A 138,536-nucleotide genomic window follows, 5' to 3' on the forward strand; every position below is an offset into this window, starting at 1 on the left:
GGCCGGGCGCTGCGGCGCCAGCACCAGCGCAGCGTCAAGCTCCTGCGGCAGATGCTCATGGACGCCGGCCTCCCCGTGGTCCACTGTCCCAGCCACATCATTCCTGTCCGGGTATGGCCCGTCGGGCTGCGCCCACTGCTCCGGGCCTGCCCGAAGCCGGGCTGGGTGGGTGGCTGCTGGGCGGGGCTGGAGCCAGCGTCCCTTGCTGAGTTTCCCTCTGCTGTTGTGCCGACTTCACAGCGAGAGCGAAGCCTTTGAACCCAGCTGGCTGGAGCAGAGGGCTTGTACCTGGGAAACTCCAGAAGCCAGCGCTCAGCTGGCTTTGAAAGAGTTTCCTATTTAGTTAATTTCAAAATAAGTCTTGCCTTTCCCTTTACAGACAGAAACCCTGTTGGTGTCACAGTCCAGTTAGTGTAGTCAGTGCAGCTGGTGTACCCAAAGGTGCACACAGCTTTCTCCGTCCCCAAGGTGCGCACATCCCTGGCTTGGGACTGGCTGGTGTCAGCTGCAGTCACAGCCACCGCTCCCCCACGCACATCTGGGGTGGTCGCGGATGTCCACCTCTCCTGATGTGGGTCTCTGTCTGCTGGGCAGTGCGTCACCTCTCCCAGCTGGTGTGTGCGCCTCACGGCGAGGGGTTCACTAGAGTCTTTGCTAGGAGGTGGTCCATCCTGCCCTGACCTTCTGTCATCATCAAACCCAGGTGGCGGATGCTGCTAAAAACACAGAAGTCTGTGACGAGCTAATGAGCAGACATAACATCTACGTGCAAGCCATCAACTACCCCACAGTGCCCCGGGGGGAAGAGCTGCTGCGGATCGCCCCCACCCCACACCACACCCCCCAGATGATGGACTACTTCCTTGGTGAGTGTGGCAGCCTCCGTGCAGAGCCCTGTCCAAGCTCTCAGTACAGAACTCTAAACAACACTCAGGTGTTTGATTCAGCGTAGGAGGCTGCAGTCACTCGGAAGCTCGGAGGGAGCCTGCTAACCCTCCCAGGTGGTCCGTGCCCTAGCGGGAGTCAGGCTTCCTTGGTTCACACAGACCACATTTGTCCATCAGTTGTGGACTGTTATGAAGAGAGTGCTGCTGTGAGCACCTGTGTTCCAGTTCTGGGGTGGACATATTTTCCTGTCTCTTCAGTGTATGTTCCTTTTAATTTTGTGAAACTGTTTGTCCTCACAGAGAATCTGCTGGCCACGTGGAAGCGAGTGGGGCTGGACCTGAAGCCACATTCCTCGGCCGAGTGCAACTTCTGCAGGAGGCCGCTGCATTTCGAAGTGATGAGTGAGAGAGAGAGATCCTTCTTCTCGGGCATGAGCAAGCTGGTCTCTGCTCAGGCCTGAGCGTGTTGTGACCCCAAGTACCCACCCGACCCTGCCGTTCTGTGTCCACATGGTCTCTAGTATCGTCTTTCTGTGTGGATTAAATTATATTAAGTTTAATCTATAGTAAAAGCATAGCCCTGAAAATAAATTGTTTAAGTGACGGGTCCTCCTGTTTCTGGCTCCTGAATCAAAAAGTCAGTTTCTCGTCCTTTCATCTTGGTCTGTGCTGCTGAGATGTACGAAGTGTGTAAACACACACCGGTCCTCCGGGCACGGCTTCGGACCTGGCCGGAGTGGCAGGACCTCCGCTCCGCTGGAGCCCAGCACCTCCGAAAGCCCACTGTGTCCCTCTGGTGGCTCACTCCCCGCAGCCCCACGGCTCTGACAAGTCACCACAGTGAAGCAGTTCCACTTTCAATTTCTTTCCTCCAGTCTTGACCACATTGCGTGCCACCCCGCGACCCCACTGCAGCTGCCGGCTTCCCTCTCCCTTCCAGCTGCTGTCTGGACCTCACTTCCCTGGGGAAGTCAGCCTGCCCCGCCCGTCACGTGTCCCCTCCAGGACGGGCGGGCCTGTGCTCCTCACCCTGGCTCCCCCCTCGCATCCTGGGCCCACCGCTTCCCGCGTGTTCCTACAGCAGCCGTTTCCACCACGAATCCCTCTGCACCCCGCTCAGCCCGTTGGCCTGCAGCCGGCTTTGTTACCCCCCTGAAAGCAACCAGGCTCGGGGGTCCTCCGACGAATGAGTGGGTAAGGGTGGTACATATGCCCAGTGGAGTATCACGCAGCCGTGAAAACCGGCCACTGCCACTGCTGCAGCAGGGATCTTGAGAGGATCGTGCTAAGTGACGCCAGGTGGGAAAGGACAAGCACCTGTGGTTTCACATGTGGGACATAAACCATCAAAAACCTCACCCGAGAGTGGAGGTTGGGGCCGGGGCAGGATGGAGGTCAAACGGCAACGAAAGACGGATACAAAGTTGTCCACCTGTATCGTTAGCAACCAACCTGACCCCAGGCACTTAACAAAACAACCAGCTCTGGCCCCTTCCAGCCGCTGCCCTGCCTCTTCCCTGCCCGTTCCCCTGCCTGGTCTTTGGTTCCTGTCCCTACGGCGCCGCTCTCTGGGCCCGTCGCGCCGTCCGCGGCCTGTTCCGCTGGCCTGCCCTCGGCGCTCCCGGCGGCGGTTGCGGTGGCCGCCTGGGCCTTCTCAGGCTTTCTCCTCTGGACTTTCTCCTCTGCCTGCGACGCCTCCAATTCCCCCATCAGCCGCTTCCTCTAACTGCACTTAACCCCTTCCCTCCCCACGCGGCCTCGCCCCGCCTGGGCTTTCAGTCCAGCACCTGGAGCCGCTGGTCCGAGGGCACCCCGTCTGCGGCTCCGCCCCCGTCTGACCATCGTCTGCCCACTGCCCGGGCCTCGTGCGGCGGTCAGCCGTCGGTCCTCATGCGAGACTCTCAGCTACACCTCGGGCCGGGCCACTTCCCATCGCCAACACGGCTACCATCGCACCCGCGGCGGTCATCTCGACATCTGCCCCAGCCCCTACCCCGACCCCACGCGGCGGCCTGAGAGCTTCTAAAAATACAGGTCACGTCACATCACGTCACGTCCCTCCCTAGCAGAAAACGGTCCTGGGCTTTCCAACCCGCACCCAGGTGAAACGACCCCCCGCAGCCGACGCGTGCTCCAGGAGTCCCAGCCTCACGTCTTCCTCTGCCTCACGTGTCTGCGTGCGCCCCTGAGCCTCAAAAACCCCAGGAGGGTCTCTGGCCCCCGGGCCTGGTGGTAGCCACTGTTCCTCTGCCCGGGTTTTCCTACCCCAGGTCGTGGTGGGGCGGCCTCTCTCCACACGGGACGAGGGGCCTAAGGAGACCTTGCTCGCCCCCCCGCCTGAGGCAGCCTCTCGGGCTCTCACCATCACCTGACCGCCAACCATCCACGCTGCCCTTCGAAGCCCGGTCACCACCACAGGGACCTCTCTGTCTTGCTCACTCCTGCAGCCCCAGTGGCCAGCACAGTACCCGACACGCCGTCGGCACTGAGCCGAGTGTGCGCCGAAGGAAGGGGAGGGGACAGTCCCTGTAGCAGAACACCAGAGACTCAACAACGGACATTGATTTCTCACAGTTCTGGAGGCTGGAAGGTCCAAGACCCAGGTGCTGGCCGACTCGGCTCCTGCTGAGGGCTCCCCTCCTGGCTTGTGGGCCTCCGCCTTCTCGCTGGGGACTGAATTCACGTGGCCCTTCCTCTGCACGTGGGTGGGCGGGGAGATCTCTTCTTTCCTCTTCCCGCGAGGCCACTAATCCCTCCTGAGGGCCCCACTTCATGAGCTAGTCTAAACCTACCTTTCACAGGTCTCACCTGCAAACACCATCACACTGGGGTTAGGGCCTCAACGTATGAATCTGGGAGGGACACACACGTTCAGCCCATAAGAGGAACCAACGATAGCATCCAAGCCCTCTTCAGAAGGAACAGGTGAGCTGCAGAAAACCCAAGCTGCTGGAGAACAGAGAACCTCTCAGCCTGTTCCCCACTCTCAGCTCGAGAAAGGGCCACTGTGCTGCACCCCTTCTGGGCAGAGCTATGCTGGTGTCCCAGGGGCTGGGAGGGACACACACACCCTACACCCTACCAGCCCTGCGCTGCAGAGAGCTCAGCAGAGTCCTGGTCCCATCAGATAGAGCCACACATCTAGGCAGAAAGCCACCAGCACAGCGAAAGTCACCACACTTTTATTTCTGCTCAGGAAACAAGCCTCCCGGAGCCCTCGGGGTGCACGTGTCCCTCTCGGCCCCACGCCTCCCGCTCCCTCGGGCACTTTTCCTTCCAGTGGGATTTGTCCTCTAGCTCAGGCCCCACATCTCTGAAGCCTTTAGTAAGACCCACCTGCCTCCTCACAGACTCAGCCAGCGGGGTCCCAAGGGGGTTAGCTCGACTTTTCTCCCCTCCGCTGCTGGGGGTTAGAGGGCGAGGAAAGGACCGGCAGGGAGGGGTGGATCTGTGAACTGCTTGAAAACGAGAAGCTCGGCTTCTAATAACCCGTGTGAGCCCAGCCAGTGTGGCTCGGTGGTTGAGTATCGACCCATGAACCTGGAGATCTCGGTTCAAACCCCCCCCTCCCCCCAGTCAGGGCACATGCCTGGGTTGTGGGCTTGATCCCCACTAGCGGGCGTGCAGGAGGCAGCCGATCAGTGAGTCATCATTGATGTTTCTCCCTCTCCCTCTCTCTCTCTCTGAAATCAATAAAAACATATTAAAAAAAACAAAGATGGATCCTTTCCAGCCAGGGACGCCCACCTGGAGCACTGAGCAGGGACCAGAGACAGACATGGTTGGCTCAGAGGCCCATGAAGCCGGGAACAGGGTCCGGCTCCTGCAGGCGCTGAGGTTGCCTCCTATCTTTTGCTTTAGGGAGCAGAAGGCACTAGGCTCACAGAGGAAAACCAGGTGGAGGGAGAAAATACCGGAGCCACATGAGCCAGTGTCCTCAGTATGAGCCCCTCACCTAATAATGACGACGGAGGAGGGCCTGGCAGGTGTATCAGACCTTCACACACTTCACCAGGAGTACTTATCACAGCTGCGGCCAGCCCCATTTCCAGATGAGCAAACCGAGGTTCCTGTTCACACCTGCCCCAGATAACCCAAATGTCAGAGCTGGTAATTACCCCGGGGACTCTGAGCGCCATCCCTTCCTGGCCTTTCGGGCAATGTTAATGGTCGAGCCTGCCTGGCGGTGCTGAGGGGACCTGGGGTCTGTCGCAAGCCCCCTTCCTGCCCTCGCTCTGTTCCCCCAGCCCACTGTCCCCGCCTCCTGCAGGACCTGGGAGAGGGGAGCGCTGGCCCTCCTCGCTCAGTAGACAGGAGCCCAACTGTCCTCCTACCACAGCCGTCAACTTCATTTCCAAAACGCCCTAAATCCGCAGCCCCAGGAACCAGGCCTGTGAGCCGGGGTGCAGGAGGGGGAGGGTCCACCTGGGAACACCTGGGGCAGCCTCAGCTGTTCTGAGAGCAGGCAAATCATGCGCCCTGCAGGCAGGGCCCTGCTTCCTGCTCCGGATCCTGGATGTGGTCCAGGGCCGCTCAGCAGGGACTTCCCCCTGACACCAGCCTGGGAACAGGATAGTTCTTGTTTTCTCTTCTCCCAGACCCAGGCCAAGGAGGCGTGCGGGCCCTGCCAGGCCTTCACCTGCTCCTCCAGGAGCCGGGTCGGCCTCTTGGGACAGGACAGAGCCCACGTGGGGCTTCTGGTCTGTGGGTCAGAGACCCTCCTTCTGCCCTCCTTCAGGGAAGTGGATAACTGGGGACACCAGGCCACAGCAGGAGCCCCTGTGCCCAAGAAAGAAAGAGGAAGGTGGCCTATGTTTCTCCCCCAGCTGTGAGGGCAGAAGCAGCCCCCACCCCCATGCCAGGGCTGCCCACAGGCTGCAAGATTAGCAAACGCTGTGGCCAGCTCCAACCTTCCACTCCAGCGGCCTGGAGTAGCTGAGCTGGTCCCAAACTGGCCTAGGCTGGTCAAGCTGGTTCCACGCGGCTGCCCCGGGCCCCAGCTCCCACTGGCAGGTGGCATGTGTCTTTTCTGCTCCCCACGGGGCAGGTTTAGTTGTGGGGATGGTGAGGCAGCTGGCCCAGGACAAAACCTCCCAGTGCCTCCAGGCCTGACATGACCCAAGGCTTCCTACACCCTTGAGCAGTATGGACCCGGAGCAGGCTGTCTTCAAACCCTGGTTCGTCAGGGTCCCAGCGGTGTCCCGAAATTCACACACACTCACACACACACACACACACTCACACACTCCGCTCTGATCCCACGTGGCTGCATCTCCCAAGCGCAATCCACTGTGAGAGGCAAGGTCAGGGAAGCGTGGCCCCAGCTTTATCGCCAGGTGGAGGCTCACCTAGATGGCCCTTGGATGTCAGAACAGACACCCAGCATGTCCTCCAGGTGAAGCAGAAAGGAATGGATTGTGAGCTCACTCTGGAGTCTTCCGTGGCTCCCAGCTCCCTGCTGCAGTGATCTCCCGCGGGCCTTGCTCTCCCCAACCCAGGCCGCCCATGGCGGGCGCAGCACAGGCACGGCCACCAGGGGGCGCCGCCGCCCCTCTGAACTCACCACCAAACGTCCCCCATCCGGCTGGACCCCGGCCGCTGCCTCTGAGGACCTCGCTGGAGGCCGGGAAGGGAGCAGGCCCCCGGGCTCTCTGCTCTGCAGACGCTTTCAGTCTAGCAGGCGAGGGAGGCAGACCCCGAGACCAACACACAACAGTGGGCGGCCTGGCACTGCCGGGGACACAGAGAGCAGGGCGTGGGGGGGGGTTGAAAAGGCAGGAGACACAGCCTGTTCCCTGGGAAGACAAAGACGTGCAGACTCACCAAGAACACGGCTGCCCTTGGCGGCGTCCCCCCCACAGGCCCCAGAATTGCCTCTAACCCCGCTTCACTTCAGGAAGCCTGGGGAGCCCTCCCTCCTTTCCTCCCATTCACACCTCCGGAGCTCAGGGGTAGCTGTGGGGCCTGCAGTGGCGTTTATTGAGTGCCTGCTGTATGCCAGGGGTGGGGGCGGGGGTGGGGGCAAGAGGGCCTGAGCAGCCCCCCTGCGGGGAGAGGCAGGTTGGGGCATCCCAGGCAGAGGGCTCAGTTGGGGCTGGGTGGGGCGGGGCGGGGGTGCCGGCTGCCCCCCTGTGCTACTCGGCCGTCGTGGGGCCCTGGCAGAAGTTTCGGTTATAGAAGTGACGGTTGTCCCTGGTCAGGGCCATGCCCAGCTGGGCCCAGAAGCTGCTCTGGCCGCTGGGCTGGTGGGGCCAGAGAAGGACGCTCTGGCGGCAGAGGCGCTGGCGGAGCCGCACGTAGCGGGAGCGGTGGGCGTTGGGGCTCAGGATCACCAGCACCACCACGTCCTTGCGGTCCTCCAGCAGGCGCTGCTGGGCCAGCAGGAAGCTGGCGCGCAGGAGGCCGCTCACCCGGTCGGTGTGGGCCAGCACGAACAGCGTCTTGCGGCTGCTGTAGACCGAGGCCCACAGGTTCTCGAAGAGCGTCTTGCCGGGGAGCCAGTCGCGTTCCTCCAGGCACAGGCGCAGCGCCCGGCGCCCCCGGCGCTCCTCCAGCCGCACCCGCAGCTCGTTGTACACCCAGTCGGCCACGGCGCCGTGCGACTTGTCAAAGACCACGAAGGCGTCGTAGGACAGGGCGTCCGCGCCCCTCCGGTGCCCCCACCGGGGCAGCCGGGCCAGCGCCAGGTGGAAGCAGTACCAGAGGTCCCAGCCGCACAGGTGCTGCAGCAGGGGCACGGCCACGCCCAGCGCCACCGCCAGCAGCGAGAGGCCGAAGCAGTCCCAGGAGAGCTCCTCGTCCAGGCAGAGCCTCAGGTCCTGCGCGAAGATGCTGCGGCCCTGCAGCTGGCGCGGGCTGCCGCACCGGACGCGGCTGGCGAGCCCGGGCACGGCCTTCTGCACCTCCAGCAGGAAGTCCACGAAGGCCGCCCCGCAGGCGCAGTGCAGGGGGTTGGCGCTCACGTCGAGGACCCTCAGCGTGCCCACGTCGGAGCCAAACCACGAGGGCTCCACCGTCTTGAGGGCGTTGTGGCTGAGGTTGAGCTCTTGCAGCCCGGTGGCCGGAGCGAAGAAGCCGGCATCCACGAAGCTGATGCTGTTGCGGCTGAAGTCCAGGCTCCGGAGACGGGTGTTTTTAGGGAGGCTGCCGTTGGTCAGGGCCTTCAGCTGGTTTCCCGCCAGGTCCAGGGTTTCCAGCTCAGGCAGGAGCGTCAGGCTGCTCCAGTTGAAAAAGGCCAAGTAGTTGTCACGGAGACGCAGCAGCCGCAGGCTCTTGGGAAGGTTGCCCAGGGTGTGTGGCAGGAGGGCGTGCAGGTGATTCCGGGACAGGTCCAGGCGGACCAGCCGGCTCAGGCCTTGGAAGAAGCGGAGGTAGAGATCTCCCTCGTTCCACATGCGGTTCAGGGCGTTGCCGCTGAAGTCCAGGGCCCTCAGCGAGGCGCTGCAGAGCCTCGGGGACACGCGGCTGTGGATGGCGTTGTGCGCCAGGCTGAGGTACTGCAGAGCGGGCAGGAGGGACACGAAGCTGAGGTTATGGCCCACGCCCTGCATGCTGAAGGGCTGGCTGTTGTAGCTGAGGTCCAGCGCCCGCAGCTGCGGCAGCTCCGTGAACGAGCGCCCATGGTACAGGTCCAGCTTGTTGTAGGACAGGTCCAGCACCTGCAGGTCGGTCAGCGGCACGAACTGGGAGCCATTGACCGCCTGCGAGATGCAGTTGTGGCTCAGGCGCAGGCACTGGAGGCGTGACAGCCCAGTGAACATCTCCGACCGGATAGTCCCCAGGTTGTTCCGGGACAGATCCAAGGTGAAGCTCAAGTTCTTGCAGCTCGGCATGAAGTCCTCAGAGCCGAGGGTATCCTGGGGGCCTGGAGTGAGGCGCCCCGTGGGCAGCCGGGCCTCCTCTCTGGCATCCGCCTCCGCCTCGGAGGCCGCGGGCCCCGCGGCCCAGCTGATGCGGTTGTTGGACAGGTCCACCCGGCGCAGGCTGGGGAACGCCTGGAAGATGCTGAGCTGGGCCTGGTTGATGAAGTTCATCTGGAGACTCAGGTTCTGCAGCAACGGCAGGCGGGCCACAGACTCGAGCGTTTTCCTGCTGAGCTCGCGGAAGAAGATGCCGGTCATGTCCAGCTGCTGCAAGGAGACCAGGCTCTCGAAGGAGGGCGCCAGGTGCAGGTGGGCGTAGGATATCCCCTTGTCGTAGTTGAAGGACAGGTTGAGTTTGCGCAGCTTGCTCAGGCCATGGAGGGCCGTGGTCGTGGAGATGCATTTGATCAGGAAGTTCTCGCTCAGGTCCAGCACGGACAGGTTGCCCAGGCCACGGAACCAGTTGGCGTCCAGGCTGTGGAGAGAGCTGTCACTCAACACCAGGCCTTCCAGGTGGCTCAGTCTGCTGAAAGTGTCGGGATGAAACTTGGGGAAGCCCACGGGGCACTCCACACAGGGGTTGTAGGCGTGGTCACAGCGGCGACAGTTCCCGCCCACGTCAAGGACACGCAGGGCGGTGAGGTTGGCTAGGTCCTCCGGCCCCAGGGAAACAATGCGGTTGTAGGACAGCAGCAGGCTCCGCAGGCCGCGGGGCAGGCCGCGGGGCACCCTCGTGAGGTTGTTGTACTTGAGTGACAGGTGGGTGAGGTTGCCCAGGTCGAGGAGGGCGTTGGGGGCCACCCGCACGGCCCTGCCACAGGGGTTCTCGTAGTAGCAGTTTCCGTCGATGAAGAGATAGCTCAGGGCCCGCAGGCCCCTGAAGCTGGCGGAGTCGATGACCAGGATGTTGGTGCGGCTCAGGGACAGGTACCGGAGGGCGTGGGGCAGGGCGGGCACGGTCGTGATGCTGTTGTAGCTCAGGTTCAGCTCCTCCAGCTCGTGCAAGACCACGAAGGTGCGGGGCTCGATGGTCATGCGGCAGGCCCAGTGCATGATGCTGAGGCTGCTGGGCGGGCAGTTCCACTTGAGGTCGAGGCTGCGCAGGCTGGACAGGCGGGCGAAGTCGGAGTCGTGGAGGTGGCGGATGCGGTTGCAGCGCAGAGAGAGGCTGGTGACGTTGCCCAGCAGCGAGGGTGCCGAGAAGTGGGGCACGGACGTCAGGAACAGCCATTCGCAGTTGACGTGGCCGGGGACCTGAAGTTCACAGGGCAGGAAGGCGGGCAGGGCAACCTGGGCCAGGGCCGTGGACAGCACCTGGGCCTGAACCAGGAGACACAGGGGGAGCAGAACACCGTGGCTGGAGCCCTGCGGGGGGTGGGGGGGCCGTGAGTGTGCAGCCCCAGCTTCACTTTCCCTGGCCACGCGTGTCATGGAGCCCCCCTCCCAGCTCTCCCCAGCCCTCATCCCACCTCCAAGGCTCATGGGCACCTGGGCTGGGGTCGCAGACCCAGCCGTTGACGCAGAACTGCTTCTGAGAGTTGGAACCAGACGGAGGCTCTAGAGCTTTCACTCATAACCAAACCCCAGGGGGACAAGAGAGCCCGGCAGGTGGCCCACAGGCCCACGGGCTCTCCCCCACTGTCCCCTTCAGGCCGTTTCTCTTTTCTCCTAAGCAAGGAGGCCCCTCTGCCCTCCACCAGCTGCTCCCCAACCCCTCCCTCTCCCTTTGGCCACGACCCAGGCGGGAATGAGGGCCTCCTGCTGGGGTGCAGGCTGGGTACCACCCAGCTCTTTCCCCCTCTGCTGGGGGTCAGAATGGATCCGAGGGAGGGGTGGGCAGCCACAGGTCAGGCAGAGCCCAGACCTGGGCGCCCAGCTTTGCCTTGGTCCCCGTGCCACCACGAGCGAGCCTCAGCCTTCTCATCTGCGCAATGGGTTGGGGCCTCCCGCTCAGAGAAGGGCTTCTGCTCCCATGTCTTCAGGGTGCAGAGAGTGTCCCCAGGGCCATGTGGGTGACAGTCCCTTTTACTATCATCTGCGACCACCAAGCCCACCTTCCTCCCCACCAGTCCCCAGGCCATCCCCTCCCCCAGGAGGCTGAGGGCGGCTGTCCTACCATGACAGGGAGCCGGAGGCTTCTCTAGAGGGTCTTGCTGTGCGCCGTCTCTTCCCACTGTGACGGCTCAGAGAACAGAGGAAGTGAGAATTGCACAACTGAGTAGCCCCCTCCCTGCCCATGGCTAGTGTGTGTGTGGGGGGTGCAATGAGTCAGAGGCCATTTGCATAGTCAGATGGCAGACGGGATACCCCCAGCCTCCTTCCTCTACCAGTGCCCCTCCACGTGCCCCAGCCTCTCCTGACCATGCCTCGTGTCCCTCCTGGGCCTCACACCCGTTTCCTGGGAAATCTGGGAGATTTCATGAAGGCCAGAGCCCAGTCTAAGCTTCCTGAGAAACTGGAATTAGGGGCGGAGCCCGGCCTGGGCGGGCATGTGACACCAGGGCTCTCCCCTTTCACCCTCATGCCTTGGGCCCTCAGCCCTTGCCCCCAGGCGGCTCCCTCAGGCCTGCACCTGCCCCTTCCTGGCCCAGTGGCCCCATCCCCAGAGCTCTTCGGGGCCTGGCGTGACTGGAGAGATGCATCGGCCTCACTCAGGCTGCACCTGCTCCTGCCCCCACCCCCAGCCTGCCACTTCCTCTAGGAGCAGGACCTCCCTTCTGTGTTTCCAACATCCTTGTGCCGGTCGGAGCGCAAACCCCATGGCTGGGCCAGCTGGGACCTCCTGGTTCATCTTCCCCAGTTGGCTCTTCCCACACCCCTCAGGCCCAAAGCCTCAGGGTCACCCCAAGCCCCCCAGCAAGTTGAGCTGGCTCCACTTTCAGACCTGCCCATCGCCCACCATCTTCACGCCCACCAGCCTGGTCTGGGTCGCCATCCTCTCTTGCCAAGACCAACACAATTGCTGCCTCCTCACAGGCGGCCTGCTTCTGCTCTCATGCCCGCAGCCTATTTACATTTGGCCCCAAGTCACAGTAGGTTCCTCCTCTGCTCAGATCCCTCCCTGGTCCTTTCTGGGGTCAAAGCCACAGTCCACACAGTGGCCAACAAGGTCCTGTAGGATCTGCCTTCCCCTTGCCTCCCTGTCTCTGGCCGCACTGGCCTCCTCGTGGTGGTTGGACACACCTGTGCACTCTCCTGCCCCAGGGCCTTTGAACATACAGTTCCCTCTGCCTGGAAGCTCTTCTCTCAGACACTCCCATGTCACCTCCGTCGCATCCTTCACGTCTCTGCTTGCACTCGCCCTCTCGATGGGGCCTTCCCTGACCTTTGTATGGCCTCGCACCACTGAGCCCCTTTTCCATCTGTTTCTTTGTCATAAGTTTTTACCAACTAACATACCATATCCTTGCTGTTTCATCTGTTCTATATGGTCTTACTGCCCGGCTGGAATGTCAGCTTCCCGAGGGCCAGGATCTTTTCTGTCTGTATCCCTGGGGCCCAGCCCAGTGCCCAGCACATAGTAGGTGCTCAGTCTTTGTTGAACCCATGGCTCTCCTGCACTCACCTCTGGGCAGGTAGAGAGTGTTGTGTCTCTGAGTGATGATGCGCGAGCACACACACACACGGACTGGACGCTCCAAGATTTCAGACACCCAGACACACCAGCCATGCCTCAGCCCCACTGAGGCTGGGAAATCTAGTGGGCAGAGCTTCCCTAGCGCGGCAGGCCAAAGAATGTCCCAGGGAGACCCACTGCCCCCAGGGAGACCCTGTCCTGCTCCCTTGACCTGTAAATGTGACTGTGTTCCTTACACAATAAAGGGACTCTGCAGGTGGAGTTATGCGTTTGAGAAGGGAAAGTACCCTGTGTCACCAGGGCGGAGGGAAGTGACTATAACCGGAGACGTCCTTTCTAAGGCAAAGGTCGAGGGAGAAGCGACCACAGGAGCTGGGGTAGTCGAGAGCATCAGAATCAGACGCTGGGCCCCGGCTCTGAACATGGAGAGAGTGGGCCTCTAGCCACTGGGAAAGGCGAGGAAATGGGTTCTCCCCGGAGGCCTCCAGAGGGAACCAGCCCTGCCCCTGCCGACACCCCGGTTTTAGCCGTGAGGCTCATTCCTGACGGGACGTGCAGGAGCTGTAAGAGAACACGTATGTTGTTTCAAGCCGGTGAGTTTGTGAACTCAGAGCAGCCACAGGAAACCAACACAGCAGCTCCCCATGCACAGCAGAGGTTGGCCACCTCCCGGCCGAGCTCCAGGCAACAATGGGACCTGACTGAGGCTGTGCCCTGGCACCCACGGGCACAGTTACACACACAGGGCCTCCCACTGCCCAGAGCCGGAGGTGCTCCCTCGGGGCCAGACTCAAAGGTTGATTTAAAAATATTTTATTCTTTAAAAAATACAGCATTCAACCATCTCTTCCTGCCGTGACCCTACCCCTTGTGGCCAAAGGCTTCTGGGCTGTGCTGGGACCCTTAGTCTCAGTTCCCTTGGAGGCCAAGTTCATGCCAGGGCCTCGGGACTGCAAGCAGGGTCCCTAGACACCCTGGAAACATGGATGGGAGGCAGGGAGAGCAGTGGGGGAGGGTCACAAATGCCAGCCCAGTGGCCCTGGAAGCTGCAGGAGCAACGGATGACCAGCCCTCCTGCCCCAGCAGAGGTGACCCTGCCCCAGAGCCCAGGCTGGGAAGGAGGGAGGTGACAGGGAGCGGGAGGCGGGCGGCCCTACAGTCCACACGCTAGCACGGCTCTGGCGCCGCCTCCTAGCTGTCCTCCCCGTTCTCGCCGGGGCCTCGAATGAGGCGCTTGTGGCCCCGCTTGCCGCCGGGGCCCTTGGGCTTGGCAAAGGCCTGCTTGAAGGCGTGCTGCTTGGGGTGTACCTCGTCATAGAGGAACTCGGCCGTCAGCTCGGCCCCGTCACCGATCTCGATCTGTGGGGGGCAAGGCAGTGTCACCCCACTCCTGGAGCACCCCCTTCATCTATCACACCCCATCCTGGGGTCTCCTCCCAGACACCCCCCACCTCGAAGGCTACCTCCAGGGACACAGAGCCTGGGGCCTATTGCCACGCACGCTTCGGTCACCCCTGCCTTCCGGACCTGGGGACAGGAGACGCGGGTGCCGGGGCTAGGGCCTGTCCAGGCCGTTGGCCAGTGGGGCAGCCTTGGACAATGCATGTTACCCCTTAGGCCTGTTTCCCCATCCATCCGACAGGCAGCGGTGACCCCTGCTCTGCCACTGTCTCGGGGCTCCCACGCCCCATGAGGAGGGTGGGGTGACGGGGACTGGGGGATGGGCGCCCACCTTCTTGGCGATCTCCAGCTGGAAGTCCTGCTCCACGGAGTCGAGGAGGCGGCTCTTGCAGCTGGAGTAGAGCATACGCTCCTTGATGCTGCACTTGTACCCCGGCATCGAGTAGATGAACACTGCGGGGACAGGACGGGAGGTGAGCGGGGCAGCCCACAGCTGCAGGCCCGCCCTGCTCCCGCCCTGCCTGACAGCGGGACCCCCGAGGCCACTCACCCACAGACTCGAGCGGGTCGCCCTCATGGGTGTGCCTGTAGATGAAGAAGTGGTAGCGGGCGGCCTCCCGAGGCACCCGCGAGGGCAGCTGGGCCACGTCCGTGGGCTCGGTGTGCACCAGCTCTATCGTCTCCCGCTCCAGGTCCAGCTTCTGCCGAGGGAAAGGGGGATGTGGCCAGGCCCACCCACCAAACAAGAGTTCCGGAGGCGGGTGGGTGGGCGGGCCGGCAGGAGCTCACTGCCAGGATGCCCCTCCCCAGCAGCCACCTGCCTAACTGAGCCCCTTGGAAAGTTCTGCGGGAGGAGGTCCCACTAAGAGTTGTGGACAGGACAGTGGGAAGGGCCTTGACCTCGGGCCAGCCCACCCTCAGGGCCAAGGCCTCTGGGGTGGTGAGTCTTGGAAAGGAGGAACCATTCTGCTTGAGAGGGGACAGCCTGGAGACAGGAGGGTCAGGGGTCTGCAGACATCAAGTCTGGGACAGGAAGGGGCTCAGAGCTGAGGGGCAGTGAAGCCCAGGGGTGAGTATGTGTATGCAGTGTGGAGGGAAAAAGGGAAGGATGGGGGTGGGGGAGACAAGTGTTCCCATGGGTGCGCAGGTGAGCCGCAGTGGGCAGGCTGGGGGTGTGGGTGTGCAGGTTTGCACGCGTGTGCGAGCAGGCAGGCAGGGGCGCCGTGGGCCGCGTGTGCCCGGGCAGGAGCGCACCCACCAGCTGGATGTAGTTGACTGTCTTCTGCTTGAGCTGCTGCAGCGCCCGCTGGGCCTCTGGCTGCAGGGGGAAGGCAAGGCCCTGCAGCGTCTGGTGCTTGCTCTCCACGCTGATCTCTGTCTTCACCTGGGGGCAGGTAAACGGTGAGCGAGGCTCTCACCCGCCCAAACCAGACTGCGGCCCACCCAGGGAGCACAGGCCTGACGTCACCTGGAGGCCCCCGACTTCTGCCCACTCCCACCCATGGTCCGGTGCACCCACCTCATTGATCCGGATCTGCTGCAGCTCTCTCTCGGCCGAGGTCAGCGGGGCAGGCGCCGCACAGGACGACAGGTGCTTCTGGTACCCAGCAAAGGACAGGTCGTCCTGGCCGGTGGATGCAGAGGCATAAATGGGGACCTCGGGGCAGGCTGACAGCAGCCCACTGAGCACCCCAGCCTGCAGCCCCCGGGCTCTCCCAGCCCTCCCCACTCAGCCCCAAGCCTCACGCCCACTTGCTCTGTGACCTTGAACCACGTCCCATCCTCCATAAGCCCCTGATCCCGGCTCGGAGGGCCTGGCCTGGGGCACTACCTTCACAGTCCCGAAGAGCTCATCCTTCACGTGGCCGCCCCCAAACTCCTTTTTCACCGTGGCCCGCGTGGCTGCATACAGCATCTTCAGCCGCACCTGAATGGCAGGGGACAAGGCATGAGACCCCTCCAGGCAAGGCTGTCTCTCTAGCAGGCAGGAGCCTCTGTGTGGGGCCGGTTACCTCCCTGAGCCCCCCCCCCCAGAGGGCACAGCAGGGAGGGAAGGAGGCAGTGGGGTGGCTCGGACGGCAGGGGGAGCCCTTGCCCAGCCCAACCTGTGACTCCTAGAGCCCGGCTGATGGGGCGGGGAGGGCTGGAGGCGACCCCAGGGCCTTGTCCCCTCAGGCTGCCCGGAGCAGGGCCTGATGTCTCTCCCCTGACTCCCCAGGGCTGGGCCTTGTTGCCACACTCAGACCCAGCTTCCCCTTTCCCTGATCTTGGGACGGCCGGGAGCCCTGGAACTCACGGGGGAATTGTCAGGCGACCAGGCGAGGAAGAGCCACTCGAAGCCCTGGGCGTTCTTGGAGTCCAGGCGGTAGAGCAGGTAGCAGGGCTGCTGGGCGTCCAGGAGCGGCAGCACAGCCCTGTCGTAGTCCTGGTCCCAGCTGCCCCCCGGCTCCCGCGACGCACCCAGCGTGAGCTGCTCTGGGGGCAGAGGCCGGGTGAGCCAGGCACAGCCATGCCCCACGCCCACCCCGACCGAACCTCAGACCTGCAGGCAACCCCTCCCCACCTTCCTCTGGAGCCCCCAAGTCCCTGAAGGACAAGGCTGTGGGACGGAAGCAGCGAGGAGTGAATGAATGATGACAACTGCCCCTAGAGGCCGCTCCCGACCCCCCCCCCCCCACACACACACACGCGGCCCAGAGGCTGCCTAAACGTGACCCGACACAGACCACCACGGGAGGATGCGCAGATGCGTGCAAACAGCCGCCAACAACGCGGGCCCCTCACGGACACCCACCCACCGGCTCGCCTCCCGCCCCCCTGCTCCCTCAGCCTGGGGCTCCCGTAAACCCCAGCACAGCCTTCTCAGAACAGAGGGGCTCAGGCTGCAGGCCACGGGGACCCACAGGGGCAAATGCGTGGGAAAGGGAAATGGGGGCACCTGCCAAACACCATAAAAACAGTGACCCTGAGGATGCCCACCAGCTATAGTCCCCTCCCTAAAATGTAACAAATCAGAAGCAGGCACCTTGCAATGCCTGGGCTGCAGGCCTGCCGCCTCCCTGGCAGGTGCACAGGGGCCCAGGCTGGAGGAAAAACTGGGGCCAGGGGATAGTCACTCCCTGGCCAGGGGTCCTGACACCTGAGCACCAGGCCCTCCTGATGGGGGCAAGGGGCCCCAACATGCCTGGCCCAGCAGCCCAGCCGCCTCTCTGCGGGCCTCGGCTCCTCGCCTGTCCTCTCACCACTCGGATGGGATCAGGGCCGAAACCAGCCGTCACAGGCTGTCAGCCCCAAGAGCACTATCAAGGCTGTTTAATTTGCTGTCTGCATCTTCAAACTGGGGAGTTTTACACAAGAAGTGAAATTCATGGTTTCTCTAGAAAAATCAGGAGCTGGGCCACACTCAGCTGGAGATGGGCAGTGGCTGCCCGCTGGGGGGCCTGGACCTTCATGGGCACTCCCCACTGTCCCAACAACAGTGTGAAGAACTGAGACAGGTACGAGTCCACCCAGAGAGTCCTACTCAGCAACTGCAGGGACGTCCTGTCTGGGCAGACTTGGCTTTGAGCCAATTCGATGTAGGAAAAGCCACCTGGGCACCAAGCCCATTCGGGGAGCCCCCTGAAGGGCCCACTACTGCATGGCTGCAAGGACCTGTGGGGGGCCTGTCCATGCCTCAGAGTCCACACCCTCATCTCCAGGGAAAGCCTCTCCCTCCCCCTACCTCTCACCCCTCCCCCTGCATAAGCCCCGAGGTCCACAGGGTCCAGGCCAAGGCCCAGCCAAGCCTAGAGTTCACCCATCTCGATCTCAAAGAGAGCTGGACACAAGTCCCTTTGCCCCCTTGTGGGGGCATTTTCCGAGGGTAGGGCCCCGGCTTCTCCTTGGGACCCCCTGGCCAGCAGCCAAGCCAGTCTAGTCCTGCCAACCACAGATGGAGGTGAATAGCTTTGGCCACATGGGGCAGAGCCTGGCTTAGCTTATCCTTGCCCCCCACCCATCCCAGCCCAGCCCTCTACAGCCTGTGTGAGGTGTGGGGGGCTGGGCATGACCCCAGGACCAGGCCTTCCCTGCTATCCGCTCAGCTTCAGTTCCCTGCTCTTTTTAATAACCAGGCCACCTCCAGTGCTCTCCTACAAGGCACCTTCCATTCCCAGATGGGGAAACTGAGGTCCTGAGGGGACTGGAGGTCAACATCCCCCCACCTCCCAGAGAAGCAGCCGGGTCCAGCACCCAGCCTCCGTCCCGGCTCACTGGGGGCACTCACCATCCTCAATGACGACTTTGATGAGCCGTACGGAGCCATCCCGCGCCTTGGCAAAGAATTCCTTCAGCTCCTCGGTAGCTACAAGAACGAGGAACATGGTGGCGATGAGCGGGCGGAGCGAGTGGGGTGGAGGGGACACGCTCGGGGCCTGCTCTGCGCTGCGGGGTCTGGTGGCTGAGCTGGGAGCCGGGTTAAATACGGCCCCCCATGTGACTGGGAACCCGAGATGCCAACGAACATAAGCTCCCAAATTTAGCCAGCAGAGGTGGCAGGCGAGTGGCTGCCTGGCTGGAGGAGCTCTGGTGACAGGGCCGCAGGGACGGCACAGCCCATTCAAAGACGGGGCGGGATCTGGGACAGGCCAGGCCAGTCGGAGGAAGGCCCAGCCCCGGGCTGGACTGGGACACACTCAGTACTGTCATGGCCACAGACAGAAACACACGAACAGCTCCCCCGATGTGCAATGACCACTATGCCCATTAACACACGTGTGTACACACACACACCCGTACATGTTGCATGTGGCAACAAACAGGTACATTCTCAGCCCGGCATGTGTGAACGTAACACATCAATGTGTGCAGATGACAGAGGAGTATGAATGTAGCCCCCCCCCGGCTGAGCACACACTCAGCTGGTCTAACAGACGGACACACGCATTTAGGCATGCACACGCCCAGCCACAGTGCCCAGGGTGCTAACACACACCCGAACAGCAAGTACAGGGCTTGGCAATGACAGGTTTGCAGGCAAAGGAGATAGGAAGTACACACAGAAACACAGCCATGTGCACACACAGCCCTGCCAGGGGGCAGCAAGCTCCCAACCCCAGGCGGTCGGGAAGGCTTCATGGAGGAAGAATCGCTCCTTCAGGAACACCCCCAAACAGATCTTGTTTTGTCCTTGGGCCACAGAGCTGGAAGGTGACAGCCAATGACTGCGAACCCAAGTGCCTAGGCGAGGATCATGGTCAGAGCTAGGGAACTATGGGAAGTCCCAGACCCACTGTGTTTCAGGGAGAAACCAAGGTCCAAGTAGGCATGGGCCCAACGCGGTCTCTGGGTAAAACAGGGCGAGCCAGCATGACCTTGAGGCTGCCCGGGGGTCAGGAGGTTTCTGCAGGAACACAGTTGGAGGGCTGAGGTCAGAGAATATTTATAGGGCCCGCGGCTCGGGGGCGGGGGGGCCTTTAGGAAACAACCCTGGTCCTGTCCTCAGGTGCCCCTCATGCAGGATGACCCTGAGCCCGAGACCTCCGCTGTGCACCACCACCCTTCAGGGCCGCTGGGTGGGCCAGGTCCCAGCTGAGCCCACAGGTCCTTGGCGCTCAGAGCAGCAGGGCATGGAGACACAGCCCCACTGGGCCAGGGCAGAACTACCCACCTGCAGAGTTCAAGCAGGTCCCTGATGAAGCCCTGGCCTCTGGGGCACCACCTCTCTCACTGCTGTGTGACCCCGGACCTTACTGAACCTCAAACTCACCTATAATGTGAAGCTCACACTCCCCAAATGCAGAAGGCCACGGAGAGGAGTGAATGGGACAAAGTGCTCCGTAGCAGGGCCTCTACTAACATGTCAGTTTTGTTACTGTAATGACAGCAGGGCCGGCTGTGCTGAGTTGCTCCTTTTGGGAGGGACGGCCACCAAGAAGCTCTCCCAAAGGAGAGGCCGACACGTCCCTTCTAGTATTACCAGGGCAGTGACACCCCAGAAAGGGAAGAGACAACCCCCCATGCCTCCTCAGCCACCATCAATAATCCAGAGGCCAGGCCTGGGACACCTGAGCCTCCATCATCAAAGATTCATGCCCCCCATCCCCCATCCCCGCTGCCTTGCCCACCCCCCACCGGAGAGCCTCAGGTTTCAGGTCCCTCCCCTGCCCTGCTCTGAGGTCAGCAGATTCACACCTATGGCCAGGACAGGGCTGGCACCTGGGTGTCCAGGGCAGTCTCTCTTCCCACCTCCCCAGGCCAGAAACGAAGAGTGGGCTGCTCACAGGCAGGTGGAGGGCCGGGGCGGCCAGTCGGGGTCCCAGTGATGCCCTGGGCAGGCCTGCCTCACCGTTTGGGAAATGAGAGAGAGGCAGAGCCTGGACGACAGGACCTGTCAGTCTGGAGCTCAGAGGAGGAAGCCTCGCTTCCGATCCCCTCCCAGTTGGAGGCAGCAGCAATGACCAGACAAAAGGGAAGGAAAGCACAGTGTGCAACTGTTCCCTTCCGAGGGCCTGAGTCACGAAGCTCCTCCTGGGGAGAGGCTGGCCCAGCTGGGGGGACCCTGGCCCTGACCCAGGCTCAGGCCTGCTCTGGTCCTGTGGGGCGGGGCCAGGGAAACCCTCTCACGGCTGTCTGGCCAACAAGTGGCCACAACCACAAGCCAGCTGAGATCCAGGCGGTCAGGCCGGTCGATGGTGGCCCTGGTGTGTGAGAAGAGTGGCAGATGGCCAAACCACCAGGCTCTCTGGGCAGGCAGCCTTCCCAGGCCAGCGAAGGAGGACACTGAGGCCCAGGTAGGGTCAAGACACCCGGCTCCCGGCCACTGCTTGTCTCTTGGCCTGTCCAAGGAAGAAACTGAGGCCCTTGGGGGAAGGAGGTGATGCTCTGGTTTAGAGAAACTTGGACTTGGGAGGAGCTGGCCTGGAGTCTCTAGGGCCAGGACCCTCCCCCCAAACCCCATATTTGGACCCTGTTCTGTGTTCCCGACCTGGAACTGGAACCGTCCAACTCTGGCTGGGGCAGACTCAGAAGATCAGAGTGGCAAATGGGGGGAGATCTGAGGTCAAGGTCAGACCGGTCACTCTCCCCATCCCACTCTTAGGGCCCTGTCCCGGGGTTTCCACAGCCTAGCTAGCAGGTGTGTGGGAGTCCTGGGAGGAGCCAAAGGTCAGGGCCCCCTCCTCAAACAGACACAAACCCATGCAACCCACACAGGGACACATCCGGCACACGCCTCCACGGTGACAAATGCACCCTGAGATGCAGCCAGATCGTGCACACAGACACCCACAGACCGGTGCACAGTCACGAAACACCGATGTCTAAAGACGATCCCACGTCACTGTGTCCATTCAACCAGCCCTTCGTGCATGGGCACCCCGATGGGCACACACGGGGCTGTACACACAACGCAAGTGCACATGCGTACACACTTCCCCAGATGTGCGCATCCGGATACACCCACCCCAGAAAGGCACAGAAACCCATAAATGGGCAGACACTGGCCCCTCCACCCCCAGATGGGCACACGCGACACAGAAACTTCCGCCCCAGCCGCGGACCCACCTGCACACCCACTCCCACCATGCACCGCGAGCCCCCTCCCCAGATGTGTCCACCCCGGGGACCCGCGGCTGCAAAAGAGAACAGGAAGCTTCCCGGGCGGGTGCCTGGGAGCAGAGAGGCGGCGAGGGCGCCGGGAGGGGGCGCAGCCCGGGGAGACCCCGCGCCCCGCCCGCGCCCCGCCGCGCCCTCGCCCTCGCCCTCACCGTGGATGCCCGTCTGGTGCGCCATGGCTCCGCGCCCTGCTCCGCCCGCGCCCTCGGCGCCCTCGGCTGGCTCCGCTCCGCCGGCTGGGACCCGGAGGAGGCGGCGGCTGCGGCGGGGCCGCCCAGCCTCGCGCAGCTTCCCGGGCGGTGCCGCAGGACCCGCCCCCGCGCCCCGCCCCCACGGGCGCGGCCCCGGGGAGGCGGGGCTTGGGCGGCGCGTGCGCACGGCGCGCCCCTGGTTCCGGGTGGGCGTCGGGCCGGGAGCCGGCGGGGCGTCCGGGCGCCTGCGCGCGCCTCCGTGTGCCGCGGGGCGGGGTCCCCGCCCGCAGCCGGTGCGCCCCCGGCCCGCTGGGTCTGCAAGCGGCGTGGGACCCGCAGGAGCCCCCGCTTGTGGACGGGAAGGGGGTCCCCGGGTGGGCGAGGGTTCGGGCGGCGGCCCTGGCCCCGGAGGCCTTTCCCGCGCGCCTCCTGCGGGGCGCTGGGCCGCACAGCGGCGGCCGCGCCCTGACGCGGGGAGCCCGCGCTGACCCTCCAGGCAGGCAGCCAGCGGTGCGAGGCGCCTCTGGGAAGGAGCGAATTTGAGTGAAGGCCTGGAGGTCAGCCTGGCAGAGAGGGCTTTCCCCCTGGGGGGGAGCTGCAGGTGCAAAGGCCCTGAGGCTGGAGGAGGGCCAGAGCTCGGTGAGTCTGCGGCAGGTCCCAGCTCCTAAGGAACTGGTTCTGCGCCAGGCAGCCTGGCCTTGTCTGACATCAGCCCCTGCCTGCTGCTCCCGGCCAATCAACAGTGTATCTTCCAGACACAGTCTCATCCCTGTATCCCCGGTGCCCAGCGGAGGGTGAAACACCAAGCCTGCCTCTTGCCATAAACAGCATATGGTTTAGGTGCTGGGCATGTTAGGGGGAGAGTAAATGACCAGACCCCTGTTCAGTGCCTGCCCGCTCAGGAGGGGGGACAGCAAGCCCACCTCCCACCCTTCACAGCCAGGCAGGAACCTGACCCACCTGTGGGAGGAAGACCCCCGGCCTGCCCCTCAACTGCAAAATCCGGAGTTTCCCTCTCACTGAGTCCTGCTGGGCCCATAAATTTGTATTTGGAACTGCTCTGGAACCACATTTAAAAAAATGTTTTTTATTTATTGGTTTGAGAGAGAGAGAATGAGAAACATCAATTTGTTGTTCCACTTATTTATGCCTTCACTGGTTGATTCTTTTATGTGCCCTGACTGGGGATCGAACCCGCACCCTTGGTGTATGGGGACCACACTCTAACCAGCTGAGCTACCCTGCCAGAGTGGGACCCACATTTTAACATTTTGAGGAGCTTTCCTGCCATCAAGGACAGCGTTTTCCAAGAGTGTCCAAAGTTGGGGGGCAGCTGCTGAGCCCCAGGGGATCCAGGGGAGGGTCCTGGGATGGCCTAGACCAGCCTGACTTGCGAATTTGATGAAAGGCTTACCCCTGGAGGTAAGCCTTGAAATGCAGTAAACTCCCAAGAATGTGGCTCTCAAACTTGGGTCCTCTGGCCACCCCCTCCCAACTCCCTGGAGAGACTGACTCAGGTCATCCAGGAATTGGTTAGCAGTCACGCCAGGGGATTCTTTTCTAAGAAAAGATATACAGAAAGAGGTTTGTTATGAAGGGTTGGCCTCACCTGATTACAGGGGCTAAGAAGTCCCAATGAGACAGGTCAGTAAGCCAGGACAAGCGGAATAAGGAAACTGAGGCAGACAGCTGAACAAACTGGCAGAGCAATTCACAGCAGGTCACTTCCCTGGAGACAACATCTAGGCCTCAGCTGTGTTTCAGCTCCAGGCCCAGAAAAGCAGCAAAACCAGGTGGACAACACCAGGACCAGCTGCAGCGACTAATGACCCCCTGCTCTGGTGCTGACCAATCAGTGAAGACCAGGACCTGAAAGGGTACACCTGGAAAACTGATGAATATTCTGCTGAAACCCTCCCGAGACCTTCCAAGCCTTAAGACAAAGGACCCAGCCCCGCCCATTCCCCTTCCTTTCTTCTTCCCCCACAGGCATGAATCTCTTGCAACCAGGGGAGCAATGGGCAGTGGCAGCTCGTCCCAGGCTAACCCCTGAACCCGTTCCCAAAGCCCCCTTTTCTCTGACTTCCCAGAGAGCTAGGGCAGCCCAGCCTAGGCTCTCCTGTTGCTTCTCCTATGCTAAGCCCTTTCTTGTTTTACTGTCCCAGCTTTAATAAATGCACCCTTATAGTCACCTGGACTCGTGCTGTGAAATTTTTCCTGCGCAGAGTCAAAAACCCACACACTGCCGGCTGGCCCTAGGCAGACCCACCAAGGGCCAAGTCCCCTTTCCTCTAGTAACGCCGTGTTTTGCTGACTGTTAGCAGGAGGCTCAGGGAAGTGATGGGTTAGTTCCAGTCCAAGGCCAAAGGCCTGAGAACCAGGAGCACCCATGTCCCAGGACAGGAGACGATGGGAGTCTCAGCTCAGCAGAGCGCAAAGCTGGCCTCTGCTTTTCCTTTCTGTTCAGGCCCTCAGCGGACTGGGTGGTGCCTGCCTGCACTGGTGAGACCATCTTGGCACACGAGAGCTTGACACGAGATTCCAAAGGGCCATGAAATCACGTTTGCACGTTGTGTGGAAAACACGAGGACACTGCTTTCTGGACCACTGTTGTTAGAACCCTATTTTTTTAAAGGCACCATTAGAAAAAGCGAAGCAACAGTGACCTCTGGTGGACACCAACGGCATACGTACAACAGCTCATGGAACCCAATGGGCTTGTACTTTCACCTAAAATGCCACCTGACCTGTGATCTGCCAGCTCCCACCCCCCATCCCGTCACTTTATCAGAGGGCCCGCCTCTCACAAACCCAGGGTCCTCTAATTGGGTGCACGGCCCTGGCACATGAACACCTCTGGGGCACCCAAGGGCTGATGTGAAATATTTTCCATGGAACAACCTACCTCTTCCCTTCCTGGCTGCTGGGAAAACAAGGCCGCAGGGAGGTTGACCCCGAGAGGACTCAGCGGGGGCCTCTCCCACTCCTACAGCACAAGCTCCTGAGAGGCAGCTAGGGCTGCATGCGGGTGCAGGGTCCCTCCTCGCAGCCCCGATGCTCCACTGGGGTCAGCACAGGCTGCTCCAGCCACTCAGGCCACCGTCAGGGCTCGGCCCCTCGGCGAGGGCAGGCGGATCCGAGGAGGGACCCACGGCTCTTCAGTCCCCCCGCCCCCCGCCGCGTCCTGGGCCTGCTCCGCCTTGTCGAGAGGGTTACAAACCCACAGGACCTCAGACACGGCCACCACGCCTTCTGTGGCCTGTGCTTTGGAATCGGCCACGTGTCGCCGACCTCGGGGCTCTCTCCTTTGCCCTCTTGTAATTGTTTTTTAAAATATTCATCAGAATTGCCTATGACACAAAGCTGGGGCACCAAGATGTCGCAGGGGCAGAGTCGGCAATCTTCTTCACGGTCCTATCCCGCCCCCCCGGAGAGCCCCTGGCCTGCGCTTCCCCTGGGCAGTGCCCCACCAGCCCCCGGTGCCATCACCTCTCCCCCTGCGAGAGGGTGGGAGGAATGACCGCCTCGCTGCCAGGGAACCCAGGCTGACCCAGATAAATGGCGACAGGAACCGAGTCAGTCCTGGGAGGAAGGAAGCTGGTGTGGAGGGGACGGGAGGGGCCGGACACAGGTCATTAAAAGGGACTTGCGAGATGTGAAGGACAGTTAGTGAAGGTGACAGACACATCTGGTGGGAGTGCTCAGGGCTTAGCTGTAAAAAACAAGAATTTTTTCCATCTAGTTTTATAGTGTCCTTTAAAGATCCGGCCCCCGTATGTCCTGCATGCAGGGCACCTGTGAGTACAGAAAGGAGACGAAATGGCAGCTCAAAAAAAGGAATCTTTTAATAAAAACTGCTCATAAAAATCCTAATATATTTCAAAAAGCAAGATATTTCTTAGTACATTTATAAAAGAACATTTGGTCCTTTTACAAAAAGCTCCCTTTTAATTTAAATACATTTCTTATTTACAGATTAGACAGAAAATACCATCTCTAGTTGCAAAGCATATTGCACATTACAGAGAGAAGCGTGTGTTTCTGTAGGTTTTCCAGAGTTTCTAACTTGACTTTTTTTTAAAAAGATTTACTTTTCTTGTGCATAATAAATAATAATGCAGCTTGTGTCTTGCTATTTAAAACTACAACAAAATACCTTTAAAAATATTTCTCTGCCTCTGAGGAAGGGGGGATGAATCAGGAAGGTCCACAGGAATTGAACATGGTCACCAGACTCCCCTCCACGTTCACGCGGGAACGTAGCCCTGAGCCCCGCAAGTCCTGGGGACACTGCCCAGCTCCCCCGACTTTCACAGAAGCCCTGCCCTGCAGGGGAGGCACTGGGGCAGGAGCTGGATGCGGGAGGAAAGAGGAAGGTCTGTGAGAGGCCCTGTCAGAGCCCTGCGGGGTGGCCGGCGCGGGATCAGAAAGTGCCAGAGAAAGCTCTCGGAGCCCCCCGAGAGAAGGAATGTCGGGTGCGATGCTCAGTACACGCAGCTACGGAAAATGCTCAGGGCAGGGGTGGGGAGGGCGGGGTCAGGCTCAGGCCCTCCGACTGCACAACTGCACCTCCCAGCCAGGCCCGGGGACTGTCCTCTGAAGTCACCTGCAGACACCACCTGTGCACAAATACACAGGAAGTGCCGGAGCCCTGCGCCGGCCCCGCGGTCTGCAAACGGCAGGTTTGAAGAGCTGGGTGTCTGCAGGAAAGACGTGGGGACAGAGCCGGTTCCTCAGGAGGCCAGCACGGCAGGGAGCTGGCCGACACTTCCTCTGTCACCTCCTGCTCCGGAAGCAGAGTTCCTGCCACGTCATCTGCAGTGGTGAAGCCACCCTGCACAGGTTCAGCTCCTGGTGGGGGAGACCCAGCCTCCAGCAGCGTAAAGGGAAGGCAGCCTTCCCGACAGTTCTCCCAAAAAAGCAGATGGAGACACTAGCTCCACGTGGGACCAGGAGTGTGGCAGGTGCACAGCTGTTCCCAAGGGGGACGGTGCTCAGCCAGGGAGCTCCCGGGCAAAGCCCAGCGCGGGAACCTCTGCCACTGCCCTGCTCAGGCCTCCCCGCCTGAAATCGCCCCACGGATGCTCAGGGTGTGGCCGTCACAGCTGCTGACAACCCAATTTCCAAAAAGAAAACAAGCAAGCTTTGCACTCGGCTCAGAGAGCAGCCTCGATGCCCGGCCCGGGCACCCTCTGCCATCCAGTCCCACAGATCACTCAAGACTGGGCGGGTCTGCCCTCAACCCAGGACTTGTGTGCTGTAGCCGCCCACCCTGGGACAAGTTCAGTGCCCGGAAACGAAGAGGGTGCGAGACTTAATACAGAACACGTCCCGTGCCCCCGGGATCCTCGGGGGGCCTTTGTGGCTCTCAGGTGGCCCCCCCAGACCACACAGAGGAAGAGCGGCCCGAGTGGGCTGCAGTGTCGTCCCCGGAGCAGGAGGGAAGCCAGGGCGGCACCAAGAGAGGAAACGGATGCTTGAGGGACCCACTTTCTTGCCTAATGAGACCCATTCTCCCCAATGGGTCATAAAGAGTCCCCTGGGTTTATCCTGGGGAGAAGGTACAGGGACGCTCTGCCTCTAAAATGGGAAGTTTTGGTCATACAGAGCCAATGAGAATGTTTAAAATACATACTATCCTCCAGGAAAATTTTCTATTCAGCAGATGAGACAATGTTGCTAAACAGACCGCTCCTGAAGAGAAGGTGGAACAGAGCCTTGGATTCTTTTACCCTAAAACAACTTGCATAGTCAACGTTTCAAAGGTGGAGGTGACACATTTATTACTAAAAAGTCCCCTTTCAAAAATCTCAAAGAACTGAATTATACTTCTCTCTTAAAACACTGTAACACGAATTTTCAAGAAGGAATAAAACGTGTCCCTTTCGATGGATACAATGGCTTAGCTTTAAAAAGGCTACAATGAAGTAACGTGAAGTGCGAGCGGCAGTTGAGAGGCTCCCTCCCCTTCCTACTGGGACTGGCATCAGCCTCTGAGGCCACACGGAAGGCAGGCGAGGGGTTCGAGCCCCTGGGCGTGAGCCCTCAGCACAGGTTCAGAGAGGGGCTCTGGCCGAGGAAACAAGAAAGCAAGGGGCAGAAGAGAGAGGGCGTCTCGGCGCAAGTTCCTCCCTGTCAAGCTTGTTCACTTGCCGGGTGGCGTCTTCCTGACCCCCCCCCCTGCCGTGGTCCCGCCCGTGGTCCCGCCCCGTGGCAGCACAGGGCAGGCCTGCTAAAACCACAGCGGCGCCAACGGAAATCACATAAGGCACTGGGCTAAGGCCCGCGCTGCAGAGCGGCCGGAGGCGGGCAGCCCTGCGGCCAGCCCCTCCCGGGCTCAGCTAACTGGCACGAGACGCAGGAAACAAAAGCAGAGCATGAATCTGACCCCCACGGTCAGAATCGAGAGCCCTCGGTTAGTAACTGAGACCGATGGACGCGCAGGCAACCTTAGGTGCTTTTCCCTCCCCAGAAGGCACCCTGGTCCTGGAACTACGAGAGTTCCTCAGGTAAGTTCAAAAGAAATGTAAAACACATCCACAAGGTCTACCGCTGAGCTCCTAGAGTGCGAGGCACAGCCTAAGAGGCTGCCTGTGGGAATTCAGGCAACGCCACGATTCGTAAGCAAGTAACTGATAACACTGCGAAGGTCCCTGGGGTGCAGGAGAACAGCTGGGTGACCTTTTCCCCATGTGATCCAAAACCATGGGCGGGTGTCTGGGAGGGAGCCCAATATCCACCCAGACAGAAAGGAGGACAAAATGCAGTAAGTGCAAGGTGCCAGGTGAACCTCAGGCCCTGTGCCCAGGAGTCCACGCACAGCCCGCGAACAGAGGCGGCGACGCTGCGGTCACGGCGAGGGCCGGCGAGGGGAGGCGACTGCTGGACCCCATGGCCTGAAGCTACGAAGATCCACCCACCGTGCTGAGTAACAGCAGCAGGTCCGACTTCTCTGGACCTTCTCACTTCAAATTACATCCTGAAAAAAACAGGGCATTTTATTGAACAGAAGGGAAACACTAAAGTAAGCGGGGCTCTCGTGGGTGCGGGCGAGGCGCGGACAGAATGCCTGCGGCACTGCGGACGGATGGCCAGGCGCCTCCCCTCCCCTCGGACGGGACCGGGCGTGGCTGGGCGGCCGTCGGTCGGGTTCGGCTGGGCCCGCAGAGCAGCACAGGTCAGACGAGGCCGACCATCTGGTCGATCTGTCTCATGTAGACGCTCTTCAGGGGCAGCGAGTATCTCCGCTCGTCAGGGACTCGGTTGCACTGGAAAGACGTGGGGACGGGGAATTTCGATTAAAACTCCATGTGCTGAGCCTCAGGGAATGCGGCTGGATGACCCGACTCGGGTCTCAGCCGGGCATGGTGGACACCCGGGGTGTCCTGTGTGCCGCAGACGACCCCGAGCCCACCCCCGGCCGTGACAACGGAAGCTGTCTGCAGGCACTGCCGATGTCCCCTGCGGAGCAGAGCACCCAGCTGAGGAGCACTGGTGTAATGGGACACCCGCTTCCCAGGGGAGGTGGGGCCGGGGAGGCGCCAGCCACGCCCATGGGCAGCGGCTGGACTCCCAGCTGTGCGGCCTCCGCCTGCCCCTGGGCCCGTGGCTGCCGTCCACCCCGCTGAGGCCGACCGGCTGGATTCTGTAAGAGGTTCCCTTGCCCTCAGGCTCCGGCAGATCGGAAGGAAGGAGGGTCTCGGGCCTGCTCTGCTGGCTCCCTCCGGCAAGGTCACTGCCCCCGCTCAGCGCAGGTGCTGCCCAGGCCACCCGCCCACGCGCTCCCACCCAGCTCCGTGACCATCTCCCCGCCGACCCCTCAGCCGGACTGACAATGGCCATGGCTCCTGCGGTTCCCACACCCTGCAGAAACCTGCGTGAACAGCCTTTGCAGAACTCGCCTCAGGTAGCCAGACCCGAGGGCACCAAGTAGCTCACTAGCAGCGTTTTCCCTCCATCCACAGGCAAAGCGCGCCTGGGAAAGGCCACTTACGTTGGAGCTGGAGTTGATGACTTTCAGGTCGTGAGACTTGGGCCTCTGCTCAGACTTCCCCTCCACGTCCCTTGGTCCCTCTTCCGGAAAGAACTCCTTCCAGGGCGACTCCCGAAGGTGCTTGTCCACAGACACAATGTGTCCCTCAGTTGTAAACATGTATCTGGTTCCGGATTTGTGTACTGGATTCTCCTCATCAAACAGCTGGTGGGAAAGAAGAAACAATTGGAAACTGTAGCAGGTGGGACCTCAGGCGGTGCAGCCTCCTCAGGAAGGGGGTGCTTGGCCCTCAGGCTTCTCAGTGACAAGTGGGTGGAAATACATCAGTTAACAACCATGGTTCCCAACTTGGCTGCAAGTCTGAGTCACCAGTTCTGCTTAAACTCAGAGGTACCCCCACCCAACTAGAGATTCACAAGGCCCAGGACTAAGAGCCAACCTTGGGCCATAAGTGAAGCCCCTGGGTGATCCCCACATGCTCCCCGAGAGGTCCTGGGCCGCAGTCCTAGACTCTCTGCACCCCACACACTGGCCGGTGCCAGAGGGAGGAGGCCGGCGTTTTATCCTTTGACCCCTAGCACGCGGGCCACCTTCCAGCTCATTCCCGTGTCAGCACACGGGCTGGGCTCTGAGGACACAGGGCACACAGGGCCCAGGAAACTCGTGTTAGATGGCAGACGCTAACGAGTGTGACGCCTGCTCCGAGACGGAACACGTCCCGCGTGGACCCTGCAACACGCACCAGGTACAAGTACTTGCAGGTCTCGCTGAGGAAGAAGCTCTCCATCCGGTCCTCCTTGGACTTGTCGATGACGTGGTGCAGCGTGGCGTACCCGCACCTGCAAGACAGGCTCCGTCAGCCCCGCCCGCGCCCCCGGTGCGCACTCGCTCGCGAAGCAGGAGCCAGGCCACCAGCCGCCGCAGGACACGCCGCCCGCGCCAGGGTCAAGCGCCGCCCGCTTTTAGCCCAGACTCTGCAGGTTCATTTAAAAACGGACTTGGCGGCCGAATCACCGGGTTAGTTGTGGGGGGAGGGGCCGGGCGCCGGCAGGTGTTGCCCGAAGCCTAACGTGACGCCGGGAAATGACTGGCGACAAGTTCAGGGCTGGCTGACGTTTTCTGCCCTAATATTTAGACAAAGTCTGACTGCTCCTCTCTGCACTCGGCCAGTACCGTGCTAATATTCTGCCTGTGCGTTTTTGTGCTCCCCAAACCTTTTACCGTATGTTTTATTTGTGTAACTAGGGGAAAGAAGTTGCTTAAAAAGAATGCAGTCTGCGGGCTGGCGCGGCCCAGCGGCTGAGCATCGACCTAGGATCCAGGAGATCGGGGTTCGATTCCCGCCAGGGCCCAGGTTGGGGCTCGATCCTCAGCTGGGGGCGTGCGGGAGGCAGCCGATCAATGACCCTCATCACTGATGTTTCTCTCTCTCTCCCGCTCTATGAAATCAACAAAGATATATTAAAAAAAAGAAAAAAGGAATGCAGTCTGCCAGAATCTTACAAACAGAAACAGTAAAAAAAAAAGCCATTCCCGCTATAACGGACAGGCTCCATTACACAAAAAGGAATCCGTTCCCCCACAAAATTAACATTAGTGACCCGTCCTATAAATCAAAATGCAACAGAGAACAGGACACTGTTTCCCCGGAGCAGCTCCAAACAAATCACAGCGGCCGACGGGAGGAGGAAGGAACTTGGGGACTAACTTGGCTTTCGTGTACTTCTCCAGACTCTGCAGGATGTCCATTCCCACGTGGAGGTAGAAGGGGTTCTTGGTGGCCTAGAGAGAGCGAGAGAACGGGGGATGTGCCATCGCAAACATCACGGGGCCGCAGGAATTTCCGAGCAGACGAGTCCAAGTGGCAGAGGAGGCACAGGGCGGGCCACTCTGTCCTGAGGGTCAGTGTCACAGGACCAAGGAGTCTGTCAGCTCACGTCCCGGGGCGCCGACGGCCGGTTAGGGCGCAGCGGGCCCGAGGCAGCCGCTCCTGGCAGAACCGTGCCCTGCTTGGCCGCCCTGAGCCCGCCAGGGCCGGGCACAGGCAAGGCCCCGCCGACAGAGCCACCTCTGGGCGCAAATCCAGTTCCCGTCCTGCCTGGAAGCCCCCAGAGACGCGCCTCGGGCAGGGGAGGCAGGCGTCCGCCCGCGCCCTGCTCCGCTCCCTGAGATCCTCGGGGGGGCTGTGCCATCACACGCTCAGGGATGGTTGTTAGATGGCTCGTTCACCCCACTAATAGTTTAAAAGCTGGGGATATGCCCCTGGTGCCGACTCGCAGCAGCAAAATCAGAGAACTAAGGGGTGGCTGTCGCTGGCCTGAGAGGGCACCGGGAGGGGCCTCGGGGTGAGGCCGGAGGACGGTGCCCACCGACCCTAAGGAAACGGCCAGCGCGAGGAAGCAGCCCGACAGGAGCGGAGATAAACCCAGAGGCAGCAGACCCAGGCCCCGGGCGCAGACGGCACCAGGCGCATGGTCCTCGAAGGGTGTGCTGACCCCCGAGCTCGGGAGGCAACCTGAGGGTGTCCTTCCCCGAGAGGTTACGTGAAACTCCCGGGGCACGGGCGCGGCTCCCAGTTTCACTGGATTCCCCCCTTTTCATCTAGAAGCAAATGACAAGGACCCAGTGTCAGAGGCTCGATCCCCAGCCCTGGTCGGGGCGCAGGGGGGAGGCACCCCATCGACGTGTCTCTCCCAGCCACGTTTCTCTCCCCCTCCCTCCCCCTCTCTGAAAAAGCAATGAAAAAATACCCTCAGGTGAAGACTAAAAAACACAGGCGTCCGCGTGGGCTGCCCCAGGCCTACGGCCACACTGCGAGCAGCGCCTCCGGTGAACGGCGAGGACTCCGGGGCACGCGGACGGCAGGCCTCAACCCGCGCGGACTCCCCGGGCAGGAACGTTCCCGCCCACACGGAAGTCACCGCACAAAAGGCGAACGCGGTGTTTTAAACATTAAACAAAATAAGAACCTTCTGTCTGAATAATTACTACCGGTAATCAGGCCGGGTCCACAGTACAGGAGCTGCACCCCCAGGGCTGTGCGGTCAAACAGATTTGGGGAACACCGAGTCCCAAACCAATCGTGATTATCTGAGGCGGCGGGAAATGAGCCCTCAGTGAAGCCACGGCCAGGCTCTGCGACAGGTCAGGTAAAAGCCTGTGACCGCGGACGCCTTCCCTGCCCTGTGGGGCCGCAAACGACGCTGACTAGGGACCGAGTCACCACGAAACAACGCAGCCCCGAGCACCAGCCGCCGGGCCGCCCCAGGCCGCCCCCAGGCCAGCGGTGAGCGGACCCGGCACCTGGTAGAGCAGGTACGTGGACTCCACCAGCTCCGGCCGCAGCGGGTAGAAGAGCACGTCGGGGGCCTGCAGCTGCCAGTTGTACCGCTCCGGGAGGGCCCCGTACCGCTTCCAGATGGCGTAGTAGAAGGCGTGCAGGCAGATGGCGTCCTCCACGTCTCCTATCAGCACCTGCGGGACGCAGGTCGCCAGGCTGAGGCGCTGTGCCCAGGGTGGCAGCAGGCCGCGCCAAGGCCGGGGCTCGCCCTCCACGCACCCGCCCCCACCCCGGGGGAGACAAGACCAGCCCCAAAGGAGGAGCCCCGGGGGGAGACGCCCTCTCGAGGGGGCCGCCAGCGCCAGGCGGATGTGAACGGCACCGGCCACGGGCTCATGTTCGAGATCGCCCGGCCCGGCCGGCGTGGCTCAGCGGCGGAGCGTCGGCCTGGGACCCAGGAGATCGCGGTTTGACTCCCGGTCGGGGCACACGCCCGGGCTGTGGGCTCCATCCCCAGTCGGGGGCGTGCGGGAGGCAGCCGGTCGATGACTCTCATCACTGATGTTTCTCTCTCTCTCCCTCTCCCTTCCTCTCTCTGAAATCAATAAGAACATTTTTTTGGGGGAAAAATGAAGACAGCCGAGAGGGGACATCCCCAAATGACACACAGTCACTTTTCAGGCACAGCTTCATGCTTATCTGTGGCTCCGGCCAACACTCTGGCAATCGAGACAGGTTGTGCCCCTGATCCCCACGTATGAAGGAGCCGGGGAACACGAGGCGCCGTGAAAAGTAGAGAGAAAGCAAAGCCCTCCCGAGTGCGTTTTCTCAGCGAACATGCGGGTGGAGTACCTGCAGCCCGGGGAAGAAAGCCTGCAGGGAGTCGATCCACGTGTTCATCAGCCGCCCGCTGAACATGTCCACGTTGACGTAGAGCGGGGGGTCCCCTTCGCCCTCGTTGCAGGCTTCCCGGCTGTGGCCAGCAGAGCAGCGAGGGTGAGAGAGCCGCCGAGGCGCCAGCCCCACCCCCTAGCGGCCCCTGGGGTTTAGCGTCAGTGGCATCAAGGTTAAGGTCCCTCCTCCCTCCTTTGAGCCTCCGCGGACAGGCCGCCTCTACCCACCGGGCAGGGAGCCACCTCCCACAGCGTGAGGGTTAGAACTCAGCCCCGGGCAGGCCAGAGCTCACCGCCCTCCGCGGAAGGCACGTGGACAGTCAGGCGTGAGGGCGGGACCGCGCAGGGAAGGGGCACACGGCACGGTCTGCGTGGGACCCGACTGAGTGGGGAGGCCTGGTTATTTCTGCATAAAAAGGAGCCTCTTCTCTAATGAGGTCCCACCCGCGGGCCTGCAGGGATGCATCCGAGCAAGACGCCCAAGGGATTGCCACTCAATTCAATCTGGGGCTTTAAAAAGTGAAAATGAGCCCTGGCCGGGTGGCTCCGCTGGTTGGAGCGACGTCCTGTGCACTGGAGTGTCGCAGGTTCGACCCCCGGTCAGGGCACATACCTGGGTTGTGGGTTCGATCCCCGGCAGGGGTGTGTGCGAGGCAGCCGACCGATGTCTCTCTCCCACGTGGATGCTGCTCTCCCCCCGCCCCGCCTCCCTCTCAAAAAATCAAAATTTAAAACATTAACAACAACATCAACAACAAAAGTAAAAACGGCTGAGCTCTGGCCAAACAGCCCGTTAGCGGAGCTCAGCACTCGCAGCGGTTCCCACGACAGCCGGCGTGGACACGGGTCCGAGAAAGATCCTGCCACGCAGGACGCTCGGAGCCGAGACCAGCAGGCCCAGGGAGCGAGGCCACATCGGAGGAGCCGCCGGGACGCAGCAGGCGTGCTGTTTAAAACCAAGAGGGAAACTACGAGGCGACTGCCCTGCCCTCACGGGGGAGAGCAATCCCAGCAAGGCCTCGGAAAGTAAGAGCCGAAGCAACTCAGGGACCATCCTGCCTGCAGCTCGACCTGCAGCGAAAGCCAGCGAAACTCGGGCGGTGCCACTGCTCCCGGCGGCCAGGCCCGTCTGCGTGACCAGGACACGGGCCGTGCGGCCCCTCCCGGCGGCCAGGCCCGTCTGCGTGACCAGGACACGGGCCGTGCGGCCCCTCCCGGCGGCCAGGTCCGTCTGCGTGACCAGGACACGGGCCGTGCGGCCCCTCCCGGGCGGCCAGGTCCGTCTGCGTGACCAGGACACGGGCCGTGCGGCCCCTCCCGGCGGCCAGGCCCGTCTGCGTGACCAGGACACGGGCCGTGCGGCCCCTCCCGGCGGCCAGGCCCGTCTGCGTGACCAGGACACGGGCCGTGCGGCCCCTCCCGGCGGCCAGGCCCGTCTGCGTGACCAGGACACGGGCCGTGCGGCCCCTCCCGGCGGCCAGGCCCGTCTGCGTGACCAGGACACGGGCCGTGCGGCCCCTCCCGGCGGCCAGGCCCGTCTGCGTGACCAGGACACGGGCCGTGCGGCCCCTCCCGGCGGCCAGGCCCGTCTGCGTGACCAGGACACGGGCCGTGCGGCCCCTCCCGGCGGCCAGGCCCGTCTGCGTGACCAGGACACGGGCCGTGCGGCCCCTCCCGGCGGCCAGGCCCGTCTGCGTGACCAGGACACGGGCCGTGCGGCCCCTCCCGGCGGCCAGGCCCGTCTGCGTGACCAGGACACGGGCCGTGCGGCCCCTCCCGGCGGCCAGGCCCGTCTGCGTGACCAGGACACGGGCCGTGCGGCCCCTCCCGGGCGGCCAGGTCCGTCTGCGTGACCAGGACACGGGCCGTGCGGCCCCTCCCGGGCGGCCAGGTCCGTCTGCGTGACCAGGACACGGGCCGTGCGGCCCCTCCCGGGCGGCCAGGTCCGTCTGCGTGACCAGGACACGGGCCGTGCGGCCCCTCCCGGCGGCCAGGCCCGTCTGCGTGACCAGGACACGGGCCGTGCGGCCCCTCCCGGCGGCCAGGCCCGTCTGCGGGACCAGGACACGGGCCGTGCTGGCCTGTCATTCTCAGATTAGGTCACAAAGCGCGTGGCTTCCACTTGGCCTCTTTCTCTCCACGGGAAGAGGCCATGAGCCGCCTACAAAGAGGCCTGAGGAGCTGAGACCTGCAGCCAGCAGCCAGCGGGAAACGGCCACTGAGCCTGGGAGTGGACCCTCCGGCCCTGACCAGCCCTGACGAGGCACAGCCCCCACCGACAGCCTGGGGACAGCCTCGTGAGACCCTGATCAGCTCAGCTGCTTCCGGTTCCCGGCCCCCCAACACTGCGAGATGCTGTCTGCTGCTCTAAGCCGAGCTCTGGGGCGACCTGTGACGCAGCAGCAGGGGGCTCATACCCCTCCTCACCCCCAGACGACTGACAAGCAGCAGTGAGGGCCGAGGCCAGCAGACCCTGTGAATTCAGGGCGAGACGAGCAGGACCGCGTCGGACCCGCGCCGCGGGCGCCGGGAGAGACGCAGGCAGACGCACCCTCTGCGCAGGTGGCTCTGGATGCTGCGGTAGGCGGCGTTGAACATGTCCAGGTCTTCCTTCTCTCCGAAGAGAATGTAGGACTTCAGGAGGTACTCATAGAAGGAGTCCAGCCCGGCCCCCAGGCCGCTCTGCTTCCCAACCCAATGGCCCGTCTGAATGTTGACCACGTTGCCTGTGAAGCACACAGAGCGGGTCAGGCCCCACCTGTCGGGGGGGGGGGCAGGTTTCCCAGGGGGACCCCCGTACACGACGACCTCCGTCCTGGGCAGGAGCAGAAGGAAGGGAAGCTTGGCCTCAAACCGTCCTGAGTCCTAACAGCGGCTTGGACAGCCAGGAAAGCTTCCCGAACAGACCGGGTTTGACCACCAATGTGGGGAAAACATTTAGTGCAAAATAAAAACAGGGTTGTCATTTTGCTTTTCCCGTCGAACCTCACAACTGCCCTGAGCCACGTCACAGGAAAACCTGGGGGGGGCACACGGTGAGGGCCCACCTCCGACTGATCAGTTTTCAGGGCTGGAGAAGGTGCCACCTACCCAGCAGCCCCGTGCCGTCGCTCCGGAGGTTCCAGAGGGCTTTCACCGCCCGCCTGGCCACCCACTCAAACGTGGAGTCCCCCAGCAGGCGGCTCAGGATCCCAAACTCCACCAGGAGGGAGCCAGCCCCAGCCGTGCACGTCTCGTTGTTGCTGTCGGGGGGAACGCCCGTCTTCAGGTTCACCTAGGGACAGGGAGAGACAACGGGTTCGTGGCAAAACCCCGGGAGCCCGCATGGCTCGAAGGCAAGGCCTCAGCCACCACCTGAACGGAGGAGCCACACTCGCTGCAACGAGTCAGCTCCCCCCGGGACGACACGAGAGCTGCAGACACACACGGACGGGACGCTGAGAGCGCCACAGCCTTGTCTGACCAACACGGGCCACCCAGGGCCGCTCGCTCGTCCACCCCTTCCCAGCAGGTCCTCCTCGTGGTCACACGGCCCCAGGGCTGGGGCTGGACCCAAGCTCGGCTGTGCAGCCACTGACACGTGTCGTGAGCCACTGCGAGCGAGCTCCTGCTCAGACACGCGGCCAGAGGCAACAGGCCGCTCCGTCCCAGGCGCCGCGGCCTGGCCGGGCTCTGTTGGCTACCCAAACGCTGGCTCAACCCCCAGAGGAGTCCTGGGCTCGGCACATCAGACACCACGAGGGTGAAATCTTACTCCAGATCTTGCATTTAAATCAGCAGCACACTGGCTGGTCTGTGCAGGCCTCGCTTGGAAGCAACTGCACAAAACAGTCAAAGGGATAGTCACCGAGCTCCTACAACTACCCCGGGAGGGTCTCTGGGGAAATGCACCCAGGTCAGAAACAAAGACAAGTCCCCACCAGGGGATATAAGTTCCACCCGTGAAAGGACAGTACTGAGCCCAGGACACAACTCCTTCCGAAGGGGGAAGGCTGCGTGGGATGCGTCACTGTGTGCCCGGCCCACGCAGGCGCTCAGTAAATGCTAAAAGAATCGAAAAACGTTTACATCGTATTTAGGGCCAAATTCTCTCTAAGATACAGCTTTCCTCTTGCATATCAACTCCATTCCTCCCCCGCAAATACAGGGCGTCCCCCAAAATGTGCACACACTGTGACAGCTGGGAGCTCACTTAATTTTCACTCCTTTTCAGGTTTAACTGATTTGAAATAGTGGGTGAAGCCAGACTACCTTTTGGACAAAGAAAATTTATCCTAAAGTGCCACTCGACTTTTTTTATGGGGACACACAGAAGATTAAGTTTACGGTACAAGACCGGCAGCAGTCAACGCGTTGAGGGCGCACAAATGCCGCGTGAAATGACCCGACGTCGGCGATCCCACTGCTTCACGATATCGGCAGGGCCTGGGCCAGAAAGGTCATTAGTTTAAAAACAGGTGTTGACAAAAAAAATTATTCATTTCTGTAGATTCTTCTAAATTTTGAAAATGAGCTGTGTGTTAATCAGCACTGACTTTACAGTCACTCCACGTGTGTGCGCGTTTCTTGGGAAACACCCTGTACGTTAATCGACAAAGACTTTCGCCCAGGAAGACGGGGGCTGCGGGCCAGCCTGCCTACCCGCGGGTAGGGAATCCCCGTCTTGGTGTTCTCAAAGGCAGGGAGGAGCCTCACGGCCAGGTCGTGGGCCATGTGCAGCAGCTCGTTGTCATAGTCCTTAATCGTCATGTCCCCAAAGGGCTGCTTGGAGTCTGTTATTATCCTGTGGGCAGAAAGGAGGCTTCCCAGGACCCTAGTGACAGGAGGAACACAGGAAAACAGAGTCACGTTGGCTGTGAGATGTGTACAGTCCCGTTCAGACAGGCAGAGCAGCCCGGCCGGCGTGGCCCAGCAGGTGAGCCTCGGCCTAGGAGCCAGGCGATCGGGGTTCGAGTCCCGGTCGGGGCACATGCCCGGGTTGCGGGCTTGATCCCCAGGAGGAGTCCTCCGGGGGCCGGGAGAGGGGAACTTTCATTTCCTTTGGAAATTTATAAGTTTTCCTAGGACACAGCGAAGGGAGGAAACGAGACCGGACACCCACCAACGGGACACCTATCTCACACCTTCGTCCAAGCGTGTCTTTCTGGTCAAAGTGTGATCACTCTGAGACGTCGATTGTTACCGGCTGGACAAATCCAGCACGAGGATGGAAAATGCGGGTGCGCCCACGCGGTCTCCGTGGCCTCCGCCTTGGTCCCCGCCCGTGGGCCCCGCGGGGTCCCCGCCTCACACGCACAGGCGGCCGCCGGCCCCTTACGCGCTGCGTTACCTGATGGTGGCCTCGAAGACTTGCACGGTGGAGTCCTTGTCAAATGAAACGGTGTCGATCACTAACTTGACTGCCTTCTGGAACTCGGAGGAATTGCCCATGATCTTGAAAAAGAGGAACACGAACCATTACAACAGCCTGAGGGGAGACGGACGCCCGTCCGCGGCAGAGGAGCCCGGGGCGCTCCTGGGCTACGACGCGGGGCGAGGCCTGGCCTCCGGCTCAGCAGCCACGGCTGCGGACAGCGAAACTGCGAGCATCGCTCCTCGTAAAACCGCCAGCCCCCCCTCTCCCCCTCACGCAGGGCATCAGAATCCCTAAAATTCTAGAAACAGGTCAAAATACATCCCCAAACTGAAGAAACAAAATCGTGGCCTTTCCTTGCTCCTCGAACACACGGGCAGCCTGGGTGCCTGGCTCCCAGGCCCCGAACATCTGGGAAACGACCGTTGCTTGTGACCCAGGTGTCTCAACACTCGGAGAAACAGCCCTGTTCTCTTCTGGAGCCAAGCGTAAAACCAGAGACATTCAAAACAAACCAAACACAAGGAACAGTCGGCTCTGCCCCTTAAACGCGCACCCGCGAGCCGCGATCCCCATCTGGGCGCCCGGACGTGACGTCCCACCAAGCTGCCGTCTCCACGTGAACTGCAACCGGGCACGAAACTTTACCGCTGACCCTGAACCGAGCAGCTTTCACGCTGGTCACAGTTTCACAACGACGCTGGAACTACGACGGCATCAGAAGGACACACCCAGAGGCAGGAAAGACAAACGACCGCCGTGGGACACTGCTCCTTCCAGGCGCGCCCCATCTCCTGGCCTTTGCCGGCCTGCGCAGGGCCGCCCGGCGCTCAGGGCCCCGCAGCAGGCGGAGCCATCGCGCTGCAGGCGCAGGCCGCGGGCGGCCGGGGGTCACCACCTCCGAGGGGCCGCTGTCAGCAAACAGAAGCAGCTCCTAAAAACAAGGCCGGAGCGCGAGCCCAGCAAGGGCCGGATGCTGTACAATGAAAGCCACAGACGGGCTGTTTCCTCTCGGGGTCCGTTTCCTTCCAGATGCTCAGCAGCACCGGTATCTGCCGGCAGCTGCAGCTGTGGATCTGATTTCAGGTCAAGAGGAAGGTGGGGAGGGAAGCTGGCGCCTGCAGCTCACACCGGAGCTGACCGGTGCAGTCGGAACAGCCAGCCAGGCCCGCGTCCCTCACTCAGGCGCAGGGCAGGCTGGGCTGGACAGGGCGGCAGGCGTGTGTCCGTGCTGCAGGACTTCTCAGAGCCTCTAAGATGCTGGTGTGCGCTGTGGCTCCCCAGCAGTCAGACGGACACGCCGACTTCTGCGAGTTCACTGGGGACAGAATTCTACTTTCAAGGCGGGGGGGGGGGGCCCTTGGAACCTGTGCTGGGAAACTCTGGCCCAGTAGAAATTCATTTTTTGAACACACATCTGCATTAGACGCGGACAGTGTGGTGGATGAGAGATAAGGCCCTGAACTTCATGAGCGCAGCAGGGGCACAGGAAGACGCACAGGGCAAGAGAGCTGGGGCTTCCACAGCTGTATAGGAGTCTTGGGACTTTGTTAAGCAACACGTGTGGCTGAGTCAGCCTGTTATCTTGACAAGTCAGCTCTAACTGTGCCAAACATACTGGTCTGGGCACATCCGGTCGGCTATGGTGGATGAGGGAGCTGGAGTAATAAACGCAGGGGCAGATCCTGGGAAACCGAAGCGCTTGGCACCCCAGCCTGGCCAGGCCGCAGCGGCTGCCCCATCGCACCGCGGGCGAGGGGGACGCGGAATGGCTCTCAGACTCCTAAGCCCCAGTGGCTCCACTAGGAGCAGCACACTGGCCGGCGCTGACGCAAACTCTGCCAGCATTACACAACCCACTCCCGACGCCTTAACCTCTTACGGGGAAGCTGAAAAGACAGAGCCAATGATTAAACGCAGGACGGCTCGGGCCACAGTAAGGCTTTCTAACGGCAGAGGCTTGCTGGCCACGGAGGGGAGGGGTCTGAAAGCTCTGAGTTGGGTGGCGGAGGTCGGGAAGGCCTGGCGCCGAGCACCCACCCCGGCGCCGAGCACCCACCCCGGCGCCGAGCACCCACCCCGGCGCTCACTCTTCTACCTGCTCTGCAACTCCGGCCAAAGGTCTCCGGTTCCCCAGCCAACGTGGGGCAAAGGAGGCACTGAGGGGGAGCCCGGCGGGCAGGGCCCGCAGCGAGGACAGGCGGCTAGAGAGGCCTCCGCTCGGGGCCGCGGGCGGCCTGCTCGCACCCGGGGGCGGGGGGCCGGCGGCATGTCGGGGGACCCCCGACCCTCAGCCCTTGTTCTTCGCTTCTGAAACCTCCTTTTTACGGCTGTGAAGGTTTACGGTCACTGTAAACTCTAAAGAAATGTCTTTCGACTCTTTGAGAGAATAAAGTAGAGGGAAACGGGGCCGGACACGGGTCCCCCCACTCATCACACTTTCCACTCCTCTCTTTAGGGGAATCACGTCTCCCCTCATTTACCTCCAATGCTTCTCCTGCTCTGGGCATTAATGTCATTAAAAGAAACAACGGTTATGAAAGCTAGAAATATACAGGGTGTCCCCCCAAAAACGTATACACACTTTTTCCTGACAGCTCAACCGATGTTTCTTTCTTTTCAGATTTAACCCACTGGAATTAATAATTATTCAAAGTGTGTATACATTTTCGGGGGACACCCTATATTTTGAGTGTCAGGTTTCCAGGAATGCCCATCCTTGGGGGGAAACTAGGGGTCTCAAATTCCAAAATATCTTAATTTTTTAAAATACCGAGGCTAAATACTTACTGCGAGTGTATCCAACGAATCCACGAGTGTCAGGGAATAATTCCCCAGGACGTCATTGATGTTCAGATTGGAACTAAAAAGGAAACAAATTAAAATGAAACAAAGGCACTTATTTTAAAAGAGAAAAAATGCAGTAAAACTCCTAACGCCCATCGGAAACTAAAACTGCCGGCAACTCCCATTTACTCAGGACCGTTCAGGGTGGCGAAGGCCCTTCTATCTCACGTCAGTTTTTATGACGTCCGACAGCTGAACCGAGTCACAGGGCGGCCGAGACACGGGCCCTGAGGGTGGGAGACCCGCCCGGAGTCACCTGCCGTCTCGGGGATGCAGTTTTATAGCCATAGATGCTCTCTCCGCTCAGCTTCAAACAGCTCCGACTTTCAAACCCTCAGGAACAAGAAGGGGCAGCCCGTCGAGCGACCTGCCCCAAATACTCCACCTGGCGACCCAGCGCCAGGGCTCCGCGGGCACTCTGACCTCCTCGCTGACAGTGATCCTCGGTCCGGGTCCCACAACCCAGAGAGGGGCCCGGAAGCTCGAAAGACCAAAGTAAGGAGAGAAATACGGTGACTGTTTAAACACCAAAGCGACAGAGCCCGGTTCTGTCGTCACTGCTATTCTGGCGTCTTCCGTCAACCCCAGGCCATTCCACCTGCTCCCTGGGACACTCTAGAGGGTCCTCGGCCAGAGCCTCCCCTGTCGCCTGGAGCCTCCCAGCTGCCTCGCTTCACGCTGCTGGGCCACTTAATCTGGACAGACCGCGCGGCAAAACTTGGGGCCCGTTTTTAATATTTACTTATTTATTTACTTACTTATTTTAATCACCCAAGGACATGTTTCCATGGATTTTAGAGAGAGAGGGAGGGAGAGAGAGAGAGAGAAAGAGAGAGAGACGTCGATCGGTTGCCTCCTGCACACACCCCAACAGGGGATCGGAACCTGTAACTTTTGGGCGCATAAGATGATGCTCCAACCAACTGAGCCACACCAGCCAGGGCTACAGCCATGTTTTTAAAAACAAGCTGGTGTAGCCCGGCGGGTGTGGCTCGGGTGGCTGAGCGTCCCCCGCGCGCCAGGGGGTCTCCGGCCCGACTCGGGGCGCACGCCTGGGTTCCGGCTCCCACCCCAGCGGGGGGCTCGCAGGAGGCAGCCCATCGATGTCGACGATCCTCCCTCAGCACTGACGTTTCTGTCTCTCTCCCTACTCCTTCCTCTCTCTCTAAAATCAATTAAAACATATTTAAAAAAAACACACCACCAAACCATCAAAAAACAAGCTCGTGTAGACGGCCGTCCAGGAGCTGGGATCTCGTCCCGCACGAGCCAGAACCAGGAGGCTGCGCGGCTGAGAAACCGCACCTGCCGGCTTCCTCCGTCTGTCCGCTCTCTCTAAGTAAACTCACGGGGTCGCAGAGGGTCCTGCCCGGGGAGCGCCGCCCGTGGGTGAAAGAAGCACCTGGAGGGCGTGCCTGCCAAGGCACACGGGAGACAGGGACGCTGGAGGTCACGGAGGTCACGGGAGGCAGGGACACCCTCGTGCCCAGCCCCCCACCTCCAGACTCTGGGGCGTCCGTGTGGAACTAGACGGCTCCGCTGCTCAGGGGCAGACAGGCTTCCCGCCGCCCACTCACCAGGAGACGGTCCCTGACCATTCAGCACCCCAGCCAGACGCCCTCCTGGCCCAAATGGGCACACTACCCTGATCCACTTATGCCAAACTGCGACGTGGGCAGACCCGGGGTTGGTTCTCCGCAGCTACTCCTGGCCGACGCCGGCCTGACTCGGTCTAAGTGCCTCCAGCCCAGCACCCAGCCTTCCGGGCCGGGCCGGGCGCAGAGCACGCGCCTTCCGGTCAGACCGCCGGCCGGCCCGCGGGACACAGTCAGACTCCCCACTTCGTGCCACCCACCCCCCTGCGAATTCTTAAGGTTATCACCCCAAAACAGAGCTGACGGGAAAGACTCAAACATATGATTAAAATTCCCACGTCCACTTAGCCCGTGCCAGCTGCTGAGACCTGCCTGGCACCAGGCAGAGGGCACCTCAGACACAGCCCGTGTCCAGGGGACTGGTCATCTGGGGGGACAGGCCAAGGGGAAGGAGGGTAAACACGCAGCAGAATCAACTCTCAAACATCGTCAAAAGCCGGGGTAGTGGCTCCCAGGACAGGCACCAAAAGCAGGGCAGAGCCGATCAAGGACAATCAGCTTCAGGCAGGTCACGGGCATCACAGAGGGGCCTGCAGACACGGCCACCCAGGCCTGGGGCCCAGGAATGAGTCCGCTGGGGGGCTTGTTAATTTGGGGTTTGCTCTTTTGTTTGAATCGTGATCCGGGTGGGAGAAAGCAGAGAAGGGTCACGGGCCCAGGACCTGACCCATCATTGGTTGAAGGATCGCAAATCTGTAATATCCAACCGGCTCGAAGAAACCGTGAGCCGGGAACCTTCCACCCAAATTGGGGATGTGAGAGGAACTGACTTTGCATAGTAACCGGGGTGGGACCCGAAGGCTCGCTATTTTTGGAGTTCAGGTTTTCCTGACTTCACGGTCACCGAGCACTTGACCACTGGTCAAACAAGGCGGCGAGATCAGCCTCAAGAAAATGTGCCCAAAAAAAACAAAAGATTTGTGGTTAGCACCTGTGTTTTGTTTCCAGACTTTTTACATAATATTCCAGTAGTTAAGCCACTCTATAGTTTTAAAACAAATCCTAAGAATATATTTGACAACGATCCCTGGAAGACCCTCGGTTTTGGAACTATCCGAACAATTTTTATTACAGGTTGTTTATTTTGGGGACGTGAATGTGCCCTATTGTTTCAGAGCCAGATGGTTAACCTCCCTTGAAAATACTCCAGTCTGGGAGGAGCTAGGTGAACGGAAGGGGAGTGAGAAAAATTAATCTTCCCACTCTTCGGAAGGTCCACTCCAGGCCACCAGAACCCAGCCCTCTCAGCTCCTCGAAGACACCGAGGTTTACCAACTACAGCCCTCCCAAATGCCACCCTTCCCAGGCCATCTTTCCAACAGCATGTGTACCTCAGAGCAACCTGACCTCAATCTACCCAGGCTGTCACCCAACCCTCAAACCGAAACCCTCGCCGGCGACTTCAGCCTGAGACAAAGGCCCGAGCCACCCGGAACCCCCACGGGCACCAGCAGGCCAATCGCCTGCTGCCTCCTGTCCCGTTCACTGGGGTCGGGCTCCGGATACGGAAAAGTCACCAAACTCACTCTCCGGACCACCAGGGTCCCCCCTGAAAGTGTCACCCATTGCAGGTCCTCATTAAACTGTGTTCCTCAGGCCCACCCCGTAAAGAGGAATCTGAGGAAACGTCCGTGAGACAACAGGGCGCTTGCTGAAAGTGTCCCCTCCCTCCCCCGTAACCCCACGGCGGGCGGCAGTGAGGAAACGCTAAGGCCCAAACCCACACACACACTTTCATCTCCAGGTTCTGACTCTGAAACCTGTGCAGGCACAAGGCCCGGGGCTGGCGGAAAAGACTGATGGAAAATAACTATCTGGTGGGATTTCAGGCTTTCTCTTTTTTCCAAATTTTAATTTTTCTCAGAAAATTAAGATGAAAAAACACACACCTAAGTATAAAGTCCAGTAGGGCCAAGCAAAACCAATAGTTCATTCATTCCCACAATCTGGAAGGCCTAGCAGTTCTTTCATCATTTAATAAAACTTATTCTCAAAAAAAAAAAAAACCAGAAATAGGAAATACGTTTGTATGTATAAAGACTGATACAGAACACTGAGAAAAACAGCTCCGCTTCCCACCGTTTTAGGAAGGTCTGGTCTTTCTAAGTGAACCTGGGATGCGAGCTCCCCTCACTCAAAATCACGCTCTCAAACTGTAACTTAGGACGTGAATTTGCAGATGAACAGACCATTATTGAAACCCAACAAGGCCCTTTAGCGTTGGGCTTCCTTTTCAGACCCCAAGGACTGGACTCGGGCTTTTCCCAGGTTTAGAAACACCTGTGTCCAGACGTCCGCAGGCCCAGCCCACCTGCTCCTCTGGCACCTGCAGGGCGCGGCGGGACCAGGCCCAGGCCGCAGGGTCAGCCCAGCCGCACCCTCCCGGGCTGGGAGGTCCTCCCGGGCCTGCTGTCCTCTTGGACTCTGAGGTCAGCAGCAGTGACCCTTGGAGCGCAGTCTCCACAAACAAAGCTGATGGAAGCAGGGGCCTGGCCGCCCTCCCCACACAGCCCTGCCGCCCGAGGGGGGGAAGCTATGGGACGGACAGACAGACAGACAGACAGGGCAACCTGCTGACAGTCGACTCAGCCGCCCAGGGAGTCTCCCCGGAGGGTCAGGACCCCAAATCTGGGCCAGGCAGACCCTCCCCGCCCCACCCAAGGGTCCTCAGCCGACGCAGCAGCCCCGTAAGGAAGGGGAAAGGTGCTCCCCGGGCTCCCCCCAAACTCACTGGGTGGCCTTGGACAAGTCCTTTCCCGGGGCGACTCCTGAATTTTCATGTTTAGACAGAAAAGCCAGGGGTAGGGGAAGGGGGGTGAGGCTTGTTTTCAAGCTGCGCTCACAAGGGACTTCGCTCCGCTACTCGCTCCCTGGAGGGGGTGGCGCCGGGCGCCGAGAGCCCCCCAGTCCCCCGCCACCGCGCGGCCCCGCCGCCGCCCCTCCCGCGCCCTGTCCCTAGGCTGCGGGAGCGCCAGGCAAGAGGTCGGTCCCCAAGGCCCCCGGCGCCCCCCGTCCCGGGCGTCGGGGAGCGGGCGCGGCAGCGGGGGCGCCCCGGCCTCCCGGGCCCCAGGGGCGGGCACTCACGGGTCGCGGCGGTCGGGCCCGCGCCCGCGGCAGTCGATGGGGTTGAGCTCGTCCTGCGGGAAGGCGTGCGCCATGTAGTTGTCGTAGCCGAAGACGAACATGCCCCGCGCCAGGTCGCGCATCCGGGCGCGCAGCTGCGGCGGGAAGGCGCCGCTGTAGCGCCGCTCGTACTCGTCCGGGCCGCGGCCCCGGCCGCCCAGCACGTAGCCCCAGTGCTCGGGGCCGCACACGCCCGGCCGCGGCCGCCGCGGGGGCCGCCGCCCCGCCGCCGCCGCCGCCGCCCCGGGGCCCGGCGGCCGCATCCACGACGGTCCCGACGGCGCCCCGGTCCCGTCGGCGGGGTCGTCGGGGCCCATCAGGCGCTGGAAGCCGAAGCTGAGCGGGAAGCGCTGGTAGAAGCCCATGCTGGGCCCCAGCCCGAAGACCAGCCAGAGCGCGCCGTGGAGGCCGAGCCGCAGGAGCAGCAGCCCCAGGACGAGCGCTCGCCATTGCATGGTCGCGCGGGCGCCGCGGGCATCCTCCCCGAGCGCGGGGCCCGCCGCCGCCGCCGCCGCCCCCGCGCTGCCCGCCGTCCCGCTCGCGGCCCCTTTAAGGAACTCCGGGCTGACGCACCAGGAACCGGCCCATTGTCTCCCGCCCCCGGCCCTCCGGCCCGGCCCGCCAGGCCTCGCGTTCGCCCGCCGGGTCGCCCGGGATTGGCCCGGCCCGGCCGGGCCGCGAGGGGCGCGGCGCCCTGCCTCCCGCACCATAGGCCGCCCCGACGTCCGCGAGCCACGCCCGCCTCGCCCGAGGCCCCGCCCCGCGCACCAGGCCCCGCCCCCGCGCGCCGGGCCCCGCCCCGCCAGGCCCCGCCCCTGGGCGGTCCCGAGTCCCCACTGGCTGGCGTGGCGAGTGGAGGCCGCTCGAGCTCCGGACGACGGAACTTCCAGCCAATGGGAGCGCGGCACGGTAGCGCCGCCGGCCGCCCGACGGAGACGTGGCCCCGACGTCCCGCGGAGCCGGGACCAGGGGAAGCCGCTCCCCGGGTAGGTCGGGGACGGCGACCGGAGGCGCAAGAGCGGGGACAGGGACGTTTCCCTATGAAGGGCTACTTCGCTCGGCAAGGGCAGGGTTTTTTCATTTTAATTTTTCAATTACAGTTGCCTTTCAATATTATTTTATGTTACTTTCGGGTGTACAGCGTCAGAACAGTGGTTACAGTCTCATAATTTACAAAGTGTCCCCCTGGTATTTCCAGTCCCCATCGGACACCCTACATAGTTGTTACAATATTACCGACTGTATTCCCTGTGTTGTACTTTACACTCCTCTATTTATTTTGTAACTACCAGTTTACATACATACATATTTATTTATTTATTTATTTATTTATTTATTTATTTATTTATTTAGAGGAAAGGAGAAGGGGAGAGAGAGAAACATCAGTGATGAGAGAGAATCACTGATGGGCTGCCTCCCGCACGCCCCCGACTGGGGATGGAGCCTGCAGCCCGCATGTGCCCTGACCCCGAATCGAACTGGGGCGCCTGGCCCGCGGGTCGGTGCTCAACCGCTGAGCCGCACCAGCTGGGCCAGTTTGTCTTTTATTTCCTTCACCTTGACTTCCAGAAGGGCAGGGTCTTAAACTTGTCTGTTTATGGCAAGGGTAGGATACCGCCTTTTAGCTCAAGACTGCACAAAACGGGGATCCTGAATTCTGCTCTTTCTCTCTCGGAACAGCCTAATTTGTAAGAACCGCTCACATATCGTAAAACACCCACTCCTGGGTTCAGTCCCAGGCCTACCGAACTCCAGCGGAGGCTCCCGGGAATGTGTGTGAACAAGTGCTCTGGGAGATGCTTAGCATCTGGCAATTTTAGGAAATACTGAATTAGGTGGTTTTGCCTTTGTCTGGGAAATATAATCTTTAAAAAAGAGTGGGGGAAGGGGGCTGGCAGGGGAGCTCCTCCTCGTAGGCCAAGGTTGAGGGCTCCATCCAGCCAGGCCACATACAAGAATCTACCGAGTGCATAAGTAAGTGTGGAACAGCAGACCCATCTCTCTCTCTCTCTGTCTCTTCAAATCAATTTTTTAAAAAAGAGCTGGGGGTGTGTGGTGTGGGCTAGATTCCTGGTCAGCCCACTTTACCCCCTGTATCTACTTCCTCTAATTCAGCAGGTCACACAGGCCGGCTCTGAAGGGCTGTGGCTTTCAGGTAGTGATTCAACGGGGGTTTTTGTCTTCTGTTGGCTGCATTTGGAAACGTCTGCTAAGGTTTGCCCTCCAAAATTAGACCGTGTGCCTGTTATGCCGAGGTTCCCTGAAAAGCTTGGGAGGCAAGGTCTGATGGGAGGCCCAGATCAGAGGCTGGCGGAGGGACCCTGGGAGTGACTAAGAGTCTGATAAAGTTGTCATGGGGCTCACTCCTCACATTGTCAGGGTCAGGGGACTTTTTTTTTTTTAATGATATAGAAGACTTTATTTTTTAAAATTTATCTTTATCGTTGAAAGTATTACAGATGTCCCCCCTTTTACTTCCCCTTGGCCCCCTCCACTCCTCACCCCCACCAAGGCCGTCACCACGCTGTCTGTGTCCCTGGGTTATGCATTTATTCATATGAAGTCTGGCTGGTCCCCGCCTCCCCTCTGAGATCCTGTCTGTTCCCTGCTTCCGCGTCTCTGGATCTATTTTGTTCGTGTTTATTTTGTTCATTAGATTCCACAGGAGTGAGGTCATGTGGCACTTGTCGTCCTCTGACTGGCGTGTTTCCCTCAGTAGCATCCTCTCCAGGTCCCTCCATGTCAGGGGGCTGAAAAGGAGCCCAAAGAAAGGAGATTACAGCACACGGTCCTCGCCCACAGTGAGGCCCGTTTTGTGGACCGAGCCTTACCCCCCCGTCTTGCCCAAGCATTAACAGTATGAAAAGAGCCTGAGCCAGTGTCTCTTTTTCTCCTCTGGGAAAGGCACCGGGCCCCCGACCGCAAGGCCAGCCTCCGCGCTGGGTCCTGAACGTGCGGCTCTGCCTCCCCGGGGCTTGTAGGCTGGATGTGAGTGTCAGGCTGTGTTGTGCTGTGTCCGAACTAAGCTATTGGATTGCAAATTTGGGGCCCAAATGGGAGGCAGCAGGTCAGGGTTTCTCTCATCATTGATGTTTCTCTCTCTCTCTCCCTGAAATGGATCAAGACATATTTTAAAAACAAAACAAAAAGCTGACATTCACGACCCATATGCCATGTGCCCTCAGGTTATTGGCTGCCGCGGTCCAGCCGCAGCGGGAGTCGGGTGCCGAAGGCGGGCAAGGCGTCGGCGCTGGGAGACAGACTACATGACTCGGACGTGGCGTGACACTGTTCCACTTTATTGAGAGTCAACATAATCTTTTATACTTTCTTTTTTGGCTACGATTACATTTTTTTCGGTTAGCAAGCAAGAAATATTCACAGGTTAAACAATACAAGTTTCTATTTCATCAGAACGGAACAATTTTGACTTTTATTTTTTAGAATAGAGGAGAAAGGAAAAATCAGTGACCTATAGAGTGATAGATGTGGCTTTGTTTGCAGCAGGAATATATTAGCCTGTGAGACAGAAATTTTATATAATATTTGCCTGTGGTTACTACTTCTTGTGGTTATATTTTAACTATGGACCTATTCTTAAGCTATAATATTCTTCTTGCCATTTTCTTCTAGGAAAAGAGTGCCTTTTGCCATAGCTATGGATTAACTGCTGAGAATGCTTTCCTTTTGTTTCTTTGGGAGCAAGCACCAGCGTGGCGACTGCCTTGCCGAGCGTTTCCTGAAGGGCAGGTTCTCACACTGACCGTGCCTTCCGTTTACAGTAACTGCTCTGATACCGCTCTCATTGGAAGCACCTGTGTAAGGCAGAGGCGGGTCTGGCAGCCTTTTCATAGTATTAGCCCCTTTAGGGGATGCCACAATCTGCCATTTATTCTACGTGCTACCCAGGGTGGTCCCTGTGCAGTGGGCGAGGGGCGATGGCCTTTTTCCTGTCCTTGACCAACCTTGCATTCATAGGCGGGGCACTGGAGGATCGGCGGCTGTGTGAGCTCAGCTCTCTCTGGTTCCTCCATAGATTCCTTACTGGGGGTACCAGGGGGAGTTTTCCTAGCTTCTTCTAATGACAATTTGTTACAGCATCCGGACATGTGATAGTGACTGGACTTGGGGAAATCGGGGTTTCTTCAGAAGTGAGAACACTGTTTACCCTTCCCAGGTTAGTTATTGATTTATGGCCCAAAATCCCCCTCCAAGGAGGAGAGGAGATATTCCCATTACGCCAGTTCCTCCCACCCACAGGCCACGTCCTCTCCCCAGACGCCGCCGTCCTTGAAGCTTCCTCTCCACGTCCGGGTTTTGTCAGACGACACGGTTGGGAGAGGACGCGGCAACTGGTGCTTCCAGAGAAAAGTAGGAATTGTACAGGTTCTGTCCCTTCTTTGAAGGGTGAGGAGAGCCCGTGCTTTCATAAACTAGCTAGGGCTATGACACATCGCAGCCATGCCTTTCTCCCTCGAGACTGATGCCAACAGAAAACGGAGACATCTAATTCCCACGCTGGTGACTGGAAATGATGGGCTCTCTTAAAATGTAGCGAGTCGGTGATACAGGGTTACGAGGCTGAGGGCCCAGAGCCCCTCTAGGGCGACAGAAGAGTTGGCTGGAGGAGACACTACCATTAGCAACCTTTCATTCTACTTCCCATCCCACGTCCAAAAGAGAAACATTGGTTTTGTCGTCACCCCCCTTCCCCACCCTCATTACTTTGAAAGGAAGTAGCTTCTAGAAACTGCTCCAGGTTCCTCCAAGCTCTAAATAAATTCGAGCAGAACCTAGCAACACAGCGGCTATAAAGTGCTAAACATTAGCTCTAAGCCATTTACCCCCAAACCGGTATATATTTCCCACATTGTGTACCAATATACAGTTCTGCCGTCTGGGAGAAAACGCTTTAAAATTTTTAAATGGCTTTCGAAACATAAGCCCCTGTAGCGTTTCCTTCAAATAAAATGTAAGTGATTGTATCGTTTTGCAAAATGCCTGTGATCTCCATCACTTAACTATGTTAAAATGTAGCTATAAAATGTAGACATTTCTGTTTTGGATTGTTTTCAAGCGGAAGAAACAGAAAAGGGTAAGTGGGCGTTTCGTTTCTATTTCAACAACAAATTTCTAGGCTGCTAAAACCACAGCCCGTTAGTGGGAGAATTATGTCGGAAACCCAGCACTCGCCACTTAGTAGATGGGAAAACTACGGACCCGCGAGGGGCTCAGCAAGTCACCAGTTCACAGCAGACAAGAACCCCTTCTCCCAAGGCTCGCAGACAGAACAGGCTACGTTAACCTTTCCGAAGGACACTTCTCTACCTACCACACCCCTTCCTTTCACCGACAGCCCAGTAAGAGCGAGGCTAAGGTACCTTCCCGCTCCCATTCCTGCGAGTCACCTAAATCGCCGACACTGTGAGGTTCTCCAGCGGAACCGCCCTAAGGGCAGGGGCGGCGATGGCAGGGAAGAGCGACCCCTGGTGCCGGGTTACAGGACTGCCGGGGCCTTTCCCCAGCGTCCCCCGCCTCCTCCGCTTCCCTAACGTGCAGGGCGGCGTCGCAAAGGGACCCTTTCTCGTTAACAGCTGGATGTGGAACACAAGTTGCGCCGAGGATGTTCACCATCAGCAGGAAGCACCTGCGGGCGCTGCCGGGTCAAGGGCGGCCTGCGGGCTGGAGTTTGCTTCGCCGGCTTCCTTTTCTGGTATCTGCACTGACCCGTGCTGTCGAGGGCACCACCTTTAAAGTTTGTAACCGAATGAAAATACTCTAAATCCCAAATGTGGCAGTTTCCCCGCAATAGCAAATTTCAAGCCACTCACTCGGCCGACTGGCTGCTCCAGCTACGGTGCTTGCCACAGTCCCGCCTCGCCCCAGGCCCTGCGCGCCAGGCCCAGCGGGGCTGTAGGGCAACGAGGTCCCAGATGGATCCTATTCTAGAGCCACACGGCTGTTAGTCCCTCAGTCAAAACAAGGGGCACTCAGGTGGGCCCAGTCCAGCACATCAGTTCACCTGGCACAACTGAGGGGACTGCTTTGGAAGTCTCAACTTTTGAAGCAGATATAAACTTAGAATCAAGGGCAAAGCAAGTTTTTTTTTTTAAATCCTCACCTGAGGATATTTTTTCCATTGCTTTTGAGAGAGGGAGGGAGGAACATCTGTATGGGAGACACATCGACTGGCTGCCTCCCGCACGTGCCCCGATGGGGCTGGGGATCGAGCCTGCAACCCAGGCACGTGCCCTTGGTCGGAATCAAACCCGGGACCCTTCAGTCTGCAGGCCGACGCTGTAATCACTGAGCCAAACCAGCCGGGGCAAGTAAACTAACTTTGTACCTCCACTCGCGCCCCCCCAACTCACACTCTCGCCAAAAATCACTTGGATGGGAGTGGTGAGAAGAGACCCGAACTGCTTCACTAAATGGCTCCATCAATTCAGTAAAAGACTTTTAACCCGACATCCCGGGGACGTCTGTCCTAGAGAAGCTGAACTGCATGTCCAACTGGCCAACAAGGTTTGTTGGACGGACAGTGCAGATGTGAGGAAAAGCCACGCTGACCTCAACACGGAAATTCTGAGAGCTTGGATGAGATAAACGCTCAGTGCAAAAGACGACGTGCCAGCGAAACGGGCCAAACACTTCACTTTAAAATGTGCCTTCGTGGGGATACCACTCGTTTCGTATTAAATCTCTTCACTCTGGAGCGGAGTAGGGAGGCCTTGCGATTTCAGCTTACTAATAATTTCATCATTTTTAGAACTGGAGCATAAGACGCTTAATGAGCTCTTGCCACTGTAGAGTCCTAAGCTTGGTGTGTCATGAAGGTGTGCAAGCACCAGCGTCTCCGGCACCCTCAAAAACACACACCACAGTCTCAGTTGTGGGGACATGTAACAGTTTATTTCTCCTTTAGCCCACAGACCAGTTCTTTGAGAGCTCAGCTAGTCTCTCTCCTGCACACGGTCTGTGGACCCCGCTCACAGGAATCACCTGGTCATCCCTCCCCCAAAAGTCAGCACCTTCCAGCATGAAGCACAGTTTAAGTTAAAATTGTCAACACAACCCTCAAAATGCAAGTTTATTGAATAAAGCTGAGAAGAGTGGTAAACAGACGAAAGGCGCATCCACCTAAATAAAAAAGTCACATATTTACAAAGTTCAGTAACTGTCAGGTTTTCACATGCAGGTTAACACACAGGTGAATGTTGGTAGCAGTGTCTGCATGTCCTGAAATGCTGAGAGCAATGGACGGACACAGACACATTAAGGTTCAGCTACAGGTCAGTCCAGGGCCTAGGCGGTCCTGAGTCACGCACCGTCCCCAAGCCTCCTTTTAGGCACAAGGAAACTGTCACTTTGCAATGGTTCAGTGACCACTCCTGGTGTTGACGCACAGCAGCAAGTTTAACTGCCCCTCGATTTACAGAACCGCCCGCCCCAGCAGGGAGTATGCAACATGCTTCAAACAGGATTGAAAGCAGAGAGATTCTACTCGTAAAAACATGGCTGGAGACAATGAGCCGTGTCACTGGGCCCACAGCGCAGTACTCATACCGAACGTGGGTAAGGCCGTGGCAGGCTACAATTAAAACCGGTTTTCCTTAAAGGGCCTACTGCTGACGGCACTACCAGCCCCGCCCTCGGGGGGATGCACTGTTCACGTGAGCACTGCTGATGAGAAGCCACGAGCAGTGTGAGGCCACGGAGCAGGCGAGCCGGTTCCGCCCGCGAGTGGCCTGTGGGCACCAGCAGCAGCACATCCCTGTAGGGACATGGAGGTCGCTACGCTACAAAACAGGGTCCTTTAAGTTTCCTGCAGGCGTCCCGCACCATTACGTTAGAGAAGCAGGCAGGTCTAGAGTTGTCACAAGAATCAAGGTGTCTAGTGGCACCAGGCACAAGGGTGCCAACCCTTAAACCAAATGAGAGAAATGAAAGTCTCCTGTTGTGTCTATTGTGCTGAAAGTCAAGTTTGACTGGATATAAAAGTTGGGAGCTAAGTGTGGAGCAGCTGCACTGGTACAGTGATGGAGAGAAAGGACAAGTGTGACGTTCTTAACACGTTTTATTACATCGGCTGGAACGCTCTAAATTCATGAAAGCTTTTGAGAAAATCTTCAATTCCCAACCCCTTAAAAAAGTGTGCTGAACCAGCAAAAAAAAAAAAAAGTAGAGAAGTAACGATCTGGACAGATTCGGAAGAGCATGCCTCAGCCCCCGGGCGGCTGCCCTCTGGGGTGCAGTTCTCAGCAAGCAGAACGTCCTAAACATCCTCCGCGGAGGACCCCCATGTACAGGACCACGGCAGCGCGGATCTGGCGCCTCTGCCCGTCTCTGCAGGCCGTGTTAAATCCCTAGGGTGTAGCTACACATTTCACATGCATTTGTGGGACGTGTAAACGTCACGTCTACACCCCACGTGGGTCAGGCTAAAGGTTTTCTAAATACTGTGTGTGGCACTGGGACTTCATGCTGTATCAAGTCAGTGTCTGTGCTAAGCTACCAGACTTTAGAATGAAAGATCAGAGAGACATTTACCGAAAACCAATATAAAAATCTGGCCCAGAAAGAAGTATGCGATTTTCTTGATTTGATGGTCAAAAGTATGTTTTTTAAAAAAGCTCTACACACGGTTAAGACGCGTATGTGTAAGAAGCCTTGTGTGTGCTGACTGTATCAGGACAGCTCTAGCTGGTTCTTATGGAGGGTGAGGGACACACGTCTTCAGCAGCGCACAGGAGAAATAAACTCTGAAAAAGGCAGTTTCTGGGTGTAGGAAGGACCATGTTCCGGGAAGGGCTCAGAGGAACGGACAGTAATTCTGGGATGATAGCCAGGAGGACCGGAAGACTCAGGAGACGCTTCTCAGCTTCTTCTAGACTTTGAATGTTGAATAAGCCACTGAAGTGTGATATCTAAAGATGGAGAGAAAAAAGGCGTTAAGACACCGCAGTTACGAAACTAAACACCAGAGAGAAGATCTAAAGTGCAGCTAATTCAAAGCACATGCCGGGCCCGCCCCTTCTGCTCTGCTGCACCTGGACTGCGCTCCTGTCACCTGAGCCCCACAGGCCCACCCGAGGAGCTACGGGACCCAACAGTCTGATCTAAAAGTGAAACTATAAAGAACAGCGGTGCTGTCTTCTACTCATTCAGGAACTCACCGCCTGCCTACACGACTGGGCACTGCATGTGAGGTGCCAGGACTGCTGACATGGAGAAGCCCCTGCCCTCAAGGAGCTGTTAGTATTGCAGTAGGAAAACATATGAGTAACCATTTGGAGCTGGGGGCTGCCCCACAGGGTGCCAGGTGAAACAGTGTGAGCTCTGGGTGAACTGTAAGTGGCTGAGGCAGAGGGGCAGGGCAGGGGCGCCCCATCGCCAAGGCTAGCACAGGGGTTCTCGGCCTCAGTCCTTGCCATTTGGGCTGGTTAACTCTTCTTTGGGAAGAAGGGAGAACCTTTTGCAACTCCCACGACCTTTACCAACAGATGCCATTACCAACCCCCCTCAGCTGTGAAAACCAATGATGTCTCTAGACACTGCCAAATGTCCTCTGGGGAGCAACACTGTCCTCAGGGAGCTAGATAACCTTGTACGCCCCTCTAAGATGCTAAGAAATTTGGTATTTATTCTCAAGTCAATAGAAAGTTATTGGAGAATTTAAGCAGGGGATAAATCCTATCAGTTTATTTAGTAAGATCAACAATGACAACGAGAGGACGACCTGGCGGGCTGCCAGTCTAGACTGTCAATGGGAACAGGATGGTGATGAAGGGCCCCAGCAAGCCAAGGGCTGTGGGGATGGAGAGGAAGCAAATGAGAGGCAGGACAGCCCGGCCAGTGTGGCTCAGTGGTTGAACATCAACCCATGAACCTGGAGATCACGGTTCGATTCCCGGTCAGGGCACATGCCCAGGTTGCGGCTCCATCCCCAGTGGGGGGTGTGCAGGAGGCAGCCGATCAATGACTCTCATCATTGATGTTTCTACCTCCCTTTCCCTTCCTCTCTCTGAAATCAATAAATACATATTAGAAAAAAAGAAGAGAAAGCAGACACGCGGAGGCCACGAGAAGCCAGAGGCATGAGCCCGTGCTGCATCTACAAGACCAGGACTGCCCAAGATTGCAGGCAGCCATCAGGGCTAAGAAGGTGGGCCCTCCCCTAGAGCCTTCCGAGGGCACAGCCCCACCCTGCCCACACCTGGGTTTCGGATATCTAGCCTCCTGAACCCGAGAGAATGAATTTGTTTTCAGCCACTGTTTGTGGTACTTTGCCACGGCAGACCTAGGACACCAATACAGGCATTAGGTAGATAAAGGGTATCTTGGGTTTCTACGTCCAACGGAGTGGTAACAAAATGCAGTAATATACTGGCTCCATAGATGAAAACATGTTTTCATGCCTACGGACCAATTTTTATAGCTTTATTTCAAGAATGCCATTGTGGTATAAAGCACAGCTGGGTACTAGTTCTGTGAAAATTAACACGATAAATAGATATCCCATTTGCCTAACTCCGTGTGTCTACTGTACCTGCCTCATTAAACAGTGCAGCACAGACCAGAATGTGGCATCTGTCGTCAGAGGTACAATATCCTCTCTTTCCTGAGCCAACGCAACAGTATGTGGTAAAGGCGGTCGCTGAGCGGGGTGTGTGTGTGACCAGAACCACCACCAGATGCCCTCCGGCGGCAGCCCCTCCTTCCGAAACACCCCTTACCTATATTATCCTTCTCTTTGCAGGAAATTGAATAGCAGCAAATTTCTCTGTCCTGAATAGCGGACAGGTTCCTAGAAGAAGCAGAATCAGGAAGTGAGTCTGTGCTTAAAACAGCTGTCACACTTAGCACTCTGCTCGGTTTTTCTTGTTTTTTATTATTAAGCCAAAGAAATTATGCTAAACAAAGTGGTGGGCAGAACAGTGCAATTCAGAGCCAATTGCACACACACCCCATCGTTCCCTCGTAAGACATACATTTTTTCAATGAGCTGTTTCTCATCCAAGGCATTAGGAAGATCTCTCTTGTTTCCAAGGACTAGCACCTTTAAAAAGAAAAACAATAAGAGTAAACGTAACATAAGAAAATGTCGCAGAACCAGATCAGGCTCCTCTGCGCGGATGGGATGCGAATGCGGCCACTGGCCATCAGGAAGCACTCCTGCGTCACTGGTGGCCTGGCTCCCATTCAATCACTCAAATCAGCCTTCCCTTCGACTCCACCACGCAGACGCCCTTTATGCACCACTTGGCTGCCAACTCCTACTTGAACTACTTAAGTCCAAGCTGTGCCGTCTGCTATTTCTTATCGATCTTTACTAAAATGTGAACATGACCTTAACAACCGGGGAGGGGGCGGGGGCAATTTTTAACCATTGTCTTATCTGTAAGCTGTTACTCGTGTGAACATGTAAGTAAGCCTTTACAATTCTGGACCCGTCCTATCGAATGTCCCGAGTAAATGTTCTAAGACAGTGGGAGAGTCTGCGGTCAGAATGAATCAGCCCCCACCCGCCCCAGGAGTAGGTGTCCTCTAAGTGCCGGGTGCCTTTAAGAGGGGAGCAGAGATGCACTTTCCAACACCTCTCCCCCTTCCCCGGACACAGCCGTCCTGTCGACAGAACGCACGGACACGTGTGCACTGGCGCCTGATACCACCACACTGTCAGCGTGCCCTCAGAACGTGCATCTCTGCCACACGCTAACAAAGTCCGCTCCACGCCCACCTTGTCACACCTCCTTCTTTCACCCGCTCTCTGGACACTAACTGGCTCTACTCACAGGTCCTAGGTTCTTAGTCACACAGAGGACAGAGCCAAGGACAGAGGCATAGAGAGGCAGGGGCGTGGGGAGCTCTCAGGGGACGCTAAGCTACCGGGGGTCGGAGAGCCAAGAGCCGAACCTCAGCAGTGTGGTCAGCCTGTCGTCCCTCCCCGACTCTTACGCCCTCCTTACTCTCGTTCTAGTCACCAGGTTCTCACGCGGGACCTGCCGGAGGTTCTACTGCTCCATGGTCGTCTGTGATCAGTGTCGGTCACGGGGCTGCCTGGCACCGTAGCCCTCTTCCTACACCGAGGAAACCCCCCACCTTATGAACCTGGCCCCCTCCCCATAAAGCCGTGTGCTTCTGTAGAGAATTTCTTCCCCAGCTCTCCTTTCTGCTGGAGCAGGGGCACATGACCTAGGAGCACCCCAGCCTCTGACTGCAGAACCAGTGACGCAGGGAGGCAGGGAGGGAAACCCGTGCGGACAGGAGAGGCCCCGACTTCCTACTGTAACTGGGAACCCTTACGGGGCGAGGTGAGGTGACTTCATTCACGGTACGTACAACTGGTTTTCAATGTGGAAGGAAGAGCAGCCTTCAAAGCCAGACAGGTGTGGGCTGAAAACCCAGCCGTGCAACACACCCGTGGCCCTGTGACCCAAAGGGACCACTGTCCACAGGAGGGTACCACCACCAACCGCAGTGTGTGCGAGGGTTAACTGAGGTAAGAGATCACCAGTGGCCGACACCCACCAACTTGTCACGAGGCCAGAGCCTCTCCTTTCCGGCATTCTTTAATTCAACCAATGGCACCACCTCCACCTAACTGCACAAGCCGGGAGGAGTTAGGGACGACTCTCCACACCCTCCCTCCCGACCCACTCTGGCCTGACGGCCTGTTCCGAGTATTGCTAACTCTGCTCCCGTTTCACCATCGTGTGTACAGCAATGTGCCAGGGCGACTTCACAGCTGCCTAACACAGAAAATTCAAACAACATAGCGACAATTACAGGTATTATACACAGTGTAGGACAGCAAGGACTCCATACTCACTGGAATTCCTTGTAACTGTGGTTTATCTAGAAGATTATGTAGTTCATTCCGCGAGGCTTCTATCTTTTCACGATCTGCAGCATCTATCATGTAACTTAAAAAACACAAACTCATCTCAATAAGCCATATTCTTTGATGATCACAATTATTAAAGGTTTTTAATTTTAAGATTTTATACTATTGAAATTGTTACTCAAAATAAAGCCCTAGAGGAAGGGGGGTACAGGGGGATAAATGGTGAAGGGGAAAAAAAATGAAGGAAAAAAGATAAAGCCCTAGGCAGAGAAAAGCTAGCACCTCGAAATACTTTACCTAAACCATTCTTAGGAGCCAATACGTGACAGTAACACAGTCATACCCCTTAGCTCGGAGCTGCATAAACAAGAAACAAATAAGCCCTGGCTGGTTTGGCTCAGTGGTTGGAGTGTTGGCCTGTGGACTGAAGGGTCCTGGGTTCGATTCTGGCCAAGGACACGTACCAGTTTTGGGCTCGATCCCAGGCCCTGGTCGGGGTGCATGTGGGAGGCAACCAATCAATGTGTCTCTCTCACATAGATGTTTCTCTCTCTCCCCCGCCTTCCACTTTCTCTGAAAAGCAAGGGACAAAATATCCTCAGGTGAGGATTAAAAAATAATAGACAAATAAGACTCTCATTCTGTGACTAAATATTTTAAAGTCTCATATTAATGAATTATACTAAGAAAATATCTAAGAAAGACTTGATGCTGAAAATAAAAACTGAGCCTTTGGAAGTATTAAAAACATCGCTTTTCCTTGAAATCTAAATTGACTTTTGTCGTCCCTCCCCCCCCACCTGCTCCCGCCCCCCTAAACTGGCGTTTTAAAGAGGCGCTTACACGATCGCATTGACCCCTCGGCAGTACCGCTCCCACATGCTCCGGAACCGAGGCTGCCCGCCTATATCCCATATCTGCAAGAGACAGACCGCTCTCAACATGGACATTTCAGATAAATGCCGAAGGAGAAACATTAGGCGGACACATTTGTTTTCACAATGAGCCAAGTTCCTCCTAAAAAACTTGAGCTCAAACAAACACTTCATCTGCAAGTTCCTGAAGTTCATATTTAATGTGTTTACATGAAATCTGTAAGTTCTGCTTGAGCGAAGATTTAGTTTTCTGTGCAATACTTTTTCTTGTCTGTTTACCAATAAATTTCCAATACTGAAAATACAGTAGTCTTCCCGTATCTGCAGGGAATATATTCCAAGAACCTCCCCCACACCTCGTGGGTTCCTAAAATCTCAGATAGTATCGAACCCTATACGTACACACCTATGATGAGGTATAATTTTAAATTAGGCACAGTAGGAGATTAATGACAATAACTGATAATAAGATAGAACAACTACAAGTGACTAAAGGGTGGGTAGGGTACACAGTGTGGATATGCCAGACAGGGATGATCTGTGCCCGGGTCAGACAGAGCACAATTTGAAGCTTATGAATTGTTTATTTCTGGTATTTTCCATTTAATATTTTTGGGTGTGGTTGACTAGGGGTAACTGAAACAGCAGATAAGGGGACTACTGTATGTACCTTTAACACAGCACTTTAGAATCTCCAGAATCATGCATCACCCAGATTTGATGCCAGGACAGAAAACAGTCCATTCAGAATCTATTCAGGTTTAGCTGCCTGACCGGGTACATACATTAATGCCCAGTCATTTTTAATTAGTCTGTAAACAACATAATCAACATTCCACATGAAAGCCACTACCCGAGGTAACTTCATTATTGTGTCTACTGTTCCAGATGGGCTGTGCACGTCTTAGTCCTAGTATTTACCCTCAAACTGCTTCTGACTTAGCTACAGGCACTGGTATCACACAGAAAGAGACATGTACACGGAGCTAGGAGCTTCACTCGGTGAGCGACATAAAGAACTTGGTGAACAGCTTCGGTGAGCACCAATAATTGGATGAAATGGCCACAGCACCCAGGCCAGTGAAGTAAAATCCCATGAACCACAGAACCAAAACAAATGAAAACCCCCCAGAATTAAAACATGGCTCCAAATACACAGTCCAACAGTTCATGATTCAAAATCATTCTAAAAAAATTATGTTAAATTAATAAACTTTCCCCTATTTTATAGTTTTAGTTTTAAGGCTCAAAAGTAAACAAAGGGAAACTGGATTAGCTGCCACATGCTCTGAAGAGGGGGTTTTTATTCCCAGGACCATCTAAATCGCAAATATTTACCTCTGCCTACCCACATGCTAAGTTTTTCGAGGGTGCTTACATGCAACTCCTATAATTAGAGAAAAAAAAACCACACAACTGACTTACACCCTTCGGAATAGGCCATTCACCAGTTAAGAACTGCAAATACTCATGTAAAAGCCAACCAACAAGACATTCTTAGCTGCACATGCTGGCAGCTGCAATCAGTGGCAAGAGGGTGACGTACCTTTATTGTGACGTTGCCTTTCGTTACTTTCCTCATGTTGAAGCCCACGGTGGGGATCATGTCCTCACTGAACTGACCTGACTGGAGAGAAGATCTGAAGTTAGAACCATCGCCCCTGACCTCCAGGTCAGCACTGCTGCCCCCCGCCCCCCGCCGTCTTAGCAAACAGCTCGTTTTTTGGTGGTGGTGACAATCGGCCTCACAGCCATAATCCTCGAAGAGGCCAATGATCTGTTCACACAAAGACACATCCTCCCGTTAAAGACAGTTTTGGAAATAAGCAGTGAAAAGACGCCCACACTTTGTTTTACTAAATCTACATCCAAAGAGCCGTGAGGGTTTGGAAACGACATGGCTCTAACCGTCTTTTCCTCTGTGCTTTCTAAGCGCACAGCCGTCAGCCGCTCTCAGCACTGTGGACGCGTCATGTGGGGGCAGCCCCAGGCGTCCCTCACTTTTTAAGGGCTAGAAGAGGTACACGAATCCTCACTCGCTACGTGACCTCATGGGAGCTTCATTTCTGTCACGTGGCCTCGTCTCCCTGCTTTGGATTCGATTCGCCTCCCCCAGCACCTGGCTCACCTGCCGCCTCCTCCCTTGTACGGCCACTCACCCTTCATCATTAAGCCTTCAGGACAGTGAGGTTCTGGTCAGCACCAAATAATCTCAGAAACCAAGCCCAGGGACTGTTGACCCCAGAGAGAGTTCTGGTCAAACTAGAGATTACATCAGGCCTCAGCTGTGTTTCAGCTCCAGGCCCAGAAAAGCAGGGAAAACCAGATAAAGCGGCTCCTTGGCTGACATCAGGCCAGATGCACTGACCAGTGACCCCCTACCATAGCGCCGACTAAGGGGTGGAGATGAGGACCCCAACCCCCTTAATGGTTAAGGGTTTTAACGATTGATGGTTTTGACCCTATATGACCCACCCCCTGGAAGCCCCCAGGGAGCCAGGTCTTTGAGCAGCTCACCTGTGACGCTGGGTGTGGGCCACTTTCTCAAGTAACAAACCCTTTTTTGCTTTGCTGGGAACTCCAGTCCCTGTCTCACTGGGCTTGATGGACGCAGGCAAACAGACCCCTTTAGTCCAGTAACAACCACAACAGCATTTCAAGGATCACATAATGTTCATTTTCCCCTAATTTTAGAACACACTGAACAATCTTTCCCTAAATAATTTCCAAAAGAAAATGATTTGCTCTCAGTTTTATGTGCAAATCTGAACTTACTTCCAACTACAGACAAAATTCCTTTCCACCAAGCGTCCGTTTAAAAGAAAATGTTAAAAGATTCATTTGGGCAGTTAAATCTTATTAATCAAAGAATAACCTCTAAATCCCAGTGGGTGGGTGTGTTTGTGGTTTTGGGAGGAAGGGATTCTCCAGTAGTCACAGAGCAGCATACAAAAATTTCAAACTTCAGGCTCTGCCTCCTCTTTATTTTATTCTTTTTTAAAGTTAGACTTTAATTTGTCACATTAAAAAAAATTTTTTTAAATTGATTTTTAGACAGAGAGGACGGAGAGGGAGAGAGACAAACAAACATCTCTGGGAGAGAAACAGCCACTGGCTGCCTCTTGCACGCCCCCTACTGGGGACTGAGCCCGAAACCTGGGCCCTGGCGGAACGGATCTGGGGACCTCTTCCTTCTTGGGCCGATGACCAACCACTGAGCCACGCTGGCCGTGCTGTCTCCTCTTCCTGACAGCCACTTCTCCTAAGTGCCTAAACCCACTTCCCTCTGCTCTTCTTCCTCGAGTCTCAAAAGCTACTGCAGATGGGAGTCCCTGCTCCCAAACAGCTGGCCCTTAATGAACACTGGAGCCCTTTCACCTGTGAGGCGAGGGACCCCTCCGAGCATAAGCTGTGGCAGTAACCGCACTGCCGCCCCGCCCGCAGCGCTCTCCATCTCCTTCGGGGCGAGGGCCGCCGCTGAGCTCTACGGGCCCAGGAAGGCGGTCTCCGGGTTTTAGTGGTAAACTTGCTAGGGTTTTCTTTTGTCTTGTCTTTTTTTGTTGTTAAACTTACAGCACTTTGGCAAGCAATCAGGTTTATCCTGGTGGGACTGGGGGTGGGTAGTTTTTACTTTTCAAGCTAACTGTTGGTAGGTTTCTTTTTACACTGTCAGAATATATAACACCCCAAGCAGTAGCAACATGGACTTTAATACAGTTCTTTTTGGTGGCAACATTAACACTGAGTGAAAGCTCACTATGTTTTCTTTGACATTAGGGTATGAAACCTGACTATAACAGGTGAAAATTCTCTGGTTCAGAACTTTTTATAAAGCATAGTGGCACAGGGAACTCTCTAACCACTGACTAGATGCCTGGCTGTCATTCTAAATCAACTCATTTGTACCAACTAATTAATCCTTACTGCCTGCTAATACCCACAGACTTGCTTTGCAGTGGTCTCCTTTACAAAGACAACTCTTGAGGATTAAAATGATCTCAAACCCACAATTTCAATTAGGAGCCAGAAAACTCTCATTCCTGCTAACCTCTATTCCTGAAGAAAATTCATGTAAAACAGTCCCTAATGACCATTTTCTATGTTCACTATACCCTTCATTAACACCACTCTGTTAATGGTTTTACTGAATCTATATCCAAAGACCTGCCGAAGGAAAATTCAGCCTGCTTGTCCGGGAGACAGTCTGCTAGCGCACATTCCTAGCCAACCGCTCAGGGACCACACACAGCGCAGCATCTTCACTTGACACACAGAAGCTCTGATGAGGCAGTAACAGTAAAGATGAGGACCCTCCCCCACAATCAGTGCTGGAGAACCCTAGAAAATAGTGTTTGCTAACTCGCGAGGCCACTCAAGTGTCTGGATGTATTTCCTACGAACACCAAGGGTCCACCACCATAACTCTTCAAGAAACACCTGCATCTTTTCTACAGCGCAAGCATGAGAGTGGGGGAATTAGCATACAAGTCAGTGTTCAGGCCTCGATACTATGCTTCTGGTTGCTCTCTAAACATTTCAACTACTTACAATTTTTTATTTTACTTTTTGTTCTCAAATAGTTTTCCATAGAAGTGATTTCGTTCATTTAAAAGTTCCTTCCCTCCCCCTGCAGAACTGGGCATTCAGGGAACCAGAATAAGAAACTTATTTTTCACTGTATGCCCTTCTGTGCGCATGTGTAGACTGTAAAATGAAAGACAATAAAGTTTCCTTCCAAACCCTTAAATAGGCTTCTGTTATTGAACTTAAAAAGGGAGCCCTAAAAAATCCAAACATTTGTAACTAAAGTCCTTTATTCTTAAGAAAAAGTCCGCTATGGAAAGGCTTCAGCACACATAACAAATTATTAACCTATAAACAGGAAAATGAATTTTATACTCTTTAAAACAAAATTGGAAAAAAAAATTAATAGAGCCTTAAGAATCTGTGGGACAATATAAAATGTCCTAACATTCATGTCACTGAAATCCCAGAGTAAGAGAAAAAGAATGGCTGGAAATGTCCAAAACTTGGTGAAAGATAAGCTTACAGATTTGAGAAGTGCAACAAACCCAAAGCAGGATAAGAAATCCATAGCCAGACACATCATAATTAAACTGCTGAAACCAAAGCCAAGGGGAAAAAAATCTTGAAAGCAGCCAAAGAGAAGTGACTTGTAACATATGAGAATAACGATTTGAATGGCTACAAATTTCTCATCAGAAACATAAATGCCTTTCTGAAGTGCTGCTGGGGTAGAGAACTGCCAACCCATATTCTATACCCAGCAAAAACATCCTTTAGGGGTGGAAATGATAAAGACATTCTCAGATGAAGAATTTGCAGCCAAGAGATATGCTCTAAAGTAAATGCTAAAGGAATCCTTTTAGGCATAAAAGAAACTAATTGAGTTTGGAAACCTAGAAGTTCAGAAATTAAGGGAAAGTAATGGAAATAGTAAATATCTGGGTAAATGTAATTAACTATTCTCTTAACTATTTTAAAATGTTTGATGGTTAAAAGCAAAAATTACACTGTCTGGTATGGTTTTCAATGTATCTAGATATAAGGTTTCTACGTTCCTCATGAAATGATACTATATTAATTCCAAGTAAACTAGGTAGAACATGTATTTTGTAATCCCTGGAACAATCACCAGAGAAGCCATACAAAGAGAATACTAGTTAAAAGCCCAACCAATTAAAACCAATACCGAAAAACAGTCCAATCAAACAAAAAAAGCAAGCAGGAAAGAGGAACAAAAACATAAAGGAGACAAAATAAATAATAAAATGACAGAACTAAACCCAAACACAGCAGTAATTACAATAAAGGCAAATGGATGCTAAATAAACTTGCTGTGGTAACCACTTCCTAGCAGACGGGCGTCAACCCGCCACGCCGGGACTAAGCGCACAGCGCTGTGTGCCAACCGTATCTCAGTGAAATGGCGGCAAGGGCGGGAGAGGTAAAACAAACCCAAAGCGCAAGAAAGTATTACGAGCAGCCCTGCTGGTGTGGCTCAGTTGGTTGAGCACCATACATGCACCAAAAGGTCACGGGTTGGTTTCCAGGTCAGGGCACATGTCCAGTTTCGGGCTTGATCCCCAGTGCGGGGCGTGCAGGAGGCAGCTGATCGATGTTTCTCTCACTCTCCCTTCCTCTCTCTCTAAAATCAATTAAAAAAATACTAAAAGAAGAGGAATAAATTACTGGTTAGAAAACTGAAGCCAATCTACAGCAAAGTTCTAGAAACTAATGTGTTTTTGGTGTGGGGGTGAGTTGCAAACAACAGTCCTTGACTAAAGAACACCTATCACTTGTTGAATTGATTGTCAGTTCCATTCAACCAAACGCTGGTGGGTGTGGGTAGGGGAGTCAGGAGACACCAACCTCCCGCCCATCGACGTTTCCTGGTGCCTACAACTACTCGTTCTAGTCTAAAAACGTCAGAATAGAACATATCACAGTTCCGCAAGTTGGCCGCTTCCCTCAGGGTGTCTCTTCTCTTCTGGTTGGACCCGCGGGTCAGTTTCAAGCAGCCTGGAAATCGCTCCAATATCCAGCAGCTACAGAATAAAGGACAAGAATGACCTGTGCTGGAATTCAGCCGGGAGTCTCCGTTCCGGATGAGCCGACAGGAGAGCGTGATTTTTAAAACCACCGTGCGTGGGCTCCCGAGGTGAAGCACACAAGCTCACCATCCTGCATGGAAAGAAGATGCCAGGATGCCATGACCACTGCTACCTCGGAAAGAAAACAACGGGAAGGCCAATGGGAGCCCTGCAGCCCTGCCCCCAACACTGCCCCAATTCCTGGGAGACAGGACACCCTGCGGGAAGTGAACCGACTCATTCGGGACTCCCAGGTGTCATCTGTGAACTGCTTCTGCTTCTGTTCAGCTCCATTTCTTTGAGGGAGGTCACACAGGGGTTTTCCGCTGCGAAAAAAATCTAACTGGTGATGAACATCTTACACAATTTTCTGCGTCTGCTTCATTCTACTTCCAGGGAAATAAATTTCACTGCTCACTGAAACTGTGACATCCACTGGTGGCTATTTAGATCTGCAATTAGTGTCAGACACACTACCGAGAAGTTACCCACAAAGTCCTAGTTTAGCATTTAACCCACGACTCCTACTGTTACTCAGAACCCTTAAGAGTCAGAAGTGACAGATCCGCCACACGTAACCGAGGATCCGCACGCCACGCCAGGTGACCGCCGTGCACGGCCCGTCGCAATTCCTCCTGTCTGGATGAAGGGAGCGACTCAGACCCCACCCCACGGGTCTGCCCGGATCCAGGCGGGCAGCCCTGGCGCCCGCCCTTCTGGAGCTAGTCCAGGAACCCTCGGCAGCAGCAGTGGAGGCAAGAACACGTTTGTAAACACAGCTGAAGGAAGCACACTGCGGCCGTGCCACTAGGACACACTGAGCCCTATGATTTATTAGTCCCTACTGCCCACTCGAAACAGTTTCCTGCCTCACAGATTCCCAACATTATCTCCTCCACTAATAACATCATGTGACTCTGTGCCCCCCTCACGTGAAGTAACACTGTTTCCTTTTTAAAATATTAAAGTTACTAATTCCCTAAAATCACCAAAACTAGGATTTATCCAGTCTTTTCAGCTGTCTGTTTATACACAGGCAGAGACAGCTCTGCTTTCATGCTCATCAGTGTCCCGGGGTCTGAGCACAGTCTCCTTCGGTGGCATTTCCCACCTCTGGCTCTCCCTGGGTCCCGGGAGAAACAACACACACGCCATCAGCCCAGCCCGAGCTGTCAGGCTGCTTCACACGGAGCCTCGGCTCTGAAGTGACGGACAGGCATGAAATACTGAGTCACCGGATGCTGCTCAGGTTCCAAACTGCAATGCCTTCTAGATGCTAACTTCATTACTTATTCAGTAGCTGTCTACAGCCCCACTATTACCACCCGGGGGGAGCCTGGCAGGGAATCAGGAGTCAGGAAGAGACTGGAGGGACAAGAGTGTTTTCCAGTTCCGTGCAATTACTGCATCAGGAAGGCATCCCTGTTACTGGCGTCCACTACTCGTAATAATACGGGCAATGACAACAGCAGCCTGACACCATTCACTTCGCTGGCCCCATTTTACAGAAAGGAAGCTTGAGGTCAAGATCACATGGCAAAATAGTGGCCAAACTGGGATTTGAACCCAGGCCTAGACTTCAATGCCCTAATGCTACTTTCTACTCAAGTGTACCGCTTCAGGCATTTGTGTGTGAGAGCATGTCACAAACAGCCAACTGTCAACTAACCAAGTAAATGAGAAGCATTTACTGCCTGGGATGGAGGGGAGGCCTGGTTAAGGAACAGGAGGATGTCAGAATCATCTCTGGTTCACTACCCACCAACAACAGAGTGCAGGCGGTACAGCCACTCCCATGCTGTTTCATGGTGCTGTCCCCATGTCCCAAGAGTAACAGTCGCTGAGCACTATGGATCCACAGAGGCCGCACCAAGTGTCTTTAAGCAGATGCCAAACAGCCTAAAGGGAATATGAGGACCGAGGACCACACTCTGTCTTTTCAACCACACGGTAAAATAATCAGTAATATAACCTGACAAGAAAAATGACATTCTGAACCTAACACTCTCTGCACGCTTACCCAGCACTCAGAAAACCCCAGGAGACCAGACACCCTTTATGTCAAAGCGCACATTTTAAAGCTCACACCGACTTTCCTCTATACAACCTGACACTACACAAACCCAAACCACCTACCATGTGTTTCTATCCTACACGTGGCCACTATGAGGTACATGCTCTATCACCAATAACTTTGCCTGGTACGCTTATGAATCACCTACCACAATGCCTTGCATGTACGTAGTTTAAGTATACAAAAATTAACTTAACATTTTAAGATTAAAGACTTAAATGTATCTGTATGAGAAGATGGATGCTAGTTGAACCCAACTGGTCATCACTTACAGTGCATGTAAATCAAACCATCACGCTATACGTCTTGAACTTATACAGTGGGGGGTGGGGGTGGGGCAGGGTGGAGCGGGTCATTGGGGAGAAAAAGGGACATCTGTAATGTTAAAAAAAAACCCAAAAACTTATACAGTGATTTATGTCAATTACTTAATAAAACTGGGGAAAAATAAACAGTGCCTTAGGAAATGGAAAAAAAGGGGGTTTAGATGTAGAAAAAAGCATACAACACCACTAAAAGAAAACAAATTGGGATACACACGTAGTAAACATATCATCTCAAAACTTTTCAAAAAGGCATTTGGATATATACATTGAAAGAAGACTCTGAAATGGTGACACAGTCAACCTGGATGAATAGTTAAAAAGAATAGTTTATACTATTCTTTTTAAATTTCTACTAATGACCCTGTATGATTCTGATAAGAAGAAATCTTCTAAAAAAACATTAACTATTTTTATAGAGGCAAAATGCATTTTGTATCCATGTTCAGTGACCATCTACTTTATCTTTGAGAGACTTAAAAAGTGCTTTACCGTGTGAAATATCCTAGGTTGGTACTTTAAAATGCGTTACTGCACTCCAACAGCTGATTAATGAGAGCACCGGACTTTGGAGAGTCTAGGTCTGCCTGGAAAAATAATGGGACAGGGGACGGGGGGAAGGAACTTTGAAGACATGTCCTTGGCAGGAAGCCTCATGGTCCACAGCTCAAGCTATGGGTGAAGAATTCCTCATGGAAAGGCTGGTGCCTACAGTCAAGTTTCAGATTTGTTCAACTTTAGACATGAGCACAGCCAATTTTCTTTAAAAACTGTTTTCCCAAATAATGAAATAATGCTACCCACACTCGTAAGAGGAGCATAGTTGTACATAAAAAAGATTGTTAAAGGATTAAGATCTAAATCACAGCTCTATGGTTCTAACCTCAACTGGATCTACAGAGGGAGCCAGAAAAAGTAGAAAGTACACTGGCCCTGAGCTCTAATTTTACCTACTAATTAGCATCGTGGTGTAGGAATTTCACTTAACCTTACTGGATCTCCCACCTACATCTATAAACTGAGGGTAAAATTAGACCACTTAGTTGAGGTTTCTACAAACTTAAAAAATAATTCTAGGTTCATATTTCTATAATCTTCCCAAATGTCTCCTATCCCTAATTTTCAGCAGTAATACACTGCTTTTCCCTGGATTAACCATTGTGGTATAACACTTCACAAAAAATGTAAACAAATTTTTATAAGACTACTCATTTCAAAAATACACAATGTCTATACAATTTATCCTATAGCATTTTGGTAGATCCTATTAAACATTTCCTAGTAACTCTCTTATAACACATCTAAAGCCTCAGTTAAAATAAAGATTGCTCAACATACATTACACATATAGGACACATGACTTATTATGCAATAACTGCCGGAATACTTGGCAACGGGCACTGTATCATCCCCTCACACGATTCAGAACATTCAAGACTAGAGGTGTTTCTTTTATTAATGTCCAAAACAAAGAACACCATGTACATCAACTGCCTCTACATAAAGTATTAGGTAAAATGAAGTATCATTTCTGTTTTAAAACCACAAGAATATGCGTTCTAGGAGTTAAACTCTCTGTAAGTAAACTGCCTAATTTCAAAATGGACCAAACCCTACATATATTTCAGCTTCACAAGCCATTTGAGTAAGTTAAATAACATCTATTATATTTTTTAAACGTTTAAGGCAGAAGACATAGCCACACTTTAACTTGATGTTTACAAAAGAGTTGATTTTTACCCAAAGAAAATTGGCTTCACCTGAAGCTTTTCATATTTGAGCAGTTACTTGTTGAATCTGAATAAAAGTGACACACTGTGCTCAACACATCTGTATTTCTGAGTCTATAAAACAAACACTTTGTACAAAATACAAAGAACATACAAATTGATTTTTTTAAAAAAGACAATGCCAAATTTACTACTTTGAACACAGTGTAAAATAACCTTTAGTTACTAATCTTTTCCTCACCCTCAATATATTCTATGAGAACCACAGATTAAGTTTAGAGTCTGAGGTTTAAAAAGTATGACATTTACCGAGGTCTCTTTTTCCCAGCATCAATCCATGGGATTACCCGCCTCAATCCATAAATCCACCACTGCAGCTCAGAGTTGGGTCCATACAGATTCAAAGAGGGAAACGACCCCAGCTAACTCCCTTCTCAAAGTTTCTGCATTAAGGGGCTGTACCCAGCACACATCGTACCAACGGCTACCATTTACCCAGCCCCTCTGGGGGCAGGCCGACGCTGGTCACTTCACGGTCATCCCATTTACTCCTCGCAGCAGCTCTGTAAGAACATATCATTATCTCCACTTAACAGATGAGCAAGCAAAGGCCCAAGGAGGACCCGAGGCTGCAAAGCGGCCGAGCCGGAAGGCAGGCCCAGCGCCGCCCGACTTCCAAGCGCATGTTCACGATCTCAAGCGGCACTGTTCTGAGTCCTCGGAGAGGTACTAAAGCCTCGTTCAGGTCTCCCAAGCACAACCACGTCCTGCAACAAACACAACGGACCCAGCAGCGATAGGCCTGCACTGCAGCCTCACTCAGCCCGGTGGGCAGGACGGGACTACAAGGGGACGCCAATTCTGATACCAGGGGGACAGCACGACGCGGGCAGCGAGCCGAGCTTCTCCAGGCGCATTCGGGGCTCAGGCGGGTGCTGAGCCCCACGCTCTGCCTCACTAACTCCAGTGGTTTCAGATACACGCTCCACCTACCAGACCTGCTGAAACAGACGTCTCAAGGGGGGAAAAAAAAATCATGTAACGAAAAGAGCCAGCCAGCCAGCCAGCCAGGCGACTTTGTTGATACTTAAACGCAACACCCTTCCTAGGAAACCTGGGCCTCGGCCCCTCTCTCGTCCTCCAGGTCTTACTCATCCCTGTTGCTCCACGAGCGCGGGGACTCAGAGTCACATGCCGCCTGTTCTCTCCAACACGGGAGCTGAGTGCGAATCACTCCTGCAACCAAACCAGTCGGGCGGCCGCCTGCTGGGAGGGGCGGCCCCAGCTGTCCCCGGGGTGGAAGGCGCTCCGGCCGGGCCCGAGCGCGGACAAGCCCGGGCCGGCGGGGACTGAGTCACGGCAGCGCGTGGGGCGCCCCACAGAGACCCACGGGCGCCCCCCGCATTTCTCCCAACCACCGCCGCTCAAGTCACCCTCTTGGCCCCGCGTCGCTCGCGGGCTCACAGCGCGGTGCGTGGGGGCTCCCGGGGCTCCTTCCCCCCGAGACACGCCCTCCCCGCCCCCGCCCCCCCCGTGGGGCAGTGAACTTTCCGCGGCCGCAGAGCCGGTGGCCGCCCCCCCCCGAGGGGCGCGGGCGAGGCGGGGCCGGGAAGGGGGCGCTGCAGGGGTCTGGCCGCGCCCGGCCCCCAGCTTCCGCCGCCCGCTCGCCTCGGCCCCGGGGGAACAGGCCGCAGGGCCCGCGCCGCGCACCGCTCAGCACGGAGCCCGCAGCGGCCCGCCCGGCCCGCCCCCGGGAGCGGGGCCCCTTCGGCGGCGCCCACCCGGCCGGCCCCGGGGAGCCCGGCGCCCCGAGCGCCTGAGGCGCGCGCCGAGCCCCCGTCCCCCTCGCGGGGCCGCGCCGCGCCGCCCGCGCCCCGCCGCCGCCCCGCCGCGCGTGGGGTCCCGGCGGCCCCGGGCGGCGCTCACCGCGATGACATTGACGAAGGTGGTCTTGCCCGAGTACTGCAGCCCCACGAGCGTCAGCTCCATCTCCTCCTTCCAGAAGAGCGAGCGGAACCAGTCCAGCAGGCGGGAGATGAGCGCCAGCATGGCGGCGGCGGCGTCCACGCGAGCGCGCTCGGCCCGACCCCTCAACGGCTCCTCGGGCCCGGCGCGGGCGGGCGGCGGGCGGGCGGCGGCGGCGGCCGAGCCAGGAAGCCGAGCGGGTCATATGACCGCCTCCCCCCCGCGCCTGCCCAGCTCCGCGTCGGCGTCGGCGTCGACGTCGGCGTCGGCGTCGGCGCGCACGGCAAGAGCGGCGGCGCCCGGCCGGCAGGGCGCGCCCGCCGCCTGCAGCGCCCCCCGGCGGGGCCTCCGCGCAGCGCCCGGGCTCCTTCGTGCCACGCCCTCCTCTGAGCTCACCTGCGACGGCGGGCTCTTCCTTCCCACCTGCCTTTAGGGACCGTCTGTCCCGGGGAAGGGCCTCAGACCGGGCTTCGCACGGACACAGAGCCTGCTGACCATCCGAGGGAGACGCTGGGGGCGGGGAGCGTGCAGCACAGGACAGGGGGTGGCTGGAGGACTGGACACCCGAGTCCTGTGCGCTTTACCATGTGTCGCTCAGGAGCTTCCATAAGGAAGAAGAGACGCCGGGGCCGGGAGGGTCGCTCAGCGCAGCGGCCCCGGTCCCGCGCTCGGGTAATAGATGGGGCTGGAAGCCACAAGCCCTCACCAGCCGGGGGACGTTTCCCTCTCGCATCAGTGATCCTCCCTCTCTCCCTCCCTCTCCCTTCCTCTCTCTCTAAAAATCAATAAAAAGCAAAAATCTTAAAAAAAAAAAAAAAAGCAGAGAGAGACAGACACAGGAAGGAGAAGGCCCTGTGGCCACAGAGGGGAGCTGGGAGTGTTGCCGTTGCCAGCCTGGAAACTCCAAGGATTCTAGCTTCCTATTGAAAACGCTTTATACATTATTTATTTTTAATCATAAAAGCACAACTTGTAAAAATGCACACAATACCGAGGTATGATAAGGGAAAGGTCGGCCGTCTCTTGGCACCCCCAGTCCCCATCTCTGAAGTAACCCAGTTTCATAGTTTACTCTGTTTTGATCAAATATACACTTATATTCATATGTGGGGCAGGGAGTTTTCACATATATTCAAAAATAGGAACATGTTGTAGGAATTAGTCTATAGCTTGCTTTCCCACTTATTTTACAATTAAAGATGTTTTATTAAAAATAAAGGTAAGAAATGCTTGAAACTTTATTTTCTCACTATTTTACTACTATTTTTCTAATTATTTTTACTGTCATCTGTGAAGCTTTTTGTGAGTACTGTGTCTGTATGATAGAAACCCCATGCACTGGAGAGCTGCTGACCATCTCTTCCCCGCCGGGTGCTCCCCACTGTCACATCGGGAGGTTGAAACTGACCACAGCGGGAACATGGACAGCAGGGAAATTGGCAAACTCTGCACATCAGCACCCCCTTCCCCAGAGAGCCGGCACACCGCGGATAATACCCAATTCACAGCATTAAGATGAGGATCTTTAGCCGGCTGGGCGTGGCTCAGCGGTTAAGCGTCGGCCTAGGATCCAGGCGATCAGGGTTTGATTCCCGGTCAGGGCACATGCCTGGTTGCAGGCTTGATCAATGACTCTCTCTTCATTGATGTTTCTACCTCTCTCTCTCCCTCTCCTTTCCTCTCTCTGAAATCAATAAAGATATATATTTAAAAAAAAAAAAGATGAGGATTTAAAAAAAAATTTTTTTTAAGAGAGATCGATTTGTTGTTCCACTTATTTATGCATTCACTGGTTGATTCGAACCCACAGCCCTGGCGTATCAGAGCGACGCTCTAACCAAGTGAGGCAATGAAAGGCAGGATGAGATACTGAGTACAGCCTACATAGTTAGAACAACGGACTCTGACACCAGCTCCTCTACCTATCAGCTGTGTAAACGAGGCAAGTTGCTTAACCTCTCTGTGCCTCCATGTACTGTAAAGGGAAAGAACGTTGTTACCTGCCTGGGAGGGTTGAATGAATGAGTCCACACAGAGCTCTTACAATAGTAGCACCTGGGGCAGCCTTGCCATCCAGTAGAGGCTCATCATTTCAGGAACATAGTGACACCGGTTCACACTGTCAGGGGCTCCGCTCCTCATCTGTGAACTCAGGGTAAGGACACCACCCTTATCTGATGTTTTAACTGAGGAGGCACTTTTTGCAGGAGTCAGTCCACTAGTGTACAAAGTCCTGGGGGTGAACTCTCCCCCTCGGACCTTGTCTAGAATTAAGTTAAACAAATGGGAATACGGGATCATGTGCTCCCATTCGCAGGCCATGTTTATGAGGTCAGGAAGCCCAGTGTCCTGGGATGTGGGCGGCGAGGGCTGGGGCGGCAGATAAGACTGACCCGTGTGTTTGCTACATGGCTGTTGCGTAAGAAAGATAAAATTCTGTGAAATCAGAGCTGGGTGCATCCTAAGACCATTCTAATTTTAGCTCCCAGAAAACTGAGGCCCAAGGAAGAATGTATCACAGTGAGGAACCTGACTTCATTTTTTATTTTTTTAAATTTTATTTTAATTCTCACCCAAGGCTATTTTTTTCATTTCTTTTCAGAGAGAGTGGAAGGGGAGGGGGAGAGAGACAGAGAAACATCAATGTGAGAGAGACACATCGATTGGTTGCCTCCTGCATGCACCCGACCGGGGCCCGGGATCGAGCCTGCAATCAAGGTCCGTGCCCTTGGCCAGAATCAAACCTGGGACCCTGCAGGCCCCTGGCCGACGCTCTAACCACTGAGCCAAATGGGCCAGGGTGAGGAGCCTGACTCTAAATGGCTGTCTCCTTAAGGCCAGGGGCGGTTTCTGCTTAAACCAATAAAGTCACTTTGAGTAAAGGAGTCGGTCCGTCCGGGAACCCTGGGATCTTGTCTCTCAGGCCCTGTCTTGTTAGCTCTGAACTCGTCTGATGGGATAAGAGTTTTGGACAAAGACGTAAACGGGTGCAACACCTTCCCTATGTTCCCACTGGCCCGGTGACCAGCCTCGGAGCATCTTAGCACAAGAGCACCTGGGCTGGATCCTCAGGACTCTCCTGCACTTTGGCCAAGTCGGTTGCAGAGCCAGAGTTTTTCACCAGCTGCGGCTGTCACTCCAGTTCACAGAGGCGACCGGCCGGCACTCCGAGGGGCAGCTGCCAGCTCTGACTTTTAAAAGGAGACCCTCGGCCTCAGGAAAAGCGACGGAACCAGGTAGGGGGTTCTTTTTAGGAGAAACACGCCCCTTTATTACAAAACTGAGGTAGTCGACCCCATCTTAAGAAAAAAGCAAGGGATTAAAAAAATTCAAAGGTAGAAAACAAATACTAAGTGCAGGGTGGGCTGGTGCCAAGAGCGACTGCTGTGAAGAAAAGCCCTAACTTCACAGACAGTCCCTGTCCCGCTTTACAGTGACATAGCCGGGCAACCAGCCTTGGGCGAGCCTCTTCCCCTCTCTGGGCTTCCGTCTCCTTATCTGTGAAATAAAGGGTTCGGATAAGATAAAACTGAAGAACCTCTTATATCTGAGACCTTATGATTTCAGAGCAGCTGGACTGAAATGTCCAGGAATGGATTCCAGCCTGGGAGAGGAAAGAATTTCTATTTTAAAATAGCCTTTATTTTTATAGGGGAGTTTAAGGTTCACAGAAAATTGAGCAGATAGTATGTATAGAGAGTTCCCCTATACATAAGAGTAACCCTCTCGGCCCCTCACTGATTCTCTAATTCCATTTGTTCCATTTGTTCCAATTCCTGAACCATGACCGCTACATTATTATTAACTGACCATAATTACATTCGGGCCGCCCTCCGGGTCGTACAGCCTCTGGGTTTTGACCAATGCTCGATGTCACACGCCCACCCTTCCTCCATCCTACAGAATAGGGCGCACGGCCCACCCTGAAAATCCTGGGCTCTGACCATGCACCCCTGAGATAACTTTTTCAACTTTGAGGGTCTGTGATTTTAAATATTTAAAAGAAACAACTGGCACAAAAACAACCACAGCAAAACAAAAGTCATCAGGGGAACTCCGAAGCATCCACATGACCGTTTGACAGGAGGAAAGGGTCTGATGGACTGGGGGTGCTGGCTCCCGCTAGGCGCCCTACCACATCTGCGCCCCAGCTGTGACGACCGAAAATGCCTCCAGACATTGCCAGGTGTCCCGGGGGGGGGGGGGGGGGAATTGCCCTCAGTTGAAAACAACTGGATTAGAAAAATACCCCCCCCACCTATTTCTCACTGTCCTGTCCTTTAGAGCCACTCTGGGGCAGAGAGTACCAAGAGGTGGGAGCGGGGCCACCCCGCAGGCAGGAGGGCGAGAAACGTCGGACACTGTACTTTCATCCCAGGTCTCCTCCACCAGGAGGCCTCCCAGGATGAACCCTGAGGCAGCCACACTCTAGTTCCCTCCGGCAGGTGATCGCACCTGGTCGCCCGGAAACGCAAACCATGCTTTTTGTCCCCGGGCACCGTGGGGACAAGACCGCCTCAGTGTGGGGATGTCTTTTTGGGCCTCCGTGAAAACAGCTAGCCAGCCCCAGGGCCGCAGTTTTTAGGTCACTCAGGCAGGGGTCCGCTGTGAGCCCCCGCCTCCCTAACGGGTCCCTTTCAAGCCCCTTGGCCCAGGCTGAAGACGACAGGTAGGCACGGCTCCCCCAACACACATACACCCCCTGACGGGTGGGGAGGGCCTCAGCTCCTGGACAGCTGTCTGCAAAAACCCTCTTTCCCTTCATCCCCCTTTCCTACCCTCCGTGGGCGGAAGGCCCCAGCATCTCAGAGTTTTTAAGTCCCGCCTGGTGATCGCGCCGACGTGTGACATCTATCATGTTGGGGCTTCGGCCAAACGTAGAACAAGTTGGCTTCACTGTCACCACTGTTTTTCTCCTGTGGGTGTCAGGCCGACCCAGGCCGTCTGAGGGCGGGACTGTCTGGCCCCACTTGGCGTCGGGCGTCTGTCTGGCTCCCGTCTGACACCTGGCGGGGCGCCTGGTAATGCCCCCCAACCAGCAGGGGGCGCCACGCCCCTGTCCTCGCAGCATTGGGACCCCCCTCTCCCCCGGCAACGGTTCAGCTGGTCTTTGTTAAACCCCGAGAGCAACCCTGCAGGATGGAATTAACAGGCGGGGCTGGAAAAGGGGGATGTAAGCGAGCCTGTGCCCGGCGCCCCGCTTCCCAAAGGGTGGCAGGTGGCCCGGGGGCGGCGGCAAAGGGAGCGCTCGGCCTGCGCGGCGGCCGGCCCCGGGCTCCCCCTGCTGGCCGCGGGGCGCGCTGCACCGGCTGGAACCGCGCCCGGCAGCCCGGCGGGAAGCGCGGGTCGGGGTCCTCGGGCTCCCCCTGCTGGCCGCGGGGCGCGCTGCACCGGCTGGAACCGCGCCCGGCAGCCCGGCGGGAGCGCGGGTCGGGGTCCTCGGGCTCCCCCTGCTGGCCGCGGGGCGCGCTGCACCGGCTGGAACCGCGCCCGGCAGCCCGGCGGGATGCGCGGGGCGGGGTCATCGGGCGGCCAAGTTCAAAGGCGGCCGGGAAGCTTTCAGGACAGAAGCGTGGGTCCAAAACACCCCAGGCGCTGGCCAGGCCCAGGCGGGCGGTCCGCTCTGCCGATGGGCCGGGAAAGACTGGGCTCTGGCTCAGGGCCTGCGAAGAAAACTGTCCTGAACGTGCGGCCCCGGGGCTGAAAGTATCCGACTGAGCAGAGGCACCTGAATAGACCTTCCAGATGTTTAAAAAAGAGTCCACTGTCATTTTACTGGTTGCTTGCAGAAGATGAGCGCATTTGGGAAAATAAATATACGTATGGGAGGGTTTTTAATAAAATAATTTATGTAATAAATAGAACAGAAGTAGCATCTGAGTGGCTTGAAGACCTCGAACAACCCAGTTGTGTACAACATAGGAAATCCAAATCGCCATCCTGTCCCAAACCCCCAGCTTCCCTCCCTGGAGGTGATCACCGTCAATGGTTTGGTGAGTTTTCTTTATTAATAATAATAACAGCAAAACATGGGCCTGTGAGACGGGCACTTTTACTACTCCCTCTTTGCAGATGTAAAAGCCAAGGCTCAGAGGGGGCGGGCAACTTGCCTAAGTTTGCACAGCTTTCTGCCTTTTAGACTCACCTGTTTACAAACATATATTATGTGAGCTCATATGCATATGTTTATGTATACAGGGTGGGGCCAACGTAGGTTTACAGTTGTGAGTATAGTCCTTTCCTGGGGACAAGCCTGGCATGTTTTTGGATGTACGAGAGATGCTTTTATTGTGTTTTGACCTGTAGCATTTCTCATTGACTAAGGTGCCAGCTCTCAAAGAAATACTGAGGGTGAGGCAGGGAGAGACTCAGAGGAGTTTGATTCAGCCAGCACCCATGTGAACTTCGAAATAACCCTGCACTTGTCTGCAACACAGCTCAGCACCCTTGCAAAGCAAGTGTAGCACCGAGGGGCAGGGGAGTTGATGACTTTGTCCCAGAGGTAAATCACCTGATGCCACTTGGGGGAACTCGAGCTCTCCTCACCTTCTTAGAACTCACAAGCAACAGAGACTATTTGCTGATACCAAGGGATGGGGTGGAGGGGGCAGCTCCGTGCAGAAGCGGCTTTCGGTGCCAGTGACTCACTGGTGAGCAGCTTCTACATTCGGCAGATGGCGGTGCTGCTGTGCGCAGCGACGGAGCCCAGGAAGTCGGGAAGGCGTGTTGCCACACTTCCCAGGCGCTTGTTTCTAAACATCAGAGAAAAGCCACGGCTTGGAGGACCTCGCACCGAGGAGCCAAGGAGCCCAAGCGAGGCTGCAGTCTCTGCAGTCCCACTAGGCCTCCTGCTGGGAGGCTGCGGTGGACCACGGGGAAGGGACCACGGGGAAGGGACCACGGGGAAGGGACCACGGGGAAGATCAGACGCGCTTCTCAGACTCTGAGAGCACCGGCCGAGAGCGCTCGGCCCACAGACGCCTCTTTGTTCCTCCCGAGCACACTGCCACATGGAAGGGACCGCCAAGTCTTCATCAAATTCCCAAGCGGTCCAGGCCAATCAAGTTATGAAACCATAGGACTCAGGGGAGAGGAGGAACTTATGGTCACTGAGGCGGGCAGAAATAACTAAGTGTTCACCCAGCGTTTTGGGCTCTTTCACCGTTGCCTTTGTGTTCCTTAGTGTCCCCGCATGCGGAGCCCAGGCTGGGGGGAACGGGACTCAGGGCAGATCGGAAGCCTGAGATCAGAGCGTCAGCAGGGCTGGTGTCTTCCAAGGCCTCGGTCTTGGTTTGCAGGTGGCCTGTTCGCCCTCTGTCTTCACATGGTGTCCCTCTGTGCCCGTTAGCTGTCCCTTTCGCACGCACACGCACACGCACACAGTCACTTCACCAGCAAATCCTGGAGGCTCTGCCTTTGAAAGAGATTTTAGACCCATTTGCTCTCGCCCAAGGCCTGTCCCCTTTGGCCGGGACAACGACAGTGGCTCCGGACGGGTCTCCCCACTTTGACTCTTCTGCTTTTCTAATTCGTTGTCTAGAGAGGTCACGTGAAACCCAAATCGGAGCAAGTCGCTTCCTTTAAAATAAAACCCGAAGCCTCATCACGGAGTCCTCGCTGGCCTGCGAGACCCTACGAGTCCCCGGCCCGCCCGCCTCTCTGGTCTCATCTCCTGGGACTCTCCTGGCTGGTCACTCATCCCTCGTCCCTCGTCCCTCGTCCCTCGTCCCTCGTCCCTCATGCCTCGGGTGGTCCCTCCCCTACCTCAGGGCCTTGGCAGGGCCCCTGGGAGCGGTTCAGGGGGCACCTCCTCCCAGAGGCCTTCCCTGACGACTCTGTCTAAAGTGACCTCCTCCTTCTTCCTCTAAACTATCACACTTTCTGTCCTTCAGGACCTGTACCCTGATTGTAAGGACGGTGACCTGTTTCCCCCTTGGTTCCTGCCCCAGGATAGAAGTCCCGGTTCCCCACTGGAATTTGAGCTCAAAGCTGCCCCCCAAAGCTCCAGCGCAGCTCAAGAGCGGAGGGGAAACGCGGTCACAAGGGCTCACGGGTCGGAAAGCAAACTTTCCGTTTAAGTGGCCCTCCTGCCTCCCTACCGTCAAACACCACGGGCACCCTTGCTTTGGGATTTCCCAGCCCAGGGACTCAAGGCGCTGGGAGGCAGCGTGGCCCCAAGGGGCTGCGTAAACCGCCCACGGGGGCACGTAGGGTCCGGGAGGAGACTCGCTGAACCGGTCACAGCGTTTGCGTAAGGAAAGGACTCCCCGCCCCGCTGCTCCCGCAGTTACCTGCGGGCAGTGGATTCCCAAGGGGACAGCCGGGGGGCGGGTGAATTTTCAACGGGAACCTGGTCAGTCACAGCAGCGTCCACTCCTACTGGACTGTGGCCTATGTCATACCCTATTTTTAATAAAATTATTATTATTCATTTCAGAGAGAGGAAGTGGGGGGAGAGAGAAACATCAAGGATGAGAGAGAGTCATCGATCGGCCGCCTCCCGCAGGCCCCCGACTGGGGATCGAGCCCCCAACCCCGGCATGTGCCCCGACGGGGAGTCGAACCCTGACCTCCTGGCTCCTGGGCGGACGCTCGAATGAGCCACACTTCTTGTAATTAGTTCAACTGATGCCCAGAAGCGGAGGTTTCGCTTTCTGCTATGTACACGCTCCTCTATTATTTAAATTCAGCAGGACGCACGCACAGATTCAGCTGCCACCCCAAGCCCGTGTCACGTGTCTGATAAAACTCAGTCCAGCTCAGGGCTGAGCCCCTACTACGTGCCAGGTGCTCAGCGCTGGGGGGGCGCGAAGGTGAACGAACACAACCCCGGCCCCCAGACCTCACCGCCCGCGACCAAGAACGTCCAGCTGGACCGCCCTCCTTTGTCTCAACAACTTGCCCTAACAACCCGCCAGCTCTTTTAAAAAAAAGTCAGAATCTTCCTCAGTGCGCAAAACGCTGAAAACTCCTCAGGTAGGGGACAAATAAAACCCTGTGTTGCCCCGGACAATAGTTCCAAGAGGATAACACCAAGTTTTTGGAGCAAAAACAGCCAACAAAATAAGCCCTTAGTTGTCAGGACGGCGCGGATGGAACTGCCGTTTATTTGGTGCAAATCCTGACACACACACGAAGGTCATTCTCGCCCCCCCGACACTGTAGTTCTGGGCCCCACCCCAACCCCTTTTCCTTGAATAAATATTTTTGTAACATTGCCTTTACTATCCTGAGTTGAAATTCATAGATAGCGTAACCCACTGACCCCCAAAATTTCTAAAAAACCAATATGTCGCTCTAATATGGGAGAAATAAAAGTCAGCATTGACCGCACAGTATGCATTGCGACCGGAAAGCGCTCAGGGGGCTCGAGGAGACAGCGGGTGACGTTTGCACCGGCCTCTAACGACCGCGCCGGGGCCTCGGAGGAGGGAGGCGGCGTTCGGCGGAACGTTTGCTGTCCCTTTGGCTTTGTATTTGCTGTTTCCAAATAAAGGCCAAATGGGGACACGTAAGACCCCGTGAATGACCGTGACAGGGGAGACTCGACTCGGGCAGTGACCACACGACGCAGCACCCAGAGGATGCGCGAGGGAATCGTACCCCTGAAACCTACACGAATTTATTAGCCGGCGTCACCCCGGGACCTTTCACAAAATTCAGAGAAGCTCCACGGAGGCAGCGGCCACACGTGGGGCGCGGCGCCCCTGTGGGACGCTGGTGACTCGGGTCCCAGGCGTGGGCCTGCGTCCCTGACGGCATTTTCCCAAACGGCCAACAGCCGTCGGTCAAGCGCCAGAGCCGCCCTCCCACCCACAGCAGAAGCATTCCTGGGGGTCGGGGGGCTGCGGAAACCCTGCTGGGGTTTGTATTGACATATAAAGAATTAGGGCCCCGGTTCAAATGATGAAAAATAAACGGGCGCCCCAGCCGGTGTGGCGCGGTGGCCAGAGCGCCGGCCTGCGCCCTGCAGGGTCCCGGGCCTGTGCCTGGGCTGCAGGCGGCATCGGCAGCCCGTGGGGGGGGCAAGCAATCGATGCGTCTCCCCCCCTCTCCCCCTTCCACTCTCTAAAAATCAGTGGGGAAAAAATATCCTCGGGTGGGAATTAAAAATAAATAAACAATAAGGTTTGTGTCGATGTCTGGTGGAACGTGTCTAATTTTTTTTTTTAACGACGGCAGCTTTATTGGGTTGTTGCGAAGTTGTTCGTTTTTTAAATCCTCAGCTGAGGATATTTTTTCCGTTGCTTTTCAGAGAGAGCGGAAGGGAGAGAGAAACGTCGATGCGAGAGGCACATCCCCTGCAACCGAGGTTCGTGCCCTTGGCCAAAATCGAACCCGGGACCCTTCCGTCCACGGGCGGACGCTCTAACCACGGAGCCACGCCGGCCAGGGCGGGACATCCCAAATCTTGAGGGGACACGAGACACCTCTGCCCCACAGGCCAGTGGGCCGCGAGACTCCCCCACCTCCACCCACCCCCTGGAAGCCTTGCGAAAGCCGAAAGCTCTGTGGCAACGAAACATCCCCGAAGGACGGCGCCGCCCGCGTCCTTAAAGGCACAGCTCTTAGGAGAACTTCAGGTCGCTCGGCCGCTCTCGGGGCCACCGCAGCACCGACTCCGCACCCTGTCCCCCCGCGGGGAGCCCAGGGTGTGCCAGGCAGGTGGGCGGCCTGAGCGGAAACACCTGCCCCTTCGAGGGACAGGCGGAACCTCGGGCAGCGGGTGAAACCCCAGCTCCAGGGAGCACACGGTGCTGGGACGGGGCACGGGGGGGCCAGGCAACAGACGACGGGACTGAGAGGCCCTGAGAGACACGGCAGGACATGCTGGACGGGAGGGGGTGAGCCGAATGGGAAGTGCCACCCGACCTCTGAAGCTCCGTGCTTCGCCGCAAGAATAACTGCTGCTGACGGGGCCCACGTTGGGTGCATTGATTAACTAGCGGAGCAGCACCGGCGAGACCGCCACAGCGAGGTGCTCAGCGGGTGTTCGCTGCTCTTGCTCTTGTCGTTTTATTTTCCCCGATTGAGAAATACCGTCCTGCAGGCGGAGAGGCCACCCCTCTGACGTCTCCTCTGCTCTTTGGCCTCTGCCCGGGGTCCGGTCACAGAGCGTGTGACTCAGACATCTGTCAGCTGAGGTGACCGTGATCCAAGCACTCACCCCCCCCCCCCCGGGGTCTAGGATGCAGGGTCACACAGGCCCCAAACAAGTACCCAAGTGGGATTCGAGATGCACCCGCGAAGGCGACAGACTCAGCTTCTATTACGGTTCCTAGAACTAGGTCGTCCCCCACGGAGAGTCCTGTTATGACTCAAAGTGAGAGCTGAGTGACAAGCTCAACTCTTTCTTTTTTTAAATACGCTGACCTGAGGGGGCTGCGGGAACAGGGACGGTGCATTTTTACCAGCAGAAGACTCCTGTAGAAAGCCCGGAGCTTTTCCAGGGAGTGGGCATTATACACACACAGATCTCAAAACCAGCTTGTAGCTCAAACATAATCCTTTTGTGGGCGTGTATGTGATTTTTTTTTTTTTAATGTGGCAATTCCCTAGTATAAAAAAGCTGTTCTCCAGGTGGGGGGGGGTGTCACTGGGGAAGGGGGCTGCTAGGCTCAGCAGCTCATGGACGAACGGAGCTCTCGCGTGGGGGCCATTCAGGCCTGGGTTCAAATCCTGCCTCCACCTCTTACTCGCTGTGTGCCTTGGGGTAAATGTTTGGTAACTCCTCTGAACTGATGCGGGACACTCATACCCATATCCATCTGGTAGACTTTTCGGAGGGATTGAAAATAAAATCGAGTTCCTCGGGTGAGCAGAGGAAGGAAGGTATAGCAGTCAAGGGCATTAGCTGTGCAACCAGCCTGAGCTCACATCCCGGTTGTGATGTTGCACCTGCCACTTTTTGTTCACTCACCCCAGGGACAGCTGCTTACCTCTGCGGGCGGGTGTAAGAATGTGTGACGGGGGAGGCGACCTGCTTACCTCGGCCTCTGAAAAGGGACGGGCCACCCATTCGGTGTGGGCAGGCCCAGACCCTGGGCTTCCTTAGGACCTGGCCAGGGGGTTGAAGTCGGTCCGCAGCCTGGAGTCGGGCAGCAAGCGGCTCCGGGCGGGCTGTGGGCCAAGGTGAGGGTCAGTGCCACGGGCTGGCGGGCGGGCACTTCTCTGCTCCGCCCCCGAGCCCTCCCCTCTCTCCACCCCGCCAGCAGGACTCCAGGTTTGGGCTCTTAGGACATGATCCCCGCGTCTATCAGCAAAAGCTGGGGAAGCGCTGATTTTTAAATTGATGTCAGCTTTTCTTACGGAACTGAGGCTAATCAAAGGGTTGGTGCGGGGAGGGGAGAGTCAAGAGACTTCGCCAGGCCCTGGAATCGCCGGGAGTTGCTTCAAAGACAACTTGGCACATTCCTTTTCTGGGTAAATTTAGTCCCGGATACAGTTGCAGATTTACACACCTGCTCCTGTCCCCCGGCCACAGAGCGGCCCCGTCCCTGGTTAAAAAGGGATCTGGGGTTGACGTCAGCAAGGGGATGCGGCAGCCGGCCAGCCCAGTCTCGGAAATCCTGTTTGTTCCGCGGCCGACGGCCAGTGAACCGAAAGCTGAGGTTCGCCTCTTCCAAAGAAGGACTTTCAGAGAAACGAACTCTGACGTTCTGCTCTGGAACTGTCCTCAGCAGCCCCGCAGCCGGCCGGGCGCAATGGGCCGGACTTGGGGGGCAGGCAGGCCTCCGAGTACCTGACGCCCCGCTTCCCAGCTGGAAACAGGGCAAGAAACCTCCCTGCTGTGCTCGGGGTGAAGAGTGGGTGAGGTCAGACCCCGCGGCCGGCCGGTTTCCTCCGTCGCCCCCCACCGGCCCCTCCCTTCCTGGAGCCCGGGTGGCGGACAGTTTCCCACCCGGCTGGGACTCCATTAAAACAGGGGCCCAGTCTGGGTCTCTCTCCTGCAAGTGACCATGTCCTTTATTTCGGGGGTGGGAGGCCTGGCTCCTGAGGCCATCCCAGGGGACACACCTGCTTCACTTAAGCCCGTCCCGGCCACCTCGGTCCTCTGGCCAAGTAGGCAGTTTAGACAAGGGAACATGATACAGTCCTGGCGGGTGGGATGGGAAATCTGCTGGGGAGCCTCTGGGAAGGTTTTTGTTGTGTTTTGGTTTTGTTTTGTTTTTTTAATCGTCTCCCAAGGATAGTTTTTTCCCATTGCTTTTGGGAGAAAGTGGGAGAGAGAGAGAGAGAGAAACATCAATTGGTTGCCTCCCGCACTTGCCCCGCCGGGGGATGGAGCCTGCAACTGAGGTACGTGCCCTTGGCTGGAATCGAACCCGGGACTCTTCAGTCCAAGGGCCGATGCTCTAAATCACTGAGCCAAACAAGCCAGGGTGGTTTTTGTTGTTTTATAAAAGGATATGAGGCAGGTTCGTGTCCTTTCCCGTCTCTGACAGAAGCCCTCCTGGGCGGTCAGGGCAGCAAACCGGGGCTGTCGGGGCAGGAGACGGAAGGGGCCTCCGTGCTGGGTGCTGGCACTTGCCAGTGAGTGAACCAAGCCAGCAACCCTGACATTTGGGCCCCTTGTTACGTAAGAGAATAAATCTCCTTATTGTCTTCGTGAGACGTTTGCTGCATGTAGCCCGCAGGACCCCTGCGGTGGTGATCAGGGCTCTCCGCAAATATTTGCCTTCTCTCTCTCCGGGCACCTGACCGGGCTGTACTTTTCTACCTTCTTTGACGTAAGATGCAAATATTTGGCTTGCTTTGGCCAAGGAAATGTGGGTGTAATGACTGTGTGTCATCTACAGACAAAAGATGCTGTTTCCCACACCCTCCTGCCCGGCCTGAGCCACCAAGGAAACATGAGCGGAGCCTCCCTCACCGGGGGTCCCTCAGGGACTGTGATAAACAGGGGCTTCAGCAACACTGTACCCCTGACGGAAATCAGGAGTAAAGTTGGTTGTGTAAGACCAATGAGACTTGGGGGCTGTTTGTTTCTGCAGCACAGCCTCACTTTTTCTGACTGATACACATCCAAACGGATACATTCAAGTGAGAGAATAGAAACGTCAGCAGAGAAATACATGGGAGGGAAAAGAGATTTGTCCTGGAAGGTTCCTCTTCGTGATGTGAAAAGTCTGAGTCCTTTCTAGATAATTCACTTTGAGGCCAGACTGCTGAACAGAAGTCTTATCCCTCCCCACATTGCCTTTAAGATTCAGGCCTCGCCCCGCCGGGTGTGGCTCAGCGGTTGAGCATCGACCTAGGATCCAGGCGATCAGGGTTCGATTCCCGGTCAGGGCACACGCCCGAGTTGAGGGCTTGATCAATGACTCTCTCATCATTGATGTTTCTATCTCTCTCTCTCCCTCTCCCTTCCTCTCTCTGAAATCAATAAAGATATATTAAAAAAAAAAAAAAAAGATTCAGGCCTCATCTATCAGAGAAGCAATTCCACTTCTGGGTATCTAACCGAAGAACCAAAACACTCATCTGAAAGAGCAGATGCGCCCCTATGTTCACTGCAGCATTATTTACAACAGCCAAGATACGGAAGCAGCCCAGGTGCCCATCAGTAGGTGAGTGGAATAAAAAAGTGGTGGCACGTGTGGTACAACGAAATATTACTCAGCCATAAAAAAGAGTGAAATCTTACCATTTGCACAATACGGATGGACCTTGAGGGTATTATGCTAAGTGAAATAAGCCAGAGAAAGACAAATGCCATGTGACGTTGCTTATATGTGTAATCTTAAAAAACACACAAAAAACCCACAAAATTAATAGCTACAGAGAACAGATTGTTGGTTGCCAGAGGGAAGGGGGCTTGGGGGTTGGGTGAAATGCTGAAAGGTGTCAAGAGGCACAAACTTCCAGTTGTAAAAATAAATAAGTCTTGCCTGGCCGGGCGTGGCTCAGCGGTTGAGCATCAACCTGGGATCCAGGCGATTAGGGTTCGATTCCCGGTCAGGGCTCATGCCCGGGTTGCGGGTTCGATCAATGACTCTCTCATCATTGATGTTTCTGTCTCTCTCTCTCCCTCTCCATTCCTCTCTTTGAAATCAATAAAGATATATTTAAAAATAAATAAATAAAATAAAAATAAATAAGTCTTGGGGATATAATGTACAGCACGGAGCTGATAGTTAATAACACTCTATTGCCCATTTGACAGCTGCCAAGAGAGTAAATCTTAAAAGTTCTCTTCAGAAGAAAACATGAATTTTGTAACTTTGTATGAAGATGGATGGTCACCAGACTTACTGTGGTGACCATTTCACAGAGAATACAAATAGTGAATCATGTCGTATACCTGGAACATATCACGTTATATAGCAGTTACACCTCAATAAAAACACACACACAAACTTACTACCTTACAGTTCTGGAGGCCAGAACTGCAAAATCAGTCTCACTGGGATAAAATCAAGGTGCCCACAATGCTGTGCTCCTGAGGGCCAAGGAATGGGTCCTTGGTTCGAGCGGCGGCCTGCATTGCTTGGCTCGCGGCCCCTTTCCATCTTTGAATCCAGCGATTGCATCATTCCAAGCTCCTGTCTTGCTCTTGAGTATGGGGACCCCTGTGACCACAGTGGATAACCCAGAATCATCTCCCATCTCAGGGCCGGCCGATTAGCAACCGTAATTCCTCTTGGCCACGTAACCGAACACACTCACGGGGGCCACTGTTCCGCCCACCACACCACGTCTCAGAATTGTGAAAGCCAAACGGAACCGTCTACGTGAAGGGTCAGGACAACGTTTGGCAGAGTGAGTAATGGATAAACAATGCCTCAGGCTTCCTAGGAACTCATCCCATGAAATGACTCACCGGAGGTCAAGTTCACGCATCATCTGGGGGAACACGGGCCTGGGCGAATGCGAGCGACTTTGAAATTCAGGCAGAATTTGTTTTGCTGTAGTGACATCCAGGGTTGTAGCACCTCGTGGCACTAAAGGGATGCTGTACATCATCAGAGCCAACTCTCGGATTTTACCAGAGTTCACCGCGGCCTGAACATGTTCAGAGCCCAGAGAAGCTCAGCAACCTGCTCACGATGGCACAGCTAGCGAGGGGCAGAGGCAAGATTTGAACGCAGCTCAGCCCCGGAGTCTGTCGGGCGGTTGAGACGAGACAAAGGCTCAGGCCCAGCCGACGAGGCTCTTTGTGACCGCGAAGCCAAGCCTCAGGAGACCTCGTCACTCTGCAAGGCACCTGGAGCCACTGCCTCGCTCTGAGCCCCCGGGGTGCAGATTGGAGCCACTGACACCCCCGTGGGGGGGCGGCTCCGGGGCTGCAGGCAACACCGAATCCTCCCTGCCACCAGTCGCTCCCAGAGAAGCTGTTTCCAGTTCTCATAACAGCTCCGCTCACGCGGCAGAAACTCTGAACGTCAACCACGGTTAGGAGCCAGGATCCGAGCATATGCTGGAGCCCGAGAGAAGAGCCGGGTGGCAGCCTCCTCCCGGGAAGGAGGCCCTTCTCCCAGGCAGGGCTGCGTTTCCAGCGGACCTCCCCCTTCAGCCTGGAGCCCGCCCGCTCCCGGACCAGATGGCCCCGCTAGCCTTTTCTTTCTCAGGCTCCAAATAAAACGCAACACCCGCGGAGAGTTAACCAAATTCCACCCACTGACGCGGCTCCCTCTTTGCACAGGTGCTCCTGAAGTCACAGAATTGGACACCCACGCAATCTGACATTTCCCACTGGGAGAGGAGGCCCGGAGCGGGTGCCCAGACGTTCACTGAGCTTCCAGTAAATTTTTCCTGGGCTCTCGCCAGGGACCCGGCATCGCACTAGGTCTGTGACACAGATGAACTGGGTGGCGATGGGCCCTGCCCCTCACGGGGCTCCCGGCCCAGGGACCAGCCAACATAGGCTCATTCCTTTGCTGGGAGAGGTGCTCTGAAGGAGGGGTAAGCACGACTGAGGGTGTTTATCAGAGGCAATCAGGGAGGCCTTCACGTAAGAGGTGATGGGCCAAAGCTACAGGGGAAGGAAAAGTAGGGGGGGAACAGCTATTACAAACACTGGGTGGGGGGCATCGTTTGCAAAAAAGCCTGAAACCTGTAAGACAATGTGATGCTAGAGATGCTAGTAGGCCTTCCTCAGAGGTTTGAAGAGTCTCCTGAGGCTACGGAGATGTTTCAGGCGGCAGAATGACACCGTCGGAGCTGCATTTTTTAACGGTAAACTTACTGGGGTAACAGTGGTTAATAACATTACATAAATTTCAGGCGTATCACATAACAGGATATCTGCAGATGCCGTGGCGTGCTCACCACCCAAAGTCTCCTTCCATCGCCACATATTTGACCCCTTTGCCCTCTGCCCTCCCCACCGCCTCTGGTGACCACCATTCGGTGTCCCTGAGGTTCCTGCTTTTTTAAGACTCCCTGGCCGACAGCTAATCAGCAGCAGAGGCGGAGCCAGGCCTTGAACTCAGGTCTCCGGCTCCCTGTGCACCACCCTTTTCACCGGCCTCCAAACGTGCACCCAGGTCCCACCTCTTGTGTTTGAGGAAACTTTTCCACTTGTGTTCAAACCCCTTTCCCCACCCGTCTCGTCTCCTGCATGGTCCGAGTGAGCACAGCCCATGTGCAGGCCCACCCACGGGTGAGGCTGGGAACCAGCCCTGACCTCACCTCCAGCTGTGGGTGAGCACAGCCCATGGCGCAGGCCCACCCTCACGCCTCCAGCTGTGCGTCTTGGGGAACGTTAGTGAACATCTTTGGGCCTCGGTTTCTCATCTGTAAAATGATTTATTAAAAAAGTTCATCTCAGATCATTGTTAACCGCAATTTATTTATTTTAAAAAATGTTTTTATTGATTTCAGAAAGAGGAAGGGAGAGAGAGAAACATCAATGGTGAGAGTCATCGATCGGCTGCCTCCTGCACACCCCTGACCGGGCATCGAACCCCCATCGCCTGGATCCTAGGTCGATGCTCAACCGCTGAGCCACGCCGGCTGGGCTGCTACGACAATTTAAAAAGATCAACGCCTGTAATGTGTTTAACTTAAAATCAATACTTGATCAGTAGGAACGCTTTTCACTGGAACTCCCTCCTCTGGGGGGAGTCAGATTCTGGCTGAAGTTTTCTGCCCACATTTTCTAGGGTCTGGAAGTAGCCGCTGCTTTTTGTCTTTCCAATGCGCCTCCTTTGCCCTGGGAAGGCTGGGCCCGGCCTGCGGCAGGGAGGAGCCTGTGACCCAGGTGCCGCCGCTCACAGGGCTCCACCCCACCAAGGGGCTGGTCGTGGATGTGGGAAGGGGGCCACCTTCAGTCCCTGGGCGGGGTCCTTATAGAGGTGCTGCCAGCGAGAGGGGCAGAGAGCCTGAGAGCCGATGAACACAGGGAGCTTGGGGGCAGCGCCCAGTCCCTGCTTCTGGCCCCCGGGGCCCTGGGTGTCAGCTCTTTCTTTAATCCCCTGAACCACTCAACAGCCCTGCGTGTTTCTCGGGTCACAGGTGCCCACCTCACTTTAGTCAAGCTGAGAGGAGGTTTGACCCTTGCAACCCAAAGGGTTGTGATGAATTGTGTATTTGTCTGGGTCACAGGCAATTCTGAATCATCAGCTTCGAGCCCCAGAGTTGAAAAAGTCCCCTGAGCTCATCCAGGACAGTGGCTTAAAAACAACGAACAACACTGGTGTTAAGTAGCAAAGCCTTCAGGAACCCAGATAAAAATTGGGTAGGAGAGGAAATGCAGGGGGAGCTGCGAGAGTGTGGGGGACCCTCACCCTGCCCCCTCCTGCTGGCTCCCCCCCCCCACCCGTCTCCAAGTTGATGAGCTGGGCCCCGGGCCCCGCGTGGGGAACCGCCTGCTCCGCGTCTCCCGCACCTGCTCACCCGCCTCAGCGGCGCCGGCCCACAGGGTCCGCTGCAGAGCCTCGAGGTCGTCGCTTCCTTCTGCGCAGTCCCCCTGTGCCTCCCGGCGAAGTGACGCTCACCCACGGGCGAGGCCTCGGGGCAGATGAGAGCCGGTCAACACGCCCCCTGCGCGGCGCTTCCCGGGGACGGTCTCCGCGTCCCACTCAGCTCCCGGCTCACGCAGCCTCCGTCCCTCCCGACTGTTCCTCGTGGGGCCTCGTGTCCAGCTGGTGAGGTGCCTAAAATAGGCAGATTCTGCACAAGGTGTGAGTGCAGGAGGGACATGAAGACAGGAGGCTTCACGTTCGAGAAAGTGTTTACTTAGAACATGCTCCCAGGGCCTGTGGCGACCCCATCACTTCCCCCGTGTGGCATTTTCCCGGTGCCAGGCACTGTGCTCTGGGCTGGGCACACCTGCCCTCCTTTACTGTTTACTCTTCACTCCTCACCATAGGTTTAGGGATTATTTTTATCCCCGTGTCAAAGATGAGGCCCAGAGGAGCTCAGGTGCAGGCCCTGGCGGGCAGCTCAGTTGGCAGGAGCATCGCCCGATGCGCCAAGGTTGTGGGTTGGACCCCCGGTCGGGGCGCATCTAAGGCTCAATCAAGGATCGCGTCCGTAGGTGAAACGACAAATTGATGTTTCTCTCTCTTTCTCTAAATCAATAAAATATTTAAAAAAAAAACAGAGCTCCTGTGCAGTAGGACTGGGACTTGAACCCAGAGCTCGCCTGACTCCAAAGCTGAGCTCTGGCGTATTTCTGAGATGAGGCCCCCTTTGCTGCCGACCCTCTAGCCCTGGGCGAGGGTGAAGCGGATAATTCTCCGCAGGTTTTGTGCCCCGCACGGTGGGACACGGGCAGGCCCTTTGCCCGGAAGCCCTGGGAAACGCCTTGTTTCCTCTCGCAGTCATCTCGTGAGAGGCCCTCGCGTCTGCCATTCGCTTGGGCAGCCGAGGACGGCGCGGGTCTCGGACTGAGGCCGCCCGACTGTCCGCGTGACCACATCGATCGCGGTTAACCCAGCTTCCCCTTTCTCTGGCCCTTAGAGACTCCTCCAGCTTTTCCAACCCGAGCCCCACGTCTGGGTGTCACTGTGCTGGGGGGGGGGGGGAGAATCTGGGGAGCGAAGGTGAGGAACTGGCCTTGCCCACCTTGGAGCCCGAGGTGTCACCAGACAGGGCAGGTGGCCTGTTTCTTGCTTCATAGCTTTGGGGTCATGGTGGCGGCGGCCGGAGGCCGTGTCAGGTGTTTTCTTAAAACGTGCCAGGTGTGAACCGTAACAGTGGTCACAGTAATAACATCCCTGGTGACTTTCCTTGAGCAGTCGCTGGACGGGGCACACGCGTCGTCTCTCCTGCCCTCACGGCTCGTCCCCCCAAACCAGGGCAGGTGCTATGGTCCCATTTCACAGATGTGGTCGCTGAGTTCTAGGGAAACTGGTAACATATCGGAGCTTCTTGCCCGAGGCGCCCACTTGTGAATAGCGTGGCCGGTAGCTGGACTCAGGCAGTCTGACCTGGAGCCCAGCTATCTTATATATTAAGTGAAAAAAGCAGATTTCAAAACAGTACAGGATACGACTCAGCAATGGGAAGGAACAAAGCATGTGCGACAATTACGCCGAGGGACAGGAACAGGTAAAAGCGTGCGCGCCGGGCGGCTTCGCTGACGCGATACACACATTCAGTCGACAAAGTCCTAGGAAATGCAAACTGACAGATCGTAACAGGTGCCCAGGGGCGGGCAGGGGCAGGAGGGCCCGCAAAGCGTGACCCACCCTGAGGCCGATGGGCTTCGCTCCCTGATGGTGTAAAGGCCCCAGGTGCGTAAGAATGTCACACTGTGTACTGGAAATGCGTGCCGTTTACATGCCAATTATATCTCCGTGAAACTGAAAAACAGTATCAGGCAACGTTCTGGCTTGGTTTGTTTGAAAATTAAAGTGTGTACATATATGTGCATCCATGTGTATATAGATATATTTATACGTGACTTAACACGACTCACAGGCCCGGTGTGACCTGGTCCCCGGCCCCATCCCCAGCATCACGTCTCACCACTGGCCTGAACCCTCCGCGAGGGTCACCTTCACCTCCGTCCTCGCAGGTCCTCGCTCACCTCCCGCCTTCCCGAAAGCTCTTTATTCCCTCTGCCTGGAGCAGCCTCACGGGGCCTCTTGACGTGTTGGCCTGAGGCCGTCCCCCTCCCCTCCTCCCTCAGACCTACCCCTCCCCTTTGACACCTGGAACCAACCATTTAATGCTTTTTACCTGCTGTTACCTTGTAAGTTCCAGGAAGGCAAGAGACCTTCTGTCTCTAGTTCGTGGAGGATTCATTCCTACTGTGTAGCGCCAAGCCCAGCACATAGTAGGTGTTCCCTAGATCTGTGTTTGCATGAATGACCAAAATGATATTTAAAACCCTAATGAATAAAACCCTAGTGAATAAATACTACTCACTAAGACTAACATGTCATTAAGGAAAAAGCACACGATTAATAGTCTCCAATTTGCAGCCAGCATCCTATTAAGAATGATTATTAATGCCTGGCCGGCATGGCTCAGTGGCTGAGCTTCGACCTAAGATCCAGGAGATCGCAGTTTGATTCCCGGTCAGGGCACATGCCCAGGTTGCGGGCTCCATCCCCAGTCGGGGGCGTGCAGGGGGCAGCCGATCAGTGACTCTCATCACTGATGTTTCTCTCTCTCTCCCTCTCCCTTCCTCTCTCTGAAATCAATAAAGATGTATTTTTTAAAAAATTCTTTAGTGGAAAGGACTGTGGAGTAAAAGAGAGAGGGAGAGAGAGAAACACCGATGTGAGAGAGACACGCCAATCGGCACATGACCCGATCAGGGCCGGAGATCGAGCCTGCCACCAAGGCACGTGCCCTTGGCCAGAGCTGAACCAGGGACCCTTCAGCCCAAGGGCCAGCGCCCCAACCACTGCGCAGACCAGCCAGGGCGGTTCGCATTCTCGCAGGTCTCCGTGAATCCTGCCTTAACCAAGGCCCGAGGGACTCCCCGACCCACTTCTGGGCTCAGTCTCCTGGGGTATCGGCTCACATGGTCTTTGGAAAACTCCACGGCACACATAGGAGAGAAATTTCGGGAAAGGCCAATATCCCCTTAGTATTGTTATGAAAATTGCTTGGACTTTGCGTCCCCCCTGAAAGGGTCAGGGGCTGACCCACAGTGAGACCTGAGGTGTGATGGTGGGAAAAGGGGGGCCGGTGGAGACGGCTCACTTTAAACAGCAGCGAGACTGGGCGACGAGGGTGTCCCCCGCAGCCTCCGCTCTGGCCCTGGAGCAGCTGCGGGACGGTGGACGGGCCCCTTGCCCTCTGTGAGCCGGTTGCCTGGTCTGCTTTATGAGGAGGGTGATCTCCAGCCCACGCTCGCTTCACCACGCACCCCCCAGTCCCAGGGAGGACCCCGCGGGAACTTCAGAGCTACTCTGTCGTTTGCCCAGCAGAGGGCGATGGAGACCAGCCCTGGCTGGACCACTGCCACCCCGAGGCCCTTCGCAGCCACCCCACCCAGGCACAAGGTTCCCGCCTGATCCGGGCGGTTTCCTTGGCACCGGCTGGCACCAGGTCTCTCGGGGCCCTTCACGTGGACCCTAATGCGGTCAGGAGGGGATGCTCAGGCTCTCCTGGGAAGAGCAGAGGGAAGTGGTTGGGGCAAAGGCACATTTCCCCCCTTCTGGGCCTTTGGGTGAGGACCCACCCAGGAGCTGCGACTCCTCCCGAGGGCCCCTGCCTGCGGCTGGGCGACGTCAGCGCCTTCCCAGAAGAACCCCCCACGCGGGACCGGGCCGCGCGGGGGCGGGGGCTTTTGGTGGGGAAGGATGACACCACTCACGCGGCGCCTCCTGGTTCACCTCTGTTGTCATGGAGACCACAGCATCCTGGCCGCCGTGGTGAGGCCAGCCGGGCTCCCAGAAGTGACCCGGAGCTCAGCCCACTCTCCGCAGGCTGCGGGCCCGGACCCTCCCCCGGGGGTGCCCTGCTGGGCCACCTGCCTGCGTACAGGACCCTCAAGGCCTCGGAGCACTGTCTCCCTGGAAAACACTGAGGCTCGCTCCAATCCAGCCCTAGACAATATGAAAACGAAGGAGGTGGCTGTTAGAATAAAACTTTGTTTATAGATAGACAGACAGAAATAGTCAATAAAGACTGTGAGTCCCTTCAGAAGATCGCTGGCTTCACCCACTTTCTCAAGTCCCTTGCAGAAGCGAATACTGGGCACCTGGGAAGTGTCAGGCAAAGGCGGGGGGGGGGGGTGGTGATGATAAAGCACAGCCCGCGGTGCTGGACGCCCGTGCGTGAGGCCCGTTAGTCTCCGCTCGAGGTGGGCAGGGGGCCGCCCCTACTTGACAGAGCAGGGGACTCGGCGTAGGCCGCTAACCCGAGCCCAGCCGGGAAGAGAAGCCGGTCGGGGTCCTGAACCGGAGCTGGGAACGGAAAGGTCAGCTGCCGCGGCAGATGCGACCCCGAGTCTCTGCCCCCGATGCCTTTTTACCCCACTGAGACCGTGCATTTGATCTTTAACGGTCTGTTGGTCGTGGAGACGGTCGGGGCCAAAAGAACCCGAAGGAGAAACAAGGAATCCGTAGGAATATAAACGCAGCTGGCACTGGTCGAGCGCCCACGCCCGCCGGGCCCTGTGCTAAACCGTCTACGGTCATCACCGCACGGGACCTTCCCAGCGATGCTGTGAGGTCGGCTTCATCACGTTGGTCCCACTTTGCTGGGAAGGAAACTGAGGCAGAACAGGTGGAGCATTTGCCCCTGTTCCGCAGCCGGGAGACGGATACCTAGTCCTGGACCCAAGGCCTTTCCGCCTAAAATGTGTTATAATCTGAAAGCCGGCTGGGGTAGGGCTCCTTTTGTCTCCCCGGGGGGACGTGGCTCAGCGAATGGCATCAACAAGGTGAGGCCCCTTTTTCACAGCGCGTCACGGCGCTTCCCTGGCCGGATCGAACCTTGTCCTCGCCACAGTCCTGAGGAGCCGTCAGAGCCGGTCCCGCAGTCCCCGCGAGGGGCGAGCTCCGAGGGGCTCTCAGGGCGACTCCTTCATGCCTCTGTGGGTTTCAGGGGGAGGAAGGGAGCGGCAGAGCGAGAGAAACATCCACGGTGAGAGGGAGCCACGGGTCGGCCGCCTCCTGCACGCCCCCGACTGGGGATCGGGCCCCAAACCCGGGCGTGTGCCCTGATCCGGGAGCGAACCGTGACCTCCCGGTTCAGAGGTTGACGCTCGACCGCTGAGCCACACCGGCCGGGCAAGGTTTTCTTAACTGCTAAAGAAGACGAATGGCCTTTAATGACGCAAAAATCAAGCCCCCGCCACAGCCAGAAGTGGAAATAAGTGGAATGGGTGTCCATCAACGGATGAATAAGTAAGTAAATTACGGTGTACACACAATGGAATATTATTCGGCCTTAAAAAGGAATGGGATTCTGGCACCTGCTGCAACAACATGGATGGACCTTGAAGACACTGAGATAAGCCAGCCACAAAAGGGTACGTTTTGTCAGATTCCACTCATATGAGGCGCCTGGGATAGAAAAATCTACAAAGAGAGTAGAACAGGGGCTCCCTGGGCAAGGGGAGAGGGGAGCTAGTGTTTCATGGGGACGGGGCCCCTGTTTGGGACGGTGAGCGAGTCCTGGAGGTGGGTGGTGGCAACGGTCGCACATCAGGACCGTCCTCAGTGCCACTGAACTGTGCCCTTAATGACAGTTAAAATGGTAAATGTATTTATTTTTTGCATGTTTCACCACAATGAAAAAACGTTTTGAAAAACAAAGAGGAAAGGGCCTTCGCTCTCTCCTTTCTTATTCAACTTTCCCTGCTCGAGGGGGGATTCTCACGGGTTGATTGACGTGGGAGCAGCTTTAGCATAAGGCCCATCTCAGGGGTTGCTGCCTCGAATTGAAAGCAAGAAAGCGTCACAGCTTTAAAAATAGCTCGCCATGGTGTTTTCGCTAAATGCAGGAGACTGGTATCTGGTATTCCCCTCAGGTATTTCAAATGAGCAAGATCTGGCCGGGAGGGGGGAGAAGAGGGAGCGGGTGAGTCACTGGTTTGGCAGGAGAGGTCGTCATGGGGTGACCCTCCGCGCAGAGCCGGCTCTGCACCTCCCGTCCTCTGCCCCGGGGCAGCCGGGTCACCAGGCGCTGGGCTGCCAGGCTGGCAGCTCTGCTGTGATGTTCAGCGGGAGACATTCCTCCCTGTGACTCAGTGACTCCGCGTCCCAGCAGATGGGCCCACGAAGCCCTGGGGGAACCCGAGCCGGCGCTGAGGTCGGGACCCCGGACGGCCAGGTCCTGGTCTGCAGCCTTGGGGAGGGCGAGCAGGGAGCGTTTTTTTCTGTTTGCTGGAATGCTAACTATCTAAGAAATGATGGACTGGGCCTGCTTATCTTGATGATCCCGATTAGGATGGCCTGAGAGCGTGGCACACGGAAGCGGGCGGCAAATATTTGCCGAGCGTTTCCTTATTTGGAGGAGGCAACGGCAGGACCGGTCCCGGCGACGGGCAGCCCGGCGGGCGCAGGTTCTCACTCAGCCTGCGCCACCTCTGGCTCCCCCACGGGGGCCCTGGAAGCGGAGATGGACTTTGGTGGCACTGACACGGGCTTCACGTGGGCAACGCTGGTTGGCCCGAAGGACCGTGACGTCTGAGCAGGTAACTAGGTTATTAATCAGTGGCCACGGGCAGGGCCTCCTTGGAACGCGTCTGCACACTCATTCAGCAACCATTAACCGAGGCACCCCCTGCGAAAGATGAAAGAGCAGGAAAGAGAAAGTTTTTTGTTTGTTTGTTTCGCTCTTTTTCTCTTTAGTCTCCACGCGGTTGAGTCAATCTGGGGCGGTTTAGGGCACAAACAAGCCTTAGCGTCAGACAAGCCTCGCGTTAGTCAACCAGGGACTCTCGGTTGCAAGGGACAGAAACTGGGTTTAAATCAGCCAGAGGGGGGGAAAGAAATCCCGGGGGTGACTTCAGGCACAGCTGTATCCAGGTGCCCACGTGATAGTGTGAGGGAGCGGTTTCTCCATAGTTTTCAGCTCTGCCTTCGTTGGCCCCGGGGGTTGGGGGTGGGGGTGGGCAAGGCAAGAATCTTCCCGGGAGCTCTAGGCTCACATTCCAGCAGCATGACCACCTCCCTTGAAAGAAACCTTCTTTCTCAACGAGACTGTCTCGCAGGCTGAGAAAGAAAGAAATGCTGTTCCCAGAATAAAAGGGAATGGCGGCTGGGCAGGCGAAAACAATAGGTGTCCACTCCCTGTGCAGAAATGCATGCCTGCGGGAGAGAGGGTTTGGGTTCGGGAGCCACTCGCCTGGCTTTTTGGAGAGTCAGCAGCGTGGTCAGCGTGGCGAGATGCGGGCGCCGGGCTCGGCAGACCCCGTGGGAGCACGGGCTCCCCTCTAGCTGCGTGGCCTCCAGCAGCTTGCTCAGAAAGGAGTCGTGCTAATAACTACCACGTGTTGGATGTGAGAGCGTGCTGGGCACTACGTGTGTGATCTCATTTCCTGACAGCTCTCAAAGTCGCTTTTATCTGTAAAAAATGACCCAGTTTACAGATGAGGCAGCTGAGGCCCAGAGGGAGTACGTGACCTAGTCAAGGTCACTAAGCTAGGAGGCCGCACTCCAGCCCAGGGCCCTCTGACTCTCCCTGCGGCTTTACTCACCCTCATAAATACGACCGTCTCCCCCAAGGGACCCACGGCGTGAACCTCGACGCAGCACTTGGGCTGTTCCCCAGGAAGGGGGCCACCAGGAGACCAGGATTCCCTTCACCCCTGCTCACGCCTCCAAGCCCGGCACCCATCCCAGCCGCGCCTTGTACCCCTGGTTTAATCCGAATCCCACCGTGACTAGTGGGCCCCTGTGGGCAGCAGCTCTGGCTCCAGCCCTCCCCTGACCTCTCTGTCACCCCCTCCCACGGCCCGGGAGCCGGCCCAGAGGTCTGATGAAAGGGAAAGGAGGAGAGCTCCAGGTGAAGACTGCCTTGGGGTTTTGAGATAAGCACGTTCGATTTGGACGAGTTGTAACTAGAAACGAGCTGAAGTTCAGAGAGGAGAGCTGGGCTCTGCGGGGATCCGGGGCTGGGGTGGGGGCGGGGGCCGGGCTGGCCCTAGGCAGATGCAGGGTGAGACCTTAGAAGGAAGGAGCGGTGGGAGGGAGGGGAGGGGAGGGGAGGGGTGGGGGCTTGGACCAGCTCCTTAATAACCATTTTGCAATGTTCTGGCCTTGGGGACAGAAGTCCACACCGGTGACAGAGCTGACAGGGCCGTGTTCCCCCCACCTCCACGCACGCACGCTCCCCCGAAACAGCTCATGCATGTGTGAGAGTGTGTAAGTGGTCATGCAGACACCCACGCCCCGGCTTGGAGAGAGGGCCTCACCTCAAGCCGCTCCTTGAGTTCCCCATCTAGGGGCCCTGCCGTGGGAGTGGGGTTTCCCCTCTCAGGGCAGCTTCCCCTTCAGCTGCCTCCCATTCACCCCTCCCCAACCTAGGAAGCAACCCAGGGGGCGGCTCCGTAAGTCCAGGGAGGCTGGGCAGAGAGGAAGGTGCCCGGGAAAGCGTGCTGCCAAATTCCATCCAAGCGGGAAAAAGAGCCTTAATAATCCCATTCTATGGATGGGGAAACTGAGACACAGGAGCGAACAGAACGGCGCAGCATCTGCTCCCCGAGCCAGCCTCTCACTGTATGGGCTCAGTCACCCCTGAAACACCTGGCCCCTGGGCTCTGCGACTTCCTCACGTCATTACTGTGCACCCAGGTTACCTGGGAGGATGTGAAAAGGCCGATTCTGAACCAGCAGGCCTGGGAGGCGCCTGAGCCCAAGTCTGACCATTCCCAGGCCCTGTGGTTGCTGCTCTCTGGGCCCTACTGACCAGCCAGTCTCCAGTTTCTGATGAGCTGGGACCTGTCCCCTGAAATCCACGCCTCAGGCCTTCTTGAGGGCTCTACCCTACCTGGCTGAGTAAGGAAAGCACACGGATCCTGAAGACCTGGGAAAGAAGACCGTGTAAAATATCTCTGATAACTTTTCGTGTTAATTACATGTGGAAGTGTTAGTATTTTAGATAGACTGGGTAAAATAAAACATTTTAGAATGTATTTTCCCTGCATCTTTTCACTTGGTTAACGTGAGTCCTCGGGAGTTACAGCTGTGCACGTGGCTGCGGATACGTTCACTGAATAGCTCTGGCCTAGAGCCGCGGTCTCCCCAGGCAGGGGCCAGTTTGCCCGCCCAGGGGGCATTTGGCAATGTCTGGAGACATTTCAGGATGTCGCATCTGAGGCGGTTGCTGCTGACGTCTAAAGGGTAGAGGCCCGAGATGCTGCTGAGCATCCTGCGGTGCATCGGACAGCCCCTCACAATCGAGAATTATCCGGCCCCAAATGCCAGTCGAGCCAACGTTGCAAAATGCTGGCCTAGAATCACCCCCACCGTCTCTGAGACGATTTTATGACTCCCTCCTGGAGTCTGAGCCCCGCTCCATCAGGGACGTCACCTGCCTGTGGTTCCTAGGCCGGTGCCCGGGGTGAGGTAGGCACAGAGTCCTGCAGTTACACTGCGTGTCTCTAACCACCTGAGCCAACCAAGCGGTTTGGAGTCATCCGTGCGGGCGCCCCCCAGCCACGGGCGGGCGGTGGAATCCGGTGGTGAGACCACCCCGCCCTGAGAAGAGTCACAGGCCGACTCTGCCGTCCTGGCTGGGTCGCCCTGGCAGCTGCGTGTTAATCGGCCCATCGGCGCGGGCACCAGCCCAGGGCGCAGACGGGAACTTTCTCTGAAGTGCCTGTCTGTCCTCGGCAGCCAGCCCGCCCCGCCCCACCGGGCCTGCCACAGACCAGGCTGCTTGGCCGTCCAGGGACTTTACTTCCCACCCGGGGGCAGCTCCCGAGGGCTGGCTCCCGCCCATCTGCCCGGCTGCCTTTCCCAGTCGCGCTGGCTGAGGGAGCCCAGGCCCAGGGTTTCCACGGAAGAGCCTCTGGGCCCCTCCCTGCGCGAGGGGCTGGCGGGTGGGGAGCGTTAGGCCAAGAGCAGGACGTGGGTCCACCCAGGGTGTGCGAGGGAGAGGAACCAGGCAGATTAATGTCTCTTGTTTAGATAACTCTTTAATCTTCAGGAGAAAGTCCTGAGCGCCAGATTCTGGGCTTCTCCCTCCCACTGTCACTCCCTGGGGTGGGGCCCTGTCCTGATGGGAGCCTGGGTTTGGCACCCCGCCCTCCAGCTGGGCTGTGTGACCTTGGGGAATGAGGGAAGTGCTCTGGGCCTGAATTTCCTCTTCTGTACTGTGGGCTGGGGGGGAGCAGGGGTTGTGCAGACCTCTAACCTGTGTCTCCCTCTACACTACAAAGAGAAGCCCCAGCTCCTCCTGCCCCCTTCTTGCCTCTTGACCCGAAATATTTGCCCTGCTCCCCCCCCCCCAGTCGTGACTACGTCCCAAGCTTCAGCCGCAGCAGGCTGCCTTCGGTTCTGTTGGTGTGCCTTGTAGTCTCGGGACACGGCAGGCCGCTTGTCCACGGGGTTTTCTAGGGTAGGGCTGCAAAGCTTGCGCGGGGCATCAGGTTGCATGCGTTGACTGTGTGGCCTTGGACAAGTTACTCACCCTCTCTGTGCCTCAGTCTCCTCTTCTTGAAAATCAGAAAAACATCGCTACCTGACGTACAGGGTTACTGAGCCGGTTCAATGAGATGCCTGTAGGGCTGTTAACAGCTGTGCCCAACAGCTGGAAGGCAACGAGGGAAAAAGTCCCTGCCCTCATTACGATCATTTCTGGAACCTGTTCCCACTCACTTCTCAGGAATCAGCTCAGTTGTCACCCTCTTCCAGGAAGCCTTCCCTGATTCCCACTTGCCAGCTGAGGTAGCTGCCCCCCTCTGGTGCTGACTCACCCTGGACTCACTTCTGTCACCACCCTTATCACAGGTGTGGTAACTGCCTGTTTACTTGTCTGGCTCCCTTAGCAGACTGTTACTTCCTCTGGGCAGGAGATTGGAAACGGACCACTGGCTGCTGTAGCTGGACTACAGGGCAGTTGGGAAGCATTTTAATGGGAGGTGGAACTTTGGAAATAGGATGAATCACTAAGAAATCAAGTCTTTGGAAAAAAAAAATCTAACAAATAAAGGCCGATGACACAATAGGATGATTTCATATTAAAACTCGAATTTCTAGCTGTTTTTGGAAAATCAAAAACTGCTAACACAGCCGACATCCCCACCTGCACCTGCAGGAGCTCTGCCTTCGGGCGGGCAGGAGAAAAGCTGCTGCAGGCCCAGCCCAGCCCCAAAGCTCACACCCTGCGCCCCACAAGCACTCTCACGATATAACCCTGCGGTCTAAACTGGGACCTCTGACGACAGCCCAGGGACAGCTGGAGCACACACGCCCCTGACCATAGGGCGGGTCCCCGGCATCTCTAGGTCCCGTATCGCCCCCTTCCTGCCACATAAATAAATGCTCAATAAATGGTAATGATGGTCCTGGCATTTTTTGAGCATTTGCTTGATGTGTTAACTCCTGCAGTCCTCCCAGGAACCCTCGAGGTCGGGACTGTTGTCTTCCTGTGCCAATGAGGAAACCGAGGCACCAGGTTAGTAACCTGTCTCAACCGCACCGCTTGGGAGAGGGGACCGAGGCGGGCTGGGTCTAGAAGCCCACGTGTTGGCGAAATCAAGAATCAACTTTAAGATCCTTTCCCAGCTCTAAAGATCTCTGGTTCTTTCCATTTTAAAAAAACATGTTTTTACTGATTTCAGAGAGAGGAAGGGAGAGAGAGAGAGAAACATCGATGAGAGGGAAGCGTGGATCGGCTGCCTCCTGCGCCCTGCACTGGGGATGGAGCCCACAACCCGGGCACGTGCCCTGACCGGGAATCGAACCTGTGACCTTTCGGTGTGTGGGACGCCGGAGCCGCCCCTGCCCGGGCTATTTTCCCTGTTATTTTGTCCCTGCTCTGACCAGTCTGTCCCTCCTTTGGTCCTGTCTTCTCTCGGAACAGAACCCGGGGGGCCCCTCCCGCATACTCAGCCGGAGCCCTGGTCCTAGTGGGGACACCTGCCGGACCGTGGATGACTCAGGGGACCGACAGACGGATGGACGGGCCTGCAGAGAGGAAGCCGGGCTCAGGCCGCCCCTTGCAGCAGCCCATCGGGGGTGGGATGGACGGTGTGTCCCTCTGGCGAGAGGACAACCAGAGTCCGTCCTTCGCAGCCATCCCCCCACCGCAGGCGCTTGGGGCACACAGAGACCGCCGGGCTTTGCGGGAAGGAGATAGACTGCGCTCCTATCCCAAAGCCAAAGAAAAAGGCGGCTGCTCCTTAACAAAGAAACAGCGAGGGGGGTAAGAGGCCGGGGAGATGGTTCTCCCGGCCCAGCAAGGGGAGCAGAGAATGAAGGGAAGTGACCAGGGGTCACGGTGGCCCGAGGAGTGTGCAGAGAGGGGAAGTGGGGGGCAAGGGGCGGGGAAGGGGTGACAGGTTTGTCCACAGTTGCAGTGAGACTCCAGCAGCCGCCTCTGGCTGAAGGAGTGAACAGGCCCGACGGAGGAAGGAGGAGACGGGAACCACACAGAGGCAGGTGCCCAGGCTCGAAGCCCAGGCCGCGCCGCCCTCTTTTCACCTCGGTTTCCAGAGGGGCGTTCCCACGTGCCCCAGGGGAAGTGTTCACGCAAGGCTCTGTTGGTGGCAGTGAGTCAGGGCCTCACCCAGTCCCCCACCCAGCCCCCCCTCGGCCAGGCCAAACCCATAGGGGCCTCCCACTGCCAGTTCCCCAAGGCGGGGCAGCTGCCGGGTGGCCTGGGGACATTGAGGTGGCCGGGGCCTGGAAATCACTCCCTACCTACCACCTGTGGCCCCGGGGTCTGGCTCCAGAGCCCTGGCAAATTCAAGGTCACCTGGCTGCTGAGCGTTTGCGATTCCAGTGTCCACAGGGCGAAGGAAACAGCGGCCCTGCGGGGTGGGATGGGCCCAGCTGTAAAGACTGCAGCTAGTTTATTGCCCACCCCCCCGCACCTGTGAGCCCCGAGACAAGGGAGCCCCTCTGTGGACCCCACTGCACCCCGGCTGCTGCACTGTAGGTGCTCAGTATCGAAAGGGAAGGACCAGCTTGCGCTCCAATCTCCCGCCGCCCTTGACCTGCGAGGCCCTTTCCCCCTCTGAGCCGCGGCCCCTCAGAAGCACAGTGGGATGGTGCCAGTAAAATACAGACCAGATACCCCATCCCTCAGTGAGATAAGATACCGGGGATGTGCAGTCTGTAATCGTCGCTCAAGCATGACCGGGGTGTGAGTGGAGGGGACTTCTTTCTATGTGGAAAGTTCACAGCTTCTGTTGCTGGCAGTTCCACGGGTGTCCCACAGGTGTCAATTTTTTTTTTTAATTAAAATTTTATATTGATTTTTAGAGACAGAGGAAGGGAGAGGGAGAGAGAGAAACATCGATGTGAGAGTGAAACACTGAGCCACACCGGCCAGGGCAGGGTCCCTTTTTAGGAAGCTAGTGTGGTGATGTGGTGGAGACGTCCAGGTTCCCATCTGTCCCCACCCATTGCTCCCTGGGTGATCGAGGGTGAGCACCTCATCTCTCTGAGCCTGTCCTATGTGAGGTTTCAACGAGATCAAGCCCAACCTGACCCAGCACATAGTAGGTGCTCGGTTCGTGTGAGCGGTTATCACAGTTCCCTCGGCCCGACCCTGTGCGGCAGACAGATGTGCCTCTCCCCAGGGTGCAAAAGAGGAAACCAGAGCCGGCCAGGTGGGGAGGTGGGCCTGGTGGCAGAACCAGAACCAGACACCTCGGCCCCCGGGACCCACCGCAGCTGCCAGAAATAAGGTGCTGGTGGCTCGCAGCCCGGCCCCCGCCCCTCGCCGGGAGAAGTGAAACACAAACCCATCGGAATCGGAAAGAAGAGAAGGAACCTGCCGTGCTGAGGAGCGTCGAGTGGCCCCGAATCCCGGGCAAGGTCAAGTCCAGGGCGGGCGGAGGGTGGAGGGGGCGGGAGGATAGTGTGACAAGAGGGGGACCGGTGGCTGAGGCGCAGGGGTGAAAGCCGGTCCTGTGAATGAGGAAGGAAGCCCTTTATCAGAGTTCACGAGAACAGAGAGGGAAGTTGTTTGCGTTTGGCCAGATACCTCGGCTGTGACCTCCGTCTCCATGGACCGGGGTTCCTGCAAGCTTGACTTTCAAAAGTCTCTTGGGAGAAACACAGGGCCCAGATTCTTAAAAGCTGTCCCCATCCCACCATATAAACCCCCCTGCACTTGCTGACCAGCACCCGGGGGTTGGCCTTCTGCCTGGTGGGGAGGCAGGCCTGGTGGCAGAACCAGAACCAGAACCGGAACCACACACAGTCTCTCATTCAAGTGGGCATTTCCCACGCTGCCGGCCTGTTTCACAAGACCTGGCCTCTGTTCCTGGCTCTGCCATTCACCGGCCCCGGATCCCAGCGGCTTCCCCAGCTGGCCTCAGTTTTCCCATCTGTAAAGTGGGGGTGTCTGGGCCGCATCTGCCTTGCAGTCCTTCCTCTCCTTTCCCTCCAGAGCGAAGGGTGTGTGTGGAATTCGAAGGCAAAAGTCACCCCGATCAGATGGTGCATGTTAGTCAATAACACTGCACTGAGGTCAGCCTCTGGAAGCAATTTCAGGCAGCCCAGGGATCTGAGATTCCAAACCCCCACAGGCAAGCAGAAGTGTTCCTCCCACACGGGCCACCTCCCTTCCTGAGCAGTTCTGTGCAGAGCCTGTGGGTGAAGCAGCTGCGCTCTTGGCCGAGCTCCAAGGCCAAGCGTGTCGTAGGTCTTGGGCTGGGCAGGGTGCTCCCTTGAGCCAACAGTGACCATCTCCATCCTCGAAACCCTAGGTCAGGCACACACACTATCCCACTCGTTTCATACCCTCAGATGCCGAGGCTCAGAGAGGCACCTTGCTCAGGGTCGTGCAAGTGTAGGTGACAAAGAGGACCCCCAAACCCAGTCTGAGTGACTCCTTTCGACAGAGCCACTCTCTGTTCAAACCATTGCTGTGTGGTTGGAATATGGGTAATTTTCTTTCCTTTTTAATTAAAAACATTTCCCCTTGGAATGGATTAGTTGCAATTTAAAAGGAAGTAACCAATCAAAGCATTTACAGATGACAAGGTGGATTGTCTGGAATTTGATTTAAATGTATCCAGTTGGGGAGGGGGCGGGAATATAAATAGAGCAACATTGTCCATAAATGGATCATTCTGAAAGTTGGGTACTGGGTCTGAGGTTCTTGATACTGTTCTCTCCCACTGTGAATATGCTTGAAAATGTCCATGATCATTTAAAAACGAATCTAAATTTCACATTTAGAAAGGAACCAAGTCAGGAGAGAGGAGTTGGCCTTGGAGAGGCCCTTGGAGGCAGCAGCAGTGCGTCCCCTCTCTTCCCTGCCAGTGGAACGCACTTGAGGGTCCCCCTGCCTCCAGGTCCTGCTCTTCCGGGGCCACAAGGGCATTCTCTGGTCCAAGGGAACAATTTGCCCCAAGCTGCCGGCCAAGTGCACGCTGCACGCTGAGCCTCCCGAGGCCGAGGCCGCACTGTGGTTTGGTGTTGGAATTTGGACCCAGATGTGGTCACGTTCACCCAGTTAGGAAATTCAGAGAATCCCCTGTAAGTGTTATCAGCAGAAGCACAGTGGCTGCCTACATCCCGGGACACCCAGAAAATTGGGTAAGACGAGACCTCTGACTTCCACGTGACGGTCAAGTACCTGGGAGTGGCCCCGCTCCGCAGGCCCTGAGGGCTCAGAGCTCACCGCTTCACCCTATGTGCCCCTAGAGCTCCACTGTCCTGCCAGATGCCCCGAAACCATTCACTTACTCAGTAGTTATATACTGAGCCAGCGGCTACGCAGATGGAAGGCAAACAGCTGACTGACGGCACAGATAACACGTACAGCCCAGGACAGACGTGCTCTCCCTGCTCCAGGAGCTCCCCGGTCCTCGGGGAGAAAGGCAGTAATCAGCTGTTAATAGTATTAATCATTTAATTAGGAAGCTGACAGCTGCTTCAGAGGAGGGCATGTGAGAGGGGACGTGGTTCGACGTGGGGAGGGGGCAGGCAGAGGGCTCGCAGAGAAAATCATGTGCAAACTGAGATGGGGAGAGCCGAGGCATTCACTGGTCAAGCAGAAAAACGGAGTTATTCCAAGCAGAGGCGCAGCGTGTGCAAAGGCCAGAGCGAGCCCGGCCGGTTGAAGGGGGGGGGTACGGTGTGGACTGTGCCTTCCGATGGAGGGGGCTGGGGGGGAAGGAGCTGGGGGCAGGTCACCGAGGAGCTTGATGGCCAGGTTAAGAGAGTGTGTGCATATGTATGTGCCCGTGTGTCTGTTCATGTGCCATCCGTGTACGTGTGTTTATGTGGGTGCATGTATACATGTATGTGTGCCCATGTGTTCACGTGTCATCTGTGTACACGTGTATGTGGGTGCATGTATATATGTATGTGTGCCCGTGTGTCGTCCGTGTACATGTGTATGCGTGTGCATGCATACATGTACTATATGTATGTGCGTGTGCCTGTGTGGGAATGGAGCCTGCCCTGAGGTCCCGCCCACACTCGCTCGGAGCCGTGCCCCGTGTGCTGAGCCACCTGTGCGACTGTACGCAACGGGCCGTGGGCTCCGGGAGCAGGGCAATCCGGCCGGGAGCACTTGTCGGTGAGCCTGCCTCCTGCACTTCAGCTCCTGGGCCTCTGAGCTCCGGACCCCACACCCGCTGGCAAGCCCAGCACACGGGCTGTCCCACGTGTCTGCCGAACGCCTTCCTCACTTTTTCCCTCTTCAGACTTTCTGTTTTCATGTTCTTTTCTTCTAAATTCATAATTGCTTCCTTTTAATGCTGACCTGCTGGGTGCTGGAAGCGCTGGGCGAGGCGCTGCCTTATTAGCCCCCTGTCTGTCCCAGAGACGAGTCTCCGTCACACAGCTGGAAGCCTGGGCAGGGCCTCTCAAGTCCTTCCCCACGGGCGCTGCTGTGCGTGGATCCGGCACACCCTGGGGGCTGTGGGGTGGGCCGCAGACCCCCCCGTAAGGATTCCTGTGCTTGAACCTCTAAACTTTGAGTCCGAGAGTGTCAGAGCTGAAAGGGACCATTTGGGCCTCATTTCGCAGATGGGCAGCCGAGGCCCAGAGACGGTCTGGGAATTGCTGGAAGTTGCTGGGTGGGTCAGCGCCAGAGCCGGACCTGAAACCAGCCCCCTGGATGGGCGCGGAAGTGGAGACGATCGGGAGGGGAGGTTAGAAGAGGGAGGCCGAGGACGGTCCGCCGCCCGCAGGGGAGCGCATCTCACTGCCGTGGTGTCTGGAGGCCGCCCGGGGTTAGCGCGGGACACCGGAGAGTCCCTGGTGACCATCCAAAGGGGAAGAGAAGGTATGGAAAACAGGACTTTCTCAAGGGGTGGGCGGGTCCCTAAACTGGAATCCCTTTGGGTCCAGCCTGGCCGTTGATCCTTCCGGACACTAAGTGGAATTTCTTGCTCTGGCCCCGGCTGATCTGCAGGCCCTTGGCCCAGAGCCAGGGCAGCCCGTGTTCATGGCAGCCCCCCCCCCAGCTGGGCAATGGGCGAAGTCCAAGGGACGCCGGCGCCCCTCCCAGGCCCCGCTCCAGCGCCCGGTCGGGGCCCTGCCTGGGGTTTTTCTGCTCCTGGGCCTACACCACAGCTCCTCTTAGGTCACGTTGCCTCCGGTCCCACCCGCGTTGCCCTGAGCTGGAAAATCCCTCAGGGCCCAAGCAGCCGTGACCATAGAGGCAGGAAGCTGTGACACCCAAGGCACGCAGGGTGTGGGGTTTGTTCTTAGAGTGTGGCTGGGAAGGGCGGGGCCGAGTGGGGGCGGAGGGGGGTGGGATAGTCAGGAGACCGCGGAGGGGCCCAGAAGAAGGAACCCTCTGCATTTCAGGCTGGCTGTCTTTCCCAGAGGGCTGTGTTTGCTTCTGGCCCCAGGGGCATCTCCTTGCCTGGAGTCATTGTGGTGCCTCTTGGGGGACATCTCAGGATCCAGGGTGCAGCCCCTCAAGTCAGGGACCCCAGCCCATGAAGGTTAATAGTAGTAGTAATGATAGTAATGTAAGTAATTGCTGTCATTAATAGTTGTCAAGCACTTTCCAGATGCCAAGTTTTTGGATTTAGTACAGTGCCTGGCACATAGTAAGTCCTCAATAAATGGCAGCCTTGTTTTAAGCCACACATCCATGTTAAGATGAATTGTAAATAGGTATTAATCCCATTTTACAGATGGGGAAACCGAGGCTCAAAGAGCACAAATTGTTTTCCTCACGTCATACGGCTGTTTATTTGTCCACAGGGTCAACAAACACTTATCGAGTCCCTGCCCTATGGTGGCCAGGGTTAGGTGACAGGGATGGGGCCTGAGCGTGGTCCCCGCTCTCGGGGTTCTTAGTGTCTGTTCTAGTGAATGGAGTCCACCTGTGAACAAATAAGCAAATCCATGAGCAAGCTCTTGGCAGGTTGGCTGAGACAGGCTGAGGTGAGTACGTTCTGGAAAGGATGCCAAGCGGAGGCCTGTTTTCGAGGTGAGGTTGGAGCTAGGGTGGGATGGGGGAGAAGGAGCCTGGGAAAGGCTGTTTCCAGCAGGGCAAAGAGCGAGAGCCAAGGCCCTGGGCTGGGAATAAACCTGGTTTCTGAGAGGCCCAAGGAGGTAATGAAGTGAGCGAGGAGGGCTATGGAAAGAGGGGGTACGAGGAGCGGGGCGGGAAGGCAGGGGTCACGGCTGCCTCCCAGACCCAGGGAGGGATGCGGCTGTCAGGACCTGCCAGTGGCAGACGCTGAATTTCAGTTTGTAAATTTAGGCCTCCATCCCCGGCCCGGCTCTGCCCCTTTGGCCCAGGTCTCAGCCCTGACTCTGAGCGGGGCTTGTTCAGGGCGACTCCCCTGGGCTCCTCCTCTCTCACTGCATCATGGGACAGGCAGAGCCTCTCCTGTTTCCCAACTAGGAGCCAGTTGGGCCCATGGGTTTCCCACTGAGCAATAGAAAAAAGTCCTGGGTGGGAGGGTGATAGGGGAACATCAGCCCAAAAGGAAGGAGCAGCCTTGCAAACCCAGGACTCTGCCTCCCCAGCTCCCCAGGCTTCTCCCTCCCCCACCTGCTATCCCCCCACATTAGAGCCACATCACCTGGCCTGGCTTCAAATCCTACCCTCATCCCTGTAACCACAGGGACAGGATGTCATTTTTAAAAAAAAAAAAAAATGTTTCTATTGCTTTTAGAGAGAGAGGAAAGGAGAGGGAGCGAGAGAGGGAGAAACATCGGTGTGAGAGAGACGCACTGATCAGTTGCCTCCCACACGCACCCCGACCGGGGACCAAACCCCAAACCTGGGTATGTGCCCGACTAGGGATCGAACCAGCGACCCTTCAGGGCACAGGTGATGCTCGATCAACTGAGCCACACCGGCAGGGCTGGGCCAGCAAGTCTTTCAATCACCTCTCAGAGCCTCCCTTCCCCGACCTGTGCAATGGGCGCGCTCTGCCCACTCCCCAGGGCCCTGGGCGAACAGGACCCGACAGGAGTAACACCAGCTGACACAGAGCTGGCCCTGGGCCGAGCATGTGCTGACCGTCTTGTGCATTATTACCTCACTCTTTCCTCGAATCCGTAGTAGGGGACAGGGTCGTTCAGAGCCAGCCTGGAGGGCCGGTGCCTGCCCAGTCATGCAGGGCCCCGAGCTCCAAAGGCCCCCTGACTTGGTGTTAGGCTCAGCAATGGCTGTTGTGAAATACTGAAAATTTTTCGACAAGGAGCCCCCCATTTTCACGTTGCCCTGGGCGAGGCAATTTAGGTAGATGGCCGGGACTGTTTCATATTCACTCATATATTCAAGAAATATTTAATGACCCAGGCAGGGTTGAGGGCTCTGGGGAGATGGCGGGAACGAAACAGAATTCCCACCTCTGCAAAGTTTACTTGGCGTCATTTGCCAGATGAGGGAGCTGAGGTTCAGAGACGGTAAGTCACGTGCTCACAGGGAGTAAGGGGGTGCCCAGGTTCCAGTCAGCGCCCGTAGCCACAGTACCACCCCTGCTTTAGCACGAGGCTGGGAAAGTGTTCGACAGGACCGCAGGTAAAAAGATAGCCAGTGCTGTTCCGAGTGACTTAAATGTGCTCGCTCTGAATGACAGCGGCCTCATTTCAGAGCCGAGGAAGTGGAGGCTCCGGACGGGTAGGTGACTTGCCCAGAGTGACACTGCGGCTGGTACCCAGCAGAGCTGAGGCTGGGAACCGGGGTAGGTGGGCGCAGGGCACGGTCCTGGCCGCTCCAGCACTCTGCCTTTCTAAAGGACTCATTCAGAAGACGGTGACTTCTGTAATTATTTGTATCACCATTGTTTCCATTTTAGTCTCGGGACAACCCCCCCCCCCAGGCGTGACCCGGATCACCCTATTTGCACAATAGAAGGATTAACAAACGGAGGACCAGACTCATCCACAGCGTCCCCCACCCTCCGGCCTGACGGATGGCCAGGCCTCGCCACCCAGCCTCCTCTGTCTCGTCTGGAGCGGTGATGAAATCTCTCGGCCTCAGGATGTAGGAAACAGGGTCGGCCTTCCAGTAAGCAGGCCAGGGTTTGAAGGGAGGGGTGCTGCGGGGAGAGGGAGCAGCAGTTCACAGCGATGGTTATCACCGAGCAAAGCCTTCCTTTTCCTCCTGCGTGCTGACAGGGCTCCCCCCCCCCACCCGGAGGCAGCCACAGGGTAGAGGTCTCAGCTCCCGCCTGCGGGCTGAGTGGAGGAGTGTCCGTCCTGCAGGCCTGCAGCCCGGGGGGTGTCCGGGGCTCTGGAAGAGACCCCTGCCCAGAAAAGCAGGGCTCCCAGTACCCTCCCTGACGCCTGCCACCCCTCCCTGCCATTCATTCCTTTTTCAGCAAATAGTTATGCAAGTGCCTACTATGTGTCAGGCACTGTTCTAAGCACTGGGGACACAGCACAGGACAGAACGGACAGACAGCCCTGCCCTGGGAGAGCTCCCATTCTGGTCGGAGATGCTTCTGCTGGGACCTCTTCTCTGGGTGGCAGACGCCGGGAATCCACCTCCCTGAGCGCTGGAGACTTTCTTCCCTCATGAACATGAGCGAGTTTTTCAGGGACGCAGTCAGGATACTTTGTAACGATTTCAGGAAGGAGAGCAAACCTGGCCCCTGTGACTCCACTTGGGGCAGAACCAGAAGCCTGTCTTTCTGGAAAAGCCTCCAGGCCTGGGAGGGGCAGGCCTGGAGAGGTCTCGGGTTATTGGTGCCTCCCCGAGACGGAGCGTAAGAGACTTTGGGGAGCAAACCCGGGAGCCGCCACGGAGAACACGGGACTCAACCCGCAGAGGCTCCCACAGCCGCGCTTTCATAGGAACTGGTCACAATGTTGCCAAGCTGCCGGCCAGCCCCCAAGCTTTCATAGGAACTGGTCACAATGTTGCCAAGCTGCCGGCCAGCCAGGGCTTTCTTTCCGTTTTACGAGGCAAGTGACGCAGGGAGAGCGGAAGTGACTGGCTCCAAGTCCCACGGCTGGTGGAGACCCCGAGCCGCTGACCTCCAGCCTGGGCCTCTTCAGACACACCTCGGGTGGGGGACCACCGCCCAGGGAGGGAGGGCGAAGGGCGCCCACCGTCCCCACACCGCTGGCCGCCCCCTGGCCTGAGAAGCAGCTGTGGCCTCCCGGGGGCGACGTCAGGTTAGGGGCAGGTGAGGAAGCTGACAGGGGCAAGCTGGCGAGAACGTATCCCGGGGGCCGCCTCCGGCCATCTCCTGAAGCAGCCCTGACCCCTGGCAAGTCTTCGGGGATAGTCACTGAACAACAAGCCACGGAGGAATGGATTGCGGATTAAACAGACGACAAGGACCACCTGGCAGGTGCTGCCTCTGTGAGCAGGAGACGATCATCTCCACCTTTTCATGCCGTTTGACTTCATCGATATCACGTGTGCTCCGCGAGGGCAGGGGTTTTGACTGTTCATTAAATGCACTGCCCTATCCCCCGTACCTAAAACAGTGCCTGTCACATAGTAGGTGCTGAAGAAATACTTGCTGGGTGAACAGGTGAGAGTCAAGCCTCAAGGCTGCACCTCGCATATGGTTAACAGTGAGGAATCTGACGTCAGACCTGAGTTTGACTCCTCAGGGCTCTGCCACTTATTACCTGTGACCTTGAAAAGTCTCTGAGCCTCAGTTTCCCCATGCACAAAACAAGGAGAGTCATTCTCTCTAAATCAGGGTGTCCTGAGGGTCAAGTGAGGTCCCGCCTATGAAGCACTTAGCACGGTTCCAGGAACAAAGAAAACCCTCCAAAGTTACTGACATTCTCAGGTGTCGAAGATCTAAGAGCAAGGATGCATTTTTTTTTAAAGGGCCATCTTTCTCCAAAAGGACTTTTATTCCTGGGCTTCCCCCTACAGACCCCAGAGGTGATTCTGAAAGATGAGGCCATACGGAAAAAAAAAAATCCTGTTAAATCTGCTCGCGGCACCCGAGCCACCCCTGCAGCCCACAGGCCGGGTCCCAGCGTTGCCTCCATCCTGCTGTAGCTGGCTCTCCGTGGGGTGCCAGGCTCTGCCCCACCTCCCAGGTCCTCCCTTCACAGCCCTTTGAAGCTGGGATGTGCCTTTTCTTGTCTTGTGGTTGGCTGGTCCTCAAAGCTAACAAGCAGCCCGTTCCCTCCCCAGGGTGAAATGGGTGCTCCGGAGATCTGAGGTGCAGATAGTGGGTGAAATCTAGTCCTCCAGCAAAGGCAGCCAGCAGATAGAGTGACCGCCCCGGGCTCTGCCATCCCCACTGAGGCCTGTCCACCCGGGGCCTCTGGTCCAAGGCTGGGCCTCAGCCAACCCACTGAGTAGAGTTCTGGGTCCTTTGGGCCTCAGCGTTTCTGGTCTGTGGACACCATGAGTATATGTAGATTTTTGCTTAGAAACTGGTCATCACCAAGGGAAGATTCTGAAGCTTTGAAGGGAAGAGCTGACCTTCCTGTGGACAGCAGGAAGCGACTGGATCGGCCTCGCACACTGAGAGGGTGGATGATTCAGAAGGGAAGGGAGGTAGGGTGCAGGACGCAGAGAAAGCTCTCAGTGCATGAGAGCAATTATGATGTTGATTTGACAATAAGGAGGCTCCAGACCTAAGTATCCATCTCTTTCTTTTGAGATTCAAAAGTCCTGCCCAAGTTTAATGCTCATTCACAGCCCTCTGCTTTGCAGAATATTCTGGAGTTTAAATTTCCCTGGGCCTCATGACCCCATAGATCCCCTCGCCATCTGCTCCTCTCCATGTGTGTATGTGTGTGTCTGTAGCTACCTGGTAGGCACCCATTCATTCATTCATTCATTCATTCAAAAATAGGCCATACAGTCCAGTGGTTATGAATCCACGTGGGAGCCAGACAGCTGGAGGTCACGCTGACACTACCTGTGTAAGCTCAGGTACGTTACCCATCTCCTGTCTCTGCCTCAGCCCTCTGATCTCTAAAATGGGCGTAACAGTGCCAGCCCCGTAAGGCTGGGCAGCCGTCAGCTAAGTGAACACCCACAGTACACTGAGAACAGTGCCTGGTACATGGTAAGCACTCGCTAAAGAAGATGCTGCTCTCTTGTCCAGCAAACGTTTATTGAGCATCTAATGCATGCCCAGCACTGTGCATGGAACTACTTACTGGGCTTTTCGAGATAAAAGATAATGCCTGCCTTGCTGAACTGTAGATTCCACACCAACCTTTGGTAATTTCCTGTCCTTATCTGTAGGAAAATGTTCACTGATGAACTCGTGAGCGGACGATCGTTCCTTCCCTAATCAGGGCTTGAACGCCCAGGGTTACCGCTGTCACATGTGCACTGTCTTAAGGACTCAGGGCCTGCAAAAGGCTCTACCCTTTACACACACAATTATTTCTCCCCGCTTGAGCCCCCGTTTTTCTCAGCTGGGAGATGGGAGGTGGAGGGGAGTAACTTCTGCCTTTTAGGGTTTGCATAGCAAAGCAAATGAAGCGAGGCTCCCAGAGGCACTGCGGAGCCTCAAAGGCCTTTTGGAGTATGGAGTGAGGAAGCATGGCCAGCAAGAGCATCCTGTCTCCTCAGAGAGAAACGGAATTTTCTTCCCTAGATCCAAGCCAAAAAATCCAGGGAAGGATTCTGATTGGTCCAGCTTGGGTCATGTGCTTATTTCCTGGGTCAGTCCGCTCCGGGGTGGTCAGGGGATGGAGTTGCACCACCCAGACCCTTCCACTAGGGGGCCGAGGGGAAGTTGCCCCCCACGGACCCTTGCACCTCTCAGGTACCTGGACCCTGCGAGGGAGGGCCCCCCTTTAGCCCCTGAGAACGCCTGCCCCTGTCCTCTTACCACTTCGCCAGAATAAATGCCATGCCCCCCAGTAGACTGCAAGTTCCCTGAGCACAAAAATGATGCCGGATGCTAGTTTCACTCTTTTGCCTCTGCCCTGCCCACCACGCGCGAGATGGTGTAACATCAGGCACCCTGGTCCCGTGGTCATGGAACATCCCAGTGAAGAGATGGAAGAACTGAGGCCCGGAGACAGACAGCAGTTTGCCTGAGGTCCCGCAGTCAGACTACAGTCCCCTGCCCTGCGATTTCCAACGACTCTCTCTTAGGGCGACAGGCCCCAGGCCTCATCTCCACGAGGAAACCTCGGCGCGGCCCAGCCACTTCCTGCCCTACATCTCCACGGAGGTTATTATTTTCATTATTTTCATTGCCGCCCGAGGCGCCCACACAGGTCCACTTCCCTCTCGCTAACGATAAAGGAATTTTTGACAGCGTTCCTGCCTTCTTTCTCAGGTCCGCCTCTCCCCGCTCTCCCATGTGCGGTCCGTCTGGAACACTCTGTCCATCTGCTGGGGTTGCTGTCCCGAAGGCCCACGGACAGGGCGACTTAAAGCACCGTGATGTACGGTCTCAGGTCTGCGGTCCAGGCGTGGGCAGGCGGGTTCCTGGGGCGGCCGTGGGGGCGTCTCCGTTCCAGGCTTCCCTCCGCTGCGCAGCTTGGCGGGTGGTCTGGTGCTCCCTGGGGCACAGAGGCCTCACTCTGATCTCTGCCTCCAAGGTCACACGGCATTGTCCCCTTGTGTACATCTCTGTGCAAACTTCCCTTTTTGATAAGGACTCCAGTCCCGGGTGAATGAGGGTCACCACCCTAAGGTCCTCATGCTAACACATTACCACGGTCAAGACCTGATTTCCAAATAAGGTTGCATTTGGAGGTACTGGGCTGTTAGGACTTCAGTGTCTTTTTGTTGGGGGGCGGGGGGCACCGTTCAATCAGAACAAACATCATTCTCACCCCTTCCCCACCCCAACCAGGTAACTGTTCCTGGTCCATCCCATCAGGCCAGCTGACCCTGAACACCCCAGACCACACCCAGCCCTGCCGTCGCCCTCGAGGCTCTGCCTTCACGCTTGCTGTGGGTTCCACGTGTGTGATTATCTGGTGAGCACCCGTGCCCCCCAAGACTGTCTGCATCATGACAGGTGTGTGCACCGCCTTGGTCTCTGCACCTGAGCGAATGAATGAGTGATGCAGAGACTCAGCTAATCACACAGACAGAGGTGAGTTATACGCAGGAGCCCCTGAGGCCAAGAGGCCGGAGTTTCTTCCGGAGAGAAGGAATGTGCCCCAGGGTCCCCCCCAGGGCCACCCCTCCCTCACCAGCCCTTGACTAATGAATGACCTCTCCCTCCCCCTCACCCATGGCACTGGGAGAATCCGAGTCAGCCCCGCTGTGCAGCCAAGGCCCTGCCAACCTCAGGACAGCGGAGGGGAGTCGGAGGGACGGTAAAGTGAACAGCTCTGAAACCGGACCCCTGGCATCGAGCTGGGGGAGGGGGGTGGGCAGGTTCACCGAAGGTAGCAGCGCCCCAGGGAGCATCGTCTTTCAGGGACGCACTCTGGTTGGTAGGGGGCCAAGTGTGCCCCAAGCTCCAGGCCCCGGGGTGCTGAGCCAGCAGGGCCTGCGAGAGGTCACAGGTGTGCCCGCTGGAGACAGCTCCCCGCCCCGCCCCGCCCCACGGTGGCTGTCCTGGGCCTGCTCTCGGAGAAGATGCAGATTTAAGCTTTGGGCAGGAAAAGGTTGGGGAGGCCACGTGGACACATCCGGGGACCTTCTACGTTTTTTCATTCTCACCTGATGATATTTTTTTCCGTTGCCTTTTCAGAGAAAGTGGAAGGGGGAGAGAGAGAGAGACATCGATTGGTTGCCTCCTGCATGCACCCCAACCAGCTCCGGGGATTGAGCTTGGAGGTCCACGCCCTTGTCTGGAATCTAACCCAGGACCCTTCAGTCCCAGGGCCAACACTCTAAGCACTGAGCCAAACTGGCCTGGGCCCTTTCCTGACTCAACTGGAGCAACGCAGCCTGCCCCCTCAGGACCCCAGCCCCCATGCTTCCCAGGGTCCCCCGGGAACTCCTCATGGGCAGCGAACCTCAAAGGGCAAAATAAGGGCCGCCCAGCACCCGGCCCGGGGCGAGGGCCAAGCTGGAAAAAGTGACTTGCAGGCCAGTCACCGCGTTTTTTCCCCAGTGAAAGGCTGACTCATCGCAGCAGGCCTGGGCCGGCTGGGACGCGAGCCGGTGGCTTGGAACATGCCTGGACAGTGAGTGCCTTGTCTGAGAGGCTGGTCCCCGAGAAGCCCGGTCAGGGGGCAGAGCCCTGCCGGGGAACCACCCGCGCACAGCCGGGGGAGCCCTGCAGGGAGCGTGGATGTGCTGTGGTGGGGCCCTGTCCTCTGTCCCCTCGGGGCCCGGCACAGCAGGGCTGGGGAAGGTCCAGGCAGGCCTGAGCTAGGTGGGGGGCAAGGGGGAACCAAGCCTGATGACCCGAGGCATGACTGCTCTGGTCTCCAGCCCCCTAGGAAATGCAAAGACACTGAACTTAACATAAATGTGGAGAAACCCAATAAGGCCTTAATCTTCTTCATGAGATGGTCTGAGCGCTTTTCTTTGAACCAAAGTGGAACTTAGTTTCCACTTTGAGGGGGATGGAGGGGAGCAGGGTCTGCTTTCCCAGTGCCCTGGGCACAGTCGGTCTGCCCACTGGGCAATTCAGCACGGGGCACAGAGTGTGGCATTAGTCTCCGAGGGACCCTCTTCCCTCCTTGTGCCATTGTCCTACTTCAAGGACTTTAAGTCACACGTCAGTTTAAGTCCTGGCTGTGCCATCTGCTTGCTGTGTGACCGCAGAAAAGTCCCTGATCTCACGAGTCGCAATGTTTGGACGTGTGAAACGGAGATGACGCAAGATAATGCCTGCAGAGTACCTAGGACAGCACGCAGCGGAGTCTGCTACATGTACTAGGTCTCTTCCAGCCTCTTCCTTTATCTGCTACGAAGCCTCGTTTGGGAAAGAATGCAAACCAGTCATTTACACTCTAGTGCGAATCAGCTCCTGTGTCACTCCTTTTCATTCATTTATTCAACAGATGTTTGTGTACCTGCCATCTACCTGATGTGGGCTGGGTGCTACAGACTCTCTACGCAGAGTTTTCTTTTCATACTCAATGACAGTTTCTATAAGATCACTAATACCCTGTTTGCTGTAAGAGGAAACTGAAACTCTGAGAAGTGAAAGAATGTTGCCAGAGCCTAGATTCACTGGTTCGTTCAGGAAACATTGACCGAATCGCTACTCTGTCTCAGGTCGGGTACTAGGGGCACAGCCGTGGTCGAATTGGAGCCCCCCCCATCTTCAGACCCTCACGGGCCACCCAGCGTCGTTGCACATTTTTGCCGTCACTCTCCTTGCTAAAGCCCCTGCTAAAAGCCCGTGCATATGGGCAGGGGGAGGGTCTCCTGGGTCTTCCCCTTGCCCGACGCAGGGAGTTGCCTCCTCCTGGTGGGTAGGGCCGGCCCTGCCCGGGCTCAGCTGGCAAGTCCAAGGAGCCCGCCGCCCTTCCTTCCCACATCTCCCGGGCTCTGCCGGGGACGGAATTCCCTTCTTGTCCCGGTCTTGGCCCTTCTTGATGGAACACGTATCGCAGAAGCAACACATGTTCACTGTGAAAAGAAAAAACACGGAAAAGCAAAGATTCTCAAAGGAACAGTAACTCTAAGTCCTGCTAACATGGGTAAAATCCTGTTGCATTGTCTGTTGGCCAGACCCGTTTCTTATGCAAATATGATTAATAATAAATGATAATAACAATAATACTAATAACGGCAACACAATTCTAGCTCATTCCGCCCCTTCTTCTGTACCAGACACTGGTCTAAGCATCTTGGGCATTTTAACTCATTTAATCCCCGAGACAACTCAATGAGCTGATATTATTGTCCTCATTTCATGGGCGTGGTGGCGACTGAGGCAGAGGACATGTTATTCTTTATTTAAAAATAGACTCATTCCGAACATACTGTTTTGTGGCCTACCTTTTCCCCCTTAACAATAAATAAATGATGAATACGTTTCCCCAGCATAACTGGGACTGTTTGGCATTCCGACATTTCCACGTACCATAAATTACTCCACCAGTCTCTTCTAGGCCATTTTTCTGATTTTCAATTTATTTATTATTATTATTATTATTTTTACTAAGAGATGACCATCCCCCTAGCGTAATCTTTGCAAACCCGATCAGTAACCCCCTTAGGATGACTCCTTTGCTCAGAGGTGCACGTGCTCCGAGAAGCCTGACATCTCTCGCAGACGCCTCCAGGCCGGGCAGCTCTCCTGGGCTGCTGAGGGGCTCGGAGCCATCGAGCCCGGGTGGACCACGGTCTGGTGACGGCCGTGGGAGTGACCAGTGTCCGCGCTGCGGGCCCAGCAGCCCCACCTCCGGGCCTCTCCCGGGCCTGGTGCTCGGAGGCCCACGCGCGTGGGGCACACGCGGACGCTTTGCTTCTTTGTAGCCTGTCGTCCGTCTAGGCCACACTTCGCGTCCTGGTCACCCGCTTGGGCTGTTTTCACCTGTGACCACGGCGCTGTGAGGAGCACGCCTGTCCCCGTGCTTGCCAGAGCCCCCCCACCCCTCCATTCTCAGTCCTTTTGGGCGGGTACCTGGGTCACACGGTGACGCTGCTTAACTTTTCGAGGCGGCTCCAAACTGCTCTCCACGGCGACGGAGCCCCGTCCGTTCTGACCGGTGGCGTCTGAGGTCCCAGGTCGCAGGGACCCCCGACAGCTTCTTTCACGGTTTGTGTTTTTTCTTTACTGCAGCCACCGACAGCTTCTTTCACGGTTTGTGTTTTTTCTTTACTGCAGCCACCGAGTGGGTGTGAAGTGTCACCTCGCTGCGGTTTTCGTTTGCGTTTCCCCGATGACTAACGAGGCTGAGCGTCTTTTCATGGGCGTCTTGGCCTTTTGTGTGTCTTCTTGAAAGAAATGTTTATTCGAACCCTCTGTCCGTGTTTAAGTTAGGCTGACTTCCTTTTGTTTCTGTCTGCTTTTATACTTTCTAGTTTTGTAGTAAAAAAAGACACAAAAAATTAGATATTTTAATAAAAACTTTACAAAATGCAGGGTTGTTTTTTTTTTTTTTTTTCTGGAAAGGGAATACTTTTCCTCCATTTTCCCCACTTGAGTTTCCCAGGACCCTTGCATAGCTTCTGCCCCCATGTACCATCCATAGCGAGGTTTCAAAAAATTCGTTCATTCTTCCAGCAAATAAATAAGCACAAGTTCCTTCCCTTCCCCCCTCTCAAAGGTGGACGGAGGGTGGGGAGCGGGCCAGGGACTTGGGTGTCGCAGAGGCCGGGAGACCCCATCACTGGCCACGCGCGGCCTCAGGTTGACCCCTGCACCCAGCAGCCTGGCGACTCCTCCCCGATGCCCCACCTTGGTGTCTTCGCTGCGAATCCTCCAGGAAGGGAGGGGCCGGTCTATAGTGGAAGGAACCCCTGGGCCCAAATCCAGTCCCATCACAAGACTGGATGGCCGGTGTCAGTGGCTTCCCCAGCCAATGGGAGAGGCTTCACCCAGCTCATGTTCCGCCGCGGCGGTCGGGCCAAACAGATGGCTTGGGATAAACAGGGGGGTGGGGGTGGCTTCGAGTGGCCTCAGCCTCCCCCGGGGCCCTGGAGACAGAGGCCGCTAAGGGGACAGCCGTGCCTGAGGAAGGGGCAGCCTTTGGTGCCTCCCAAACAGGCCTGTGATGGTTTTTAGCAGTGGACCTCTTGTCCAAACAAACGCTTATGATGCACAGGACAGAGAGGGGGGGCTGCTCCAGCTCAGTGGGTGAGAAGCCCAGGGCCTCCCCCCAACCCCATACCACGTGGCCCCTCGGGGGCCTCTGGGTCTCAGGAGAACACACCGATCCTGTTAACACATAGTGTTTATATGAAACCACTCGGGAACTCAACACACCCGGTCTCTGAGAGCCTCGGTGGGAGCCAGAGGCCCAAGGGGAACTCTGGCCCCGCGTCAAGCTCCGACCTGAGATACTGGCCCCCTCCGCCCCGCCAGGCGGCCTCTGCTTACCCCTCACCAGCCAGGGCTGGGGACGTGGCCAGAGCCGGAGGCTGAGGGAGCCCGGGAGCCACCGGAGCTGCAGGGGCCTGGTCTCCCAGCTTCCAGCAGGACGGCCTGACATTTAGTCTCAGTCCCCCCCACCCGCCCCCCTTCCTGCCCGCTCCCCACTCCATTGGAGCTGCCTGGCCCACGGGTCCCCGTGTAGCTGCTGTCCCAGGACCCCCTCCGGGCTCCTCCCCTCACCTTAAGAGAGACGTGAGAAATGCAGGGCCCCACCCCCACCCCAGACACTGTGATATGGAATTTCCTCACCCCAGATTCTGGTTCCCAGCGCAGTAAACCTATAGCCCCCGCCCCCTTCTGCCTGGGATAGGCTTGCGGGGTTCGTTCTTTAGCCAGAGAAAGGGCTCATCTTCGACCCCCGGAGGGTATGTGGGGCCATTTGTAAGGAAGCAAATAAAGAATTGGGCAAAAAATTTCACTGGGAGCGTTAGGGGCCCCCTGCTCGCACCGCAGGCCTATTCTGAGGGTGAAATGAGACGGTGCGTGTCAGAGCCGAGCATCGCCACAGCTCACTTCAGAAGCAAGGGCGCGGCCGGCGCTTCACGTGTGTCACCTTGGGCGAGGCCTCTCCCTCTCCCGCCTCCGGCTCCCTCATCCCGGGAACGAGCATATTCGTCTTCACCCTCCGCAGTGGCTATAGGAGGTGGAGGGAGTCGCACAAGGTGCTTAGTGGTGCCCGGCGTAGGGGGGGTATTCGAAACACGCTAGTATCAGCCGCAATTATTACTACTTTTACTATTCTTAGTATTACTATGACTATTATTTAATGAGAAAGGCAGTGTGGTTTTATAGTTAAGCATGTAGACTCCGGAGCCAAATTATCTAGGTTTAAATTCCATTCCATTGCTGGGACTGTGTGACCTTATGCAAGTTACTTAGCCTCTCTGTGCCTACATTTTGTGAACCATGTAAGGGGGATATGAATTCTATCTGCCTCATGGATTTGCTGTGAAAATTAAGTTCCTGTACACGGAATGCTTTGAAGGGTGCTTGGCAAACACTAAGTGCTACCATCGTGTTTGCTGTTAGTGGTATTGGCCGCATCCGTATTATTATTAGTATATTATTATTAGCAACCAGACTCTGAAAGCCTTTGCCTCGAAGGAGAGCTACAGTCCAACACACTCACCATCCCGCCAATGGTTCAGTGAATCAAAACCTGTGTGACCTCGGGTAAACCACCTCCCCTCTCTGAGCCTGCCCGTATTTATCTACAAAATGTGAGTTATAACAGTAAGTGCCCATAATGGTACTTCTAGGTTGTTAGGCTTCGGTAATGAGCGGTGACCGTGGGAAGCTTCTAGCTTCTGGTTAATTAGGCCCCTGTCCCAGGCCCTGCCTCAGTCCAGCGCCCCGCCCCGCCCCCGCGGCCGGCCAGCGCCCGGGTTCCCTCCGGCTGGGCGCGAGCGGGCGCCGCCAGGCCCTATTCTGGGGGCCCCGCGATCCTGCAGCCGTGCCCAGCTTCCCCAGGGATCAGGTTTCTGCTGACGCGATGCCAGGCACGTCTGCTTCCAGGAACCGGCAGCCGCATTTAGCCGCGGGCCGCACATGAAAGGGCTGCAGTCGGAAACGTGACGTTGTGTCAACAGGCGAGGCGGGTCAGCGCTGGGTGAGACCATCCCGCAGGCCCGCGCTCACGCCCTGTCTGAGCGGCCGGGTCCCCGGCCCGCTCCCCGGCCTCCTGCCGCCCCTCCCGGGCCGCAGCAGAGCTTCACCCCCTCGCAGGCACACACCCCTCTTTAGACAGAGGTCCTCTTTGTCCCCGGCTCCCTCCGAGCCACTTGGAACCTGCTGCCACTCGGCCAGAGCGAGGTCAAGGGCGAACCAGAAGCAGCGAGGAGGCAGAGGGACAGCCGCAGGGGTGTCGGACGGGGCAGGCGCCCGGTGGGGGATTCTCGGCTGACTATGTGTTGAACCCTCAGACCTTTTTTAAATACAGGTCGCTCCAACCACTTCCTTCTGTCCCCAGAGCTAGTCCTGAGTCACGGCCCAGGGGAGCAGGGCATGCAAAACCAGTTTGGTCTTGGTTTCCACCCTGAGCTGCATCCCCAGGAGAAACTTGACTTGTTCGGGTTTTTAACCTAAAAAAAAGGTCTAGTGACTCACGGAGGAATTCACGGGCCTATCAGACAGGAGACCTGCAAGCCCAGGCCCCAGGGTGCCTGCTGTCCCACACTTGAGAGAGCTCAGGACCCTTACTTCACCCAGGGCAAGAGCAGGATGTCGCCCGGGGAAGTGACAGACACCAGCGGGCGGATGAGCCCACCGGTCCAGGGCTCCTTCAAGGACACCCTGCTGCCTGGGGACCGTTGTACCTTTCAGACCCTGCCCTCTGCATCCCACAGGAGCCAGGCAATGTTCACTGTCACCTGCTGCCTCCCAGGAGACGGGGGAGGTGACATTTGAAGCCAACAGTCCCGATAGGCAGGTGGCGGTGCCTCCGCCTGGCCCATTGGTGCCCAGGGGCCCGGGGCGGGTTCCCTGCCAGGGATCCAGGAGAATGCGAGCCGGGAAGCAGTGGGACGCCCCTGGGAGACTGGTGAGGCACCCACGTTCGGCCGGGCCACCCCACCTCTCTTCCCATGGAATTTTTCTCTCTCCTAAGAGCGCCGGGCTGAGGAACACCGACATCCATTCACGCACAAACACACCCATGGAGAGGAAGTCCAGGAAGGAAGTAGAAAATAATTATGGGATGTTGCCTTCAGCAGCGGTGAGACAGGATATGGCAAATCCATCAGCCGCGCTGGGCTCGAAAAAATGTGGGCTGCCCTGGCAGAAAGCTGCTGCGGGCGTCGGTTATCGTCGCATCCAAACCCGCCTCGGGCGCCCACCTCCGCCCGCTCCCCAGGCCCCCCGGCTCCCGGCTTCATTCTTCGATTTGCTGTCAAGTTCTAAGGAAGGAGGGCGGGCGGGCGGGGCGGGGTGAAATGTTCTTTTCGCTGAACTATGGAGGGAGGTATACGGTGACTGTAAACCTCTAGCAAGGGTTTAAAAAAAAAAAAACTTAAGCAAATTATTTACCTACTGCATTGACTGAGCTCATCCTGTCTGACTGAAGACGAGGCCCGGAGAGGCTGAATGACCGGCCCCGGGATGAACTAGTCACTATCTCCAGCCAGGAGGGAAGACCGGACAGGAGACGGGGGACAGCCGAGGCTCACGGCTGAGTTATTCTAAGAAAAGCAGGAGACCATCTTCCACAGGAAAAGAATAATTTTATTAAGTGCTTTTAAAACAACTACTCAACATTGACGCATAGATAAAAATATTTACAATCTCACACCTCCAGGAAGGCTCCAAAATATAAACACTGTACCTCTCCCGAGAGGAAAAAAGTACTCTTCTCGTCAAAATACAGGAATACATTCAGTTTTCTCACTTTGAAGATCAAGTCGTTATACAAATAAACATCTGGAACAGTTCCCTCTTTAATATACTTATATATTTATAACAGCTTTACAAATAAAGGCAACGACTTAATACCAAAATGAGAATGGGGGGGGGGACACGGTGGGCCGTCAAGCGCGGTGCATTCGGGAGAGCCGGTGCGGGGCTGGCTGGACAGGTCGGGGGCGAGGCCTCCGGGCTAAAAATTAAACGTCTCAGGGGGAGACAGAATCCTTTTCAGCAATAAGGACACTCCATCGGCCGCCGGGCGAGGGGCATTAGCCTGCGGCGAGGGTCTTGTTCAAGGGTCGGGTAGGCCTTTAGGAAGCGAAGCCTGGTGAGGAGGAGCTGGAGGAGCGTCTAGCTTTGCTGGTCGAGGGCAGCGATTTGTTACTCAGCTCGATGCACTTTGGGGTGCTGGCAAGTGAGGCGTCCACATCTTTCAGACCCCGGCCTGGTTCCCTGGACAGCAAGGTGTCCGAGGCCCGGGGGGGGGGGGGGGGGGGGGGGGGGCTCCGCATCCCCTGGCGGCTGGGCTCCGACGGGGTGGGGGTGGGGGGCGGGCCTTTTCAGTTCCTCAGCAAGCTCCTTACTCCGAAAGCCCGAGGAGGGAAGTACATTCTCTCCGTTCACGGAGGCAGGGGTGGGGGGCAGACCTGCGGGAACCTCCCCAAACCACTGACGTGCGAGGCGGGCGGGCGAGGGCTACCTCGCGGCCGTGCAGGAGCCCCGTCGGGCCGCCTCTCCCCCCGCGGTGAGTCACGGCAGGCAGGGTGCGAGGAAGGGTGGCGTCAGCAGGCCCGGCTGGGAGCTGCACTCTGGAAAGCCCTCTTCTGAAAGTACCTTTTTCTCAAAGCCACAGACCCGGATCCCAGAGCCAAGGCTGACTCACAGGCCAAGACTCTGAAGCTTCTGAAAATCCAGCTGATCTGCCTCTGAGGGGTTATCCTCTGGGTGGGGAAAAGCCCAGGGCTCGGCTGCAATCCCCCGAAGTCTCCTGATGGCAGCCGATCCTTCACGTACATACTCCCTGGGCCAAGAGGAGCTTTATCCTCCTAAACCAACACACGACCCGCCCGCACACGCACGGACACGCACAACCCCCGGCCCTTTCTCCGGGCCTCAGGGGACCCCGGCACCCCCAGATCAATCTCGCTGCACTCACTCACTCGCACACTTTTTTTTGGGGGGGGGGGGGAGAAGGGACAATGGGAAACGAAGCAACAGGATCCCCGAAAGAGTTTAGTCTTTGGTTTCTAGGTTTAAAGGGGGGATCTGCTTCAGGGCCTGGAGGAGGGCGGAGGAGTCGAGGGCCGGGTGGGGCGGCAAGGGGGACGGGAGTCTCTGGGGCATGAGCAGGGGGCCCGAGAGCTTGTCCGGGTTCATGAAGCTGGAGAGGGCGGCCGCGGAGGCGTTGAGGCCGGGGTACAGCAGGGGCACGGAGGTGGGGTACCAGCACTTCTCCAGCATGGGCAGGTAGGCAGTCGCTGAGGGCGGGATCAGGTAGAAGGGCAGGCAGAAGGGGGGCTGGTGTGGGTGTGGGCCCAGGAACGGGGAGCTGATCAGGTCGCCGCCGGGGAAGCGGCCGTCGTCGTCTGACGGCTGCACCCTGCTCTTCTTGGCGGGGGGCTCTTCGGATTCCTGCTTGATGGCCCCGAGGCGCTGCTCTGCGGCAGCGAGCCCGCACCTCTGGTCGCCTTTGAGGTACAGGTGCTCGCCACGCGGGTCGCCCTTCTCCGACTCCCCCCCGTAGCCGCTGTCGGTGTCGGTGTCGCTGCCGCTCTGCTCCCCGCTGGAGTGAGCGAAAGTCCGCTGGATGACAGGCACGCAGTTCTTCCCGGGGCCCTCGGAGCCTTTGGCCAGGGAGCTGGGCCTCTCCTTGAAGTCCGCGGCTTTGGGAGGCGGGTCCGACGCCTTCCGGGGGGCGCCGGCCTGCAGCAGCTCCGAGACCACCCGGTGCAGGTGGCTCACGAGCTGCGAAGACCTCAGGTCCCGCGCGTTCTCGTGCTTGGCCAGGTATTGCAGCACCTCCCGGGCGCACGTCTGGAAACCCGAGCAGAACATCTCCTGACCGGCCTCCGCGTTTCTCCCCGACAGCTCGCCTGGATCAACACGGATGCGAAGGAAGGCGTGTCAGGAGGCCCCCCAGGCTCACCCGGGCCTCCAAGGCCAGGGGCGCCCCTTTCCGGTTAACAGGTGAGCTCATCTGTGTTCCTAACTCCAAAAGCGATAGAACCAGAGAAAAACGGGGACTGCACTGAAAAGTGTGAGGAATAAAGCAAGAGTCTCCCACGACCCTACCATCCAGAGGAAAAAATGAGTGTAACGGCTGCTTAATATCCCATCAGGCAAACAGGCCGTAATTAACGCAGACCGACTGTTTCCCCTCTTGTTGAATTTGCAGGCTGCTCCTGAGTTTCCATAGTAAGCGACGCAGCAAAGGACACCCCAGTATGTCTATAAACCAGGGAGTCAACGTCCAGAAAGCACCCATCTTACGGTAGCAACAAGGCCAGAGGCCGGGTGGTAATAAAGCGGGAGAAAGACTGAGGCGACAATGTCACCCAAAGTCATCTGATTTCCAGTGACTTCTACCCAGGACAGTCCTGTTATCATCTTTAAACAGAGAGGCTATTTCTAAGCCTCTCCCCTGTATTCCACCCAGGACCCCCAAGACATTAGGGCCGATCATGTCTCTGTTCTGGGTGCGGAACCTGCCTGGCAGAAGCACAGGCCCAGCTTTTGTGGTTCGCCCCCGGCCAGCCTTGGCGGGAGGGCAGGGAAGAGCGGCCTGAGGGAGTGGGCTGAGCGGTCCTCCGGGCCGCATGGGCTTATCTGAAGCCCAGAGGAGGTCTGGAGGGGAGTGCGATTCTCTGGAAGTGAGCGGAGAGGGATGATGAAACTCCAGCGGTTTCGTTAGGTTGCGCAACCCACCGAGATACCTAGTGGCTATTCAGGGAACCACATGAAATGCAGGAAAAACTCCTGCTTGTCACCCTGCCAGGATCGTACCACACACCGAGCCGTGAGGAGGCAGAGACTCAGGAAAACACTGGGGCACACCCGTGCTTTCTTTCCCAGTGAAAGAGGGCCACGGGGAGCAACTGTAAAACTCCCACGGTGCCACTTATAGCTGCCTTAGCACTTTAAAAGGGGAGGGGGAACTCCCAGAACCAGAAACTCTGAAGCCAGAATGCCACAGAAATCACTGATCACCTGACTGCCAGGTGTGCCTGCCAGGTGGCACCCAGCGGCACTCCGAGGGAAAAGTCCGACCTCCTAGGCACGTTAACGCTCATCCCCCCCGTGAGCGAGCACAAGCCGCCGGCTGTGGGAATGTTCCCAGCAGCAGATGCCGAGCCCACGGGCCCTGTGTTTGTGCTGGAGCTCGCCGGGGACGCGCCAGGCGCAGGCACTCACCGGCTTGCAGGCCGCTCTGCAGGGCCAGGATTTTCTGCTGCTGCTGCTCAATTAGGCTGGTCAGGGCTTTCACGTGCTTCAAGGTGAGCTCAAGAACCACCGCTTTCTCCAGGTGACCCAAAGTCTGGAATCAAAAAAAGCTCCGTCAGCAGCGAGTTCAGACAGGTCCCACCCCTGGGACACTTCTGAGCAATGAGAAATATCTCTAAAGGGGAAAAATATATACGGGATAGCCTTTCCTGGTTGGCTGGGTTTAATTTTAAATGTGTAGATGTAAGAAAATATATACTTGTGATTCAAGAATAATAAAAAAAAAAGAGTGCCACCTGTCTTTGGAGGCCTTTTGGAAGCAGCCGTGACCTCAGGAAAGAGCTCTGGCAGCTCCATTTCCCCGGCAGCCTCTGCTGACCTTCGTCAGGGGAGCCCGAGGTAACATTTCTCTGCAGTGGTGTCAACCCGAGGAGGGACTTCTGCTGTGTCTGGCAGCCAAGAGGCTTTCCCTGTTTCTTTCCTGACGCCCTTTCCTAACTCCCCGCTCATCCAGGCTTTTTGCTTCCTCACAAAATACCCCCCCCCCCCCGCCTTTTCCCCAACCAAAGGCTGCCAAGCTAGTAAGGTGTCGGCTATTGCCAAGAAGGGACAGGATTTAAAAATCACATACCAAAACAAGTCCTCTTATTTAGAAAAAAAAAAGAGAGAGGGAGAGACAAGGGGATAAATAAAATCTGAGTGTGGGTTGGTTTACTTAAGTCAGGAAAACTCGAGAACCCTGAAAATCACCAGAAGGGAAAGTCTAGAACTGGTGAGAAGGGAGGCCAGCTGGCGCCGGAGCCAACTTGGAGAAGCCCAAGCGGTTCTCACCTCGTTTGCATGAGGCTGCCAGAAAATCCCAGCCCTGGGGAAGGGTACCCCCAAACTGAGCCACCCGGCTGGGACCCAGCCCTCTGCTCTGCAGTTCCCGGCGGGGCCTGCAGGCGGCGAGTGACCCCCGGCGCCCTCCCGGCAGGGGAGCCGGCTTGGAGAGCGGCCAGCTTCTCACTTACTGTAAGTTTTAGGTGCTCGGGGAGGAGATCCTTCAGCTGGGCGATGCACTCGTTAATCCGGTCACGTCTCTTTTTCTCGATGAGCCGGTGCGGCAGTTTGTAGGTCTCCTGCAAGGCGCAAGGGGAGGCGGTGGGCGCCGAGGGAAAGGGGGGCGAGGAGCCCCCTCTCCTCCCCTCCCCAAGCGGGAGAAAGAGTCCGGGCCGCGCCGCAGGAGTCGCACCCAGAACCACCGACTCCTGCCCCTTCTTTTCCAAGCCCCTGGGCAGAGGCGCCGGGTCCGCACCTTGCATACCCCCGTTCCAGCCAATGAGCGAGAAAACTTTTCTTGGGAACTCAGCGCGTGCTAGGGGCTGGGGTTCCCCGGGGCGCGCGGGGCTCTTACCTTGCTGTCTTCGCTCCGTTTGATTCCGCGCCTCGACTTGTACACTTGGTACATCTGGGCAAAATCCATCCTGCAGGGAGAGGGGCCAGGAAGGGTCGTGAGTGTGCGTGCGCCCCGGCTGCTGAGCCCGGCGGGCAAGAACCCCCCGATGCGCCCGCAGCTGCTCCAAGTCCAGAGCGGCGAGGGACGCAGGGCTGGAGCGGAGGCTCGAGGGGCCAGGTGTGTCCACTTACCCTGGAAGGTCTCCGGGCTCCAGCCCTGGCGCCTTGGGCAGGCAGGAGGGGGGCGGCTGCGCGCTGGGGATCCGCTCCATGGCACGGCGAGCCGGGGCCACTGTGCGCTCCTGTCTGCAGGAGGGCGTCGGGGGAGGACAGTCCTGGAGGGGCCTCGGCGCTCCCTCCGCGGGGCTTCCTCTAAGGCCGAGCTCCCTGAAATCCGCTGGGCTGCCCGGAGCTGCGGGTTCGAGGTGCTGCGGCCGGTGCCTCAGTGGGGGGCGTGCATGGGGTCCGCGCGGCCTCGGCTCCGGCTCCGCGCGCAGCCCGGCGGTGTGTGCTCCCAGTGCCTTCTGCGCCGCGCGAGCCAAGTGAATGAGAAGTGGGGCGGGCGGGGAGGCGGGAGGAGCGCGGGGGGAGCGCGAGGGCGGGGGCCGGGGGGTGGCGAGCCGCGGAGTAATGGAGAGGCTGCGGGCCGGGTTAAATGGGAGCGAGTGGGTGGGTTGGAGCTACGTGTTCTACCCTGTGACTCCAGGCACGTCTGGCCGCTGCCGGGGAGGGAAGGAGCGACCTGCCCGCCCTCCCCCGGGCTCATCACATGAGCCTCACGTGTTGGACACGCTCTCGCCGCCGCGAGGGGCCCCCGCCCGCCCCGCCCCCGGCCCGGGCCCCCAGGTGTCTGCGGTGCGGCGGCCTTTCCCCGAAGAGGGGGTGTCAGCGCAGCCTGGGTCCTGCCCAGCCCGGTGTGTGTGGGGGGGGGAGGCAGGGGGGGCGCAGAGCCTGGCAGGGGAGCCAGGGGGTGGGTGGTACCGTGGGCGAACCTGCCCCAGGGAAATGAAGTAAGTTCCCGTCTCCTGGGAGGGGACGGGGGAGGACAGATCCGCCGGCGTCTGACTCAAGCCGGGAGAGGAATATCCCCTCGCCCGCGGGCCCAGCCCTCTTCCTCCCCCGCCCGCCGCCCGCGGGAGCCCGCGCGCAGCCAGGGAGTCGCCGGCCCCCTGCCTTCCCCAGAGGCTGGGGTTTCTTCCCGGCCCGGCTCCCCTGCCCCCACCCGGCCGCCCGGCGTCCAGGAATCGCCGCGCGGGGCGGGGCCGAGGGGCGGGGCGGATGTCACCCCATGGGAGCGGGCGCGCGGCCAGCGCCGGGGCAGCCGAGGCCGCGGGCGAGCACGCCGGGCGCACCTGACCGCGGGGTGTGCGCGCCGCCCGCTCCCCGGGCGCCGCCTGCGGGCCGGGGCGCCCACGTGCGCACCCCCGCGGGCGCCCCCGCCCCATCCCGCTAGTCCAGCGCGCGGGGACGCCGGGCCCCGCGCCCCCTCCCGAGCGGGGCGCCCCGGGCGCCTCCCCTCCCGCGGCCGCGTTACACAACCGCGCGGCGACGCGGCCGGGACCCCTCGGCAGTCCCCGCGCCCCCCGAGCTCGGCGGCGCTGGGTGCGGTCTGCGCGCGGAGCCCAGGGCGAGGGGGCCGTGGGGAGCCCGCGCCCGGCGCCGCGCACCGCAGCTTTCGCTCGGTCCACGCGCGCCCCGGAGCCCCCCTGCCCCGGACCCGGGGTAGCGACCTTGGGGACCTAAGACACAGACGGTGCCCCAAATTTACAGGAGCCTCTGGGAGGAGGGGAGATTGAGCAACGCGGGGAAGGCAGCCTGGGAAAATGATATCGGGCCCTTGGCTGGCAGAGGGGAAAAAAAAATACAAGTTTGTGTGTGTGTGTGTGTGTGTGTGTGTGTGTGTGTGTGTGTGTGTGTGTGTGTGGTTTTGCGGTTTTGTTTTTTCATTTTATTTCCTACGAACCTGGGTAGGAGGTGCCTGGGTAGAGAGGGAGGGGGGAGAAGCGCGGGGCAGAAAGGGCCTCGCTCGCCCCGGGGCGCAGCCGGCCCCGCGCCGCCCCCGGAAAAGCCGGGCCGGTGACCTTCCCGCTCCGCCGGGCGCAAGGAAGCGGCGGGAGGCCGCGGATGCGGCCGGAGGAGGGAGCCGGTGGAAATTCGTGACTAAAACGAGGCCCGGCGGGGATTTCACTGACCTCGGCGCTGCCCCGGGGAGTCCAGGGATGACTGTGCGCCTTTCCCAGCCCAGGCTCGGCCACCGCGCCGCCGGCCACCCGCGTGGGAAGGGCTGGAAAAGGGGGCGCTGCCTGGCTGGGTGCAGACGGACCTCGGGGGGGTGGCTGGGTGGGTGGGGTCACCACAGTCGGCAGTGACCTTGGCCACCTGGAGGCCCGGGCGGCGCGCACCGACCGCGCGGGGAGTGGATTTCCTGCGGGGCGCCCTGGAGAGCTCCCGCTTCCTGTTTGTGTTTCACGCGCAACAAGCTCATTAGCAAGTGTGAGAAATGCCTGCTTTGCTAACTGCTGACTGGCATGACCTCACCGGGGGCGCAGCCGTCCCCCCCTTCCTCCCGGAATAGACCTCGGGCTCCGCGCCCCTGCGGGGACCGTCTGCGCCGCGCTTCCTGCCGCGCGGGGGGCTGCGCCCGGATCTAGGGGGCCTGCCCCCTGGGCGACTCTCACAAGGGTGACGCACGAGCTGTCGCGGCTGTGCCAGGACCACAGTTCCACCGGGAAACAAGCACACGTCCCCTCCCCCAGCTGTCCGCCTGTCGTGGCCGTGTCCCCCCCGCCCCACGCCCAGGCGCGAACCCGGACTTCGCCGCCGCCGCCGTGGCTCAGGGCTCAGGCCGAGGTCACCCTTAGAGCTCGTTGACGTTCTCAATGCTTCTTGCCCTTACCCTCCTGCAACTGGACATAACAAAATATAACTGATTTCCTATTTTTCATTGGTGCCCAATGTACTCTCAAGCTTCAAGAATGATCCCCACGCGACCCAAGGTCTAGTGTATCCAGATTGTATTATTTTTATGTTTTCCTTGTCTCAGTAGCTTATGGTTACTTTTTATTATTATTCATTTAAGCAAAATAATTTCTCACCAGCACGCACCTTTCCATCCTGGAGATCGTAATGTTTCATCTTCCCATCGTTCGTAGCTGTGGGCTGGCTGGGAGCCGGCGTGTCAGAACTTTGCACGTGTTCATTTGTTTACTCCTCACGACCACCTCGTCAGGCTCATTTTTACATTTATTTCACACACATTGACTGAGAACCAGTACGTGCCAGGCACTGAGCTACGTCCTAGGGGTATAGACGTGTGTCCGGAGGGGCAGTGGAGGCCCGGGGAGGTGGACCTGCCCTGGTGACACACCCTGGCATTAGAATTGCAAACGGACCCTGGGTTCGTTGATCACTCTGCCTACACAGGGCCTGCGCCGCCCAACTCCAGGGGGCGCCATTCACACTGCCCATGGTGATCACACCCTCTAGAGTTGTGCGATGTAGCCCTGAGCAGCTGTGCCCGGCCATCCTGACGTTTCATAGCCCTCCCTCTGTCCGGTCTCTTCTAAGTGTGGAGGGGACATGCTTTGTACCAGGGAAGGACAATGTTTCCTGTCCTCGCGGGGCTCCGGGCCTGGCGGGGGACGCTGAGTGTGCGGGAAGCCAGGCCTCTCTTGCTCAGAGATCATGGTCATGCAAGCTGCAATTTTTTTTAACCCCTTAATTTCCTAAGGGTTTTGTTAAGGGACTCGGAGGATGCAGCTCCTCCTGTACACCCCGACCTAACATTGCTCTGATAGTTCTTGTAGACACTGTATTCCTCTGCTTAGAGTTGGCTGAAATGGCTTATACTGGTGAAATGAGCAAGAGCCAAGGAAGGTTTACTGATTATAAAACTGGGTTCTTTAGAGGAGTTTGAAGCATTGCAAAATATTTTGGATTTTAAGCTATTGTTAGTAGTGCTCTGGTGTACTTAAAATTTATTTTTTTTATTAAAAAGTAACACTTTGTATTCTCATGCATTAATCCCGGCTATTAGAATTCATGGGTGTGCTTTCTATGTAAGGTTCTGAAATATTTTATGTTGATACAGCTTTAGAGAATTTGATTTCAAAGTCAAGATGAAAGTTCATTTAAAATCCAGCCGGGCCGGCTTTGCTCAGCGGTTGAGCCTCAACCTAGGATCCAGGAGGTCTCGGTTTGATTCAGGGTCAGGGCACGTGCCCGGGTTGCAGCTGGACCCCCAGCAGGGGGCGTGCAGGAGGCAGCCGATCTGAGCCGACTCTCTCATCATTGATGTTTCTGTCCCTCCCTCTCTCTCAAATCAATAAAAACACATTTAAAAAAAAAGTATTAAAAAAAAAATCTTATCTATAGAACAGTTGAATTGGGAAAATCATTTCCCTTTAAAATATGCCTCCAGAAAAGACACATGAATAAACGGAAGTTAATATCGTTAAATATATGATAAAGCCCTCTGAAATCAAATATGAATTTACATTTGTAGGCTGCATCTCCATCCCTAGTAAAATGAAAGAGAGCCTCAAAATTTTTTATCGCAGCTCACAGTGAGAAATACATGTTACTCCTGACCACACACACACACACACACAGACACACACAAGGCGTGGTTGAGCCACAGCAAGGAGCGACCCCTGCCCTCTCTTCTGTACTCCCGAGGCACCCCCGGCCACTTAAAAAAAGGTGAGGCCACCTGGGAAGAGGCAAACCCACTGCAGTCCCAACAAAAATTTCACCAAACAGTACCTCCCCTTGGAATATGCGTTCTGATGTTTCCTAGTCTAGTCAAATCCATTTTATTTAAAAAACCACAACATTCTGGTCTCGACTTACTAAGTGGATGTCGCCCCCACCAATAAGTCCTGACTGCGATTTGAAGACATGCTGTACCCTAGGGAGCGTGTTGTAGTTTTGGCTTGACCCCACCAGAGAGACACCCGTAGCGCCTGCACACGTGAAGGTCTCCCGAGCCACTCATAGAATGACTGCGGGTCCTGGTGGGATTCCGTGGTACCAATGCCTCCCTCAGGGGACAGTGCTCCGTGGTGGGGGCGAATGTTCAGAGTTTCGTCAACACGTATGACGCTCTGTGTTGGTGACGTATCTCCTTCACCCAGTTGAGGACATTTTCTTCCGTGGCTGGTTTGCTGAGATAGTCTATGACCAGGGGGTGCTGAATTTGTCAGGCGCTCTTTCTGCATCCATGGAGACAACCGTGTGGTTTTCCCCTTCCCTTCTGTTGATAACCATGAATTACAAATTTGAGAGTCAAACCAGCCTTGAATTCCTGAGACAAGCCTGTCTCGATTGTAATGCATTGTCCGTATTTTTCACTGCTAGATTTGATTTGCTAGTATTTGTTGAGGATTTTTCGGGCCTGTGACTGTGAAAGGTAGACATCGGTATTTTTTTTTCTTCTTGTAATCTTTGTCAGGCTTTAGTATCAGAGTAGTGCTCATAAAACAGCTTGGGAAATATTTCTTCTCCCCCCTTTTTTTAAAAATCCTCACTGGAGGATATTTTTTCCATTGCTTTTCAGAGAGGAAGGGAGAGGGAGAGAGAGACAGACAGACAGACAATTGATGTGAGAGAGAGACATTGCTTGGTTGCCTCCCGCATGCACCCTGACTGGGGCCCGGGATGGAGCCTGCAACCGAGGCCCACGCGCTTGGCCGGAATCAAACCCTGGACCCTTCAGTCCGCTGGCTGACACTCTAACCGCTGAGACAAACTGGCCAGGGCCTCCTCTTTTTTAGAGGATTTTATGTAGGGTTTGAACTGTTTCTTTCTCAAATGGTAGGAGAACCGACTCAGGCCTGGAGTGTTCTTTGGGGGAGGTTTTGTTTTTGATTTTTTATTTACTATGAATACATTTCCTTTAATAGATATCAAGCTATTTAAATTTTTTATTCTTTTGTGAGTTTTGGTAATTTTTGTTTTTCAAGAAATTTGTCTGTTTCCTTTAAATTTGTCAGTATATTGGTTATAAAGTTTTATCATTTTGGTCTCTCTCTAATCCAGAGTGATGACCCCTTTTTTCACTCTTTTTAACATTTTTGGTTAATTTGTGTTTGTTTCTTTTCTTGGTCACCTTGCTAAGGGGCTTATCAATTTTATTAATGTTTATAAAGATCCAAATTTTGATTTTGCTGATTTTTCTCTCTTGTTTGTTCGCCTTACATTTTATCAGTGTTTTCTCTTATTTTTCTTATTTCCTTCCTTCTAGTCATTTTGGATTTAACTTGCTCTACTTTTTCTAGCCTCTTGGGATGCAAGGTAATATTGCTGATTTTAAACATTTCTCCTATTGTAAGTCTTGAGAGCTAACATTTTTTCTCAAAGTACTGCTTTCACAGTATTCCACAATATTTGGTTTTTGTATTTTCCTTAGTATTATTTAGGTCAAAATATATTCTAATAACCTTTGTGATTTTTCTTTGGTTTGATGGTTTTTAAAAGCGTGTTATTTAATTCCCAAATATTTGTGCATTTTCCTTAACTTTTTTCTTTTTAAAAAATTATAGAGTCACAGAAAGTTACAAAAATAATACAGAGAGGTTCCGTGTGTCCTTCACCCTGTTTTCCTCCACGGTGACACCGTACGGAGCTAACACACAGTGTTAAAACAGGGCACCGACCGAGGTACCATTCACAGACAGCTTTCAGATTTCACTAGTTTTACAGGAACTCATTTGTGTGTATTGCACAATTCGATGCCATTTTATGACGTGTGTAGATTAATGTAACCACCACCACAATCAAGATGCAAAACTGTCCTTTCGCTGCAAAGTCCCTTCATGCCACCCCTTCACAGTCACACCCACTCCCCTCTCACCCCCGATGCCTGCCAGCCACGCATCTGTTCTCCATTTCTATAATATTATCATTTTAAGAATGTTATATAAGTGGAATCTTAAAGTATGTAACCTTTGAGACTGACTTTTTCCCCCGCTCAGCATAATCTCTTGAGATCCATCCAGGTGGTTGGGCCTTGATAGTAAGTTTCCTTCTTATTATGAGTAATATTCCATGATAGAGACGTGTTACAGTTTCTTTAGCCAATTACCCACCGAAGGACATTGGAGCTGTTCCAATCTTTTGCTAGAAACAACCCTACTATGAATATACGAGTACATTTTTGTGTGTGTGTGGGCATAAGTTTTCTTCTCCAGGATAAATGTCTAGGAGTATAATGCCTGGGTTCTATAATAATGCATGTTTAATTTTTTTTAAAAAAGTGATCAGTTATTTGCCAGAGCAGCTGCACCATTTTGTGCTCCCAGTTGCAACGTGTGAGAGGCCTAGTTTCTCTGTATCCCTACCAGCCTTTGGTATTGTCACTGCTTTTTATTTTAGCTGTCCAAATAGGTGTGTTGTGCTAGGTATTTTTTTATTATTGATTCCTAATTACTACTATTGGCTCAGAAGATGCACTCTACTTTGTCTGATATTAACATAGCTACGTTTGCTTTTTTATAGTGTTTACATACTAATTTTTTTGCTACTCTTGGGCTTTCGGCCTGTGTCTTTACCATTGGATTGTATATTTGTAAAAAGCATATTGTTGGACCTTGCTTTTTAGGTCACTCTGACAATCTCTGACTTTTTATTGGCAGGTTTAATATATTTATATTTGAGGTGATTATTAATATGACTGGGTTTAAAGCTCTCATCTTGGTATTTATTTTTGACTTATTCCATTTATTCCTTATTTCTGCTCCTACTTTCCTGCCTTCTTTTGGGTATATTGCAATTTTTCATCATTTCACTTTAT

At 56.7% G+C, this 138,536-nt stretch overlaps 6 protein-coding genes and 1 long non-coding RNA gene across 8 annotated transcripts in view; 1 reads left to right on the forward strand and 6 right to left on the reverse strand.

Annotated features, from left to right (window-relative positions):
- Positions 1-1,519, forward strand: part of ALAS1 (5'-aminolevulinate synthase 1) — an 11,149-nt gene extending 9,630 nt beyond the window's left edge. Inside the window, exons 9-11 of the mRNA XM_081160516.1 lie at positions 1-111; positions 704-866; positions 1,188-1,519. The exon at positions 1-111 is cut by the window's left edge and continues 158 nt beyond it. Of these exons, the coding sequence (XP_081016642.1) occupies positions 1-111; positions 704-866; positions 1,188-1,348 (435 nt within the window). The 3' untranslated portion in view covers positions 1,349-1,519. The remainder of the gene's footprint in view (positions 112-703; positions 867-1,187) is intronic.
- Positions 1,520-6,840: 5,321 nt separating this feature from the next.
- TLR9 (toll like receptor 9) lies at positions 6,841-10,949 on the reverse strand. Its single transcript, XM_081159926.1, has 2 exons — positions 10,866-10,949; positions 6,841-10,114 (listed from the first exon to the last, which is right to left on the reverse strand). The coding sequence occupies exons 1-2, from the start codon at positions 10,866-10,868 to the stop codon at positions 7,022-7,024; spliced, it is 3,096 nt and encodes a 1,031-aa protein (XP_081016052.1). The 5' UTR covers positions 10,869-10,949; the 3' UTR covers positions 6,841-7,021.
- A 2,174-nt stretch (positions 10,950-13,123) lies between these two features.
- Positions 13,124-21,640, reverse strand: TWF2 (twinfilin actin binding protein 2). 2 transcript variants are annotated; one of them, XM_081159929.1, is made up of 9 exons: positions 21,476-21,640; positions 17,995-18,072; positions 16,024-16,197; positions 15,559-15,654; positions 15,247-15,351; positions 14,986-15,111; positions 14,278-14,428; positions 14,059-14,180; positions 13,124-13,685 (listed from the first exon to the last, which is right to left on the reverse strand). In XM_081159929.1, the coding sequence occupies exons 2-9, from the start codon at positions 18,031-18,033 to the stop codon at positions 13,518-13,520; spliced, it is 981 nt and encodes a 326-aa protein (XP_081016055.1). In that variant the 5' UTR covers positions 18,034-18,072; positions 21,476-21,640; the 3' UTR covers positions 13,124-13,517. The 2 variants fall into 2 exon arrangements, with proteins under 2 accessions (XP_081016055.1, XP_081016054.1); XM_081159928.1 differs by having other exon boundaries at positions 16,024-16,202.
- A 6,856-nt stretch (positions 21,641-28,496) lies between these two features.
- EDEM1 (ER degradation enhancing alpha-mannosidase like protein 1) lies at positions 28,497-47,363 on the reverse strand. The gene is made up of 12 exons (XM_081159925.1): positions 46,620-47,363; positions 41,824-41,896; positions 39,010-39,113; positions 38,322-38,493; positions 36,771-36,954; positions 36,232-36,406; positions 33,640-33,760; positions 32,811-32,981; positions 31,216-31,289; positions 30,250-30,346; positions 29,508-29,711; positions 28,497-28,782 (listed from the first exon to the last, which is right to left on the reverse strand). The coding sequence occupies exons 1-12, from the start codon at positions 47,111-47,113 to the stop codon at positions 28,693-28,695; spliced, it is 1,959 nt and encodes a 652-aa protein (XP_081016051.1). The 5' UTR covers positions 47,114-47,363; the 3' UTR covers positions 28,497-28,692.
- A 6,351-nt stretch (positions 47,364-53,714) lies between these two features.
- Positions 53,715-73,329, reverse strand: ARL8B (ARF like GTPase 8B). The gene is made up of 7 exons (XM_081159379.1): positions 73,048-73,329; positions 61,927-62,007; positions 60,349-60,422; positions 59,491-59,584; positions 57,650-57,717; positions 57,395-57,465; positions 53,715-55,585 (listed from the first exon to the last, which is right to left on the reverse strand). The coding sequence occupies exons 1-7, from the start codon at positions 73,168-73,170 to the stop codon at positions 55,536-55,538; spliced, it is 561 nt and encodes a 186-aa protein (XP_081015505.1). The 5' UTR covers positions 73,171-73,329; the 3' UTR covers positions 53,715-55,535.
- Positions 73,330-79,313: 5,984 nt separating this feature from the next.
- On the reverse strand, positions 79,314-85,538 carry LOC308567693. Its single transcript, XR_014000356.1, has 3 exons — positions 85,396-85,538; positions 85,075-85,206; positions 79,314-80,500 (listed from the first exon to the last, which is right to left on the reverse strand). It is a non-coding gene; the product is annotated as an uncharacterized lncRNA (long non-coding RNA).
- A 41,508-nt stretch (positions 85,539-127,046) lies between these two features.
- On the reverse strand, positions 127,047-131,288 carry BHLHE40 (basic helix-loop-helix family member e40). The gene is made up of 5 exons (XM_081159829.1): positions 130,937-131,288; positions 130,704-130,773; positions 130,321-130,428; positions 129,278-129,401; positions 127,047-127,959 (listed from the first exon to the last, which is right to left on the reverse strand). Exons 1-5 carry the CDS (start codon positions 131,014-131,016, stop codon positions 127,100-127,102), a joined length of 1,242 nt encoding a protein of 413 aa, XP_081015955.1. The 5' UTR covers positions 131,017-131,288; the 3' UTR covers positions 127,047-127,099.
- Positions 131,289-138,536: the final 7,248 nt, after the last annotated feature.

Source organism: Miniopterus schreibersii (assembly GCF_964146895.1).
Source record: "Miniopterus schreibersii genome assembly, chromosome: 15".
In the NCBI taxonomy this organism is placed as follows: Eukaryota; Metazoa; Chordata; class Mammalia; order Chiroptera; family Miniopteridae; genus Miniopterus; species Miniopterus schreibersii.

Excerpts from the sequence above, each read along its gene's own strand:
- EDEM1 (XM_081159925.1), bottom strand. The coding sequence starts at position 47,113 with ATGCAATGGCGAGCGCTCGTCCTGGGGCTGCTGCTCCTGCGGCTCGGC. Across the intron at positions 41,897-46,619 it reads GGGCCCGACCGCCGCGACCC|TTCCAATCTGAACATCAATG; the intron begins GTGAGTGCCCGC and ends TTTCCTTTTTAG. Across the intron at positions 31,290-32,810 it reads CCACGTACCTGCTCTACCAG|GCCACCAAGAACCCCTTCTA; the intron begins GTGCCGGGTCCG and ends CGCTCTCTCTAG.
- BHLHE40 (XM_081159829.1), bottom strand. The coding sequence starts at position 131,016 with ATGGAGCGGATCCCCAGCGCGCAGCCGCCCCCCTCCTGCCTGCCCAAG. Across the intron at positions 130,429-130,703 it reads AACGGAGCGAAGACAGCAAG|GAGACCTACAAACTGCCGCA; the intron begins GTAAGAGCCCCG and ends TGCGCCTTGCAG. Across the intron at positions 127,960-129,277 it reads GCAGAGCGGCCTGCAAGCCG|GCGAGCTGTCGGGGAGAAAC; the intron begins GTGAGTGCCTGC and ends GTGTTGATCCAG.
- TWF2 (XM_081159928.1), bottom strand. The coding sequence starts at position 21,500 with ATGGCGCACCAGACGGGCATCCACG. Across the intron at positions 15,655-16,023 it reads GGTCGCCTGACAATTCCCCC|GTGCGGCTGAAGATGCTGTA; the intron begins GTGAGTTCCAGG and ends CCTGCCATTCAG. Across the intron at positions 13,686-14,058 it reads AGCTGGAGATCGCCAAGAAG|ATCGAGATCGGTGACGGGGC; the intron begins GTGGGCGCCCAT and ends TGCCCCCCACAG.
- ARL8B (XM_081159379.1), bottom strand. The coding sequence starts at position 73,170 with ATGCTGGCGCTCATCTCCCGCCTGCTGGACTGGTTCCGCTCGCTCTTC. Across the intron at positions 57,466-57,649 it reads AAACAGCTCATTGAAAAAAT|GAACCTGTCCGCTATTCAGG; the intron begins GTATGTCTTACG and ends TGCTTCTTCTAG. Across the intron at positions 55,586-57,394 it reads CAAAGAGAAGGATAATATAG|ATATCACACTTCAGTGGCTT; the intron begins GTAAGGGGTGTT and ends CTCCATCTTTAG.